The sequence below is a fragment of the Suncus etruscus genome, chromosome 2, assembly GCF_024139225.1.
Source record: "Suncus etruscus isolate mSunEtr1 chromosome 2, mSunEtr1.pri.cur, whole genome shotgun sequence".
In the NCBI taxonomy this organism is placed as follows: domain Eukaryota; kingdom Metazoa; phylum Chordata; class Mammalia; order Eulipotyphla; family Soricidae; genus Suncus; species Suncus etruscus.
This window is the reverse complement of record NC_064849.1, coordinates 152777509-152921687: the sequence shown is the minus strand read 5'-3', so window position 1 is coordinate 152921687 and position 144179 is coordinate 152777509. Positions and strand designations below refer to the sequence as shown.

At 37.8% G+C, this 144179-nt stretch overlaps 1 protein-coding gene and 1 non-coding gene across 2 annotated transcripts; both read left to right on the top strand.

The window, feature by feature from the left end:
- The first annotated feature begins 50553 nt into the window (after positions 1–50553).
- Positions 50554–112787, top strand: PCSK1 (proprotein convertase subtilisin/kexin type 1). The gene is made up of 14 exons (XM_049769127.1): positions 50554–50976; positions 54394–54498; positions 59831–59941; positions 61172–61318; positions 62443–62519; positions 76942–77030; positions 86754–86926; positions 87775–87987; positions 90202–90302; positions 101348–101581; positions 104536–104693; positions 106308–106441; positions 108184–108345; positions 111084–112787. The coding sequence occupies exons 1-14, from the start codon at positions 50797–50799 to the stop codon at positions 111456–111458; spliced, it is 2259 nt and encodes a 752-aa protein (XP_049625084.1). The 5' UTR covers positions 50554–50796; the 3' UTR covers positions 111459–112787.
- A 10243-nt stretch (positions 112788–123030) lies between these two features.
- LOC126002573 (small nucleolar RNA SNORA51) lies at positions 123031–123163 on the top strand. The gene has a single exon (XR_007493259.1). It is a non-coding gene; the product is annotated as a small nucleolar RNA SNORA51 (small nucleolar RNA).
- Positions 123164–144179: the final 21016 nt, after the last annotated feature.

The following is a 144179-nucleotide window of genomic DNA, read 5'->3' as shown; positions in this document are numbered from 1 at the left end:
GTCCCTTATAGCATATGGTCACCCCACACTAGCAGGTGTGGCTGTACATTCCCTAAACACTATATTCTTGGGTTCCCACAATGATTCACCAGCCTAGTTGTCTATCAATTACTAGAAGGAGCCCTCAGAGTTCCTGAGCACTGCTTGGGAGCACCCCCAAATAGTGATATCTATTTAAGACTTACTTTAATATCAAATCTGTACCCTTGAAAAATAGTTTTTGAAACATTTTTCTGTGACTAAAATAGTTTTCCTTATGAAATCCCCACCAGCAATGAAAAGACTTGCCAGCCTATAACATTTCAGCTTGTCTACTTTTAATGGTCTTTGTTTTGGTTTTTGGATCACACCCGACAACGCTCAGGGGTTACTCCTGGCTCTACACTAAGAAATTGCTCCTGGCAGGCTCGGAGGACCATATGGGATGCCGGAATTCAAACCACTGACCTTCTGCATGCGAGGCAAAAGCCTTAACCTTCATGCTATGTCCCTGGCCCCTTTCTTTGTTTTTAGTAGCCAACAAAGATGAGCTTAAATACCTCTGCTGAATAAGCCCCTATCCCTGCCCAAGTGAAACCCTGGTGTTTTTGGTATACTGAAGGAGACAAACTCTTCATGTAGGGATCAGGAAATCTTAGCCCCACTTTCCTCTCTTACTCTCTCCCTATACAGCTCATCCTTGAGCTGTAGCTGACTCAGTCCAGCCAGTCATGAGGGGGGGCTGCCACCTGCTTTTGGTCACGGTCCCAGGATTAGGCCTCCTGTGAAACAGGCTATTTTGCTGAATCCTGTAGTTCATTATCAAACCTTCCCTAGTCCACATGACTTCACTGAATAATATAGAAAGCGCCAGGAGGCACTTGCTTACCCTACACAGGGCAAGTGAATTTGTCACAGTAATCTGTATGAACTCTTGGGGGGACCACACTATTATTGCAAGCCTAGGCACTCTGTCCATTGGGTGTTTTGCAAAATGTATTTATCATTCAGCAGGATAATTTGCAGGGCCTGAAAGCTGCTCAGAGGCTAACTTTCAGGAGAATTTCTCATAATTTGTTGCAAGATGGAAAGGATAATATGCAGGGATTTTCATTATTTATGTCTTCCTGCAACCAGAGCTGGGGCTTAATCATAGTGGGATTTAGAGACTTTTTGCTCCTCAGGTGCAGAGGGAGGAAAGCACCATGGCAATAAAACCTCTTGAATCCTTTGGAGATGAAGATGCTTCTGTGAGAGAGCTGAGGATGATGAAGCCCAGAGTCAGCTCCAGCTCCATACTCAGTCCTAGAATATTATTTTTCATGGGTTGATAGTCCTTGCCATCAGCAGCTCAGCTGCACACTTCTATTTATGTCTCACTCTGGGACCCTCATAGAGATGGAATATTGGCTCCTGCTCTGTTGGGGGTGGGTAGGCTGTGGGTGTTTATACAATGTCTGCTGTGAAGGACTTTGCAGCTCCTGCCATAGAACAAAATCAGGTAAGGCCCTGCCAACCTCTTCTCTCCTCACCCAACAGCATGATTGCTATGATTTAATCAGACAGGTTGTGTGGGCAGGTGGAGCAGATATATCACATTTACTGTTCTCATTCCACAAAGCACCCAGGCACCATCCAGAAGACTTTGTTTTTGAGCTCAGTGTTGGCACCACCATCTTACTCAGAATTCCTTAAGAACAAAACTCTGCCCCATGCTGAGTAAGGTCAGAAAGAGTGGAACAGACACAGAATGATTTCTTTCCTCTGTGGGCTATCAGGATACACAGTAAGGGAGCAACACATGGTCAAAGGCAACAAAGGAACAGTGTGTTCCATAGAACTGAATTTGTGGATGGGATACATGGGAGGGTCTTTTGAGACATGGAAGGAAGGAGGCCCTGGAATTCTGTGAGTGAAGGATATGTAGGAAATTATCGTTAATCACAGCACTTGAATACAGAAGCAACAAATATCTAAATACACTTTGAAGAAGACTTAAAATAAATAGTGGGGTTGTTTGTCAAAATGAAGAAGTAAAATAAGAACAAGACCCCACAATAATTATTTTAAATCCTAATGTGGTAGTTCCTGATTGTGTATCTCTCTTGTACTCTCTCTCTGTTTCTATCTCTCTCTGCCTTTCTGTCTCTGTCTCTCTGTCTCTGTCTCTCTCCCTTTATTTCCTCTCAGGTTTCTCTCAGAGATTGTTGGACATTGTGGATGCCCAGAATCTGAAGCTTTATCTTGTGTTACAGGGATTTTTGTTTGTTTTGAGAGGAAAAGTTGCTTTTCTGTCAGATGTAATCTGCCAATTACTCAGACTCTTTAAGGTAATATGGAAGCCTCAGGGGTGGCTGAACTCCACAGGACTGTAAGTTGAAGGTAACACAAGTTGTAGATAGTGAGAATGTCACAGGAGTGAGGAGCTCCGGCCCTCAGTGTTCAGTATCTGGTAGGGAAAACAAAGGAAATGGTGGCAGTGTCAGCCTTACTAATTAGCTCAATCTCAAAATTTAGAACTTTTTCCTAAAAAGCAGTGCAGTCCTACATGGTGATCTCTTAACCATTGAGGACTAATTGACATATGGCCTGCTTTTAGTCTCAAAAATTTCCCATAGTATTTTGGCTTTTGCATACATTGTAAAATGAGCACCCACTGTAACAAGTTGATTTTCATAATTAATTTTTCCTTAAAATTAGAACTTTTATTTGTATTTATTTTATAAGCAATTTTATCCATTTACTTTGGGGTGCTGGGCACACCCACTGATGCTCAGAATCAATTTTTGATTTTATATTTGGTAGAGATTACTGGCAGTGTTTGGGGATCAATCATTTAAATATGTGGTGCTAGGACTGAATAGCTGTCAGCTACATTCAAGGCAAATGCTCTAACCCCTCACTATCTCTCTGGTCCTAAAGACTATTAATATATAGATCTATTATCTTAGCAACTTTCTATTCTGTAGTACAATATTGTTAACTATAATTACTGAACAGTACACTATATCCTTTTCTCTGACAACTATCAGTGATGTGCATTTTTATTTTCTATATGATTTACAAGAACATGGTATTTGTTTTACTCTGCCTGACATCACTAAGCCTTATAAAGAGTTAAGGACATTATTTTGCCTGATTCTGAATTGCAAGATAATCAGAATATAGAGGCCAAAATGATAATAGAATGGGTAGGGTGTGTGTGGATTTATACCTAGAATTCTCTACAATTCTGTCAGTAGTGGTCTCTGAGCACAAAGCCACGAGTAAGCTCTGAACACTGGTGGTTGTGGCCAGAAAGAAAAAATGTAAATTCAAACCTTATATCAACAAAATCAAGAATTTAATTTTTATTATATCAAAAAACTAGTAGCTATTATAAATGGCTTTAAAATAATATTTGCATATTGTTATCCAGAGTAAAACTGATAGGGAATTGAACATTTGCGTGGCTTGAGGTTCTGAGAAATAGCTGAAAGGTAATAAGAACTAAAAACAAAAACAAAAACAAAACTAAAAAGCAAAAACAAAACACAATCACTATAAAAGAATTATTGACATCTTATTTTTATTTTAAATAAAACTAGTATCTTGAATAACTTCATATGTAATACAGAAGGTTTACCCTGAATATCACCCAAGCTGGCTCTAAAATTTAGGGATCCAGGAAATCAGTTGGAAGCAGATATTGTGTGGCCAATCTATTTTCAAGATTAATAACGCTTTCAGTGTCTTTGACAGTTCTAATTTCTCCAGTTTGTGAAGAGCAGCATTTTATATCAACATACTAGACATCTCAACTCATATTATACTACCTCTTCTGATCATGCTTGAAATCTTCTTATAACTGTTTCAAGAAATTTATTGTGTCTCTACTAGAAGCTAAAGAAATTTGAAAAAAGTATGAGAATATTGCAGTTGACTTAGGGTAAACACTTAACACTTCTTGCCCATTATCCATAATTTCCATAATAGCTAGATTTTTTGTATCTATAGTGTATGTATTAATATGAATTGTCTATTCAACCTTTCTTTAAAAATCAAAATGCTTTTTTCTCTCTCTCACCCCAACTTCATAAATATGTTCCTGTTTATGCTTATATAGTTATGCTTGCTTGTTTTCACCAAGTACTTTTTCTTAGAAATGGGAAAGTGAGTAGATCAATAGATCCTCTTAAAGAATCCTCTTAAAAGAAGATCCTCTTAAAAAAATCCTCTCAAAAATAAATAAAAAAGTAAAAAAGATCCTCTGAAAGCTCATAGTGAAGAAATCTGAGTTATAATGACCAACCTAGACAATAGGATGCAAAACTCTAGAACAAGGAAGCTATTCTACTGATTCATAAAATAGTTTACTGAAGTTTTATACTTTTTTTTAGAGAATGAGGAGGCTACTCCCAGAAGTTCTCAATGGCTATTGCTAGCTCTTAGGAATGACCCTTGGTGGTGTGTCGAATTCAATTTTAGTGATAAGGATTAGAATCTAAGTCAAGGTCACTGAAGCTGATGCAAGGTAATTGCCTTCTGTCTTGTACTCTCTAGCCCTATGTTTTACGTTGTAATTTATGCCCTTTTTGTAACAGTGACAAAGCAAGAGAGAAGAAGGAAGAAGGAGGAAGAAGAAGAAGAAGAAGAAGAAGAAGAAGAAGAAGAAGAAGAAGAAGAAGAAGAAGAAGGAGAAGGAGAAGGAGAAGGAGAAGGAGAAGAAAAGAAGAAGAAGAAAGAAGAAGAAGGAGAAGAAAGAAGAAGAAAGTATAAGAAGAAAAGAAGAAGAAAAGAAGAAGAAGAAGAAGAAAAGAAGGAAAAGAAAGAAGAAGGAGAAGAAAGAAGAAGAAGGAGAAGAAAGAAGAAGAAGAAGGAGAAGAAAGAAGAAGAGAGAAGGAGAAGGAAGAAGAAGAAGAAGAAGAAGAAGAAGAAGAAGAAGAAGAAGAAGAAGAAGAAGAAGAAGAAGAAGAAGAAGAAGAAGAAGAAGGAGGAGGAGGAGGAGGAGGAGGAGGAGGAGGAGGAGGAGGAGGAGGAGGAGGAGGAGGAAGAAAAAAAAGAAGGAAGAAGAAGAAAGAGGAAGAAATGATTTTTGGCACTACAAGGCCCACAGAGCACAGCTGAGTAAGGCACCAGAGAGATTCAGCATTTCCAGGTGTAGCAGTGCTACATATAGGCCCAGACACTGAAATGTAAAGCCATACACCTCCTGACTGAGTATTGTAGGATGTGGCCTAGGCCCCTGAACTTCCAAGAAGGCCCACCCCAATTAAAAGATAATAAGTAAAAAAAAATAAGTAGTTGCTTAAGCATGTAGTTTTTATGAAAAATTTATTTAAATCAATATACATATATGCCTATTTGGTCCCTTCTGTTATATGAAGGATGCTCCTTAATTTTTTAAGATCACATGGCATTGTCAAACTATCAAACAGTATCTGAATAAATTATATGCCAAACACATAAGCTCATTTTATCTGTACAGTATATTGACAGTTATTTAGACATAATATATTTTCCTATTGGTACAAGAAAAGTAACTTAATTTGTGCTCTCAAAATACCTGCCTAATGATTTATTTATCTGCAAAATATGACCAAGTTTTGAAAGTATGCACCTTTGTCTTTATTTTTAAATATATAAATAATACAATATATATATTGCTTATTACTTATCAGTAGAATCCTTATTGGATTGAGGATCAATATTCTTTATATTCATAACTTATTTTTTAGTCAAGTCTGAGCTTGTCTCCTATCAGCTCATTGTTCAAAACATAATTATGTTCAATGTATTGTGATGAGTGTTTTTGAACATTTATACTCTAAATTAGAGTTGTACAGGTTACCTGTTGATATTGAGAACAAACACTTGTTCTGTGGGAGTGCATTAAATCATGCTGGTGTACTTTCCCAGCAATTTAGAAATTTGAAATCACTCAGTGGTTGAACTGCCAGAAAAATTACTTCTACACAATACTGGTGAATGAATCATAGCTGTGGTCTCCTGTCACTTGTTGCCCATGTTAGTGTTGGAGTAAAAGACATAGGGATGGCATTCTTTTGTAATGGATTCTAAATTGTAAATATGCCCTTAGCATCTTCTACTGATTAAAGTCAGTCTCTGGAGAGAAATTTTCTGGCATAAAATTTAAGTTCAGGTGTAAATCAAGCACATAATTTTAGTTTAACTGGCACTCAAAAGAAAACACTTTTGTTTTTTCTTTTCTTCACTTAGCCTCACACAGCCAATATGGGGCTGTAGAGATAGCACAGTGTGTGTGTGTGGGGGGGGGGGGGAGGCGGGGATTTGTCTGCACACAGCTGAGCACTGCCAGAAATTATTCCTGAGTACAGAGCTAGGAGTATACAAGTAAATAAATACAAACATAGGGAAAAATAAACAGATGTTTTTACAAAAAAGTAAAACAAAGCCAATGCATTCAGGAGCTGATAGAGATATTTTTTACATTTATCATTAAATATTTTCTTAAAAAAATTCCAATCGGGGCCCGTGTAATGGCGCAAGGGGTAAGGTGTCTGCCTTGCTTGTACTAGCCTAGGACGGACTATGATTCAATCCCCTGGCATACCATATGGTACCCCAAGCCAGGAGTGATTTCTGAGCGCATAGCCTGGAGTAACCCATGAGTGTCACTGGGTGTGGCCCAAAAACAACAACACCTACAAAAATTCCAAACAGTAAGAGAATATCGAAGACAAGCTGCTTTGTAAGTAAAAGACAGGGGTTATGGGATCAAATGTATCTGCTTATCTGGGCAAATAAAAGCACAGGAAAGAAAAGCAAGAGATAATGAGAAAGGTGACCTGTGAAGGGCAGAGATGAAACCACCTCCCATCCAATTTTAGTATCTGGAGCCACTGTGAGATGGAAAGCAAGGGGAGAATTAAAATGGGAAAGAGGGGCGAGCAGTTATGCAACTTTTTTTAAATAATAATTTCTATTTTGACCAAAGTGGATTACATATCTTTCACAGTAATATTTTAGTTACATATTAACATTGATTCAGGGGAATTCCCACCACCGAAGTTGTCCCCCCTCTACCCCAGTTCCCAGCATGCATCTCGTATCACCCTCCCTTACCCCGCCACCCACCCCTGCTGCTAGTTATTGCTATTTTAAACTTACATTTTGTACTGTTTGTCTTTTCAAATTATGGTAATTTATTGTATTTATTTCATTTAAAACTTAATTTGGGGCTGTAGCGATAGTACAAAGGTTAAGGAGCCGGCCTAACATGCAGCCTTAACCTTTGTATATATGACTTTGACCTTGGTCTGAATTCCCACGTACCCTAAGCACCGCCAGGTGTGGTTCATGAACAAAGGAACCAGAGTAGCCCCTGAACAATACTAGGCATGGCCTTCAAACCATAAAAAAAAAAAAAAAAAAAAACCTTAATTGTGGATTTGAAGTACAGTAAAAGATAATAAATGTACCTAACTAATACAAATAACATTGAAATAGGTTTGGGGGGAAGGGATGAAGGAATGTATTTTCTTTATGTGAGGTAAAGAAAAGTTAAGATTGGAGCAGGAAGAGATATATTGGGTAAATTGTTTCCCTTGCATGCAGCCATCTGGGAATCAGTCCCTGAGTCTTGCCAGATGTAATTTTTGAGTACAAAAGTAGGAGTAATTCCTGAGCACCACCAAGTATGGCCCCAAACAAAAAAATAATTAAAAGTTTTTTTTGGTGTTTGTTTGTTCTTTTTGGGCCACACCCGTTTGATGCTCAGGGGTTACCCTGGCTTGGGGGGACCATATGGGATGCCGGGGGATCGAACTGTGGTCCTTCCTTGGCTAGTGCTTGCAAGGCAGACATCTTACCTCTAGCGCCACCTCTTCTGCCCCAATAAAAAGTTTTTAAAGAAAAACTTTTTTTTGGTCTCATCTAGTGGTGCTCAGGACTTAGTCCTGACTCTGTCCTCAGGATGCCTGGGATTAATCCTGGGTTAGCTGCATGCAAAGATATGCTTATAGCTAATATTTTCACAATATAAGCTAAAAGAGCTATATACAAATTTATAGGATTCTAGTAAGTGTTTTGTTTTTTTACATTATGGTTTAAAATTTCTGAAACTGCATTTTCTGTACTAATGAGAAAATATGTGAATATTCTATAGTGAGATTGGACTTAGATGTATCTATTATAAGCCCATAGCGCACACAAAGGTAGACTTATTGATAGGGATTTATTTATATGTATGTGTTTATCATGCTGACATTCAAGTAACTTCAAAATTACAGAAACAATGAAACTAGATAAAATGAGCACCTTAGCATTCAGAGCTTAATAAAATTATATATATATATATATATATATATATATATATATATATATATAAAGAAAATCACATAGCATACCAAGGAAGAAAATCATTTTTACTTGGATATAGAATATCAAAAACACTTAGGTCTAATAATAAAATATTGAAGCCATTTTTCAAGAGTGGATGCCTGACATAAAGATCTAAACTTTATATTACTATGGATGGTCAAGAAAAATAATAAAGATCTATATAGATTAAAAAATAAAGAGCAGGGACCAGAGTGATAACACAATGGGTAGGACATTTGCCTATGCAGCTGACCCAGGTTCGATCTCTAGCATCCAATATAGTCCCCTGAGCCTGAAAGGAGTAATTTCTGAGTTCAGAGCCAAGCATCACCTTTGAGCACTTCCAGGTGTGCCCCTCCCAAAAAAGAGCAAAAATTATTATTTATACATGAATTTTTGTTTTGTGCACTAAAGACCTAAAGGAAACTACAGTTATGTTATTTAAATAAAAAAACACAGCAGGACTAGTTTTCAGAATCAAAAACCAGTATGCAAAAATCAATTTTCTTTCCAAATGGCAAGTTAGAGAAAAGGTTACAATTAAATGGAGGGAGCATTTACAATGTTATAAAACATCAAAGATTTGACCAAAAAAAAATCTACCAAATATGTTCAAAACTTCAGCACATAAAATCTTAAGAGATATTTATAATATTCTAAGTACCTAGAAAAATCTGCCAAATTATGTCATACTTTTATAGAGATTATAAAACTTCATTAAAATTTAGAGAAAAAGATATGTTTTCTATGTTAAAATATCCAAAATCCAAAGCAATTCTATAAAAATACTAGCAGAAAAATAGTTAGTACTTGCAAGTTCATTTGGAATATGTAAGTGCTGGAGATCAGAGCTTTCTCCTGGGGCAGTGTGGTGACTTGCCCTGACAGAGGGACTCAGCTTGTTGGCCACATGTGAGCTGGGGCTGGTATGAGAACCATCAGTTGGATGTTACTTGAACTTATCCTGGTACTATGACAAAAGTCCACATACCAGAAAATGTATGACCACCAGAAATGTACTTCTTGCAGTCTGGGTGCTGGGAATCTGAGATCAGGGTAACATCATGGTGTGAGAAATATTTTACTCACAGTTCAAGGTGTGAGTATGGTTGTGTAAGGGCTATTTCCAGACTGCAAACATCCTTATATGTGATATATGTAGTGGTAAGGCAAAGTAGTGGGTTCTGATGGATTCTGTATATAAATAATAAAATACCCATGATGACTGCATTCATCACTCAGTATTTTCCAAGACCTCCTATTAATACCAAAAACTTTTGGAATTTGGAATTTAACATATGGATTCCTGGGGAAACAAAGCATTTAGATGGTAGCGACTTAAAGTCAACTAATGATTTCATTTGGCAATGTTCTGTTTCTTGACCAATATAAAGATTATACAAGTTCTTATAATGTCCATTAAGCTGTATATGTATGTTTATTTATTTCATTTTTAATAGATTAGTCACATGCTATAATATAAGGATCAAATAAAGAATAAAAATATGTTTTATCTTTCTATCATTCCAACCAAGCTATATTCAGCAAATGTTTAGATTGTAAAAGAATCAAAACCATGTAATGTTATTTGCTGGGGTTTATTTTGGCTAAATGTTCCCAGGCTGGAGTTGAATTAGTTGTGGAAATCTCAATCATAAACACATTCCCAAGAGCTTAAAAAAAAGACAGGTTTTATTTACTGGAACATTTTCTGAAGTTATTTTTTCAATGTAAGTAAAAAGATGTTGATTTTTGCCAGGGTATATTTTCTTTAAACCCCTTAGTTTCTACTTTTCCCAGAATTGTTTTATTTTTTCAAATTATTTTGCTATCTTGTGTTTTCCTTCAGCCAGTCCTATTCAATCACCTTTTATAATTTCCTTCGGATTATCTTCTCATTGTTTGTTTTCTCTACCCTATTTTCTCCATTACTTTCTATATCTGATGTTAAAACAGAAAGGTGGATGAGTCAAGACTTTCAGGAAAAAGTAATGAGGTGAAAGTGAGAGGAAAGTTAAGGGACTACATACAAGAAAAGAGGACAAGAAAAGTTTAGCATTGTAGAAAAAAAGGAAGTGAGGATGCCCAGTGATAACAGCCAGTGGGGGAGTAAAAGCTATTTCTGAGGTTCCATCAAATCAATGCTCTTTTGATCCGAATATGAACATGAAACTTAGATGGACCTTCACTGAAAATTAATAGCAGTATAAGTGGATTGAATCAGAGTAAGATCCATTCTCTCTCTATAGAGGTTTATTATTTTCAAGGAAATAATTTTTCAGAATTAAATTGTGTTTTCATCCTAGATAAGATCAGGATTTGGAGTTGCCATGCATACATAGAAAATCAGAAGGGGTCTGTGCTTTTTCCTATATTGAGGATCCTCACAAAAGAAATAAGTTCTACAAGTCATTTCAGAAATTTGAAATGTTCTTTGATAAATACAATTTCTAAGTTAAAAAGCAGCCAACCTCCAAGATTTCCTTTTCACCTAACAGGACACTTATCATTCTGAAACTTTTCTAAAATCATTCTAATATTTCACTATATAGAATCAATGTAGAAGTGGAAAAATCAAGCTGAGTTTCAAGGTACAACTAACTCAGAAAAACAGCAGTTATCAATTTTTTGTCTCCCTGAAGGAAAACAGGTGCATTGATGGTTATTAAGCAAATATATAAAGAGACTATATAGGCTGTTAGATCTAGGGTGGGGCTACTTAAACTGTTTCCACTCACAATTCCTTTTGCCTGAAAATTTTGGAGAAAATCCTAGGTATACTGACATGTAGAGTGGGTATACAAAACAAACATTCAGTGATTAAAAAAAAAACACAAAAAATATCAAACAAAATTTAAAAATTTTCCATGATCTTCACATCAGATACCAGTGCCACATGGGGTCATAATCCCAGTTTCAGAAACCAAAACTTAGGGCTGCATACCACCATCCCTAGAAACAAAACCTTAGTAACAAATACATTACCCAATTATGACACTGGTGGGTCATTTAACCCAATGAAATTTTAATGTAGAAACTTGTTCCTGGGAGACTGGAGAAAATCCAGGGGAGAAGACACTTGCTTTGCATGCTGCCAATTTAGATTTAATCCCCAGCACTCTATGACATTGGTGGGTCATTTAACCCAATGAAATTTTAATGTAGAAACTTGTACCTGGGAAACTGGAGAAAATTCAGGGGAGAAGACACTTGCTTTGCATGCTGCCAATCTCGATTTAATCCCCAGCACTATATGAAATTCCCAGAGCTTCACCAGGTGTAACACTGAAGTTCCCTGAATACCATTGGGGCGACCAGATCATCCCCAGCATTACAGAAACCAAGCACATTGCATCCTGGCCTCTTAGCACTGAACTGCTGTCCTGGTTACTTGAGAATCCCTGGTTTAGCTCAGGGCTTTCTCCTGGATCTGTGCTCACGAATTGCTCCCTGTGAAGTTGTGGGACTATATGTGGTGCAGGAGATTGAACTCAGTCAGCTGTGTGCAAGGCAAACATGCTTCCTGTTGTGCTATTGCTCTGGCCCCTTGACTGTTTTCTCTCTTTCTTTTTTTTTATTTTTTGACCTCTGTTTTCTACTTCATTTCCAGTCACTTATCTAAACTTATTGAATGTCACTTCTCATTCTGATCTGGTGCTTTGGAGTTTTATTTCTCCTATGTTCCCCTTGCATTTCTCTCTGTCTCTGTATTCCTCATGCCATCTCCAATTATTTTGTGACACTCAGACAATTATTTCGGAGGAACTGAATCATAAAGCCATGTACAAATGTTACCAATATGTAAGATATTGAAACATGAAATATTCAAACCCTCTCCTGCCACCGGGTAAATTTCTTCAAGTTCATTAGGCTCCTTGTCGGTACATTCAGTGTTGCTCTTGGCCTGTATATTTTCCACCACTCTTGGGTGGATGCCTCTGGAATTGTTAACCAAACAAAAGAAACCTGGTTGCTAGGCCAGGCAAGACCAAAGCAGGTCAGTGACTACTTCCTGTTTGCCCTGACTGGTGTGGGCAGAGGGTAGGCTAGGCCTTACGTCTGTTTGTGCAAAAAATGAAGAAGCCTATCGCCTCTTGCTTAGCCAGACGCACTCTCTCAGAACTGTCCATCTGTGGTAAAATCTGAAAATGTGCTATGCGCAATTACACAAGCAAACACAATGTCCCAAGACAAATATGCCCTATTAGTAAGCAGGCCAAAATGGAAGTAAAAGCAGGTGTTCCTGATACTGCAGCTGATTGCTTACATGTGTGACCACTCTGAAATAATTTCTTAATTACTCTAAAGGGTGAGCTCCAGCAGCGAGGTAGAGAGAAGATGCTATGGGAATCTCCAGGACTCTGTGGTTCTCTGAAAAATTAGAACACCACAGCTGTATCCTGTAATTACTTCATTTTGCTTGAAATGGGCCATTTTCCCTAAGTCAGAAAATTATATATTTCAACAAGTATATTAATTTTCTTCAATATATTCTTTTCAATATATTTTTTATTTCCATTCATATGCTTTATTAGTCCAGTCTCCCCAGTTTGATAGAAAATTTACTTGACTTTGTACCACCTAGTTGATATGTAAAATGCTCTTGAATTTGGAATTTCTTTTCTAGGACCACAATAAAAATCAAATACATCTTCTTTAACATAATGTAAGAAGGCACTTGGCTGTGTCTGTATGTTCATTAACCATTGGACCAGCTCTGGAAAGAGTCATTTATAAGTAGACTTTAATGGGTTTTTAATTTGTTGTTTTGATTTGAGGGAGGAAGGACAGTGCTCAGGGATCATTCCTGATCAGTTCAAGGGATCACAATGAGATGCCTCAGATCGAATCCTGGTCAACTACATGCAAGACAAGTCCCTACCCTGTGTAGTATTGCTCTAGTCCAAACTGTAGTGTTCTTACATCATTGCTTCCTGTTAAGTGAAATGTCCCTGGAAATCCTAGAATATCCTCAATTTAGGGCACTTATGTATGTCAGAGGAGCATGGCCTGTATGTTGACATCATGTTAAGTGCTAACATAATTTTTGAAAAATTAAACAATTTAGGTTTTGTATTCAAAGATATTAAAACGAACTTGACTCTTGGGATGCATGATGTAAAGGCAAATACTAAAGTACACAGTTGTTTGTTTTTGCATACAGCATCTGGATGTAAATTGGATAAAGAAATCATGGGATAACAGATAAACTTGAAACTGTTTATTGAAATATAAAAAAAGGATTTATTCTGAAAATTTCCAAGTCATTTCTTTTTTTTTTTTTTTTTTTTTTTTTTGGTTTTTGGGCCACACCCGGTAACGCTCAGGGGTTACTCCTGGCTATGCGCTCAGAAGTTGCTCCTGGCTTGGGGGACCATATGGGACACCGGGGGATCGAACCGCGGTCCGTCCAAGGCTAGCGCAAGCAAGGCAGGCGCACCTTACCTTTAGCGCCACCGCCCGGCCCCCCAAGTCATTTCTTAAATCAAGGAAATAGATGAGAAGAAATGAGACCAAATTTCTCATAGAGAATTCTAGAAGTTGGACTCAAAGCAGACTCAAAGTATAGTTCATTCTCAGGTAAACAATGTTTTGCAATATATACTCTTTGTTCTAAAAGTAGTTCCATATCTATATTTTTTTTTTTGCTTTTTTGGGGCCACACTCTGTGATGCTCAGGGGTTACTCCTGGTTATGCACTCAGAAATCCCTCCTGGCTCAGGGGACCATTTGAGAAACCAGAGATTGAACTAAGATCAGTCCTGGATGGGCTGCATGCAAGACAAAGGCCCTACCTCTGTGCTATCGCTCCACCTTTCCTATTCTTTTGAACTCTAATGCATATTATTTCACTAAAATATGGTGCTAGATGGAAGACAATAAATTTAAAAAATGACAGCTGCATTTGTTTGCCCTCCTGTCTAACCTTATTTACAGATTCCCAAAATGCCATTGATTTGCACTTACACCTGTGTAAATCTATATTTCTGTCAAGGACAAATAGAAAGTGCTTTTGAACTTTGTAGATTACAAAAAATATTTTCCTTTACTCAACTTTGTTATTGTATTGCAGACTTTGCTATTGTACTGAAGCCACAGAACAACTCACACCAATGATTATGGCTGCACTCCACTAAAATTTTATTTATAGGCACAGACATTTGAATTTCATACAAGTATTGCATATGACTATTATATAAATATTTTAACCATTGTAAAATGTGAAAACAATTTCTATTTTTCACATCATACAAAAATGGATATGACCTTGGAGTCACAGTTTTCTGACCACTGCTATAGAAGACAGTGGGTGAAACTGAATCCATCAAAACGGGAAATGGAACATCTTAACCTGACCATTTTCTTTCATGTAAATCTATATTCTATGTAACCAATTCTTACACAACAAAACCACAAACAAATAAAGGTAAAGATATCATTTTATTTATTTTTTACCACATGTATTTATTTATATTTGAATTGAAAAAAACATTTTCTATTTTTTTAAACACCATGATTACAAAGTTGTTCATAATTGAGCTTCAGTCATAGAATGTATGACACCCTTCACCCATGAATGTTTCCCACCACCAATGTCCCCTGTTTTCTTATTACCCTGCCCACTGCCTGCCCCTCGGTCAGGTATTTTATTCCTCCCTCTCTCACTTTACCTCTATCACCATCTCTTCTTTTTTTCTTTTTAGACACTGGTTTGTTAAAAAGGGATGCCATGCATATCACTGTATTTTTATCCAATTCCTAATTATTGTCCTGAGTGATCAGTTCCAATTATCATCGTCCTACTCTTCTCCTTTTTACCTTAATTGCACTACTCTACTATTTGTGGCAAGCTTCCTGCCATGGACTGTTCCTCATGGCCCTCCTTCCTTTTTATTGTCTCTGGATATTATTACCATACTATCTTTTATTTTTTTATATCCTATAAATGAGTGAAATTATTCTATGTCTATCCCTTTCCCTCTGATTCATTTGACTCAGCACAATACTCTTCATATCCTTACATGTATAAGCAAATTTCATGATTTCTCTTTTCTAACAGCTTCATAGTATACTAGTTTCTTTTTTTCTTTTTCTTTTTTTTTTTTTTTTTGGTTTTTGGGCCACACTGGGCAGCGCTCAGGGATTACTCCTGGCTCTATGCTCAGAAATCGCTCCTGGCAGGCTCGGGGAACCATATTGGATGCCAGATTCGAACCAATGACCTTCTGCATGAAAGGCAAATGCCTTACCTCTATGCTATCTCTCTGGCCTCGTATACTAGTTTCTTTAGCCACTTATCTGTTCTTGGGTAATTGAATTGTTTTCAGATACTGGCTATTATAAATAATGCTGTGATGAGTATAGGAATGTAGTTGGAATTTTTGTATTGTGTTTTTGTGTTCCTAGAGTATATCCCTAGAAGTGGTATTGCTAGATCATAGGAGAGTGCAATTTTCATGTTTTTGAGGAATATAAATATTGTTTTCCAAAATGGCTGGATAAAATGGCTGGTGGCTTTCCCACCAGCAACGAAAAAGAGTCCCTATCTCCCTGCCTACGTGCCAGCACTAGTTTTTTTTTTTTTTCCAGCACTAGTTTTTATTTTTTTTTCCTTTGTGATATGTGGAAGTCTCTGTGATAGGAGATGATAACTCATTGTTGCTCTGATTTTCATTTCCCTGATGATTAATGATGTGGAGCATTTTTTTGTGAATGGAGTTAGATGTTTATTCTTGCTGAGTCCTACCAGTGCCTTTTATATTTTAACCCTTATTAGATAAGTATTAGGTGAATGGCTTCTCCCATTTTGTGGGTAGCGTTTATTTCCTGGTCACCATATCCTTAGAGGTGCAGAGCTTTTCAGTTAGATTTAAGTCTTATTTGTTTATATTTGTTTTCACTTTCTTGGACAGTGTTGTTTCTTCTTTGAAGATGTCTTTAGTCTCAATGTCATGGAGTGTTCTGCCTACATTTTTCTCTATTTACCTTATGTCTTAGGTCTGATATCAAGACCTTTAATCCATTTTGATTAGACTTTTGTTCATGTTAAATAGAGGCCTGAGTTCACTTTCTTACACTTAGCTGACCAGTTTTCCTAATACCACTCGTTTAAGAGGTTTTCCTTGTTCCACTTTGAATTTCTTCTTCCTTTATCAAGGATTAATTGATAATATACCTGTGGGTCTACCTCAGAATATTCAAATATATTACATTTATCTGCAGGTCTGTCTTTATTCCAGGACCATGCTGTTTTAATGATTACTGATTTATAGTGTAATTTAAGGTTGGGGAAAGTGATTCTGCCCATCTTATTTTTCACAAGGAATGCTTTAGTTATTCATTTATTGTTCCATAAAAATTTGGTCCATTAGATCCACTTTGACAGTTTAATGAGTATTCTTAGTAGATTTCATTATATCTGTACAATTCTTTGGGAAATATTGTCTCTAGGATCACCTTGGCCACAGTCAATGCTTCCAGCTCAGCCTCAGTTTTCCAGGGACAATCTACCACCATTGTTTTTGTTTTTGTTTTTTTGTTTTTTTTTTTTTGTTTTCCAGTGATCTCCCTCAGTGCTTGATATTCCATTTAATGATCTGCCTTTACTTTTTCTTGAAGTGTCTGATCAGGAGTTTGGGGAATTTTATGCTTAGATTGCTTGGTCATGAGTTGTTCTAGGTATCTTCAGGCTCCTCTGAACTACTGCCACTGTCTCTTCATCATTTTCCAATTTTGTAATACATCATTTTACAATGCAACCATGAGTTTGGAGGTGAGTAGTGGCTGAGAATACTATATTGTAATCATTTGGTCACAAGTTCCATTTCCTGATGACCCCCATGCATCTAGTATGACCAGACAGCTCTGCTATCAGCCACCCTGCACCACAATTAGCCAAATGTATGTAAGTGTCCATAGTAAAGCATGACTCTTTGGGATCACTGTGACCAAAACAATGTGTAAGTACAGTGTCCTATAAGTCTGGCTCTGGAGAGCTTGTGTGAGCTAACTAAAGGAACAATGCTCATGGAGCGTTGAAATTACATATACAAGCATGCACACTAATATGTGACCCTAGTGAGCACCACAACTAAAATATGCAAGTACCACAGATAGTGAGAGGACCCTCAAGCATTCCACAACAGCAAAAAGAGAGGGAATAAAAATGAAAGTTAACATAAGCTCCATAGATTAATTTTATATACAACATAGAGAAAGAGTATAGCCCTGGTTTAGAGGACTCTTGTTCCGTGTGTGTCCCAAATACAATCCCTTTGCTGCGTAGTTGGCTTCCAAGCAACTTACTGACTGCTTCATACTGAAATCATGAAGACCAGCCAAACCTTACAGGCAACATGACTCAGACAGGAGTTTTAGGAATATGCTAGGAATTCCTAGGAGAGTCATGGGTACAAAATTGTAAGATACAAATATTCATCTTGATTGTGACAGACAATACCTAAAATTAATGCGCAGTTGCATTTTGGATAGGTTGACCTATGTATGCTAGACTAAAACATTTGGTTTCTTGCTTTCACTTCTTTAAATCTAGCATGGCATAAACCTGGATAAATTCAAGTACAGCAAGGATCATAATTAAAACTATTTTATATTTAATACTCCCTGTGGCATTTGGAGTTTATCTCGGACTTTAAAATGTATTTACCACATACCCACTAACATATGGAACAATGCACCCACTAAGGAAATTATTTTCAAATTTTTTTAATATATGGTTACTTCAACATCATAAAAATACTTCAGAGAGTTGCCATAAAAAGATGTAGGACCCTTCTTGTCTGTTTAGCCAAAAAGACCCTGATTTTGTTCTTTTTATTATTTTTTTTTTGGTGAGAGATCCATCCACAAAAGATAATTCATCCATCAAAAACTAGTATTTCTACTTATTTTGTAAGTTCAAATCTCTATTTAAAATGTCTGTGAACTACTGAGTAATGGATGTTTTGCTAAGGCTGAGTTCTACTTCTGGTTACTTATTTTCTGCAAAGGTTGGGAAGAATATGAAATGTCACCACCCAAAGATAGGATTAAACCAATGGACATTGAATCTGAAGGATAGGACCTCCCAGCTGACACATATTAACATGTGTAAATATGTATTTGTGCCCATAACCATGTACATTTTTGAGCAAATGTCCAATCAGAATTTGGTCACACTTTCCCAAGTAGTTCAAATGATTACTGTTTAGTTATCATAACTTTCAAGGTATGCAATGTCAAAGATATGCCGTTCTCTTTTTTCTTCCCTAAATTACAGCTTTCCAAGAAGGCATGTGTAGAGGAATTGTGTACATGTGTGTGAATGTATGTGTGTGCGTGCATCTGTATGCATCTGTATGTGTATGTATAAGCAAGATCATGTGTGTGTCTGTGGTCAGCAGGTATTCTTTGTTCCTCTGCTGACATCAGATAATCTTAAAGTGTCTCACTACTTTTTAGAAAATGTATTCTACTACCCATATCTGCTATTGTTGGTGCTTTAACATGTTTCACACTGTTTCAAACTACTCCTCCATATAATTGAGACTTCACTGTTGCAAATGTCACCAAATGGAGCACAAGAGAAACTTACTGGAGCATCTCATGCTATTGTTCATTATCTTGCATTCCTCCCTCATAACTGTGATGTTATACAACACAAGACTGCTTCTATCTTGAATTCTCAAAGGAGAATTAGGTATATCTCCTCTCCCTTTAGATCTGTTGTTTAGCCACATCTACCAGAATAAACATTGGAATTATTGGGCCTCTTTTACTGTTAATACATAGTAAACACCATGTACTAATAATAGGACAATGGGTTTCACAAATGACCTAATAAAGAATTTGACAGAACAGTAATCTACCCTTGAAAATTATTTTGCAGTTTCAAATAAAATCACAGTATTCACCTCCTTGGTTTTATATGCAGTAGCATCAAAATATAAAGAGATCGCTATGATCTGCAAAGATGTAGAAAGCTAATGAAACTTAAAAACAACAACAATAACAATAAAAACAACAATAGGACTAGACTTGAAAGTATTCTGAATAAGAGATTAAATGCTTTCAGAGAGATATGAGTAAATGTCAGGGGAGGGAGTGGAGTTCTAAGAGTGAACTATAAAAAGTAGAAACAGAAGAAAAGTGGAAGAGAAACAGGAATGATTCAAAGTGACAGTCCAGAAGAATTAGTAACATTTGTCATAGGCATAGAGATGGTGAGGTCTGGTAAGTACATTCGGAAAAACACTGGATCCTAAACCAGGCCAAAGGCATGACGAAGCCTCTGCGACACAGGACCCATTTAAGGAGCAGGAAATTAAGATGAAGAATATTAACCCCTACAGGAGCTTTATCCTGGAACAAAGCCAATGATGAGACTATCAAAGACCATCACATCTCTGGGCTCTCTCCCTTAACAACCAGCATAGCAACAGACTTTGCTAGGTTGTTTGAGAAAACTTCATAAACTAATTTTGTAGAGGAAAAAGCATATTGACAGCATCTTTGCCTAAGATGTGGACACACTGCATGGTTTCCAGTACTGTTTCCCCTGAGTTCTGTATGATCCCCATGTACTGCATGGTTCTATGAGCACTGTATGATCCTCTGAACTCTGCATGGTCCTCTGAACATTGCATAGCCCCTGAGAACTGCATAATGTATGAGACCCTGAGAACTGCATAGTCCCCTGAACACTGCATAACTTATGGTTTTCTATGTACTGTATGATCCCCTGAATGGTCCTCAAACTACGGCCCACGGGCCACATATTGTATTTATTCCCATTTTGTTTCTTCACTTCCAAATAAGATATATGCAGTGTGCATAGAAATTTGTTCATAATTTCTGTTTTTACTATAATCTGGCCCTCCAACAGTCTGAAGGACAGTGAACTGGCTAAATGTTTAAAAAGTTTGAGGACCCTTGCCTGAGTACCTCAGGAAGCATCTCTCAACACTTCCAGATTTAACTCAATAACAAAAAGACAAAATATTCTGATGAAAAAAAATGAAACATTCCTACTAACAAACCAGCCTGTCCAAGTACAGTGTCAATGTACCATACTCAAGTGTAGAATTTTAGAGTAGTTCACTGTGGATCTGTGTTTGGATCATTTCTGGCTACTACCTGCTGTGTTGGAGTGATGTGACTATTTGGAAAGGAGAGGTGGATGTGATAAGATAAATAATACTTAGTCTTTTTGGGTAGGGAATTTAAAGTAAGAGCTGCTTATCTTGGGATTCCCTAATATTTTCTACCCTTTTTCTAGCACGTGCAATATACATCACACCTGCTTAGAGCCCTGGTCATTGAGAGGGGTTTCAATCAGGTCTAACTTTGATATCTCTTCCAAGATAAACTGGATTCCATCCTGGATAGTTGTACTAAAGAAAATAAATTAGCAAACCAGTTTTTTTTTTCATCTACAGACAATGATGCTGGGTGATCAGGTCATTAATGTTTTTCAACAATCTGTGCCAAAATTTTGCTTCCTGGTTCATCTCTTCACTTCTCTGATAATTTCAAAGCCAAGAAATGATGTTTTGTCATTCATACCAAAGATTGAAAGTGAGCATAGGGTAGGGATTGGACATCACTAAAGGTAAAAGCTTCATATGGGAACATGGGATCAAATAAAATAGAATGGATGGAGCATTCCCCAATGTTCTATAAACCATTGGATACCATACAGGCAATTCGGGTTCAATACCTGACATTCATATGGTTTCTTAGGATACAATGCCAGCAGTAACCCCTGTGCACTTCCAAGTGTGGTTCAAAAATGTTAAAAAAATAAATAAAAGGAGAGTTTACACACCCAGAAAGGGGAAGCCGCTGAACTCTGCTGGAACTCTGATGCCAGCACCCCTATCTGCCTGTCTTTTGTGTTGTGTGTAGCTTTTTTGTGGATGGCTAGCCTTCCCTGGAGGTGAGTTTACATGCCCAGAAAGGACGGGGCCAAAGGAGCACGCCTGCTCTGCTTCTCTACACAGCCACGCACATCATTTAGCCAATGAATACAACCACAACACACAGAAAAACCCACAATACAAGTGTGACAATGGGAAAACAACGCAGGCCAGTCCAGACATAGAGAATGAAGATGGTGACACAGATGAGCAGAATATGGCCAACCAACAAGTCAGTCTCTCAGATAAGAAGTTTAGAGTTGCAATATGGAAGATATTCACAGAACTTAAAAAATGTATAGAAGAGAACACTAATAAGAATCAAGAGAATATGAAGATAGAAATCAGAAAACACCAAACTGAAATTTCAGGTCCAATAACAGGTCTGAAAAACTCAGAAGATGAATTGAAGGAAAAACTAGATGTGTTTTCCCACAAATTAACAGCAGCTGAGGATAGAATTAGTACACTGGAAGATGAGATGAATAAAAACTCCATACAGCAGAAGAGATTGGGAAAAAGCCTTAAAGCAAATGCTCAAACAATGGAAAAATTACTCAAAGAATAGGAACAGATGAAAATAGAAGTCTATGATAAGCTCAACAGAAACAACTTAAGAAACATTGGAGACCCAGAGACCCAGGAAGAAAATCTCCAGGAAGAATCAACGGTCAAGAACATCATTAAAGAGAAACTACCAGAGCGAAAGAATACATGCGATCAAATCCTGCATGCCCGAAGAGTACCAACTAAAAGAAACCCCAGAATAAACACCCCAAGACACATCCTAGTCACAATGACGAACCCCACAGACAGAGACAGAATTCTGAAAGCAGAAAGATGAAAAAAAATTACATTCAAGGGAACATCCTTGGGATTTACCGCAAATCTGTCACAAGAAACACTCAAGGCCAGAAGGCAGTGGTGGGACATAGTAACAAAGCTCAATGAAATAAATGCTTTGCCTAGAATACTGCACCCAGCAAAACTCACTTTCAGGTTTGAAAAAACAATACATGGTTACACAGACAAACAACAGCTCAGACACTTTACAGACTCAAAACCAGTCTTAAAAGAAAAACTGAAAGACCTACTTTAAGACAACACTGACCAACAGAGAAACCAAACTTCAATAGAAAAATGACACTAACTCCCAGGACAATTCTTTCTCTCAACGTCAATGGACTAAATGCACCAGTTAAGAGACACAGAGTGGCTAAATGGATCCAAAAGCTCAACCCAACCTTCTGCTGCCTACAAGAAACGCACCTGAATAGTCCAAACAAACATAGACTCAAGATAAAAAGATGAAGGAAAATTATCCAAGCAAACAACACACATAAAAAAGTGGAGTGGCCATACTAATATCAGATGATGCAAGCTTTATACTTAGGAAAATTGTAAGGGACAAAGATGGACATTTTGTATTAATGAAGGGATATGTACAGCAGGAAGAAATCACTCTCCTAAACATATATGCACCGAATGATAGGTCAGCAAAATATTTAATAACATTGTTGACAAATTTGAAAAATTGTATCAATAATAACACAATAATTGTGGGAGACCTCAACATGGCATTGTCAACAATTGATAAGTCAACCAGATTGAAACCCAACAAGAATGTACTAGATCTGAAAAGAGAAATGGAAGAAAGAGGCCTAGTAGATATATATAGGACAATTCACCCTCAGAAACCTGGATACACATTCTTCTCTAATGTACGTGGGACATTTTCCAGGATAGACTACATGCTGGCACACAAACATACCTCCATAATATCAAGAGGATAGAAATTTTGCAGGCTACCTTTGCTGACTACAAGGCCCTGAATTATATGTGAACTACAAAGGGACACAGAAGAAAAACTTTAATACCTGGAAGTTAAACAGCCTAACACTAAATAACCAGTGGGTCCAAGATGAAATCAAAAAAGAAATCAAAACCTTCCTGGAAATGAATGACAGTAGATACAAAAACTATCAGAAATTATGGGACATAGCAAAAGTGGTGCTGAGAGGAAATTTTAAGCTTTGCAAGCACACATCAAGAAAGAAGAAGGGGCATACCTGAATAGCTTAACGACACAAATCATAGAATTAAAAACTGCTCAACAAAAGGACCCCAAAATAGGGAGACAGAAGGAAATAATAAAGCTGAGAGCAGAAATCAATGAAGTGGAAACCCAAAAAACAATCCGAAAGATCAACGAAAACAGAAGTTGGTTCTTTGAAAAAATAAACAAGATTGATAGACCACTGGCAAAACTAACAAAGAAAGAGAGAGAGAGAGAGAGAGGGAAACTTGATAACTCATATCAGAAATGAAAAAGGAGAGATCACTACTGATATGGCAGAGATTCAAAAGATAATCAGAAACTACTTTGAGAAACTCTATGCCACTAAAAATTAGAACCTGGAAGAAATGGATAAACACTTGGACTCTTATAATTCTTCACGGTTGAATGAAGAGGATGTAGCATATCTAAACAACCCCATCACTACTGAGGAAATTAAGACAGTAATCAAATGTCTGTCCAAAAACAAAAGCCAAGGCCCAGTTGAATTCACTAATGAATTCTTTCAAACATTTCAAGAGGAACTACTACCAATCCTTGCAAGACTCTTTCATGAAATTGAAGAAACGGGAACACTTACAAATAGCTTTTTTGAAGCCAACATCACCTTGATACCTAAACCAGACAGAGATAATACCAAAAAAGAAAATTACCAACCAATATCGCTGATGAACACAAATGGAAAGATCCTCAATAAAATCCTGACAAATAGGATTCCATACATCTTTAAGAAGATCATCCATTATGACCAAGTAGGTTTCATCCCAGGAATGCAAGGATTGTTTAACATCTGTAAATCTATCAACATAATACACAACATCAACAACAAGAAAAATTAAAATCACATGATCATATCAATAGATGCAGAGAAAGAATTTTGAAAAGTTCCCATTCTTGATCAAAACTCTCAGGAAGATAGGAATGTAAGGAACCTTTCTGAATATAGATAAGGCTAGCTATGACAAGAGTGTGGCAAATATTGTCCTCAATGGAGAAAAACTAAAAGCCTTTCCTGTAAATTCTGGCACAAGAAAAGGCTGTCCTCTCTCACCACTCCTATTCAACATAGCACTGGAAGTACTTGCTGTAGCGATTAGGCTAGAAAAAGATATCAAGTAATTCAGATAGGAAAGGAAAATGTCAAGCTTTCACTGTTTGCCAATGACATGATACTCTACTTAGAAGTTCCTAAAGACTCTACCAACAAAAGAAAGAAAGAAAGAAAGAAAGAAAGAAAGAAAGAAAGAAAGAAAGAAAGAAAGAAAGAAAGAAAGAAAGAAAGAAAGAAAGAAAGAAAGAAAGAAAGGAAGAAAGAAAGAAAGGAAGGAAGGAAGGAAGGAAGGAAGGAAGGAAGGAAGGAAGGAAGGAAGGAAGGAAGGAAGGAAGGAAGGAAGGAAGGAAGAAAGGAAGAAAGGAAGAAAGGAAGAAAGGAAGAAAGAAGGAAGAAAGAGAGAAAGAAAAGAAAGAAAGAAAGAAAGAAAGAAGAAAGAAAGAAAGAAAGAAAGAAAGAAAAGAAAGAAAGAAAGAAAGAAAGAAGAAAGAAAGAAAGAAAAAAAGAAAGAAAGAAAGAAAGGAAGGAAGGAAGGAAGAAAGGAAGGAAGAAAGGAAGAAAGAAAGAAAGAAGGAAGAAAGAGAGAGAGAAAGAAAAGAAATAAAGAAAGAAATAAAGAAGAAAGAAAGAAAGAAAGAAAGAAAGAAAAAGAAAGAAAGAAAGAAAGAAAGAAGAAAGAAAGAAAGAAAGAAAGAAAGAAAGAAAGAAAGAAAGAAAGAAAGAAAGAGAAAGAAAGAAAGAAAGGAAGAAAGAAAGGAAGAAAGAAAGAAAGAACGAAAGAAAGAAAAAAAGAAAGAAAGAAAGAAAGAAAGAAAGAAAGAAAGAAAGAAAGAAAGAGAAAGAAAGAAAGAAAGGAAGGAAGAAAGAAAGAAAGAAAGAAAGAAAGAAAGAAAGAAAGAAAGAAAGAAAGAAAGAAAGAAAGAAAGAAAGAAAGAAAGAAAGAAAGAAAGAAAGAAAGAAAGAAAGAAAAAGAAAGACTTTTGGGACCAGAGTGATAGGGTAGTTAGGGCATTTGCCTTGTATATTGCCTACCCAGGTTCAATTTCTGGCATTTTATAAGATCACCAAGCCCTGCTAAGAGTGATTCCTGAGCTTAGAGTCAAAAGTAATCCCTGAGCATCATTGAATGTGGCCCCCAAAACCCAATCACGACATAAATAAATCATAGAGTCTATCCCTAAGACTGGAAGCCACATTTCTTGACTATAGGCTGGTAAGTCTCCAACACAGAACCTGATTCACTCAAGGTGAAAGAATGAAATACTCTAGCATGGTATTTTCTTGTTAAACAGCTGGTAGATGATCCTGTAACAAAGCTTGTCAGGCCTCATCAGATCAACTTTAGTCAGTCTTGCTTTATTGTTTTGGTTTATAGTCCACTGCCAGCAGTGCTAAAAGCTTACTCCCAGTTCTGTGTTCAGGGATCAATCTCATCAGGGCACAAAGGAACCATACATGGTGCCAGAAACCAAACCTAGGTCAGCCACCACAAGCAAGGGAAGTACCCTGTCCATTGTACTATCTCTCTGATCAACAGCCTTTTACTTCACTCTTTTTTTAAATTTTTTTATTTAAATAGCTTTATAACATACATGATTGTGTTTGGGTTTCAGTCATGTAAAGAACACCACCCATCACCAGTGCAACATTCCCATCACCAATGTCCCAAATCTCCCTACTTCCCACCCAACCCCCGCCTGTAGACAGGATTTCTATTTGCCTTGTACATTCTCATTATAAGCATAGTTCAAAACGTAGTTATTTCTCTAACTAAACTAATCCCTGTTTGTGGTGAGCTTCATGAGGTGATCTGTAACTTCCAGCTATTTCTCTTTTGTGTCTGAAAGTTATTATTGCAAGAATGTCTTTCATTTTTCTTAATACCCATAGATGAGTGAGACCATTCTGAGTCTTTCTCTCTCTCTGACTTATTTCACTCAGCATAATAGATTCTATGTACATCCATGTATAGGAAAATGTCATGACTTCATCTCTCCTGACAGCTTCATAATATTCCATTGTGTATATGTACCACAGTTTCTTTAGCCATTCGTCTGTTGAAGGGCATCTGGGTTGTTTCCAGAGTCTTGCTATGGTAAATAGTGCTGCGATGAATATAGGTGTAAGGAAGGGATTTTGTATTGTATATTTGTGTACCTAGGGTATATTCCTAGGAGTGGTATAGCTGGATCATATGGGAGCTCGATTTCCAGTTTTTGGAGGAATCTCCATATTGCTTTCCATAAAGGTTGAACTAGACAGCATTCCCACCAGCAGTGGATAAGAGTTCCTTTCTCTCCACATCCCCGCTAACACTGCTTGTTCTCATTCTTTGTGATTGTGCCAATCTCTGGGGTGTGAGGTGGTACCTCATAGTTGTTTTGATTTGCATCTCCCTGATGATTAGTGATGTGGAGCATTTTTTATGTGTTTTTTGGCCATTTGTATTTCTTCTTTGTCAAAGTGTCTGTCCATTTCTTCTCCCCATATTTGATGGGATTGGATTTTTTTTTCTTATAAATTTCTGTCAGTGCCTTGTATATTTTGGAGATTAGCCTCTTGTCTCATGGGCATCAGGTGAATAGTTTTTCCCACTGGGGGGGGGGCTCTTGTATCCTGGGCGCTATTTTTTTGAGGTGCAGAAGCTTCTACGTTTAATATATTCCCATCTGTTAATCTCTGCATTCACTTGCTTGGAGAGTGCAGTTTCCTCTTTAAAGATGCCTTTAGTCTCAATGTCCTAGAATGTTTTACCTACATGTTGTTCTATATATCTTATGGTTTCTGGTCTGATATTGAGGTCTTTCATCCATTTGGATTTAACCTTCATACATGATGTTAGCTGGGGGGTCTAAGTTCAATTTTTTGCAGGTGGCTAGCCAGTTGTGCCAACACAAATTGTTGAAGAGGCTTTTTTTGCTCCATTTAGGATTTCTTGCTCCTTTATCAAAAATTAGGTGACTGTATGTCTGGGGAAAATTCTCTGAGTATTCAAGCCTATTACACTGATCTGAGGTCCTGTCTTCATTCCAATACCATGCTGTTTTGATAAATATTGCTTTGTAGTACAGTTTAAAGTTAGGGAAAGTAATTCCTCCCATATTATTTTTCCCAATGATTGCTTTAGTGATTCTAGGGTGTTTCTTGTTCCAAATGAATTTCAAAAGTCCCTGATCCATTTCTTTGAAGAATGTCATGGGTACCTTTAGAGGGATCACATTAAATCTGTACAATGCTATGGGAAGTATTACCATTTTAATGATGTTAATCCTGCCAATCCATGAGCAGGGTATGTGCTTCCATTTCCACGTGTCCTCTCTTATTTCTTGGAGCAGAGTTTTATGGTTTTCTTTGTTTAGGTCCTTCACATTTTTAGGCAAGTTGATTCCAAGATATTTGAGTTTGTGTGGCACTATTGTGAATGAGGTTGTTTTCTTAATGTCCATTTCTTCCTTATTACTATTGGTGTATTGAAAGGCCATTGATTTTTGTGTGTTAATTTTGTAGCCTGCCACCTTGCTATATGAGTCTGTTGTTTCTAGAAGCTTTTTGGTTGAGTCTTTAGGGTTTTCTAAGTAGAGTATCATGTCATCTACAAACAGTGAGAGCTTGACTTCTTCCTTTCCTATCTGGATTCCCTTGATATCTTTTTCTTGCCTAATCACTATAGCAAGTACTTCCAGTGCTATATTCAATGGGAGTGGTGAGAGAGGACAGCCTTGTCTTGAACCAGAATTTAGAGGAAAGGCTTTCAGTTTTTCTCCATTGAGGGCAATATTTGCCACTGGCTTGTGGTAGTTGGTCTTAACTATATTGAGAAATGTTCCTTCTATTCCCATCTTGCTGAGAGTTTTGATCAAGAATGGGTGTTGGACCTTATCAAATGATTTTTCTGCGTCTATTTATATGATCATGTGATTTCTATTTTTCTTGTTGTTGATGTTGTGTATTATGTTGATAGATTTATGGATGTTAAACCAGCCTTGCATTCCTGGGATAAAACCTACTTGATCGTAGTGGATGATCTTCTTAATGAGGCATTGAATTCTATTTGCCAGGATTTTGTTGAGGATCTTTGCATCTGTATTCATCAGCGATATTGGTTTGTAATTATCTTTTTTGGTAGCATCTCTGTCTGGTTTAGGTATCAAGGTGATATTGGCTTCATAAAAGCTATTTGGAAGTGTTTCTTTTTTTTCAATTTCATGAAAGAGTCTTGCCATGATTGGTAGAAGTTTCTCTTGAAAGGTTTTAAAGAATTCATTAGTAAATCCATCTGGGCCTGGACTTGTTTTTGGGCAGACATTTGATTACTGTCTTAATTTCCTCAATAGTGATGGGTGTGTTTAGATATGCTATATGCTCTTCATTCAATCGTGGAAGATTATAAGAGTCCAAAAATGTATCCATTTACTCCAGGTTTTCATTTTAATGGCATACAGTTTTTCAAAGTAGTTTCTGATTACCCTTTGGATCTCTATTATATCAGTAGTGATCTCTCCTTTTTCATTCCTAATACAAGTTATCAAGTTTTTCTCTGTCTTTCTTTGTTAGTTTTGCTAGTGGTCTATCAATCTTGTTTATTTTTTTGAAGAACCAACATCTGCTTTTGTTGATATTTTGGATTGTTTATTTGGGTTTCCACTTCATTGATTTCTGCTCTCAACTTTGTTATTTCCTTCTGTCTTCCTATTTTGGGGTCCTTTTGTTGAGTACTTTCTAATTCTATGAGCTGCATCATTAAGATATTCAGGTATGCCCATTCTTCTTTCCTGATGTGTGCTTGCAAAGCTAAATTTTCCTCTCACAACCGCTTTTGCTACGTCCCATAGGTTCTGATAGTTTGTGTCTCCTTTGTCATTTGTTTCTAGGAAGGTTTTGATTTCCTCTTTGATTTCATCTCAGACCCAATGGTTATTCAATGTTAGGTTGTTTAACTTCCAGGTATTAAAGTTTTTCTTCTGTGTCCCTTTGTAGTTCACATGTAATTCAGGGCCTTGTGGTCAGTAAAGGAAGCCTGCAAAATTTCTATCCTCTTGATTTTATGGAGGTATGTTTTGTGTGCTAGCATGTAGTCTATCCTTTAGAATGTCCCATGTACATTAGTAAAGAATGTGTATCCATTTTTCTGGGGGTGGAGTTTCCTGTATATATTTTCTAGGCCTCTTTCTTCCATTTCTCTTTTCAGGTCTAGTATATTCTTGTTGGGTTTCAGTCTGGTTGACCTGTCAAGTGTTGATAATGCTGTGTTGAGGTCTCTCACAATTATTGTGTTGTTATTAATATTATTTTTCAGATTTGTCAACAATTTTATTAAATATTGTTTTGGCCCCTCATTCGGTGCATATATGTTTAGGAGAGTGATTTCTTCCTGCTGTACATATCCCTTCATTAATACAAAATGTCCATCTTTGTCCCTTACAACTTTCCTAAGTATAAAGTTTGTATCATCTGATATTAGTATGGCCACTCCAGCATTTTTATGGGTGTTGTTTGCTTGGATGATTTTCCTTCAGCCTTTTATCTTGAGTCTATGTTTGTTCTGACTATTCAGGTGCGTTTCTTGTAGGCAGCAGAAGGTTGGATTGAGTTTTTGGATCCATTTAGCCACTCTGTGTCTCTTAACTGGTGCATTTAGTCCATTGACATTGAGAGAAAGAATTGTCCTGGAAGTTAGTGCCATCTTTATATCAAAGTTTGGTGTGTTTGTTGGTCAGTCGTGTCTTAAATTAGCTCATTCAGTTTTTCTTTTTCGAATGGTTTTGGGTCTGTAAAGTTTCTGAGCTTTTGTTTGTCTGTGTAACCATGTATTGTTTTTTCAAACCTGAAAGTGAGTTTTGCTGGGTGCAGTATTCTAGGCAAAGCATTTATTTCATTTAGCTTTGTTACTATGTCCCACCACTGCCTTCTGGCCTTGAGTGTTTCTTGTGACAGATTTGCGGTAAATCCCAAGGATGTTCCCTTGAATGTAATTTTTTTTTCATCTTTCTGCGTTCAGAATTCTGTCTCTATCTGTGGGGTTCGTCATTGTGACTAGGATGTGTCTTGGGGTGTTTATTCTGGGGTTTCTTTTAGTTGGTACTCTTCGGGCATGCAGGATTTGATCGCATGTATTCTTTCGCTCTGGTAGTTTCTCTTTAATGATGTTCTTGACCGTTGATTCTTCCTGGAGATTTTCTTCCTGGGTCTCTGGGACTCCAATGTTTCTTAAGTTGTTTCTGTTGAGCTTATCATAGACTTCTATTTTCATCTGTTCCCATTCTTTGAGTAATTTTTCCATTGTTTGAGCATTTGCTTTAAGGCTTTTTCCCAATCTCTTCTGCTGTATGGAGTTTTTATTCATCTCATCTTCCAGTGTACTAATTCTATCCTCAGCTGCTGTTAATTTGTGGGAAAACACATCTAGTTTTTCTTTCAATTCATCTTCTGAGTTTTTCAGACCTGTTATTGGACCTGAAATTTTAGTTTGGAGTTTTATGATTTCTATCTTCATATTATCTTGATTCTTATTAGTGTTCTTTTCTATACTTTCTTTGAGTTCTTTGAACATCTTCCATATTGTGACTCTAAACTCCTTATCTGAGAGACTGACTAGTTGGTTGGTCATGTTCAAGTCATCAGAGTTGCCATCATCATTCTCTATGTCTGGCACAGGCCTGTGTTGTTTCCCCATTGTCACACTTGTATTGTGGGTTTTTCTGTGTGTTGTGGTTGTATTCATTGGCTAAATGATGTGCACTCCTGGAAGCAAAGCAGAACGGCCATTTTCCTCTGGCTCCACCCTTTCTGGGCTTGTAAACTCACCTCCAGGGAAGGCTCCAGGGGAGGTGAGCCATCTGCAGATGAGCCACACACAGGATAATATCAGGCCAAAAATGGAGCACAGCACAGAAGACAAGCAGATAGGGGTGCTGGCATCTGAGTTCCAGCAGAGTTCCTTTATTCTGTCTCTCACTCTGAAGCAGGCAGGATCACTGGCAGGAACGCTGATGAAATCCAGTCTTAGGCAGCTGGAAACCGCATGGCCCAAGATGGCTTCTGCGCCCTTCTGACTCCCAGCAGAAACGAGCAGGAATTAGTGTGTGTACATCCCGACCGACCTCTGAAACAGGCAGGATCACCAGCAGGAACTCTGATGAAATCCAGTCTCAGGCAGCTAAAAACAGCATGACCCAAGATCTTACTTCACTCTTAAACAAAACCAGAAATTAAGAATTACCAGAGATCTGTGGAATGCCTTTGCCCTCAAAGTAGCTAAAATTAAACAGCAAACTTCAGTGAGTCATATGGGGAGGGATTTTTATTTTAAAAAATAAAAATAAAAATACTGGCATGACTATTTTCAAGGGCATGGGAAAACTTACAACTATAAGAGATGAATGAACAGGATCAAGTAGATGATAATAAAAACTTAACTAGATATATATTGTGATTGTTTCACAGTATGTACAAATGTCAAATCTTTATGCTGCATTTCTGAATCTAATACAACTTATGTACACCATATCTCAATAAAAAATAAAAATGAAAACATAAATTTATAGGGACATTAAAAATAATTAAAGAGCATTAATCATACTTAACAATATGATAAAACAGTAAAAATACAAAACTAAATATAAATTGAGGATATTTTCCCCCAGAAACTATAGTTAAAATAAAAAGAATTTTATCCCTAATGCTGAAAAACCCTGAAACATGATCAAAAGCACTGTGAATTGAGATGGTTGAGGGATGTAAAAGAAAGACAATGGACTAATGTGGAGAGATCTTGATACACTAGGGAGGAAAGCCATTAAAGCAGCAATGACTTTAATAGCACTGTAAACTATGACCAATAAAAAGTAAGGTAATTAAAGAAAGAATTTGTAAATGACAGAAAGAAGGTTTTTATGGTGAAATAGTGAAAATAGTTAAAAAAAAACCCATAATAGCCAGCAGATTAAGTAGCATAGCATAAAATCAGAATAGAACCTATTTATTTATTTACTTATTTATAAAGAGGCTTTTAACATAAAAACGTATAAATAAGAAAAGTGTATTACCAGGTGTCAAGACACTTAAGCATACAGAAAGTACTAGATGGCTAATATTACCCTTTCTAAATTAATTTATATTTTTCCAAAATTAATTAGCATATGTTTATCGCCACAGGGTAAAAAAAGGTCTGCTTAATGACCTTTATTGACAATCATGATCTCAATGTACCTACTTCTGATGATAATGAAAAAAGCTCAGGACAGAAATTCAGACAAATTCAAAGAACTCCTTATTTTCATAAATCTCTCCAGCTAGTCTCCAGAGAGGAAAAAGTGAGAAAGGGTGAGTGACTCTCAATTTGTGACCATTTCTATCTCCATGCTCACTCAGCCAAGAGAAAGGCTGACCAACAGATTTACTATGCTTTTGACTTTCACTTCTTAGATTAAGAAGATTCTTTAGTAATGTCCTATTAAAAACTTTGTCCAGAAAAATGAACATTACTGTTGACCCTGGGTTATGGAATTTGGGCAGCTTTCATTTTATAGAGACCCCCACCCACATAAGTAATCTTAGATTGCTATCCTGCCTGTTAATTGTGGATATTGGCTTTTGTAAATGATTGCTTGCTTGCCTCCCTTGCAGATGTCCTGTGTTTGTGACCAGGGATGGACACTTGGAAGTAACACTTGAAAGTGAAACTCTGAGTAAATTAACTTGTTAAAACCAATGACAGAAACTTCTTTAAATCTATAGACTCTGAAAATAACCCTTATTTACTAAAGACAAAAGAGAGGGCTTTTCCATCAGATTTTTAACATTTAAAATAACCTCACAATTTTTTCCCCATTATTGTGACATTGGGTTTTTCTCAGCTGTTAGAAAGATGTACTTCACACTTTAAAAGGACATGAAGAACTGCATTTGGGGCTGCACTTTGCCTTCCCTTGCGTGAAATGCAGTCGCTGTAGCTAATAAAGAATTCTTGACTTTTTTAGCTTTGTCAAGTGCTACCATCCTTACCAACCTAGAAGATTGATTGATATATTAGGTTACACCTTATTTTACAAAAAAAAAAAAATCATTCCTGGTTCCTTTGTATGTTTGTTTACAACTTGGATTTATCCCCAAACAGAGATTGTATTACTTGTAAACCTGCATTGGACTGGCTCAAGATAGTCTGAACTACCTATTCTTACTGCCCTACCCAGGGGTGGTCTCTGTACTTAATAAAAAAGACAGTTCTGGCAGGCGCTGGCTCTCCATACAAGGTAGAAGACTGCCAGACTACATGTGTTTTACCCTCAGCCTGATTTGGATTATTTCATTCACGACCCTGATTCAAACTGATTCAACTAGGGTTAGAGATATGGCTCACGGGGTGATTGTACTGGGCATGGCATTCCTTGTGATTCTATATGCTGACTATTTGTATTTATTTGGTTTATAATACTATTAATAATGTTTTCTTACAGATATAATTCTAACACCACTCCCTCCATCAAAGCTCCAAATCCTCTCTTTCACCCACCCCAATTCAGTGTGTGTGGAGGGAATTCCATGGTAATGCTGCCTTTGATCTTTGTTACTACTCGCTGTGTATCTTTACATCCCACATATGCGAGAGATCATTATGTATCTGATCCTTTCTTTTTGACTAACTTTATGTTGAGTATATTTTGACAAGACTAAGCAAAACCTAACAAGAGGAGATACATAATTGAATCAATTAAGAAAAAACTGAGGCTTGGGGTCGGAGAGATAGCATGGCGGTAAGGCATTTGCCTTGCATTCAGAAGGTCGGTGGTTTGAATCCCGGCATCCCATATGGTCCCCTGAGCCTGCCAGGAACGATTTCTGAGCGTAGAGCCAGGAGTAACCCCTGAGCGCTGCCGGGTGTGACCCAAAAACCAAAAAACCAAAAAAAAAAAAAACTGTACTTTTCCTAAAGTACATGCTAATTGAACCAAAAATATTTAAAATTTTCTGCTTCATTATCTAAATTTGTTTTTATGTCCTGTGGACAAATATAGGAGTAGGCAACTGTCAAGTAAATCTGATCCATGGATCTTCTCTTGGTTTTCAACAGCAACACTTGGCATGCCTCATGCCATACCAAATGGATCCCAATCTCTGAGAGGAAGGACTGGGCCTCACTTAAAAGCTCTAATGTACAAGAATGAATAACCACTGATTTATAATCTAAGCTGAAAAAAATATAAGAACATAGGTAGTTTAGAGAAGAAGAGCACTTGCTTTGCAAGTCAAGGCCATGAGTTTGATCCCAACATCACATGGACCTCTGAGTCCCACCTAGCATGACCTGAGTGATCTCCGGCACTAGAGAATCAGCAGAAGCACCCACACTATCAGACCTGCAATGCAAGGACTGAGTATTTTGGGGAGTGGCCCCTGGAAATCCATAAATAAATTAAAATGATTGGAGGACATGTGTGTATATATACATATATACATATATATTTCTTTCCAAAGTAATTGCAAAATTTTTTTTATTAATTGTTCAAATAGGTGACCTAGCTTGGTTACTTGGTTTAACACTTGACACTCTCATATACTTTCCCAGCAATAACTTTACTTAGGGGTGATAGGCTGGAGATTGGGTGATAAGTAACTTGAAGAAAAGTCACTTGGTCACAGTAAGTGAGAATAAAATTGGGTTCAGGTTTGGTGAATCTTCAGATTCATCCATAAACTGCCACTGAGAGAAGCATCTGGATCTTCCAGTTTAGGGGGAGAAAGTCCTGTTGCCATCCATCTGCATTCTACCTTTGCTTTACTAGTAGAAGATATAAGATTGACCTCTTCAGCCAAAAAGAATAGCAAAGATAAATCTCCTTGTTTTGTATTTTTCCTTTAATCTTGAGTGACTCCTGCTTCAAAAATGATGGTCTTGGGGCTGGAGTGCTGGCGTTAGCGGTAAGGTGTCTGCCTTGCAAGCGTTTACCTAGGAGGGACTGTGGTTTGAATCCCCTGCATCCCATATGGTCCCCCAAGCTAGGAACAATTTCTGAGCGCTTTGCCAGGAGTCACCCCTGAGCATCACCAGGTGTGGCTCAAAAACCAAGAAAAAAAAAAAGAGGGTCTCACACTCAAGACACACACTTTCTTGTTTCATTCAAGATATTAAAATTGCCCCATCCCATGTTGAAGACAAGTACTTGTTACTTTAATCTTGGTTTTCCTATTTTTTCATATACATTTTTTTTTCTGTTGAAACTAGCCCCCTGTCACAAGGGTATAAAAACTGAAGACTGAAGTGAGGGAACGAGAATGCTGCCAACAAGAATTCTCTGTTAGCATTTTCCAATATCTTTTAATTTAAATTCCGAAGATAGATTAAGTTTTTCTTCCTTCCCTTCATGTAGCACAATTATTTTATTTTAGTTAACATCAATAATATTTCTATAAGACTGCAAGAAGGATGATTATATATTTAGTTGTGCTCTTTAATAGGGAAACATTAAAACTTACTGTTTGCGCATAAAATTTGGGTAGCAATAATAATCCCTGGAAACAAACATGGATTATTTTACTCTTTGTGAGGGGGCCAGAGTTCTATAGTTATGCATAAACAAAACATCACATTACTCTAATGATTGTCTTTCTAATTGGCTTCAGGGAACATTTTTTTTCCTCTGAGTAATTTCTCTGTATTTTTCCCCCAGGTTCAGTGACATTTTCTCTAAAGAGATAATAATAGAGCAAAACTAATAATGGAAAATAACCCCAGGCATTCTATTTGAAATGCTAACGAAAAAAGAGAGAAAGAGAGAAAAAGGGTATTTGGAGGGAAATCAAATAGAGAAAAAGAGGATGCTGGCAGATGGAGGCAACCGCACAGAAATAGAAGTAGGGGCTGGAGTGGTGGCCCAGGGTGTAAGGTATCTGCCTAGCATGCGCTAGCCTAGGATGGACCATGGTTTGATCAGATCCCCGGCATCCCATAAGGTTCCCCCAAGCCAGGAGAGATTTCTGAGCCATAGCCAGGAGTAAATCCTGAGTGTCACAGGGTATGACCCAAAACCAACCAAACAAACAATCAAAAGAAGTAGGAGAAGTAGCAATGGATGGGAGTTAAAGCCAATATGGCATTTCTAAAGACCTCTTAGGATTTTTGTTAAAGTTTGCAGGTTCCAAGAGCTGGCACCATTCCAGAATTAAATCCAAGATGCTCAGACATTTCTATTTTAAATAAGCACCATGGTGAATTTCACATATAATAAGTCATTTGAAAATTATTGTTTTAAAATCTGTTAGTTCTCATGCCAGTTTAACTCAGTTACTTTTCAAGCTTTCCTCCTGATCAGCAAAGGGCAATAATACTCTAGTTCAGCTAGTTCCAGATTTGTGATCCAAATCCAGGAGGTGCTGTCTCCATGATCAACATTGAAAGAGTTGGGGCCCTCTGACTTGATGGTTTCTCTTTTTTTTTTTTTTAAACTTATTTATTTACTGATTGGTTCTTGGACCACATCTGCAGTGCTCAGTGGTTATTCTTAGCTCTGCACTCAGAAATTACCCCTGGTGTCTGGGGCACATATGGGATGCCAGGAATCTAACCAGGTCCGTCCTGGGCTGGCTGCATGCAAGGCAAATGCCATACTGTTGTGCTATCTTTCTGGCCTTGGTTGATAGTTTTATAATTTTAGCTCCTGCTGCTGCATTATTTAGTGACAGGATCATGTAGATCATCTACCACTTCACCCTAAAACAATTTTTTCTCACAGTGTTTTCTAGTGTGAACCCCCTATATTCTTCAAATGTCACCCAACATGATTGACTTGGATTAGAGTCGGAAGAATGTGATTTTCCTTTTGATGAATTTACAAAGTTGACTTTCTTCTCAGTCCTCTTCATAACTCTTGCTCTTTACTAAATCCATGGGTTTAGAATAAAAATCATCAGTTAGTTTTTCACAAGAATGTGGTGATTCAGGTCTAGTCAATACATATTTGCCTAAGATGCTGCAGCCCTGAGTCTGTCTCTCTATGGATGTAGCTTGGTCACATTTGAATAGATTGCCAAAAACTATTGGGAGACTGTAGGAGAACTGGGAGAGGCTTTAGGCAATTCTATAATTCAATTGAGTAAATCAGGCAGAAGAGAAAATTGTCTTCAAACACTTGTTTCCCTCTACTGTATTTTGCTTTCTCACTTTGATGCAGTTAATGATTCCTAATCTCTGTTATAAAAGAAAATGTAGGGTTTATATAATTATAAAAATTGGTCTGGTGTCTGAGCATGGTGGAGAATGGCCATTTCTATAAAGGAATTCAGACCCTAAAGTGGGTTTTTATCCCCAGTTCTTTAAAAAAAAAGCCAGAGAATCATATTATTAGAGTTATCATGAGGTTAGAGTCAGAAAACAAATTAAAGGTTTTTGAAAGTGAGTGCTATGAACTGATTCCACTTTTATGCATTTGTTTTCTTTCTAGTTGGTTGTGATCAAAGAGGCACTGGAAATTGAATAGAGGAACCAAGTAGAACAGAATTAGTTACCTGGCAAAGGGTTGGAAACTGCTTCAAATTGCACTCAGCATCAACTGCAGGACCAGTCCACTTCAGAAGGTCAGTGAGAAAAGTAATCACATACTGAACCCACCTTTGCTTTTCTCCCTCCAGTGAATGCTGAAATTAATGTTTATTGTATAGATAACTGTAATTCTAGGAATTACAACAGGCTAGCTGTTGTAAATGGACAGGAAATACAGGCCTCAAACAAATGTGTCTCTGTAGTTAATGGAATAAGCTAACCTTTATCTTGACAATCAAGAAATACAATCAGTAGAACTGAAAAGCAACTCACTGATACGTGGAGTATTAAGTATCGAGAGTCATAAACACAGATGTTGATGGAAATAAAAGTGTTTTTCTTTTCGGCCAGCTATTTTTCATTCCAACTGGAAGTTGTCAGAGCTGAGGATCACTGGTGTGAATTCCAGAATTCTGGAGAAACATCAGCTGTGGAACCAGCTAGCTGAGTATCTGTGATTTCACATAGTTGGGACATTCACTGTGGCCATGGGACTGCATCTTGCTCTAATGTTGGGGTGGCATAATAAATAAAGAAGGCATGCCATGCACAGATTGCTATGGAAATAAGAATTTTATGAGAAATTTTTGGGAAATAAGAAAGGCTGGTATTTTTCAGGGTCCTAAGTTATTCTGAAACCCAAAGATTGTATTTTTTTTTCCGTTTTGTTTTTTGGACCGTTTTTTTCCGTTTTGTGGTGTTTTGGACCACACCCGGCAGTGCTCAGGGATTACTCCTAGCTATCTGCTCAGAAATATCTCCTCGCAGGCACGGGAGACCATATGGGACACCGGGATTCAAACCAACCACCTTAGGTCCTGGATCGGCTGCTTGCAAGGCAAACATTGCTGTGCTATCTTTCCGGCCCCTGTTTATTTATTTATTTTTTGGTTTTCAAAGATTGTATGGATTGATTTCCATGAAAGTCTGTATTAGCCTATATTTCCTAGACTATGAACATGAAGAGCTGAATTAAGGAGAGCTTCTCTTGTTATATAAACAGGTAAAGTACACAATAAAAACAAACAAACAAACAAAAAAAGACTGTAGAAATAGTACAACTGATAGGGCATTTGCTTTGCATGCAGCTGCTTTAGTTCAGTCCAGCAAACCATTCCTACTAGGAGTGATAGCTGAGTGCAGGATCAAGAGTTTAAACCCTGGACACAGCTGGGTGTAGCCCCAAAACAAAAATAATTGTTTTATTTTTTAAATAAAAAATTTTAATATAGAGTTATGATTCTTACCATAATTTTAGCAACTTTCACTTGAAATGCTTTCTTATATCATAATTTTATTGCAGAAACCTCTTTCACTAATAGCTTTCATTCAACCAGATTGATTAGAACTAGCATCATAGAAATTAAATATCTCTATTACCTCTCGATACAGGGCATAATGTCACTATTTACTAAAAAATACAAACTCCAGGGATCAATGAGATAGTATAGTACAATGAGTAAGGTGTTTACTTGCACACAGCCAACCTGGGTTTGATCCCCTGCACCCCATATGGTCCCGTGAGCCCATCAGGAGTAATTCCTGAGTGGAAAGCTAGAGTACTACTGGATGTGATCCTAAAACAAAACAAAACAAAACAAAACATTGCAAACAATATTCAATTATGAGAAAACTTAAATTTCTGAGGTCTAGATAATAGTGTTGTATCACTTTAAATGTCCTGATTTAGCTACTTATACTGATATATACTTATACTGATATTTATGAATGTATCTTTTAACACATTAGAGCATAAATAGTCATGTGTTCATATTACAGATTTAGATCCTTCAGAATTATTTAAGATATACTTAAGGGCAGTCTTATGAAATAAGATATATTATTATTATTATTATTATTATTATTATTATTATTATTATTATTATTATTATTTTTGGTTTTTGGGTCACACCAGCAGCGCTCAGGGGTTATTTCTGGCTCTTTGCCCAGAAATCACTCCTAGCAGGCTTGGGGGACCAGATGGGATGCTGAGATTCGAACCACCATCCCTCTGCATGTAAGGCAAACACACTACCTCCATGCTATCTCTCCGGCCCCATATATTTTATTCTTTACGTTTTGATAATTTTAGATTTTATGAAAATCTAAATGTAAAAACAGTGAATAAAATTATTGAATACATGTCACTCATTTCCCTCAGAAATTCACATCTTTTGTCTCCCCATTTTTATTTTATCCTAAGTATTGAATGATAATTTTCTGTTCGGGAGGGAATAAATTCAGAATAGGGAAATCAGCATCATCTATGCCTATTATTTATTTGCTCTATGCTTGATGAAGGGCATGATTACTGTTTATGTTTTGAAATACTTTTCCCTTATTATGGAGATCTCCAATTTACCCTTTTGGGGAAGTGAATTGCTTTATTTACTAAAAACACCTCTCTTCCCACTTTCAAACTCATTACTAGCCACAGGACCAGATCTGGATAATGATGATAACAAAAATTCCTTGCTGTAGTGACTAGTCCAGTGAAAACCTAGTGTTCAAACCAAGAATCTGTAGTCTTACTCTGGTACTCTCTTAATAAGCATAAAAAGATCTCTGCCATTTCTCCTAGGACTGTGAACTGGAAAGTTAAGATACCGGAAGGCCCAATAGTCACTGTCAACAACTTCATCCCAGAAAAAGACCTAGAAAGGGAGTCAGAAAGATAGGAAGTGGACATGGGGAGGGGTTAGAGAGAGAGAAGGCTAGAGGAATAGAGAAGACACCAATTCTGGAGCTGTTTTTCTTTTTCAGTCTTATAATTCTTTTTTTTTTAAATAATATATATATTTATTTAGTTTTTCTTTTTTGACCACACCTGGTGGCACTCAGGGATTACTCCTGGCTCTATGCTCAGAAATCACTCCTGGCAGGCTCGGGGGACCATATGGGATGCCTGAATCAAACCAAGGTCTGTGCTGGGTCAACTGCATGCAAGACAAACACCCTACCACTGTGATATAACTCCATCCCCTTAATTAATATCTCTATTTAAGCACTATAATTACAAATATGTTTGTAGTTGGGTTTCAGTCATAAGAACACCTTTCTTCACCAGTGCAACCTTCCCGCCACCAATGTTCCCATCTCCCTCTTTCCTGTATTCGAGATAGGCATTCTACTTCTCTCACTCATTAACATTGTCATGATAGTTATTAGTATAGTCATCTATCTAATTGCACTCACCACTCTTTGTAGTGAGCTTCTTATCCTGAGCCAGTCTTTCTATTCCTCATCTCTAGGTATTATTACAATAATGTCTTTTATTTTTTCTTAAATCCCATAGATGAATGAGACTATTCTGTATCTATCTCTCTCCCTCTGAGTTAGTGAAGCCAGAGAGCTAGTACAATGAGTAGATGTTTGCCTTACATGCAGATAATCCAGGTTCAATCTCTGGTGCCCAAGATGGTGCCATCAGGAGTAATTCCTGACTGAAGAGCTAAGACTAAATTCTGAGCATAGTTAGATGCGTCCACCAAACAACCGAAACAACAAAAGAAAAAAAATTTCTTCTTCCTTGAGTTTGAGAACACAGAGCCACGGATTGAACCCAGAGCTTCACCCATGGAAGACATGGACCTCACTGCTAAGCTATATCCTGGACTCTGTTTTTGAAACCATAACAACTTTTTTTTATATTTACATGCTTAAATTTTTTAGTATTTATTATAGTTTTAGTAAACATGATTACAACAGTATATTAATATATAAATTTACTGCACCCCTTCCACTGTAGTGTCAAGACCCTCCCCTACTGTCCCTCTGTCACTTCTAGCTCGCCTTTTCATTGCCTCCTCAGTCACATTGCTTGATATCTGAGTTTTATCATTTAAGCCTTCAAAGTTGAGGAGCTGACATTAAGAAAAGAGACTTAAATTAAGATAAACAGTTACAGTTCTATAAGACAAAGTTAGCAAGCTTGATTGGAAGTAAGTAATGAGGGATAATTATGTCAATATAGAAGAATATAGGGTAGGTGTTTGTAATCATTTGAGCCAACACAATGATAAGAATGTGTTGTCTGGGAGAACACAATGTATCTTATCTTGATAGGTACCTCCAGAGCAGTTTTGTATTTAGGAGCTGTTATCTATCTCAGTGTTTTTCAACCTTTTTGTGCAAAGGCACACATTTTTCATGAAAATATATCTTGAGGCACACCACCATTAGAAAATGTTAAAAAAAGTTAACTCTGTGCTTATATTGACTATATATAAAATAATTTTCTTGAATAGGAATCAAATAAACACAAAGAAATTATTTTATATTTACTTTATTATGAAATAATCTAATGAGTGGTCTATTTGTGAGCCAAAGCAGTATGTTGCAGATGAAATTGGAATTTTTCCCAAAGCACACCAGACAGCTGGATGGATAGCACAGCAGATATGGCATTTACCTTGCATATGGCCGATCTGGGTTAGAACCCCAGCATCCCATATGATCTCTTGAACCTGCCAGGAATGATTCCTGAGCACAGAGCCAGGAGAAACCCTTGGAGATCTCTGGGCGTGGTTAAAAAAATGAATGCAAATTCTGTATCTAGGTTGGTGAAAGGGGTAGAGGGAGGCTGCCAGATCATTTCTAAGAGGCTCTCAAAAAAAAAAAAAAAAAAAAGACCTATAAAGCCAGGATGTGGACTGTTATGAGAAGTAAGGACTATATAAATTTTAATTTCAAGTTTACCTTTCAATACTAAAGCCCATAATTTTTATAGAAAAACAGAGAAGTATTAATGTACCTAAAGAAGATCCATGAATGTTCATGCTTTAAGTGTTTTTATTAATGTACTATAATCTAAAATTTAATCAGATAAAAAAAAAAACAGCTAAGAGAATGTGTTTATTTTTTGACCTTCCCATATATCTTGTTATTTTTGGCAAGAAAATGCAGGAGCAATATCTATTAAATATATATATTTTCCAATTTAGAATTTTGCTATTTTTAAATACTTAACAAAATTTAGGTTCCAAAATATTTGTTCTTTTGTATTTTTATTAAGTATTATTATTAGTAAGTAAATTTTAAAACATATGTATTTAGGAGATATATGTATATAAGTAAAATATATGTACATTTATATATAGTAAATTCAGCAAAGAAATGAAAGGACAGACTATTATATTACTTCAAATTTAATTCATAAATATTTGGGAGATTCTAAAACTGGTTTCAAAATATTTATACTCTATTTGTACCATTATGTCATTGCTAGTAGGTATTAAGTATTTTAAATGTTATCATAAAAATATCTTTAGAGATAGAGAGATAGTACTGTAAAAGACAGTTGCCTCACATGCAACCATCCCCGTAATATTCCTGGCACCATATATGGCACCATATATGAGACACAACAGGAGTCAAAACTGAGCACAGAACCAGGAATAACCACGAAGTACCAATGGATCTTAATTAAAATGGTATTATTGCAAGAGGTAAACAATGTATGTTGGGAAGGACAGTGTCTAAAATTAAACCTAGCTAGAAGGTATGTAGGAGGCCTTGACACCAAAGAACCCTCTTGGTAGTCTCTCATCTCATTGAGATGCAGAATACTAGGCCAGGTGCAGTGAGGCTTCCTGAGGGAAAGATGACTTGATCCCCTAGAAAGAGAGGCTCCATTCTGAGAAAAAAACATGCAAAACTAGCCAAAGAAAATTGTCAACTTTTCCCAGCTCTAAATCTTAGCAACTGTGCTAACAACTTGAGATACGTTAAGAAAGGGGCAATTTGGGAAAAAAAAAACTGCATATACACTAAGTTGGCAGAGAAAGAGCTTTTTGTACATGTCCCAGTGTGTATACCACCTAGATATTCACTCTTGAGATGTGAAAAATCATAATTTAATGCCAATTTTCTAGAAAATGGCCTGTAAATCTTTCCATGGAATGTACTGGGGATTTTTTCTATTTTTGAGAAGTTTTTATTTCTCTCTTGTACCTTTAAAAGAGAAAGGCAAGTAGGGAGCCCCACCCCTTTCCATGATGACAATAGTTCTTGGAAGATAATGAATAATATAATATACTAAAGATACCCATGACATTCTTCAAAGAAATAGATCTAACACTCCTGAACTTTATTTGGAACAATAAGTATCCACGAATAGCTAAAGCAATACTTGGGCAAAAGAATGTGGGAAGCATTACTTTCCCCAATTATAAATTGTATTACAAAGCAATAGTTATTAAAACAGGTATTGGAATAAAGACATATCCTCAATCAGTGGAATAGACTTTAGTATTCAGAGAATGTTCCTCAGGCATACAATCAACTAATCTTTGATAAAGGGGCAAGAGATCCAAAATGGATCAAGGGAAACCTCTTCAACAAGTGGTGTTGGCACAACTGGTTAGCCACTTGCAAAAAACTGAACTCAGTCCCCCATTTAACACCATGCACAAAGATCAAATCCAAATGGATTAAAGACCTTGATATCAGGCCTGAAACCATAAGGTATATAGAACAACACATAGGTAAAACATTGAGACTAAAGGCATCTTCAAGGAGGAAACATCACTCTCCAAACAAGTGGAAGCAGAGATAAACAGGTAGGACTATATTAAGCTGCAAAGCTTCTGTACCTCAAAAGAAAAAATGCCTAGGATACAAAAGCCACCCACAGAATGGGAGAAACTATTCATCCAATTCTATCAGATAAGGGCCTAACATCAAAAATATACAAGGCACTGACAGAACTTAACAAGAAAAAAATCATGTAACCCCATCAAAAAGTGGGGAAAAGAAATGAACAGACAATTTCTCAAAGAAGAAACACAAATGGCCAAAATACACATGAAAAAAAAGTTCCATATCATTGATGGTTATCAAGAAGATGCAAATCAGAACAATGATGAGGTACCATCTCATACCACAGAGACTGGCACACATCACAAAGAACAAGAACAATCAGTCCAATAGAGCAAGATCTGCAATCTTAGATCTCCTTCACTCAACTATACTAGGATGGCAAAGGTGCATAAAGAGAACGCAATAGATTCCTTCTGGAATTATGGCACCTTTCCTTCCACTTCACATATTTCACTAGGGGACCCCTACTGGTATAACTTTTATCTCATCCTTCCTTCCTTCCTTCCTTCCTTCCTTCCTTCCTTCCTTCCTTCCTTCCTTCCTTCCTTCCTTCCTTCCTTCCTTCCTTCCTTCCTTCCTTCCTTCCTTCCTTCCTTCCTTCCTCCTTTCTTCCTTTCTTTCTTCCTTCCTTCCTTTCTTTCTTTCTTTCTTTCTTTCTTTCTTTCTTTCTTTCTTTCTTTCTTTCTTTCTTTCTTTCTTTCTTTCTTTCTTTCTTTCTTTCTTTCTTTCTTTCTTTCTTTCTTTCTTTCTTTCTTTCTTTCTTTCTTTCTTTCTTTCTTTCTTTCTTTCTCTCTCTCTCTCTCTCTCTTTCTTTTTCTTTTCTTTTCTTTTTTTGACTTTGTGCCATAACTTACAAAACTCAAGGTTATTTCTGACTCTGCACTCAAAGATCACTCATGACTATTCTCAGGGGACTATTTGGAGTGCAAGGAATTGAAACTAGGGTTGGCTGTGTGCAAGTAAATGTCCTACCAGCAGTGTTATATCTGTTGTCCTTGCTATTTCCCCAATAAACTTGGTTTGCTTTACTTTTTCTTTTTTTTTTTTTTTTTGGTTTTTGGGTCACACCCGGCATTGCTCAGGGGTTACTCCTGGCTGTCTGCTCAGAAATAGCTCCTGGCAGGCACGGGGGACCATATGGGACACCGGGATTCGAACCAACCACCTTTGGTCCTGGATCGGCCGTTTGCAAGGCAAACGCCGCTGTGCTATCTCTCCGGGCCCTGCTTTACTTTTTCTCCTTCTAAGCCTGGGTAAAATTTAGGACTGACTTTATTTTCTTGCAAAGAGCAATTATTTGCTCCAACCTGGTTCCACAGCTCCCTGAGAAATTGAGTGACAGAGATTATCCCCTATGCCTGCTGGGGTGAGGCTTTGTTAGGAGTCAGTGTGCCCCTATAATTGAGAAGAGAATCTGAGAGTAGATGTTCAGACCCTGGAAGATGAACCCTTGGCTGAAGCCCACCTCCATCCTTTCCCTTCCAAGACCACACACCATCTTGCCACTCTGCAAAGGTTTCCAGGGCTGGCACTATAAAGCCTTAATCCTTACCACACTGTCTTTAATTCCCTAGTGGCACCCACCAGTGCTTGGAATCTAGAAAGTTCTTAAAAGTCAAAATTCTACTTGACCCAGAAGGTCATAGCCCAACAAGTAGACTCTAGATACAACTTAAAGTTGCCTTGTGAAACTGGTGGGACATTAACATCCATGTACGTCAGAGGCTCGTTGAGCAATATCCTCCACAATAGAGTTCCCAGGCACTTTCCAAGTGACCAACGTGAATAGAGATGAAAATACAAGATTTCTTCTCAGGCTGCCAATTCACTCCTCTCCTCTAATCCTATGTAACCTTAAGTACCACTGCAGTGGGGTGTTGAATTTCCCCAGTGGTGGTGAGTTTAATTTCCCACTGGTTGTAATATATAGCCTTCCAAATATAAAACTTATAATAAAAAGTTTTAATGAAAAATGCATATTCACGTGGTCAAAGTGATGATATAACTGATAGGACATTTGTCTTGCACATGACTTGTGTTTCATCCCTGGCATCCCATATGGTTCTAGAAACCCCCAGAAATAATTTCTGAGGTCAGAGCCAAGAGTAACCTTAGAATATTGTCAAGTGTGGCCCCAAAAGAAAAGAAAATAGTCCTGAAAATATATATTCACACTTTTTCATCTCAGTGTATTATCTAATCAATTTTTATTTTATTTTCAAAACTGTATTTGTTAAAAAATATTTTTATACCAACTCCAAGTTAGATGTCCCCAAATTTCCTCCAGTTTATCCCATTATGCTATAAAAATAATAATTTTGTGTTGGAAAACACAAAAATATGGGTAAACTTGCATTTATCATATGTTCTGTTATTATTTTCTAATATAATTATACATTAATCACTGACCTGAAGTAATACAGAGTATTACCCACAAGTTTATTTACTTATGTTATACTTCCTGAAAGACTTAAAATGTATTAGTGTAGATGGCTAGAAATGTTCTTTTTATTCACCTGAATGGTTTCAGAGTACTTATTTTATAATAAATCTTTGATCACTTTCTTTTTTATAATTTAGTGTATATAATTTTCTTCTGTAACAAATTTTTTAAAATAATTTTTCTAAGACTTGAGATATCTATCTTCTTGAAACATATTCTTACTTCCTGATCATACTGTCATGGCTTTTATTAGTCTCAAAAAACAAACTTAGTAAATTATTAACTTTGTCACCTGGCAGTTGGCAGCTGTCATGAACAACAGGACACACACTTGATAACCTGTAATAGAAACACAGTTCTTTTTGGTTTCTATTTCCTATACAAGATAGTCATGCTAATCAAATGCATTAAATCCAACTTAAAAGGAGATTGGGGCCATATTTGTTACTGCTTGGGCCCTAATGCTTAGGGGGTTTACCCCGGGCAGTAATCCAGGGCTCCTGCATACAATCTGAGTATATCAGCTGTCAGGTCCTCTCTTCAACTCCAATAATATCAGCATAAAAGCAATACCTGATTACTGTAATTTGTGATATAAACACACACTAATGGATCTGAAGATTGTTCTAGGATCCACAAAGAAGTGATGTCCAGGGGGATCTCCTGATGCCTTATGTGAAGAGAGATGCCACAGCCCTAGCAGGATATCTATTGCTTTCTCTCTATCCACTTTGGCCACCCTAAAATTGTTGGGTGAAGATCTAAGATTGTGAGTCTTTCTCTTTGCAGGAAAGAAAAGATAGTTCCTGACATTACCCAGGTCTTTCAGGTTTGTTGTCCTTTGCTCAGAAAACTTATTTCAGGAGGACATAAACAGTCAAGTAAAAACGGGTTTTATTTAGAAATTTTGAGGAAGAGTGAGAGAAAGGAAACATAAAGTGATCAAGATAAGGAACAGACTTCTCTAAAGGTAGAGAGAGCCCTAATACACTTTCCAGCATTAAAGTATGAGATGAGATGACAGATCTCAAAAGGTTGATGTAGGTGACATGTGTGGTGCAAGCATTATGTACATTGGCTGACAACACACATGGGCATATCTGTCTCCTCTGTTCCAAGTTGGATTTTATAGTTTCTCCCAACCTCGCCCACATTCAGCTTTCAAGAGTCCATTAGTTTACAAGGGTAAAAGTTGGGGATAGATGACAGTCTTCTTTGACATTTCTTTTCTGGCTTTTGTTCCTGCTGGAGCTTCCCTCTGTAGAGGGGCCCCATCTTCTCTGGGCCTGCTATAGCGACAGGTCAGTTCACAAGATGTGCCTTGGCAGCCTCAGGGATAACAGCAAATTAACTTCTTCAAATGCCATGTTTTGGTTTTATTATACCCCAAGAACTTCTATTACATCACAAGAACTTATTGCAAGGGACTAGGATTGACTTAGGGGGTATAGCAGTAGGATTATTGCTACTTGCAATAACCCCTGCGGGAAAATTAAAATAAATCTACATCTATTTGTAGTACTGTCCTCGGCAAACATTCTTTTATTAGTGGTAAATAAGGTTCATAGAATAAAATAATATTGGATAAAGATATTATCTTTTTACTATGGTAATTTGGTTTGTCTTACTAAGTATATTATCAGATTTTTATTGTAGACTTATATAGTGCTCCATTTAAAACAAATACCATTTTAATGAAACACTGGCCTTATTGACAATTGTCTGCCACTGCTAAGATGGCTGACTTGAGTTATAATAAGAAAGGAGAAAAAGCACTCCTTATCTAATTATACCATCATTAAACATTTATCATGAATTTTCTTTGCTTTGCTAGTGCACAGCATCTGTCTGCTATGAGAATAAAGTTGCTTAGATATAGAGGTTACACTCAGATTGAGGCATGAAGGTGAAAAATTTCTACCCATCAGATGTCACACAAGTGGATTTACAGATCAGACAGATGAGTTATATCTCTCAATACGATCCATATCTCTCTAGAGTTATACTATTGTGATACACACAACTGCAGCACATTGTGTATGTATCTTGTTAAGAATCACACATTAAAGGAGGCCACCACTAGGTCACAATTTCGCAGACACTGGGGCAAATAAAACAATAGCAAGATTCAGCCTCATTCCCCCAGTTTCCTTTCATTTGCTTCCTGCAAAGAATCTCTCCGTTTCTCTTTCGGCTCAAACTCCTTTGCCTTCTTCCCAATCAATCTCAAGGCTTTTTGACTTTCATTCTCTAGAATAGGCTGCGCCACCCGGAGGCTGAATGTTTAACAACAACAAAAAAGAAAAAGAAAAGGAGAGATAGAAAAAGAAAAAGAAAAGAAGGAAGGAAAGAAAGAAAATCCTCTTGGCCAGCCAGGAAGATTTTCACTTCCTTGCGATTTTACTTTGTAATGAGTCAAGCGCGTTCCCCTGCTCGACGCCAAGTATTTACGATCTAAAACTTAAGCAGAGAGCCTTCCAGAGCGTTAAGACCTCGTTTTCCCTAAGATAAAAGGGAAAAGGCAAAGGTGAAAAGTAGGAGAGCTTTATTAGGGTGGTTTGCAGAGTGAGGGAGTTTGGCGGGAAGCGCGGCCTCTGCAGCAACCTTTCGTGTGCCTCTATCCAAGGTCCTGAAAATTGCGCCCATAAAGCGCCTTTCCTGGCAATTCTAACCAGGGATTTGACCTGGAGCTGCAGACAGTCGACGCGTTTCCCAGGGATAGAGTTACCACTGGTGTATGTAGAGATGTTTGTTCAGCCCCTTTCCACGAGAGAATACTTGTCTAAAATAGGCGTTGTGCTTTGCATGGGGAAAGTCATGGCAAAAAGCTTCAGTTCCCCAGCAAAGTAAGAAGCTCTGCTCTTGAAGAAAAGGGAAGTTCAGAACGAGTGCTGGTACCCGTTCTTGGTCTCCTGGAGTCAACAAGATGGCACAGGGTGCGGGCACTCCATGGTTGGTTTGGAATGAACAGGACGATGTTCTCTTTCTAACAATTATAAAATTGTTGGTTTTCCTGTTTAGCTCTATTCAGATGTTTGTCACTGAGATCTGGAATAAATCGCTAGCCATTTGTCTTTCTGTTAAATAAGACGGCAGATTTCAGCAAAAACACATCTTTAAACGTGTTATTTGAACACTATTTTTAAAACGTACCATTTGCTCCTTTTAGGCGATTCTGAACATGATCTTGAACGAAAGCATTTCTCCTGTCTGCCTTCCTTCCCAGCCTGTGATCAGAAAGATCCAGGCTGTACTGTTTTCCCAGCAGGCGCGGGTACGAATAGGGACAAGCATCCCACCCACCCCAGCCAAGCAGAGACGAGATAGAATCAAAGCAATCATAAGGAAGTGTGTGTGTCAGAACAGTGTACAGCGAGGGAGCGACAGAAGAAAGAAAGAAGACACTCCTGCACTGCTCCCTAAGCTTTGGTTCCAAAGGGCACTTCTTCAAGAAGCAAGCCGACCTCCGGGCTGCAGAAATCGCAGTGGGTGGGGAGCAGACGGGGCCGGTCCGGGCGCCGCCCTCGCCAACCCGGGGCTGCTTATTTTAGCCTCCTCCGCCCCCCGGGAATGCCACGCGGCTCGGGGCCAGGTAGATGTGACGTCAGGAGATGGCTTTCGTCGATTTGACGTGTAAACACTCATTTCCATTCCGCTGGGCAGGGCCGGCTGCGCTCGGCGGGCGGGGACGCCCCACGCTGCGCCCCGCTCTTGCAAGACACTCAGCCGGGCTCTGAGCGCGCGTGGCCTCCAGTCGAGCCAAGTCTCCATCCAGCGTGCGTGGTCCTGAAGCTGCGGGACGGTGGTCGGGCTCCCCTGTTCTCCTTTGCAAGGAGCTGGGGCGGGAGCGCCATGGCGCGGGGAGCCAGGACTCTGCAGCGCGCCGCGCTCGCCCTCCTGTGCGCCTGGTTGGCGCTGAGCAGGGGCGAGGCCAGGAGGCAATTCGTGAACGAATGGGCTGCCGAGATACCAGGGGGACCCGAAGCTGCTGCGGCCATCGCCCAGGAGTTGGGCTACGACCTTCTGGGCCAGGTAAGAGTTTGCACTTTGAAGAAACTTTCAGGGCTCCCAAGCGCCCGCGGGACCTGCTCCAAGTGTCCCCTAGGGAGTCCAAGGCAGTGTGGCAAGGACCAAGGCTTTGCAGTGTCAGCTCGGAATCTTTGCAGAATGGCAAGCAACGGGGGTCTGGGCTGAAAGGGGGTAGCCGGCGGGGGTGCCATCAGTTAGGGACTCCTCCTCGCAGCGTCGTGGGACGCTGGGATGGAGCCCGACAACCGCTCTCGGGTTCTCCTCGCAACTCTAGGGGCGCGCTGACTCCTAGCAAAGCTGCTTCCCAAAGGACCTCGCATTTGGGGTGGTCTCCGCCAGGCATCAGTTTGTACCCCTAGCTTCTTGGTGCAGTCTCAACGGGGTCCCGGAACGAGCCAGACCAAGCACAGTCAGCGGAGTCCCCGTAGTGTGCAGGGCGCAGGGCTCTGGAGCGACCCCAAGGATCCAGGACCTAGTAGGGGTTGGGGGACGAGGAATGTAAGGCCCTTGACCCTGTTTCAACCCCTCTCCGGCCGCCCCTCCTGTGTTCCTACAATTTGCAAAGTCTGGACCCTGCAACTTTGTCCGCTCGGCCTTTGACTGGGTCCGGTTGCCAATCTGATATGATTGTGCTGGGGGGATCCATCCCTTTTCTGCTCCCTGAGATACGTAGCCAGATTTCAACTCTAGCGGGAAGGCATTGTGGCCCCGGCGGGCTAGCTCGGGGCTCGTGGAAGCGGCAGTGTATATGTGTATAGATGAGGATGGGGGGCGGAGGCCTTGGGGCACATGGTGGGAGCTGCCTGTAGGATTCTGGGGTGTAGTTCTGGGCTGAGCTTTCCTTCCCGTGTGTCCCCTTGCTCCCCTGGCCTTGGAACCTGGCTCTGGGGAGGCGGGGGAGGATCGAGTAGTAAAGACACTTTGGCGCGGTTTTCTCGTAGGCCGCTGAAGTCACGGCTGAGTAATGCGCGTGGGTGGCACTGGCTGATCCTTAGATCCAATCCTCTGGGAAATACATTTCCCTCGCCAGAGGCTTCATTCTCCAAATGGATGAGCCTCCTGAAAAAACCAGCAAGAAGGTCAATGAACACAGCCGCATCTTAGCCATTCCAGAGACCACCAAGATTTTCGCTTTTGCCCGAGCTCACCTCTTATGCCAGACTCGGTGTTGGAGGTAATAGGAGTCAGAGACACTTTCCAGGAATCAAGAACCTGGCAGAGATTGGTTCAGACACAAGCGATTGCTATTCCCCAGCAATAGCAATTCTAATTCTAATTGCACAGATTGGAAAGAGTAATAGAAGTTGTACTCAGAGTCTCAGTTTTTTTCGTGATGGAAGGAAGGAAGGAAGGAAGGAAGGAAGGAAGGAAGGAAGGAAGGAAGGAAGGAAGGAAGGAAGGAAGGAAGGAAGGAAGGAAGGAAGAGGAAGGGGTACAGGAGGATGGCTCAGAAAACATATTGTAGATATTTTAGGAAGAGGTATCAAAGATTGTGAGGGGAAAAAGGAGATTAGAGAAGTCTAACAAGAAATTAGAAAGGCATTATTTAAAAAAAAATAAAAAAGCTGGTGGGAAACCAAGAATTTACTAAGAAAGCAGCTCAGTCCTAAGTCTGGAGGCCGCAGGAAATTGTGGAGATATAAAGATGGGGGCATTGGTGGTGGAATGTTGAGCTGGTGAAGGGAAGTGTTGATTTTTATACTGAAACACAACTACAAACATGTTTGTAATCATTGTGCTTTGTTGCAAAAATATAAAATAAAGATAGAATGAAATGTGACCAGTGGTCACTGTGGGCACAATGAAAGTCTTGTATATTTTATGGGTAAAAAATTATGGATTCTTAATCCTTTTGTCTTTGGACAACCGAATACATAGTTAAAACACATGGTTATTATGGAAAGGAGTAGAAGTGAGAGCAAAAAAATAATCTCTCTTCCTTTTTCATCAATTCTCCCAATACATCTAAATGTGGACCATTCATTTGGGGAATTGTGTTTACACAATCTTAAAACACAAATAACTGCAAAACAACAAATTAGTATTCACTGTAGGCCCTTCAAGGAAGGAATGGCATAGCTACACGAAGCTTTAAAAAATAGTGGGGGGGATTTCTATGTTTATACATGTATATATAATGTATGTTGTATTTTTCCTAGGCACTTGCAATTAAAATGGCATTACTAATAAACATGGAAAAATAATGAATCTTTGTAAAAGTTTTTTGGTGCTTTTTTCATCTTCCTTCTTTCTCTTGGGATTTACACTAAAATAGCCTTGCCATTTGGAACTGAGTAATACCTCAGGATAAGGCCACGGTGGTGAGAGACAGGACCAATTGACAGCAAAAACATCTCTGCCCTAAATTCAATTACAGTTTATAGAATATTTAGTTCCTGAGGTTCAGATTTGAAGCAGGGCCTTCATGATGTTAGCAAAAACTTTTCTAAGTGAAAACTGCCAATTAAATGCCTACAATTCTTATGAAATAGTCAAGTGTCAGTTGCCTCTCAAAAATACATATTAACATTGCATATACATACACACACATATATCTGTCTAGGAAATTTGGTGGCTTCAAATTAAGTATTCTTTTGAGTAAAAAGGACTTTAACTTAAAAGAATAATGAACATAGTTCTAAGTAGTTCCAAGGTATTGGCAGTCTTCCTGAGACATTGACAGTCTGAAGGGAACACCTGTCCTAAGTGCAGCATGCTTTTTCTTTAAAACCGAACTAGTAGAAAGTCTAATGGTCAACCATTAGTTTTTTAAGAATTATCATTGTGAATTCAAGGACTGGAGCAGTGGCACAGCAGTCAGGCATTTGCCTTACACGTGTCTGACCTAGTATGGACCGTGGTTTGATACACGGCGTCTCATATGGTCCCCCAAGCCAGGAGAGATTTCTGAGCACATAGCCAGGAGTAACCCCTGTGCATCACAGGGTGTGGCCCCAAAACAAAACAAACAAAAAAACAACAAAAAACAAAAAAGAATTATCATTGTGAATTCAATGTCTCTTTTATAACAAGAGTTGTTTTAGCTGAATGTAGCGCTCATATATCCAAAGTGTTTACTTTACACAAATGTATGTTCTCTGACAATTTTTGAGAAGTGTGTGCCAATGTAATTTATGACACAAAAATATTTTTGTATTTGGTATTTTATTTTTTTCTTGCTTCCTCTGAAATGTGTGAAAAAAAGCCTCAGCAGTACCCAGGAAACTGTGAGCCCAAGTGACAAAATCTTGTGACACATATCACCCAATGCACTGACACGTGAAGGAAGATTTCCAACGTGAAGAAAAAGTTGACTTCAAACAATAATGTAAAAAAAAATCTATTAGCTGGGTAAGTTTCAAACTAGTCTACATACTTACTTGGAAAGTCAATTTTCATTGTCATGTTTCTATTTTATAGATTGGATCACTTGAAAACCATTACTTATTGAAACATAAAAACCATCCTCGAAGGTCTCGAAGGAGTGCTCCTCATATCACTAAGAGATTATCTGATGATGATCGTGTAAGTTCAGTACATTTTTTTTTGAGTTTTCTGTTTGATTTGTGATGGTTAACAAACTCAAAAGCATTTTTCAATGATCCTTTTACATTGTGATCTGTATTAATATCTATAGTTTTTCTTGTTCTTTCCATAAGGTCATAATTGTATATAATTACAATTGGATTGTATTGATAAAATTAACTAAAATGTGCATATACATAAATAAAATTTTATTTCACCATTTGGCCTAAGAACACATAAAAGAACATTTAAAATGAAATGGAAACAGTTGACCATATACCTTATATTTTGTATCTTTTTGTGCTGGATACTTTAATATATGATACATAAAGTCTCAAAATACAATATATGGATCTATATTTTAATTTTATTAAGTGAAGCTGAAGGAAACATTTCACATAAAGAATGGTAGAAGACGAAATTCATGCCATAATAAGACAAAATTTCCATTTATTGTTTGAGCCTGTACGCAGCTCAATGATTAAGAAATAACAAAACTGGGGCCAGAGAGGTGGTGCTAGAGGTAAGGTGTCTGCCTTGCAAGCACTAGCCATGGAAGGACCGCATTTGATTTCCCCGGCATCCCATATGGTCCCCCCAAGCCAGGGGCAATTTCTGAGCGCTTAGTCAGGAGTAACCCTTGAGCATCAAATGGGTGTGGCCTGAAAAACCAAAAAAGAAAAAAATAGAAATGACAAATAAATGTCCAAATAAATATAAGTATATTATGGGGATAGTTGGAATATATATACATATATAATGAACTTACTGATTCTTGAAGTCAGGTTTCAAAGTCATAAGAAATAACAATAGAAGTATTGCCTACATAGGCAGTATTGCCTCAAGAAACTGCCATCTTGGTGAAAATATATCCCAACTGGACTGATAGTTATAAGTGTGATTTCTATTGAAAAAATTCCCTGAAAAATTATGGTGTCTGTTGAGAAGAATTATGGTGGCTTGTGGTAAACTTTTCCAGTTCACATGGGAAAAAAAGTAATAAATATGGTAGGAACTAACAAATGTACAAAGAACTCCTGAACCCTGTGAAATAGCTATTTCCTTGTTCTGCAGTATGAAATGCAGAAGCTCAAGATGAAGGTAGGCTATGAGAGTTGCAAATGATTGGGCATAGAATCAGTGTTCACAACCACATTTAAACTCATAATGCTGTGTCACAATGAGATACCAACCCATAGCTCATTATGGCCAGTTCTTCACTTAAGTGAATAGCGATATGTAGAAGACCAAATCAGAGCCCCTAAAATTGCATGGACAGATATTATCCAAGGAGACCTTTTAGCCATTTCAAGGCAGAGAGAGCATTCTGTATGTAGGATCTGAAAAGTAAGAGAGCTGTCAACATTTTGTTAAGCTAAATCGATAGGCAAAGTAAAGAGATTATTTTACCTGCATAAATGCATATATCTAGCTAGCTTTTGGGTCACCTGCTCACAGTAAGTTCACAGTTCATAAGTCATTTATTCAGAGGCTCCCAATATAGGAGCTATTGCAAAGATGATAAGGACTTTAAGAACAGTGAGTAAGCTCATGAACCTTTAATTGTTGCGTTAAGAGCAAAGATTGTGCTATTTCACTTAGCTAATAAGAAGGCACCCTTAGAGTATTAAGTGATAATTTTATTTGCCCATGTTACCTTCAACATCTAGACAACCCTAAACTGTTAGGGTCTTTTTTATTTGTTTGTTTGAGAGAGATACCTAACAGTGCTCAGAGCTACTCCTGGCTCAGTGCTAAGAGACCACTATCAATATTCTTGGGGGAACCATATAAAGTGCCAGGCATTGAACCAGGCCCACTGTGTGCAAGGTAAGCGCACTATCAGCCATACTACAGCTCAGGCCCTCTCTTTTTTCCTGAGTATATTTTTTCTGTGAACCAAAGCTGGTTTTGCCCAGGGTACTACCCTGAGCATGGAGTTGAGTTTGTAAGGGGAAGATCTCCCACATACCTCTATTAATATATAATAAAATGTTAATATGCAAGGATGGGGAAATGATCTCCCATTCATCTTCATAAAAGTAAATTGAAACGAGTAGAAATATCTATTATTATCATTAAAATTATCTAATTAAAATGAACAGTTGGCTCATCTCTATTCCTTAGACCACAACTGATAATTGATTTTACGAAGAAACTTAAATCATAATGAACAAACAAGAGTTTACTTTCTAAGCAGGGGTCCTCAAACTTTTTAAACAGGGGGCCATTTCACAGTTCCTCAGACCATTGGAGGGTCTGACTATAGTAAAAGCAAAACTTATGAACGAAATCTTATGCACACTGCACATATCTTATTTTGCAATGAAGAAACAAAACAGATACAAATACAGTATGTGGCCTGCGGGCCATAGTTTGAGGACCACTGTTCTAAAGTGATTTCATTAGAAAGGAGTCTATCTATAATCTTAATCATTTGTGTGATATTAGAGAAATAAATGATAGTATAGTAATAATATTCAGAGGCAATAGAGATGGAGATGAGGAGGACCAGTCCATGCTAGGAATCTTGCCACAAATATTGGAGTAGTATAATTAGGGTACAGAGGGTTCATTATTACAATAATAGTTGGAACTGATCACTCTGGACATGAACTGGGTGCTTAAAGGAGAAAAATGATATGATATGCATGGTAGCCCTTCACTAACAATAATGCAAACAACAGTATCTAAAAGTTAAAAAGAGAGAAAGAGTATGTGTGAAAGAGAAGTAAAATATCTACCCCATAGAAAGTCAGGAGGGAGGATGGAAGTGAAAGAGAAGGAAAAGGAAAATATCTGTCCCAGAGACAAGCAAAGAGGAAAGTGGGAGGGAAACTGAGGACATTGATGGCAGGAAATGTGCACTGTTAAAGGGTGGTGTACATTTTATGACTGAAACTCAATTACGAACAATTTTGCAACCATTGTGCTTAAATCAATCAATCAATCAATTGACTGATAAAATAAAACAGAGCTATAGTACAGTGGTAGGGTTTTTGCCTTGCAAGCACAGTCGACCTCGGGTCAATATGCTGTGCCCCATAGAAGTAGTCTCTAATGAACATCACTATAAAATCAAGTAAATAAATGAATACAACACTAAACCTCAGTGAGTATTCTGCATTCATTTTGTTGATTTATTTTTTTGTTTTTGGGGCCTCAAAAGCTGCACTCAGAAATTACTCCTTGTGGTGCTTAGGGGACCATATGGAATACAAAGGATCAAACCTGGTTCTGTGTCATGCTATGCCTCAATCCCTAACTACTTTACATCTTAAGTCAGCATTGTATGAGCACAGGAGAAATAGTACAGCAGGTAGGGTGCTTGCCTTGCAAGCAGCCAATCCAACTTTGACAAATCCCTGGCACCCATGGTCCTCTAAGCCTTCCAGGAATAAACCCAGATATACAGTCAGTAGTAAGCCCTGAACACTACTGGTGAGGCCCCAAAATAAAAACAAAAGAAAAAAAATCCCTAATTACTTCTGGGTGTGGACTAAGATTTAAATAATCAATCAATCAATCAAAAAGAGTCTATCTGATTTCCTAAAAAATTCTCAAATAATTTTGTTTTAGGAAAAGTTGTAAAGCCCATAGAAAATATCAGTGAAAAGTTAGAGCAGATATCTTCAATGCACTTTACATTTTAAAATAATTATTGTTTTTATTTGTAATTAAAACATGACACCTGGGGCTGGAGAGATAGCATGGAGGTAAGGCGCTTGCCTTTCATGCAGAAGGTCATCGGTTCGAATCCCAGCGTCCCATATGGTCCCCCGTGCCTGCCAGGAGCAATTTCTGAGCATGGAGCCAGGAATAACCCCTGAGCACTGCTGGGTGTGACCCAAAAACCGCAAAAAAAAAAAAAAAAAAAAACATGACACCTATCATATACATATTAGCAAGACAAAATTGATTCTCTCTGTTCCATTTCTTCTACTCTTTTAGAGGTTAATATAAAATTTGGAGTTAATGGCACTAATCACAATATTCTTGCCAGCAATTGGATATTTAATCAGTTGCAGACTGCCTTTTTATATATACATATATATTCAATACTCTTGATTTTAATTTTACTATTCTTTTTGATGGGGCTAATATTTCAAACTAGCCTTCTGAAATGCAGAAATAGCTCTCTTTCCAAGTCTGTTAATGAAACCCGCAACTATAAGTGATTCTCTTCCTCAAAGATTAGTGTTTGTTCCCTAGCTCCCAGCTTCCAAAGACCAACTAGATGACAGGCAGTACATTCTAAGCCTTGAGGTATTTTAAGCTAAAACAATTAAGCTTGAAAACATAGCCACTTTAAAAATAAATTATAATGACTAATTTCTAGCTCTTATGTCCCTCCCAATCTTTATAATAGGCTGTGGTATATTTTCAAATTAAAAATACAGGACAATCTTAGTGGATAATTTTACCCTTTCATTGCAAATTATTTTTCAGTCTTTTTGGCCCTGACTCATAAATACTTTCACACTAACAACATCACATCTTCCACTGAATTGGAACTGTGTGTTTAACACAAAGAAGGTGTTTTGGGTAGGAAATAGTTAAGGCACCCTGCAAAATAAAAGCATGGTATTATTTCATCAGAATTTAACCGCAAAGCAACCCCTTGCTCTCTCAAAGCCTTGGGTGTAATAGGATTATACCATAAATGGGGAGTAGGTAATTTTTGTATTGTAAGATTTCTTTGCATAATACATGAGATTAAATTAATGGTAAGTGTGCATGGTCAGTAGTGCTCATTCATCATCCTAGATCTGTTGCTCATATTAAATATTCTTAGCATTAAAGTTAAAGCAGAGGGATTCAGAGTTTTAAATCTACAAAGGCATAGTATTTTTCTTGCCTGTGCAACATTTCTAATTTTCACCTTTTGCACATAAAGAAAGAAAAAGTAAGCTGTTGGAGCTCTGAGGTTACAAGACACTGAGAGCTCTTAGCTTGTTGATTCATTGCATGAAAATGGGTAAATTTTCAACTACAGAATCTTGGTATATTGATGTGAAAGAGTGCATTATGGTCCATTTGCGCATAAGAGCAGGCTGAACTTTTACTTCCGCTGTAATCACAGTATATGGAATTTGAGGGAATTATCTTCTTGACTGCTTTCTCCCATCCCTAAAATACACTTTAAAGAGAATATTCATTTCCCCAGTGGGCAAGCCCTTCTCACTGAGCTGTCAATTTGATCTGTAGTCAAAGAAAAACATTGCTGAGCTGCCTGAACTCTGCTGTAGAGGGCACTGGAGCTAGTTTGAAAGAAGATGATTATAAAGGTGGTTTCCTGACTATTTATTTGTTGCTATAAAATTTCTTATAGGTGATATGGGCTGAACAACAGTATGGGAAAGAAAGAAGTAAGCGATCAGTTCTAAGAGAGTCAGCAGTAAATCTTTTCAATGATCCAATGTGGAACCAACAGTGGTACTTGGTAAGTTGCTACCAGGGAGCTTGCATTATTTTCTTTGTTGCATCTGATCAATGTCTTTTCTTTCCTGATGGAGAATTACCCAAGGACTATACTATCTGAGATTAAAGGCCAATGGGACCTTCTCTGGTCTGAGTCCTACTGATCTAGTTTCACTAGGTGGAAGTATCTAAAGCACAATATTCAACTGCTAACAGAAGAGGATTTGGATCCTTATTTATTTATTCCCTTCTAAAATCTTTCAATAACTTTGCCTTGAAAATCAGGGTTTCAAAAGGAAAACTTATGACAGAAAGCACAGTAGGTTAAAGCTAATCTTGAGAACATTTAAATCTCTCAGGTCACAGTGAACAAGATGCATAATGATCAACCTAGGGCTGAAGCCATAACACAGCAGGTAGGGCATTTGCCCTCCATCCAACACTTATTATGGTCTTTTGAGTCCCATCAGGAGTGAAAGTAAATGCTGAACCAGGAGTAATCCCTGAGAACTACCAAATATGACCCCAAAATAAATAGCAACAAATAGACAAATAACAACAACAGAAGAGCCCAATGGGCCTGATCTGATGGACCTAATATTTTTAATATTAAGGTATAATTTTAAAACTAGAATAAAGGAAAAAATCTGACATAAGGTCTATATAAAATATGTACAAACTATTTTATTTGTATCATAGTTACCAATTCCTTATTGGTGTGTTGACATTGAGTGGAGACATGTGAGTGCATCCACTAATCTATACAAATGTTTTTCCTTATGTTTTAATATAAAGCATCATAGGTTTTACTTGCTATATGTTACAATTAAAAAAATAAGTTGGCAACAAAAAATGAGTTCTATGTGGCAGCAGAGGCTAAGGATTTGGAGCAAGATGGAGATATGGAGCAAAGAAAAAAATAACAAAAGAGCTTCAATAGATGAAAGCTTGAACATGTCATTAATAAATGAAAAAACTTAAAGACACACTTCTTCAAAGCCATGTAGTTCAAAGAAAAGGGGTACAGGGTGAATCATCCTTTAGAGTGAATTTCCATTGGAACAACTGAGAAAGGAGAAGCATTCTGATGATTCACTTAGACCTGCCCTCAACTTTGTTTATTATTTTACTTAATTGTCTTCTTCCAATGATTTCAGGGAAGTGAAATAAGGGTCTCCAATTGATGCTTCACTTCTCATTTGCAGCAAACAAATCACGATTTCACTGATGCTTCTTTGCTTTTCCTAACCAGCAAGATACCAGAATGACTGCAGCACTCCCGAAACTGGATCTCCATGTGATACCTGTTTGGCAAAGAGGCATCACAGGCAAAGGAGTTGTGATAACTGTGCTGGATGATGGCTTAGAGTGGAATCACACAGACATCTATGCCAATTATGTGAGTCTGAGCCTGCCTAGCTGCAACTTGGAGCTTTCTAAGCAGACACAGAAAGTTGATTTTTTTCTTCATTCTTAGAATAATGGAACAAGATTTTTTCTCACTCTTGATATATCCATAAGAGCATTTTTGTAGTAGTGAGCATAACAAAAATTCACTGGAGTTAAGGGGGTAAATAAAGCATGTAGTCAATTATACCAACTGAGTTATTGAAAGTCATTTAGACTCTCTGTCCATCAGCATTTGGGGCACTGGACAATCAAATCAAGCTTGATGCCTGAGATCATTTTCACAGTCTTCTTCACAACACTCTTAGGTTAGAATCTCTGACGCTGAGTTACTAAAACATGAGTCATTCCATGCCAAGCCAAAGTGCAAAATGTGACAGAAAAAGTGAACTAATAATGAGAGAAGAAGCACGTCCAATTCTTACTTGTTTTTAAAGGTTTCTATTCTTTAACTCTTCAGAATAGCTTTATATTTTTAAGATTTACCCTTATCATTATCTCACCTTTGCCATCCATATTGGATGCAATATTATTCAGCTAAGGAGCAAAGAAAATGACAGGAAAGTATTCATACAAAATAAAAAATTTTGAAAGACAATAAAATATGGAGAAATGGCAACAGTGGTTGATAGAATTCCTATGAGGGAGCTAAGTTTAAATAAATAAATCTGCTTGTAAATGATGGCAAATTGTCTTCAATTTTAAGCATACTCTCTTTGAATTACATGTTGTGTTCTTGGGGAGTCTGAAAGAGGTCACTGTGTACCTGCATTACACACCACACTTTTTGTCTCTATACTCAAAAAAGAGTTGAGTATCTTTGGCCCTCTGTTTCCTCACTTGAAAATGAGGTCATTAAACTAAGTAAATTTTTGTTCCTCGGCTTCCAATATATTATGAGTTTCTATGAGCTCTACTGTGTGGTAATATTTAAAGAAAACTATATCTTAGCCTACACTGCTGTATACATCATTTTTGCCTGGTTTATGGGTATAATATGTGATGATCATCTGGCAATGAAAGTAACTGCAGAATTTTGAGCTATCAGTCTAGGCAAGAAGTAATACTGTCAAAAAAGAAACAGTGCTACAATATTTGTAAAATTTTTCTTTATAGGATCCAGAGGCTAGCTATGATTTCAATGATAATGATCATGATCCATTTCCCCGATATGATCCCACAAATGAAAACAAGTGAGTAAATATGGGTTGCTATGTTGGCAAGGGTGGGGAGATATGTTACTTAACATTTTTTTATCTTATTGTAAAAAACATCATAAATATGGTTCACATTTACCTCTCAAAATACTCATATATAAAAATTCTTATCAGTACCATAGTGTCATGTTTTCAAAATTGAAATTTAAAACTGTATATGTTTATATACATAATATGTATAATATGTGCATATCTTGGCTTTTTGAACCATATTTCAATTTAACTATCTTATTTATTTTTATATATTAAATTATTTCCTCCTATTTAGTGTCTATATTTCTTGATAGAATGTTTGGGATAGCCAGAAATTTCAAGTTTAATCTCTCAAATTCTCATTAAAAAATTCTCTTCACATGTATTAACAAATAAACTTGATGCGAGTTTCAAAAAAGTATGGATGGCCAAAGTAACTGATTCCAGCAACTTTCTATGATGGTTAAAATGGCAGTAACCAATTCCCTGGGAGAAAATGACCAAATCATAAGAAAAAAATACCCTGAGACCAGTCTTCAACTCCATTACAGTGTTTGGGGACTTGGGCTAGATTATAATCTTCAAAGTTCTTGCTGAGTTTTCTAAAACTAAAAGGAATGGAGAATATCATCTGATTCCCAAATAACTCATTGTAGCAACCATAGAATAATTCAAAAAACCAAGAGCAAGACCTTAGAAGTCCCAGAGAAACTCAAAATTTAAAATGTTTTAACCCTTTTCCTGGCCTCAAAAAGCTCTTATTTACCCTTGACACATGGCATCTAGTGCCTTACCTATGAAAAATCACCTTTATTCTTTTTTTGTTTTTGTTTTTGGGTCATGCCCAGAAATGCTCAGGGATAATTCTTGGCCCTGGACTGAGGACTCACTTTTGTTTGACTCTGGGGACAATATTAAATGCCACGGATTGAATCCACATTCAACCCACTGTAACATCTTTCTGGTACCCATACTTTTTGTTTGTTTGTGTTTTGGGGTCTTACTGGGGGCATTCAGTGATTATACTTCTGGCTCTATGCTCAGAATTTACTCCTGGCAGGCTCAGTGGACCATATAGGATGCCAAGGATCAAATAAAGGCTGGCCATGTGCAAGGCAAACACCCTACCCACTCTGCTATTGCTCTAGCCCAGGTCCTTATTCTTGATAGCATCTCTCATAGATGGGCAGACTTGCTTCATAATTTGCTCCACTCAGAAGTAATATACACGCAACTTGATCAAAATCAGCATTAGTACTTGCTGTTGGAAGTAGAATGAAAGAGAAAAATCAAGAGAATGCTCCTTGTGGAAACCTCATAAAGTGCTTTCTTTTCTTCTCTGAATGGGTCTCTCCTGGACTATTATCTGATTTGGGTCAATCAAGTTGGTGTACTCTCCAATTTCTCTTGGAACTCTCACTGGCTGGAGCAGTTAATACTTAACTGAAGTTGTTGCTTTGAAATATCTCTCTTCACAAGGCCAGCAAGCCTCAGAAAGGGAGATGGAGGTATCTGGCCTCACATCCAGAATGAACATTTCATTTTTAAGGAGGTGAAGCTGCTTATAGAGGCTTAATATAGTGATTATTTCAGCATTATTGAGTACTTTTCAGTAACAGTCTGGCCAGAAGCACTAGAGAGAGGCTGCCCTTGAGGTGTGGGTATATCTCAGGGCTTATAGCAAAAGTCAGACATGCTCCTTCCCCTATATTTTTTGCTAGTTTTAGGGCCATACCTGATTGCTCAGGGCTTACACCTGGCTCTAAGGTCATCATTTTTGGCTAGGTTTGGGGATCCTATGGTTGCTGGGCATTGAGCCTAGATTGAACACATGCAAGGCAAGCATCCTATCCACTGTACTATTTCTCTGGCCCCAACCCTTTCCTTTGTCTAAGTTAGAACAGAGCTTGATTAGAGAAAAAGAAGATTGGTTTGAGCAGGATACGGTCATTCAGTGCTCTTGGTTAATAGCCTTGGATTTGCTAATATCCAGCACAGAGGGGGACCATGAGGGAATCATTTAACTCTCTTCACTTCTATTTTAAGTAATATAGAAGTTAAGAATTCTTAATTAAAAGGTTAATTAAGAAATTAAGTAATATATAAATATCTTAGAACCATCTCTTAAGTTGAGTGAGATGACACCTATTCCTTCCTTTTTTTATTATAATATAATTTTATTTTGATCATAGTGGCTTACATATTGGTGACAATAATATTTTAGGTACATATTCACATAAAATCAGGAGGGATTCCCATCCATCACCAAATTGTTCTCCCTACCCGTCCATTTTTGTCTTCCCTCCCATTTCTTCTTCCTTCACCCCCCGGGTGGCTAGAATATGTGGTCCCCTCTGTATCTAACTTATTACTTAGTAGTCTTGCACCTGTTTGGTCTTGAGGCCTCCCTTATTTCCCCCTCTAACTGGAGGCAAGACCAGCTATTTCAAGTTATGTGGTTTTGCCTGAAAAAGAAAAAAGTAATAAATTGGGGTAAGAGTCTAATACCCCCAAAATGGGCGGAATCCTTCTAGTGGCTCTCATCATCGATTTGGGAGGTGAAAAGAAAGAGAAGGTGAAACACTCCACCAGTACCAAAAGAAGTGTCAAATATCCAGTGAGGACACCAGCTATATAGATAAGCACCACAAAAAAAGAACAAAAAACAAAACAAAACAAACAAAAAACAAAAACAAACAAACAAACAAAAAACACGCCATGGTCTTGAAATAAGAAACATGGCATAGCACATAACGAAAGAAAAGAAAGGGAGAGAAAAAAATAAGTATAACTGGGGACAACAATTTCAATAATCACACCCAAACAGAGAAATCGACCAAAATAGATAGGTAAATAAAAATAATAAAAATAATAATAATAATAATAATAATAATAAATGAAGGTAAAAAAAATATATATATATAAAAATAACCAAGGTTTTGTTCTTTTTGTATTTTTGTTTTTTCCCTCCTGCCCTAGCACAGTAAATATTGGGGTCATTCGAAAAGGAATTCACTTGTCCTAAGAAATATGGGGTTTCTCCGTCCTTGGAGTATACTGTCATGGGATCAACTCTAGGCTTTGCTCAGGATCATTTACTCTCCCGGTGGTGTTTTTGTGGTGTTTGGAAGACTTCTGCTCTGTCCAGGGTGATACAATCAGAGCTCTGTGTTTAGAGGTCTCAGAATCTGCACAGATCCTGAGATGGGATTAATGATGAAGTCAGTCTTTGTGGTTCTAGAGGTTCTGTTCCCTCAGTGTCATTTTAATCCATCTTCTGTGGTTGGTGATCTTGGTCTTTGCACTGAGCCTAGGATGGCACCTAGGATAGCGTCTTTCTTTGTGCTTCCAGAAGCTCAATTCCGTTACAATTGTCTCTGCAGGACCTTTGGGACTGGGGATCATGCTTATTGTGCAGGTCATAGTTCAAACCCTAAACTAGGGCTTTTTTATTGGTCCCAAGATGTGTACAGTCTGGCCGTGGTTCTATCAGCCAGTCATCTGTAAATCGCGATCTTGGCTTTTGGACCTACCAAAGGGTGCCAAGTCTTCTGGTTTTGTCTTGTCGTTAGGTGGTAAGGTAGGCTAATCAGCTCTAAGGTCAAGTTGTTCACATTTTCCTCGTTGTCAGGATATCATGTTAGAGCTGGCCCTTGTTGTTGACCCCACAGTATTAAGGCTGTCCTGGATGGGATTTGTTTCCTGCAGCTGTGTGAAGAGCTGTGCCGTTTCTATGTCTGGGATCCAGGGTTCAAGGCTGGATGAATGGTATCTAATCACCTGAGGTCTAAGTTGATTCCACATGACATATTTTCCAGGTAGGAGATATCCCTGTATTATTAACAACTGTGAGTTCCTATCTCTATTAGATAAGAGCTCTTTTCTATATGTAAGATTTCCCCTTTATTTAGTGTGCCTTTGCAGGGAGAAATGGTGCTACATTATATTGTCGGTGTATTTGGGGGTGGACAGAGGGGATAACAGAAACAGGTCACATCCTCAAAAACGATAAAAAATAAAAAAAAATGAAATAAAATAAAATAAAATAAAAATAAAATAAATAAAAAAAAGAAAGGGAATGACAATGTATATGCTCACAAATGTATATGTAGGACAGGCATTTGAAAAAATAAATTAAAAAAAATAAATAAATAAAAGAAAAAGAAATAAAATGAGTTAGCGAAGCTTTTAAAGGACCAAAGTGGTGCAAAAAACTACCTTACATTTGGGGGAAAGCCGGTAAAGATGTGGTGTATTACAGGTCTTATGCCTATGTTGGAAGTACAGTTTTTCCCATTGCCTTTTGGGTTTTTCTTGTGGTGTGTGGGTTCCCAGGCATCTTTCTATCCCACCCCCTGGCCTTCTTCAGTTTGGTAAAAATTTGTGGTAGGGAGGTCTTGGAAGAATTCTTGTATTGGGGATATTTTTGGACCTAGGCCCGGTTTCAAGAAAGAGTCCACGTTAGGGGGAGTTGGTAGGGAGGGCCGCGCAGCATGAGTCCGCAGGGGAGTTGGCTGTCTTTTCTTGCAGGAGACTAGGTGTGGGTTTGACTGGGTGTCCCCTCGCCTGGGTGCTGGGTACTGGTTCGTTGGGTAGGAGGTCGATCTTGATGCCTAATAGATTAAGGACTGAGGGTGAAGAGTTTTAATATGGTGGGAGATCTGGATGGGATTGAGGGGTGAAGGGATAGTTAGATTTCCGGAGGGGAGAAAGGGGAAGGTATGTGGGAGGGGTATGAAGGGAGAGAAAAGAAAAAATACCTTATAAAGAAAGGGAGAAGAGAATGGGAAAAAAAGTAAAGAGAAGAATAGAAAAGAGAGAAATGAAGAAAGAAAAAAAAGAAAAGAAAAAAGAGAAAAAAAAAAGAAAAAAGTAGTGAGAAGAGAAGAGAAAATAGCAAGGGAATGCTGGATTGGTTGATTGTGTTCGATGAATAGAGTCTGTAGTTTAAGTCCATACGTCGTAGTTACTGCCTCGGTGATCTGGCTGGTCACGTGCTTCAATTCCTAAAAGAAGGTATAACCTAGAGATAAAGTGTATGTTAAAGATTTTTCTCGCAGCTATCTCGTAGTGCAAGCAAGGTATGGTATCTCGTGTAGTATCTTGAGTTGCCACCTTAGTTTGTCCGCCCTTTGTATCCAAGGGTGCCTGTGGACAGAAAAGCTGAGAGGTTATTTAAAATATAGTAAGATAAAGGCATTAAAACATAGTGTTAATGTATGTTTCCATTGCAGTCAGTGATTTCCCGTGGTGTTCTATACTTGTGTTCTTGTATACGATCTCTAAGGGATTATTGTGGGCCTTTGTTGTAGAAGCCTGATTACATACCTGTTCTCTCTATGCTGCTGTCTCTGTTGTTGCTGTTTTCTTTGTGGTATACTGTGTAGTCAAGAGTTTGCGTTGTTCCTTTTTCATGTATTTTGGACACTGCTGCCAAGTATATGTTGACTATTACAGTGCTCAGAGTTTCTACCCTGTTAAACCCTGTTATTTGATTGTTAGGTATTAGTTGTGTATAAAATATATGTTCTAGGTGCTTCAGAATAGTGCTACCATTCTGTGTTTATCTTTTGTCTTCTGACTTACTTCGTTTAACATAACATGATCTAGGTCCATCCACGTTGCTGCAAAGTCTGTGATTGTATCATTTCTGACTGCCATGTAATATTCCATTGTGTATATGTACCACATCTTAATGATCCATTCATCTGTTGTTGGACATCGAGGTTGGTTCCAAGATTTGGCTATTATACTGATTGCTGCGATAAATAGTGGGGTGCATATGTATTTTGGGATGAATATCCTTCCAACTTGGGGGTATATGCCTAGGAGGGCAATTGCTGGGTCAAATGGCAGCTCAATTCTGAGTTCTTTGAGCACTCTCCAGACTTTTCTCCATAGATGTTGGACTAGGGGGCATTCCCACCAGCAGTGGATGAGAGTTCCTTTCATACCGCATCCCCGCCAACAAAGGTTGTTTCCATTATTTTTTATGTGAGCCAACCTCACTGGTGTAAGGTGGTATTTCATTGTTGTCTTGATTTGGATCTCCCTGATGATGAGTGAAGGTGAGCATGTTTTCATGTGTTTGTTGGCCATCCTTCTGTCTTCCTCAGAGAAGTGTCTATTCATTTCATCTTCCCATTTTTTATGGCTTTATTTGGTTTTGGGGGGCTCAGCTTTCTGAGTGCTTTGTATGTTCTAGATATCAGCCCTTTATCTGATATGTCGAGTGAAAAGATTTTTTCCCATTTTGTTAACTGTCTTCTTGCATTAAGTAGGGTTTCTTTCGCCATGCAGAAGCTTTTTAGTTTGATGTAGTCCCATTTGTTTATATTTGCTGTTAACGTTCTTGCCATTGGTGCTCCCTTCTCAAAGACCTTTTTGATATATAGGTCTTCGAGTGTTCTGCCTATTTTATTCTCGATAAACTTTATAGATTCAGGTCTGATTTCAAGGTCTTTGATCCATTTTGAGTTGAGTTTTGTATAAGGGGTGAGGTATGGGTCAATCTTCATTTTCGTACATGTGGTTTTCCAATTGTACCAACACTATTTGTTGAATAGACTTCCTTTGTTCCATTTCAGGTTCTTGCCTCTTTTATCAAATATTAGTTGGCTGTATATCTTGGGGTTTATGTCTGGGAATTCTGTTCTGACCCACTGGTCTGAGGTCCTGTCTCTGTTCCAGTACCATGCTGTTTTGATTACTATGGCTCTATAGTATAGTTTCAAGTTAGGTAAGGAGATGCCTCCCAGCTTTTTGTTTTTCAGTATGTGTTTGGCTATCCTGGGTCTTTTGTGGTTCCAAATAAATTTTGTGATTGATTGTTCTATTTCATTAAAGAATGGTGTCTGGATTTGGATAGGGATTGCATTAAATCTATATAGTAGTTTGGGTAGGATAGTCATTTTGACTATGTTAATTCTACCTATCCATGAGCATGGGATGTTCTTCCATTTCTTTAGGTCATCTTCAATTTCTTTCTGAAGCGTTTTGAAGTTTCCCTGGTATAGGTCTTTCACTTCCCTCGTACGGTTGATTCCTAGGTACCTGATATTTTTTGATACTATTTTAAATGGTATTGTATTTTTAATCTCTCTCTCCTCAACTTCGTTGTTTGTATATAGAAATGCTACTGTCTTTTGTGTATTGACTTTGTATCCAGCCACTTTGCTGTAGTGGTTAATTGTTTCTAGGAGTTTTACTGTGGACTCTTTAGGATTTTCGATGTATATCATCATATCATCTGCAAATAGAGATAGTTTGTGTTCCTCTTTCCCAATTTGGATTCCTTTGATTCCCTTCTCTTGTCGGATTGCTCTTGCTAGGACTTCTAAGGTTATATTGAATAATAGTGGAGAGAGTGGACAGCCTTGCCTAGTTCCTGACCTTAGTGGGAATGCTTCTAGTTTCTCGCCATTAAGTATAATGTTGGCTGTAGGCTTTTCATAGATAGCTGTAACTATCTTGAGGAAGGTTCCTTCTAACCCTATTTTGCTGAGTGTCTTTAACATGAAAGGCTGTTGGATTTTGTCAAACGCCTTCTCTGCATCGATTGATATGATCATGTGGTTTTTGTTTTTCTTGTTGGTGATGTGATGTATAATGTTGATTGATTTGCGTATGTTGAACCAACCTTGCATTCCTGGTATAAAACCCACTTGGTCATGATGTATGATCTTTTTGATGAAGTGCTGGATTCGGTTTGCTAAGATTTTGTTGAGTATCTTTGCATCTATGTTCATTAGTGAGATTGGTCTGTAGTTTTCTTTCTTGGTGGTGTCTTTGCCTTCTTTGGGAATGAGTGTGATATTTGCCTCATAGAAGGAGTTAGGGAGGATTCCTGTTTTTTCTATGGTTTGGAAGAGCCTATGGAAAAGTGGCAGTAAGTCTTCTCGGAATGTTTGGTAGAATTCACCTGTAAATCCATCTGGTCCTGGGCTTTTGTTCTTAGGGAGTTTTTTAATTACATCTTCAATTTCCTCTGAGGTGATTGGTCTGTTTAGGCTTTCTAGGTCTTCCTTGTCCAGTCTCGGAAGAGGGTTTTTCTCCAAGAATCTGTCGATTTCTCCTGAGTTCTCTATCCTAGCTGAGTATAGTTGTTCATAATATGATCTTATGATATGTTGTATTTCTTGGGGTTCTGTTGTAATATCTCCCCTTTCATTTGTGATCCTATTGATTTGGCTGTTTTCCCTCTTTTTTTTGGTGAGTTTTGCTAGGGGTTTGTCTATCTTGTTTATTTTTTCAAAAAACCAACTCCTGGTCTCATTGATTTTTTGTATTGTTTTCTTGGTTTCTATGTTGTTTATTTCTGCTCTGGTTTTTATTATTTCTTGCCTTCTGGTTGTGGTTGGATTTCTCTGTTGCTGTTGTTCCAATTCTTTGAGGTGATCTTTTAAACTGTTGGTTTTGTTATTTTCCTGTTTCTTGATATAGGCCTGTATTGCTATGAGTTTTCCCCTAATTACTGCTTTTGCTGTGTCCCACAAATTTTGACATGTTGTCTCTTCATTATCATTTGTCTCAAGGAATCTTTTTATTTCTTCCTTGAGTTGTTCTTTGATCCAGCTGTTGTTGAGCAGCATGTTGTTTAATCTCCAGGTATTAGTTTTTCTCCATTGCTTCTTCTTGATGTCAATTTTGATCTCTGTTGCATAGTGATCTGAGAGGGTACTTCTAATGATCCTTACCTTTGTGGTCTTATATAGGTTGGCTTTGTATCCTAGGACATGGTCTATTCTGGAGAAGGTTCCATGTGGGCTTGAGAAGAATGTGTATTCTGCTTTTTGGGGATAGAGGGCTCTATATAAGTCTATTAGCCCCAAATCTTCTAATTTTTCATTTGGAGCTCTTATTTCTTTGCTATTTTTCTGTTTGGTGAATCTGTCCAGTGGTGAAAGTGGAGTATTGGGGTCCCCTACTATTATCACATTTCCCTTCATGTGTTTCTCCAGGTTTACGAGCAGTTGCCTCACATATTTTGCTGACTCTAGATTAGGTGCATAGATATTGACCAGGGTTAGTGTTTCTTGATCCAATGTTCCCCTGATCAGTAAGTAGTGACCCTCTTTGTCTCTGATCACTTTCTTGAGGTTGAATGCAATTTGGTCTGATATAAGAATGGCTGTCCCTGCTCTTTTTTGTTTTCCATTGGCCTGAATAATTACTTTCCATCCTTTTATTCTAAGCCTATGCTTATCCTGTAGCTGTAGGTGTGTTTCTTGCAGACAGCAGAAGTCCGGTTTATTTTTCCTAATCCAGTTCTCTACTATGCATCTTTTAATTGGAGAGTTTAGGCCATTAACATTTAGGGAGATTATTGAGAGAGAGGACTGTTGTGCAGTTGTGTTGTGTAGGGTGGCTTTTGTTACAATCGGGGGTTTGGATTGTGTAATTCATCTCTGAGTAGGTCGTTTAGGATCGGTTTTGTTTGCACAAATAGCTCTAGTTCGGTCTTGTTTGAAAATGTTTTTAGTCTGTTCTCCCATATGAATGATAGTTTTGCTGGATATTGGACTCTAGGTTGGAAGTTTCTTTCATTCAGTCGTTTAAATATGTCATTCCACTGTCTTCTAGCTTGAATTATTTCGACTGGCAGATCTGGTTTGATTCTTATGTCCCTACCTTTGTACTTGAGGTTTTTTTTCTCTCTTATTGCCTTAAGAAGTTCCTCTTTCTCTTTGTTTTTAGCCATTTGGATTACTATATGTCTTGGTGTTGGTTTATTGGGGTCTATTTTATTAGGGACCCTCTTGATTTCCTGGATTTGCCCTGAAGTTTCATTCCAGAGGGTGGGAAAGTTCTCTGCTATTATCTCTCTGACTACTTGTTCTTCCCCTTTCCCTATTTCCTCCCCTTCTGGTATACCCATGATTCTTAGATTGTTTCTTTTGTCCTTGTTCATTAGGTACTAGACTTTTCCTTCCAGTGCTTTGCCTTTTATTTCTTTGTTGGTTTCTTGGTCATTTTTTGTTTGCAGTTTTCCTTCGAGTTCTTCAATGTGTTTCTCCAACTCTGTGTTTCTGCTAGTAAGGCTTGTTATTTTGTCTGTTAATTCCTTCACTTCTTTTTGAATAGACTCTCTCATACTCTTTTACATTTCTTCTTTAATTTGGCTAATTTGTTCCTCGATAGATATCTTATACTCGGTAGCTAAGGTTTCTCTCATTGCTTTTATTGATTCTTGCATTTCCTTCCTCATTGCTGCTTTTAGGTCAACTTCCCATGAATCTGTGCATTTTGGCGGGCTTGGAAACTTGTTAGGGTTTGTCTCCGTATCTTCAGAACTTAGGGTTCTCTTTGATTTACCCATATTTCTTTGTGTTTAATGGTGTGCTTTGGAGTACTGTTCCTTCCAATTTCAGCCTGTTTTGATCCCCTGTGGTGTGGGAATGGGTCCCCTCCCTGAGGGTGGATCTAGGGGTACTGTTGGGTGGGTTTGCTGCGGTTTGGCTCCTCTTGTGCTCTTTCTGTGGCCTAACCCGACGGGGGATGGGGCGTGGAGGGTGTTTGCCCAGTCGGCGTGTGTGGGCGGGGCTTCCCTACCTTTCCTGGGGCAAGTGAAACCCAGCCGGACTGGCTGCAGTTTTCGCGGCCCTTCCCGGAGCAAGAGAGACCCAGCTGGAGCCGGCGGCCGTTCGCGCGCTCAGCGTGTGTGGGCGGGGCTTCCCTACCTTTCCTGGGGCAAGTGAAACCCAGCCAGACTGGCTGCGGTTCGCGCAGCCCTTCCCGGAGCAAGAGAGACCCAGCTGGAGCCGGCGGCTGTTCGCGCGCTCAGCCCACCTATTCCTTCTTAAGGAACTTTCTTTGAAGAATTTCAAAAGGAGATTCTTAAGGAAATGTGCAGTAAACTTTTGGAAAAAGAAGCACTACACTTAGAATAAAGTAAAAGTGTTAACTCTCATTTTTGGCCCGAGACTAAGAGAGAATTCTCTCAGTCACATGGATGGAGCTGAGAATAGTGTAAACTGAGGGTTTCAGCCTCCTTCCTGGGCAGTGAGCCCTGGTTCAGTTCCATATGATGATAGCTTGTGTGCATAACTGGAAATTCCTGTTGAAAAAGTGACAATGACATGCAAACTATTTAAATCTGCAAAGCAGTGAACATAAGAGAACGAGTTCATGGATTACTGGCTTATAAATAAAATTTATTTGACCAGGAAGATGATTATAAGAGCTGAAGAAGCACATACCTGAGTCAATTTCTAGCACTGACTGGTCCCAGAGTACTGACAGGAATGACCTCTGAATCCTATGCCAGGAAGTAGCACCCTAGAACTGCCTGGTCAAACTATTAAAAATAAAGTGAAAAGCATGATTTGTTGTATGTTGTTTTTAAAATATAATATTATAAAATGAATATTTTATTCAGGTGCACCATGTAGTAAGTGAACCAACAGAAAAATACATTTACATGGAGCAGAAGGAAATTTTTGTGGATCTGTATCAGTCTGTAGATGAACTGTAAACTACTACCGTTCTAGAGTTTCTCTTATGAGAAGAGGAATCTAGATCTTCCTCTTACCTTGCCAAACAAGAAGAAATTTCCTTTTACAGTATTTAAGTGAGCACACTACTCCTAACTCACTGAATTCCTGGAGCCCAAGGCAGCAGCACATGTAAAGGATCTGTGTCTGAAAACTGAACTTAGAGTAGAGCCTGCACCAGCCCTTCCATGAGAATATGGCCAGTGTGGTATAGATAAGCAGTAAAGAGCAGAGCCTTGGTGCCAGATCGAGTTTGAGCTCTACCACTTAACAGTTGAGTAATCTTAAACCAATTACTGAATTCTTTGTGTTTAGGCTTTATCAGCTATTAAAGATGGGTAAAAACAGTATGTGAGGATTATATATGTTTCCAAATGAAATTGGCTTGGATACTATCTGATACATAAAAGAGTTCAGTGCCTACTTCAATGGTATTTGTTCATGGCATGCACTAATGACAATAATCAATCATGTCCTCTTATTTAACACTTAAGGTGGACCAGGCATTCTTAACCTTTTTCACCAATGACCACTTTTGTTTATGAGTGAAAATACTTTGCATTCATAATGTGTTTGGTTTTGAACTAAGATTTGGTCATTGCACATCCAGAAACTCTGCTGTTGCCAAAATTTTTGTGGCCCCACATTCAGTTAGTACCATGTCACACAGTTTAGGCAGCTACAAGACAGGCTTTCATGCAGATTTATTTGTAAGACAAGCATAACAGCCTCTGATAGGGGCATAAGCAGAGACAAGTCAATTTTCAAAGCTAATTCAGAATCTGCTATTTGAAAAATCATACAGTGAGCTACTACTTTCACAATGGCTTCTTAACTGTCAACCAAAAAGGTAGCATTCCTGTCATTCATCCAAAGATATAATAAAAAATAGACTTATCCTCCTAGCCTCTTATCAGAAATAAATCCCTTAGGTTTGAAAAATGAATGACCCTATTGTCTTGGCTTTTAGAGCAATTAGGAACCTATTATCCACCAATTCCAAAAGCATTATCTCTCCAAATTATCTGTGTTACTGCTGCTCTGTATTTCTATGTAAATGAGACTAATAGAAGCTGCATTTGAATTTTCCTTGGAAAGTCAAAAGATAAACCACTAAATAATAAAACCTTAAAAGTTTAGGTAAATTTTGCCATTTAGCTGGCACAAGTCTGAATTCAGTGTAACTCAACATCAATTATAGATGATCATTTCACTTAAATAACATGTGTGACAGGGATATTTTAACCAATATCATAGTAGTCTTTAAACTATCTCGTGGAATTATTTCTTAAAAAAATGTGTGTTTAAGTGCCAGTTTCTACCATTGCTCTAAGATAAGAGAGAGTGCTTTCATCTGATTGAAGGAAAGACTGGCAGTTCTATAAAGACTGATATAGATCATGTGAATCAAAAATCTTCAAAATGTTGGAGGCCTGAGAGATAGCACAGCAGTAAGGTGTTTGCCTTGCAAGCTGAAGGTCTCTCGAATCCCGGCATCCCATATGGTCCCCTGAGCTGCCAGGGGCGATTTCTGTGCATAGAGCCAGGAATAACCCCTGACCATAGCTGGGTGTGACCCCCCCCCCCAAAAAAAAAAAACAACCAAAAAAAAATCTTCAAAATGTGAAGGTCAGAAGTGAAGCTAAGAGAGGAAAATATCTCAAGTCATATTTTTCTTACGACCTTTCTAGGAAACAGTCCTAATTCATTATAATGGAAGAGATACAGAATAAGTTGTCACAGTGCATCATTTTTAGAACAGAGGGACAATGACAGACAACTAAGGATGTCTGTCACCAATTTGATTCTGTTGTTTCAATCTGGAGATTTTACATTGGCTTCTTTTATTCTTCTGGGTTTCATCTCCTATGTCAATGAAAACACAGGTAATAGTAATGTCTGGGGTATATTTCCTTCTAGAAATAAAAAAGGCTCACTGTGCACATTTTTTTTTCCAGAATAGGTTGAGTTTCAAAAAAGAAATTCAAACTGAAACTCTAAATAAAATGGGAATTCAAAATTTTTCAACCAAGGGATGTCTAGTTTCAGGTATTTTGAGATCCAACAGAACAAAGAATAAACTGCCAGGATGACAATTGCTCTGTCTTCCTTTCCTATCTTCATTCACAATACACTCCTACCTGCCGTCAGGACCCACATGCATCCCATGAAAAAAAAATCTCAATTTTCTGAAGGAGGAATACATTTCTCTGCTCCAGTCCTCCAGGAAAGTAGACTTCAAGGAGATGATTCAAGAGAGAGAATCTAAAGAGGGAGAGACGGCCACTTCCCCAAGTAGGAGAAGGCTATAGAATAAATAGATTATAGTTGCTTCCAGAGCAGCAGAAGACCTCGAATTTAAGAGAGTTCTATTCTGACTTTGAATTCCTATCTAGAACTGTCTAAAACTAGCATGAAGATGCAGGAAGCATCTTTTAATGGGATACTGGGAAATTATCTTTACTACTTACTTGTTTAAAATAGCTCAGTCCATTTAGGATACTTATATTTCCTGCTGAGCTAAATGAATGACTTTTAGTTTGCAGCTATCTCAAACTGCATAAGTGAAACACATGGAGAAGATGCTATTTCTTTGAAATAGTGTGTAAAATATCAGATTTGTATAATATTTTATAGCTAATAATAACAGGGTTCTTACTGTAACCAATCATGTACTAAGAGTTCTTCACACCATATCTTATAAGAAGCCGCCATTCTTTGCATTCAAATAACCTAATCCAGTTCATACCATAAGAGGGTGACAGAAACTAGAGTTGGATTTCACCTAGTTTGAAACTCTAATGCCTGTGTTTCTTTTGATACACTTGAGAAGAAAACCAGCAATAATGTTGACTAAAATTTTTCATATATATCAATTTAATGCCAAGTCTTTGTCATTATACATTTTATAATCTATATGTTTTAACCCTCAGGCACGGGACCAGATGTGCAGGAGAAATTGCCATGCAAGCAAATAATCACAAATGTGGGGTTGGAATCGCATACAATTCCAGAGTTGGAGGTAAATTGGAGAGTGGCTGCTAAAGTTTTGCACTTTAATTTGAGTTTTCATCATCCTATTGAAGGACCCCCGTGGGGAGACCCCTCCTCTAGTCTCAGGATCTGCGCGCACCCAAAGAGACTCAGAGACCGAACTTGCTGCAATCACACGAGGGTTTATTCGAACAGAGAGTCACACCAGCATGCTGGGACCAAATCTCATACCTCAGAGTTGAGTAGAGGAGATTCGGCCCTGTTTCAAAATTTAGCAAAGCTTTTATAGGGCAAGAACCATACATATCATAAAAAACATAGATGTCAGGAAGGAGGTATTTTTCTTATCTCGCACCACAGAAGAAGTTATGCATTCTGGGGCCGCGGAATCGCTTTGCCCTGCCCTGCCTTTGTTCACACTGAGGACTTCGGGGAAAACTCCTATCTCTGTCTGCCTGAAACTGTGCTTCTGAACTTCCGAAGGTTTCCTCAGGGGCCTAGGGAGCGCACCCCCAAAAACACTGCATTCTGAAGCTGGTGAGTGCCTGCATTGTGGGGCCGCGGAATCGCTTTGCCCTGCCCTGCCTTTGTTTACTCTGAGGACTTCGGGGAAAACTCCTATCTCTGTCTGCCTGAAACTGTGCTTCTGAACTTCCGAAGGTTTCCTCAGGGGCCTAGGGAGCGCACCCCCAAAAACACTGCATTTTGAAGCTGGTGAGTGCCTGCATTGTGGGGCCGCGGAATCGCTTTGCCCTGCCCTGCCTTTGTTCACTCTGAGGACTTCGGGGAAAACTCCTATCTCTGTCTGCCTGAAACTGTGCTTCTGAACTTCCGAAGGTTTCCTCAGGGGCCTAGGGAGCGCACCCCCAAAAACACTGCATTCTGAAGCTGGTGAGTGCCTGCATTGTGGGGCCGCGGAATCGCTTTGCCCTGCCCTGCCTTTGTTCACTCTGAGGACTTCGGGGAAAACTCCTATCTCTGTCTGCCTGAAACTGTGCTTCTGAACTTCCGAAGGTTTCCTCAGGGGCCTAGGGAGCGCACCCCCAAAAACACTGCATTCTGAAGCTGGTGAGTGCCTGCATTGTGGGGCCGCGGAATCGCTTTGCCCTGCCCTGCCTTTGTTTACTCTGAGGACTTCGGGGAAAACTCCTATCTCTGTCTGCCTGAAACTGTGCTTCTGAACTTCCGAAGGTTTCCTCAGGGGCCTAGGGAGTGCACCCCTAAAAAACTGCATTTTGAAGCTGGTGAGCAGCTGCATTCTGGGGCTGCGGGATCGCTCTACCTTGCCCTGCCTTTGTTCACTCTGAGGACTTGCAACTAGAGGCAACAGAAGCGCTCAGCCGCTTCGCTTCCCTTTGCAGCCGCGAACTCTTCCTAATCAATGAACCCCACCACAACACGCAGGAAAAACCACACTACAAGCGTGACAATGGGGAAAACTCGCAGGCAAACACCATCCATAGAGAATGAAGACGAAAGCTCGGTTGATCTAATAAATTACAACCACCTGATTAACCTTTCAGATAAGGAGTTTAGAGTAGAAATATGGAATATGTTTGTAGACCTCAAAAAGAGCATAGATCGATCTGAAGAGAACACAAAAACAGAAATCAGAAAACTCCAAACTGAAATAACAGATCTGAAAAATACGGTTGCTCAACTGAAAACCACAATGGATAGCCTCGCCAACAGGGTATCAGCAGCTGAGGAGAGAATCGGAGTACTGGAAGATGAGATGCAGAAAAGCTCAACACAACAGAAGAAATTGGAAAAGAACATTAAGACAAACGAACAGGCAATGGAAAATGTACTCAAGGCATGCGAAGAGATGAAAATAGAAGTCTTTGATAAACTCAACAGAAACAACATAAGAATCATTGGAGTCCCAGAAACCCAGGAAGGAGATCTCCAAGAAGAATCAACTGTCAAAGACATCATCAAAGAGATACTCCCAGAGTTAAAGCCTACATGCAATCAAATACTGCATGCCCGAAGAATACCAGCTAAAAGAGACCCAAAGAAAAACACCCCAAGACACATCCTCGTTACAATGACAAATCCCATAGATAGGGATAGAATACTGAAAGCAGCAAGATCAAAAAGGGAAATTACATTCAAAGGAGCATCCCTAAGACTTACAGCAGACATGTCACAAGAAACTCTCAAGGCCAGAAGACAGTGGTTGGATATTGTGACAAGATTGAATGAAATGAATGCCTCCCCAAGAATACTGCACCCAGCCCGACTCACATTCAGGTTTGGAGGAAAAATACACAGCTTCACGGATAAACAACAGCTCAGAAACTTCACAGAAGATAAACCAGCCTTAAAGGAAAAACTGACAGGTCTACTCTAAGACAAGAGAGACCAACAAACACAGCAAACTTATCTACAAAGATGACATTAAATCCTATGACAATCATCTCCCTCAATGTCAATGGACTAAATTCACCAATTAAAAGACACAGAGTGGCAAAATGGGTCAAAAAGATGAATCCAACCTTCTGCTGCCTACAAGAAACACATCTGAATAGTCAGAACAAACATAGACTCAAAATCAAAGGTTGGAAGAAAATTATCCAAGCAAACAACACCCTGAAAAAAGCTGGGGTGGCCATATTAATATCAGATGACACCAACTTTATACTCAGAAAAGTGGTAAGGGACAAAGATGGACACTATGTACTAATCAAGGGATATGTGCGACAGGAAGAAATCAGACTATTAAACATATATGCACCCAATGAGAGACCAGCAAATTATCTAATACAATTACTGACAAATCTGAAAGAAGAAATCAATAATAACACAATCATTGTGGGAGACTTCAACACAGCCCTATCAACACTTGATAGGTCAACCAGACTGAAACCCAACAAAAACATACTAGCCCTGAAAAGTGTTATGGAAGAAAGAGGACTAGTAGATATATACAGGACACTCCATCCCAAAAAACCTGGATACACATTCTTTTCCAATGTACATGGGTCATTCTCCAGAATAGACTACATGCTGACACATAAAACATACCTCCATAAAATCAAGAGGATAGAGATCTTGCAGGCTACCTTTGCTGACCACAAGGCTCTGAAATTAGATGTGAACTACAAAGCCACACAGAAGAAAAACTTTAACAATTGGAAATTAAACACCCTGCTACTGAACAACCAGTGGGTCCGAGATGAAATCAAAAAGGAAATCAAAACTTTCCTGGAAACAAATGATAATGAAGACACAAACTGCCAGAATCTATGGGACACAGCAAAAGCAGTCCTGAGAGGAAAATTTATAGCTCTACAAGCACACATCAGGAAGGAAGAAGGAGCATACCTGAATAACTTAATGGCGCAGCTTAAACAATTAGAAAATGACCAACAGAATGAACCAAAAATAGGGAGACAGAAGGAAATAATAAAGCTGAAAGCGGAACTCAATGAAGTGGAAAACCAAAAAGCAATCCGAAAGATCAACGAAAGCAGAAGCTGGTTCTTTGAAAAAATAAACAAGATTGATAGACCATTGGCAAAACTCACAAAGAAAGAGAGAGAGAGAAATCTGATAACCCGTATCAGAAATGAAAAGGGGGAGATCACAACAGAAATTGCAGAGATCCAAAGGATAATCAGAGGCTACTTTGAGAAACTTTATGCTACAAAACATGAGAACCTAGAAGAAATGGAAAAATTCTTGGACACTTATAACCTTCCACATTTAAGTAAGGAGGATGTAGCATATCTAAACACTGCCATCACTACTGAGGAAATTGAAACTGTAATCAAACATCTACCAAAAAAGAAAAGCCCAGGCCCAGATGGTTTTCCTAATGAATTTTTTCAAATCTTTCAAGAGGAGCTACTACCAATCCTAGCCAGACTCTTCCATGAAATTGAAAAAAAGGGAACTCTCCCAAACAGCTTTTATGAAGCCAACATTACCTTGATACCAAAACCAGACAGAGATGCTGCCAAAAAAGAAAATTACAGACCAATATCCCTGATGAATGCTGATGCAAAGATCTTCAACAAAATCCTGGCAAATAGGATCCAATGCATCATCAAGAAGATCATACACTACGACCAAGTAGGCTTCATCCCAGGAATGCAAGGATGGTTTAACATCCGTAAATCTATTAACATCATACACAACATCAACAACAAGAAAAATAAAAATCACATGATCATATCAATAGATGCAGAGAAAGCATTTGATAAGGTCCAACACCCATTCTTGATCAAAACTCTCAGCAAGATGGGAATGGAAGGAACCTTTCTCAATCTAGTTGAAGCCATCTACCACAAGCCAATGGCAAATATTATCCTCAATGGAGAAAAACTAAAAGCCTTTCCTCTAAATTCGGGTACAAGACAAGGCTGTCCTCTCTCACCACTCCTCTTCAACATAGTACTGGAAGTTCTTGCTATAGCGATCAGGCAAGAAAAAGATATCAAGGGAATTCAGATAGGAAAGGAAGAAGTCAAACTCTCATTGTTTGCAGATGATATGATACTCTACTTAGAAAACCCTAAAGACTCCACCAAAAAGCTTCTAGAAATAATAGATTCATATAGCAAGGTGGCAGGCTACAAAATCAACCTACAGAAATCAATGGCCTTTTTATACACCAATAATAATAAGGAGGAGATGGAAGTCAGGAAAGCAATCCCATTCACAATAGTGCCACACAAACTCAAATATCTTGGAGTCAACTTGACCAAAGACGTGAAGGACCTATACAAAGAAAACTATAAAGCCCTGCTCCAAGAAATAAGAGAGGACACACGGAAATGGAAACACTTACCCTGCTCATGGCTTGGCAGGATTAACATCATTAAAATGGCAATACTCCCCAAAGCATTATACAGATTTAATGCGATCCCCTTAAAAATACCCATGACATTCTTCAAAGAAGTGGATCAAACACTTATGAAGTTCATCTGGAACAATAAACATCCTCGAATAGCTAAAGCACTCCTAGGGAAAAGGAAAATGGGAGGCATTACTTTCCCCAACTTTAAACTGTACTACAAAGCAATAGTTATTAAAACAGCATGGTATTGGAATAAAGACAGACCCTCAGATCAGTGGAATAGGCTTGAGTTCTCAGAGAACATTCCCCAGGCATACAATTACCTAATTTTTGACAAAGGAGCAAGAAATCCTAAGTGGAGCAGAGAAAATCTCTTCAACAAGTGGTGCTGGCAGAACTGGTTAGTGACTTGCAAAAAAGCGAACATAGACCCCCAGTTAACATCATGTACGAAGGTAAAATCCAAATGGATTAAAGACCTTGATATCAGACCAGATACCATAAGGTATATAAAACAACATGTCGGTAAAACACTCCATGACATTGAGACTAAAGGTATCTTCAAGGAGGAAACCGCACTTTCCAAACAAGTGGAAGCAGAGATTAACAGATGGGAATACATTAAACTGAAAAGCTTCTGCACCTCAAAAGAAATAGTGCCCAGGATACAAGAGTCACCCACTGAGTGGGAGAAACTATTCACCCAACATCCTTCAGATAAGGGGCTAATATCCAAAATATACAGGGCACTGACAGAACTTTACAAAAAAAAAACATCTAATCCCATCAAAAAATGGGGAAAAGAAATGAACAGACACTTTGATAAAAAAGAAATACAAATGGCCAAAAGACACATGAAAAAATGCTCCTCGTCACTAATCATCAGAGAGATGCAAATCAAAACAACGATGAGATACCACCTCACACCACAGAGATTGGCGCACATCACAAAGAATGAGAACAATCAGTGCTGGCGGGGATGTGGAGAGAAAGGAACTCTTATCCACTGCTGGTGGGAATGCCGTCTAGTACAGCCTCTATGGAAAGCGATATGGAGGTTTCTTCAAAAACTGGAAATTGAGCTCCCATTCGACCCAGCTATTCCACTCCTAGGGATATACCCTAGGAGCACAAGAATACAATACAAAAACCCCTTCCTCACACCTATATTTATTGCAGCACTATTCACAATAGCCAGGCTCTGGAAACAACCAAGATGCCCTTCAACAGACGAATGGCTAAAGAAATTATGGTACATATACACAATGGAATATTATGCAGCCGTCAGGAGAGATGAAGTCATGAAATTTTCCTATACATGGATGTACATGGAATCTATCATGCTCAGTGAAATAAGTCAGAGGGAGAGAGAGAGACGCAGAATAGTCTCACTCATCTATGGGTCTTAAGAAAAATAAAAGTCATTTTTGTAACAATCCTCAGAGACAATTAGAGGAGAGCTGGAACACCAGCTCACTCCATGAAGCTCACCACAAGAGTGATGAGCACAGTTATAGAAATAACTACACTGAGAACTACCATAATCAAGTGAATGAATGAGGGAACTGGAAAGCCTGTCTGGAGTACAGGTGGGGGTGGGGTGGGATGGAGGGAGATTTGGGACTTTGGTGGCGGGAATGTTGCACTGGTGAAGAGGGGTGATCTTTATAGGACTGAAACCTTATCACAATCATTTATGTAATCAAGATATCCAAATAAAGAGAAAAAAAAATAATCTTAAAAAAAAAAAAATGAGATTTATAGTCTCTAGAAAAAAAAAAAAAAAAAAAAAAAAAAAGACTTAACAACAACAACCTGCTTACAGGACAGGGCTCCCTGCATTGCCCTTTAATTGTGAGGTGAAAGGAGAGAACGTTCCACATTCTGACTTCAATGTAGGATATGCAGATTCCAGGATCTTTAATACAGAAACATGATATCAACAACAGAGACTGTGTGAAAAATAAAAGTGTGTTGGCACTACAAAAAAAAAAAAAAAAAAAAAAAAAGAAGAAGTTATGCGTCAGATCCCAGGAAGGAGGTAGCTTGTTTATCATGTGCAACAGATGGGGTCGTCTCCTGCCCCTGAGGGCATGTGCGTATCTATGCCCTTCCCCTGACGACATGTGGACATGTGCATGTGCGTATCTAAAGTGGGCTAGGGGCTTTCCGAGAATTGTTGCCTAGGTCTGGCCATCTGGCATTTGGCCAGTTCAAAGGGTGGGGAGGTGGGGAGTTCTCATCCTACTGGGGAGTTCTCATCCTACTTGTAATTTTCCAGTCCTTACTTACTCTTTCACTATGTACATAAGGTCTATGTGTGTTGTGTGGGGGTAGGGATGATAGGAGTTTTCTTAATAGCCAGAGTAAGAAATAAACCTATGTAAAAATTATGGCAGAATTTTAATGTAATTTACAAACGAATCAATAATTTTAGATTTAAAGAAAATAATAGCTGAATATAGAGGTGGGACATGAGATATTGAATGCTTTTGGAGAAAAATCTAATTTATCTTTCTTGTATTTCAAAAAGTTTTGTTTACTAAATATTTGCTAAGTAAACAAAGAGGAAAAAATTTAAGCAAAGACTCTCAGACTCACAGTTCTATAGTTCTCCATTTAATAGCACAGTTTAAAAAATAAAAGAGATTACCGTTATTAATGATGAAACCAATGGTTATCTTTGAGAACAAAGATAACTTGAGTCTCAAGTTATTTCATCCATTATCTTTTTGAAGAAACATATAAGTTGAGATTAAAAAGCAACTAGTTAGGGTGTGGCTTTGAATATAATCAGATAATATAGCTGCTTCCAGGAGCCCCTTCCTAACTTTTGCCATTATCATCTGTTGGCTGAGTCATTGGGAAACCATGAAAACCTCTGCACAGTCTCTGTTCTTAGGGATAAGTATGAATGGAGCTGAATGGAATCAAGGAGTAATTGACTCCCTCTTTCCACCATCTCAACCATAGGTTTTATAGTTATACAATAATTTTGAGTTTAGGTGTTTCAAAACTACAACCACGCAAAAGAGCTGTAGAGCGTGTTGTAGAACATGTTAATGAGAATAATGAAGCCCTACATAAATATACCTTGACATGGTTGCATATGCCATTTTAGATATTTTAATTTAAAATGAAGGCACAAGCACGGGTTATGTAAAATATTAAAAATTGACTTTTTGGTTTGGGGCCGCATCTAGTAGTGCTCAGAAGTTATGCTTAATTTTGTGCTCAGGATTCACTAATGGTAGAACTAAGACCAGCATATGGAGTGCTTGTGATAGAATCCAGGTCAGCTCCATGTAAAACAAATGCTTTACCTGCTGTGCTTTCTTTCTGGCCCCTAAAACCTGATGTGTAATCAATAATAAAATAAGCAATTATAGTTTATTAAGAAAATTTGATTCTTTCAGTTTAGAGTAATAAGAAACAAGGTTCTCATGGCAATATATAGCTGTGGCCATTGAACCTCTGAGTCCACTGTTTTTTTGTTTTTGTTTTTTTTTTTTTTTACTACTCTATCCTTTGATGAACGAACCCCAAATGCACTGTTTGTGTATGTTTGCACTGTTTGGGTATGGGTGCCAGATCTCAATACCCAAGTAGTGCTCTGGGGGCAATGACTGCCAACTTTGAGCAGTTCCTTCTTCCCACTTTACACTTTCAGTCACCTTAAATTGCTAGGCATCTATTATATGTCCATAATTTACCTTAGAGCATACAGAAGGTAGGTTACCAGGAAGTTATAAGGCTTTATTTTAGGTGTCATATTTCTAAGATTCAAGTTTTGGCTCCCTGATTTCAAGCTGTGTGACCTCAGATAAATCACAATTATTTTGGGGACTTGGTCCTGTCACCTGAAAAATAAGAGAAATCACAGCATCCACTCCAGGAGGGTGTCGTAATGATAAATGAGCTCATAACATTTTAAGCTTTAGGATGGTGACTACCTATAGAATATCCTTTACTTATGTAACATATCGTCCTTGTTGTATTAAAAATAATTGAGGCATATAGTAGGTAAGTGACTTGTCTGAAACCACATAGCTAGTAATCAGCAAAGTTGGACATTTTTCTCCATAAATTAGACAACTTCAATCATGTCAAATACATATTTCTTGAACTTTACTCCATGGGAAATGATACTGTGAAAAAGTAAGACCATAAACTCAATTGTTTATGAGCCTAAAACCAGAAATACACCAGGGGCTGCCTGTATCAGTCTAAATTGCTTTCTTCTTTGTTGTTCTTGAATTACTAAGTCTGAGTTGGGTGACAGCCTGTCGGAAGCACGAAGTGCTTCTGTGCCTGCTTTCTCATGATGAAAAATGATTCCCCACTTCAGGAGAAAAATCCTTGGCAATTATTTCATCCTTGAGATGATTTAGAATAAAAGGAAACATGTTCCTTGAATATGTTTCCTTGCAAACCCAGAAAAGAATGGTCTCCGGGTTACTTTTCATCAGCGCCTAGAAACAAGAGATCTTTCTCTATCTGTTCATGTCCTACTGTGGGTACATTTATTTTTCAAGTTGCAATTTCTGGGCAAGTTCCTTTGTGTGGTGTATGTTAGGCCACAGCCATTAGGGGTGGGCATAGTTATGAGTGAGCCAGACAAGCAGTGCTATCTAATGGCTCTTCCTGAAAACTCTATTGCTATTATTAGTTTCGTGCTATCAGAGGAAAGATGTTTGGAATTGACAACCATGACCAGGATACAATCCAGGAAGTTATCTCAAATAAAGAGCAGACAAAGGGCTTATGAAGCCTTGTACCTCTTGTACCTTATGAAGACTTGTACCTCTAAGCTGCCAGCAGTTGTGGCCTAAGCACAATGATTCAGCCTTCCCAAGAGACCTTTTAGAAATGGTTACAGGGAACATAGAGTCATTCTACTGTAGAGTGACATTGGCTGACACATCTGTTTGCTTCACTGCCCAGGCATAAGGATGTTGGATGGAATCGTAACCGATGCCATTGAAGCTAGCTCCATTGGGTTTAATCCCGGACATGTGGATATTTACAGTGCAAGCTGGGGTCCCAATGATGATGGGAAAACTGTGGAGGGGCCTGGAAGACTGGCCCAGAAGGCTTTTGAGTATGGGGTCAAACAGGTAAGATGCAAATGAGCTAGACACTCAGTGGATATAAAGAAAACAACAGAGAAATTGTTTATGTGGAAACGATGGAGGCTGTGCATGTCTCATTTTCTCTTGCAATTTGAAATACACTTAGAAGAGCCAGATTTTTTTCAGAGGGATGGAAATTAAGGCTGAAGAGAATTTTCTGTGTGTGTGGTTTGATAAACAACAAACATTTATTATTTGTAGCATATTTATTTAAAACTACTCTGGACCTCATTTCCTTGCTATGCTTGGATTTTCACACTAGTTAGCTACCCCCAAGATCATTTTCAGATGCTTTGAAAGTGCATTTTTAAATAATAAGCACATGCCAACTTCTACCACCCATGCAAGGTAGATATCTGTGCTCATTATCTTATTCACTCTCTTGAGCTCACTGCATTACTGCAAGGACACTAAGGGTCTGGTTCTGCACTGGACAAACAAAAGCAGGGACTTTGAAGAGCATCTACTGAAAGAAATCATAGAGATAGGATAGCCTTGACGAGTTCCATTCAAGAAAAGTCCTTTTAATACAGCTGCAGAGCAGATCTGAATAATGCCTGATTTTGTCATTCTGTCAGCCAGAAGATTCAGGCAGAAAGAAAGAGGGGAAGTTCAAAGATTTGAACATAGTGACAGAAGCCCCAAGAAACATGCAAAAAGAGATGAGAAAATGCTGAAGGCCAGATTAGGAATCTGCATATGAAAGAAAGGAAAGGAAAATGCTTGCTCAGGCCTGGGGTTGTAAGGAGACTCTATGTACTTGTCTCGAACAGCCACCAGTTCAGGGTTGTTGGTTGTTTGGCACTGTGACATGACTCCAGCTTTTCTTTCAGGGCCGCCAAGGCAAAGGTTCCATCTTCGTCTGGGCCTCAGGGAATGGGGGGCGGCAGGGAGATAACTGTGACTGTGATGGCTACACAGACAGCATCTACACCATATCCATCAGCAGTGCCTCACAGCAGGGCCGATCACCCTGGTATGCGGAGAAGTGCTCGTCCACCCTGGCTACCTCCTACAGCAGTGGAGACTACAGGGACCAGCGAATTGTATGTGTTTTGCTTTAACTCTTTTCTCAGGCATCAGCCCCCTATGTCTGGTTCCTTGAGTAGAGTGGATTTGCTTAGGCTGGATGTGTCTGTTAGGAAATCATGGGTTTTACTTGCTCCCTTGATGGACTAACGTGCATCAAATTTTCTCTCTTGGAGATAAGGACACTTCAGCCAAGATGATGTTGCTTCTTTGCCATTTTTCTTTTCTTTTTTTTTTTTTTTTTTTAACTCAGTTTTGAGAAGCCACCAAGCCTGTCATTACCCATAATGGACACTCCAAGTTTCTTTGCTATTTGGGTAATGTCTTCCTGAAAAGGGCCTTAAAGGTGATTTCAGAAGTTGCAGAGAGCTTTTATTTATCCCTTAATAACAGAGATCTGCTCTGATTTACTCTGTAGTAGATGATAAATATGCAGAGCAATACCAGCCATGTTTTTAGAGAATAGAAGTTGTGGAACTCTGCCTGTCTGTAGATGGTCCTTGTATGGATACAGCAGACTGCTTGCGATAAAATCATTGGCTTGGGACAAGAGTGGTGGCACAAGCTGTAAGGTGTGTACCTTGCCCACGCTATCCTAGGGTGGACCATGGTTTGATCCCCTGACATCCCATATAATCCCCCAAGCCAGAACCAATTTCTGAGCACATAGCCAGAAGTAACCCCTGACTGTCAGTCACCAGGTGTGGCCCAAACAAACAAGCAAACAAAAAACATTGGCTTTATCTTTGAAATGGATGCCCTTGACATGCCCCCAATATTTGTGGTCCCTATGAATATCCAGAGCTGCCTTTTGTCAGAGGATATGTTAGATGCTTCAGTCCTTACTGCACAGATTGCTCCAGGCTGGAGGAGGCGGGAGAGTTTCCATCTTTGTAAAGATCTCAGTGGAGGTAGATCAGAGACAGCTGGTAGCTTCTATTTGAGTTGGTAATAGCCACACAGCCTTTGTCTTATGTAAGCCTCTGCCCCAACACAGTAATGTCTGGGGGCTCACTTGCGTCAATAGGTAAAAAGGGCACTTTGCTTTTGCAGCCCCTAAGGAGTGGAGTCATCTCAACTTGAGAAATTCAGCTACTCCAAGTGGGAAGCTAAGGGAGGTGATAATAGATCAAATTCCTTTCTCACATCTCCCTCCCACACTTGCAATCTTGAGCTACAAAAAAAAGAACTGGTCCTTTGTGGGTGGATGGCCCCTGAGCCTTTGGTCCAATGGCTTATTCATCCAAATGTACCATGACAGACTTAAGACCATTTTGGTTTTTCACTTTCTCTCAGCAAGCTCTTTGTTATGTCAAAATTAGCATGGATCATTCCTTGTGTACAATCATATAGTGTAGAAGTGCTCTCCCAGATGGAATCTCAGCCAAGTCTGGGTCAACTAGGGGTAGTCAGAGTGAGGTGGAGGGTACCCTGGCACAATGATAGAGGGAATCAAACACTGGTGAAGCGTGTGCACTTGCAGTGTTGCATGCATGAAACCCTATCATGAAAAGTGTTTTTGGTCATGGTGCTTCAAATAAAAGTTAATTTAATTTAGTTTATAAAAGTCAGCCTTACTTCACAGATGGGAAAGCCAATCATTCCTTTAGAGTAGCAGATTTCGAATATAAACCCAGGTTTAAATCGAATTCATTTTTCATTTGAAAAACTCACCATTTACGTCCAAAGGCAGATGGAACTCTGACTCATATGTTTCAGATCAAATAAACAGGGGTGTGAACTTCACACTAAGCAGATTCTGTACAAGTATCCTGGATGAAGACCAGGATGACTTGATATGCTTGTGCTAAAAAGGAGGGCAAAGGGCAATCTAAAGGCAAATGGGAGTTTTGCATGAAGTCTTCCAGTCCAAACACAATGAACCTCATGATTAATGGGCTAGCATGATTCACAGAGATTCTGCAACACTCTCCTTTTTACAGACAGCATTTCTCTTGGGAATCTCAGAAGAGAAATTATTCATAGTGGGAGTATTTTATCCCCAGAAAAGCCATCCTGATGCCAGAAATATAGACAAGTTGCATATAAAGGAGAGTGAACTAAAATATCAGCAGATGGCAAGCATCCGTCTGTGGTTACAGAAGGAAGTAGGGGCTCAAATCAGCTGGTTTCCTGATCCCAGCAGATGCAGCCTTTCACATGGTTGACCCAGCACAATACCATAGTCTACTCATGTTCTCTTGTGTCTTGTTCCTTCCCTGTGCCACCAGACGAGCGTGGACCTGCACGATGACTGCACAGAGACCCACACTGGCACTTCAGCTTCAGCACCCTTGGCTGCGGGCATCTTTGCTCTGGCCCTGGAAGCAAAGTAAGGCACATAAAAGCTCTAGGCACCTTTCCTAAGCTTCTTTTCTTTTATATCTTGTTGCTTTCTGAATGTCTTATTATAGCCTAATGTATAGAAAACAGCAGCAAATAATGAAAACTAGTTCTCTTCCTCTTAATATCTCAGTGGGACTTTAATATACACATTTTTCATTAGTGGAACCTGAATGTACAGCTTGCTTTGGAAAATTTTTATTTCTTCATCGGGGATCCTAAGAACACATTCTCATTTCACAATCAATGGTTCTTGACCTTTAAAATGCATTCTCTCCTCCCAGTCTTCCTCTCATCTCTGATATTTCTCCCAGAAAAAAAAAAACCTGGCCTAGATAATTTCCTATGGGCAGTGTTAGGAAAAAATTTACATGACAATCTCTTTTTCCCCTTTAAGTTATGTAACTATATACACCAGGGAGCATAAGAAATAAAACCAGGATTTTTTTTTTATCTTTTCCTGATATTCCATCATATACATGTAAATTTATTTGAACTTCCTAGTCACACTTAAACACTCTTGTCTACAAATATTGGTTTTCCTCTGGGATAATTTCCTCGGGTAAACACTCAGCTAGGATTTCTGGGTCATAGGGCCTGCCTGTTTTAATAATTTTGAAACTTACTGAAAATTTGCTCTGAAGAAACCCGCAGCAGTTTATGTTTCTACCAGCAGCATCTGATAGTGTTTATTTCCTAATGACTTTCCGAAGCTTTTATTATCTTTTTAAAATGTGATATATTTTGATAGGTAAAAATAGTATCTCAATTTTATGTGCTTTTGCTTCATTACTAATGAAGCTTAGGTTTGATTTTCTTTGGCCATAAGTTTTATTATTGCTTAAGACTTTGATTTTTTGTGTTTTGGCCTTAAAAAGGCAATTAATACTAGATTAATTTGACATTTCTCTTTTTTAATTTACATTTAATTTTAATAAAGTTAAAATGTTATGTATACATTAACAATTTAAATCTTATTGTAGAAAGAGCTTTTTTCTTTAATTTTATTCTCTAAGAAAGCTTCACAACCCCAAATTAGATAAATGTTTATTTATGTCTTTATGGATATGCTGCCTTTTTTTTTTTTTTTTGTTTTTTCGGGCCACATCTGTTAGATGCTCAGGGGTTACTCCTGGCTACACGCTCAGAAATTGCCCCTGGCTTGGGGGGACCATATGGGACGCCAGGGGATCGAACCATGGTCCTTTCCTTGACTAGCGCTTGCAAGGCAGACACCTTACCTCTAGCACCACCTCGCCAGCCCTGGATATGCTGCCTTATTTAAATTTTAAGCCCCATTGAAATCTTTCTTAATGTGTGATGTTAAAAAGAAATTTTAAACATTTCTCCTTTCTTACAAGATAGCCATTTGTCTAATACTTACTACAGAGGAAAAAATATGTCTTGCACTCTCTAGTCACAGCTTTTTACTTGTCCTTATTTCTACATTCTAATACTGTATGGTGAGAAATGCTTGAATGTCAGCTCAGATCCTGGTCCTACATGCTGAAGGAACTGACTAAAACTTGCAAATTCTTATTCTCTTTCCAAATAGGAAAATTATCTTAGAAGAAAACCACTTTGTCTTGAGAGAGGACTAAGTAGTCCTTCATATCATTCTCAGTATACAAGGTTCATGGCAGCTAAAGAGTAGAACATATTGGCCAAGTACCACAGTTGGCAATACTTGGAAGTTGCTAAGCCTTTCTCCAGGAAAGCTAGTATAGCTTCAGAGGCCTACAGTCTCCCATGGAAATATGCTTAAGCCTCCATACTTTATTTATAAGATGGCTAGAGATATCTTAGCAAGATGACAAACTAGTAAGGCTTGTCCTAAAATCCCAGCTCCTGAGGAGGATTAGAAAGATCCCTATAATTGAAGAGCAAGATTAGGTGCTCTGTTTTGTTTTGCTTTGTTTTGATTTCTGTTTTGAGCTCTGTTTTGTTTTTATTTTAGGACTGTGGTTATTGTTTGGTTGTTGTATTTATTGCTGTGGTGCTTCTCGAGTTTTTACTTTGATTTTTTTCTTTTTCTTTTTCCTTTTTTTTTTTTTAGTATTGTTGCTATGTTTTTCTTCCTTTCACCTTTCTTCTCTTAAACAGATATTTATAGCCTCAAGAAGGACTCCTCCCAGTTTTTGCTTGTTTGATTTATGCCCCTTTCCTTTTTTCTTTCTATTTTTTTTCCCTTCTTTCCTTCAAACAGAACCACATAACTTGAACCATCTTGTTCTGCCTCTCAAACTGAGGGGGAAATAATGGAGGGTACCAAGACCAAACAGTTGTATGAACATTGAGTAGGAAAAAAATGGTCAGACTTAGGTACTAAATCCAAAGCCAATGACAACAAGATCGATACCCAATCTACAACAAGCAAGACACAGAGGGAACCATTACACTAGCAGCCCAGGGGACAAAGGAGGAGGATATGGAATATATGCTGGGAACAGAGGTAGAGGGAGGACACCATTCATGGTGAAAATGCCCCTGATTCAATATCACTATATACTTAAAATTTTACTGTGAATGATTTGTAATCCACTTTGGTCAAAATTAAAATATTTATAAAAAAAGAGAAGGATATAATTCTATGGGGCCACAGATTCTATGTTCAGGACATACATTCATGTGTAATGGAAATAAGATGGACAGAAGGCAAAATTTGTGAATAGAAGCTAAGACCAATATCTGCAGAGCCAAATTGAATGTGAATAAAAATAGCTTGAGCAGTAAAATATGTCAGGAACACTTGGCTTTAACTTCTAGATATACCACTAATTATGCGACCTTAAGTAAAATTGAGGGCTCAACTTATTATCTATAAAATAGAGAACTCAGACCAGACCATCATTCAAACAAATTTCACTTATAAAAGATTCTCAAATTTGAGCTGGAGAGATAGCCCAGTGGTAGGGTGTTTGCCTTGCATGCAGAAGGATGATGGTTCAAATCCCAGATCCCATATGGTCCCTGAAACTGCCAGGGTTAATTCCTGAGCATAGAGCCAGGAGTAGCCCTGAGCACTGCTGGGTGTGACCCAAAAAAAAAAAAAAAGATTCTCAAATTTGAAATAGACAGTACCATTTTACACAGATCACAGAACATGAACTGTTGAAGTTGATGGTGAGAGTTCTAAAGCAGAATTAAAGAGATAATCATTTAGATACAAATTGTGAAATAGGTTTATGGTCTTTATGATTTCAAGACCAAGAATCTGTTTAAAAATTTAAGTATTAAATTTTAAGACTTAATATTTAAGTCTTCAATCTATATACTATATTTATCAGATTCATGTAAATATAGACCGATCTAAACCATCCTTTTCTAATGACAAATATAGTATAAACATCTTCTTAACTGAAGAAATTGATGCTAATTTCACAGAAGAGTTACAATTTTTAGGGTATATTCTCTGGTTTCTGAAATTTCAAATCTATTTTTTTCATGTTGGTCTCAGTTCATTCCTTATGGACTATTTTAAAAGCAGGGCTTAGGGAAAACCAATGGTCCGTGAACTTCTTTGAAATTAAATACAGAATTGTTTGTTTTCCTTAAGGTGAGGAATTTTGGGGGGGTTTTAGGGGGCTGGTACACCCAGAGGTACTGAGGGGTTACTATTAGCTCTGAGTCCAGAAATTAATCTTATCAGGCTTGGGGAACCATATAGGAAGCCTAAGAACAAATCTGAGTTGGCTTTGTGCAAGTAAACATCCTACCCACTACTATGCTATCACTCTGATCCCTATTTTTATTTCATTAATAAGACAAATTCTTTATTCACCATTAAATGCACAGTTACAAAGTTGTTCATGATTGAGTTTCAGACATAAAATGTCCAACACACATTCCTTCACTAGTACGTATTTTTCTGTCATCACCAATGTCCCTGCTTCCTTGCCCCTGTCACTCTGCTCTCTCCCCTGCCTGCCTATATGGCAGATATTCTCTCTCTCTCTCTCTCTCTCTCTCTCTCTCTCTCTCTCTCTCTCTCTCTCTCCCTCCCTCCCTCTCCCTCTGTTCCTTTTTCCCTTTTAGACACTGTGGTTTGCAATACTGTTACAGATAGGGTGCCATGCATATCACTTTACTTCCTTTCAGCACCCATGATCAACATAGTGAACCCTTCTCTGCCTTAATTGAACTCTTTTGCTATTTGTGGAAGGTTTCTTGCCATGGACTGGTCCTCCTGGCTTGTCCTATTATCTTTGGCTACTATTACCATACTATTACTATTTTATATCTCACAAATGAGTGTCATCATTTTATGTCTGTCCCTCTCCCCATAACTCATTTCACTCAACATAATACTCTCAATATCCATCCATATATAAAGCAATATTCATGATTTTATTTTTCCTAACACCTGCATTGTATTCCATTGTGAACCATAGTTTCTTCATCCACTCATCTTTTCTTAGGAACTTGTTGTTTTTTATTTTCCAGTTTCTGACTATTGTAAGTAGTGCTACAATGAACATAGGAATGTAGATGCCTTTCTTTTCTGCATTTTACTTTGGGGTCCTTAGGATATATTCCCAGGAGCAGTATTGCTGTTTCATATGAAAGAAGAATCATTTTTTTTTTGTGGTTTTTGGGTCACACCCGGCAGTGCTCAGGGGTTATTCCTGGCTCCAGGCTCAGAAATTGCTCCTGCAAACGCCTTACCTCCATGCTATCTCTCCAGCCCCAAGAATCATTTTTAAGTGTGTGATTTTTCTCCTAGAGAATCATTTATAGATTCCACCAATTTCTTTTTCTTTTGGGAGCCACACTTTACAGTGCTCAAGGCTTATGAGTGGCTTTTGAGTTCAGCAATCACCCCTGAAAGGGCTTGGAAGACTCTGTGCAGTGCCAGATATCAAACCTGGGTAAATCATGTGTATGATAGGCACCTTACCCATTGTGCTATCTCCCCAGTCCCTCTACCAGTTTCTCCAACTGATCATGATATAAGAGAAGTTAAGAGTCTATGATCTCCCTGGTGCATGTAATAAGAATTTAGCTTCTTTAATTTAATAGACTTATTATAATAGAAAAAAATCTATCTTATCTTATTTATATCCTTCTTACAAAATTACATAAAGATTATTAAGGTGTCAGTTCTTAAATAGTCAGTTTTCTGAGCTGTAGGCAATCAATCATACTAAGATGATAGTACCAAAAACATGAATATAAGTGTTTCTAGAAGTATAATCAAGCATTATCCTTAGAGAATAAAGATGGGAAAGTATCATTTAACCACCTTAGTCAAGGAACATCTGTAGAGATTTAACTCCTTTGGAAAACGTTTATTTGGAAAAGTTCAGTTCAGAATTGAGCCTGTTCTTACTTAAAGGTGGAGCATTATACTAACTTCTTCACAGACAACAGTAAATTTTTTTGCCACACCTAGCATCACTCACGGGTTTCTCTTGGCTCTGTGCTCAGAAATCGCTCCCAGCAGGCGCAGGGGACCATGTAGGGTGCCAGGAATCGAACCCGGGACAGTCCCAGGTTGGCCTCATTCAAGGCAAACACCCTACCACTGTGCTATTTCACTGGCCCCAACAGCAGTAACTCTGATATTCCTGTAACACAAAAATGATGAGTTTCATTTTTAGGTTGGTTATTGGTTGCTTTTTAGTCTTCAAATCAAAACTGGTAGTGTGCAGTTACTACTCATGACTCATGACTAGCTTCATAAGGATTACTCCCAGAAACTCTCAGGGGTCCATGAATGAAATATGACCTCTATCATGCAAAACATACCTCCAGCCATCAAGCCATGGCCTTATCAAGGTAAGAACTTTTTGTTTTCCCACTACTTAATCCAGTTTTGATTATAAAATGCCCATTAGAGTAGTTATTAGGCATATTTTTGAGACCTCTATCTGTGACTCTAACTCAAATTATAATAATAAATACTTGTTTCCCAGAGAAGGAGGAATTTTTTGGTTAAATATTCATGGCATTATTATTATTATTTTTGTTTGTTTGTTTTTGGGGGGGGCACACTCAGTGATGCTCAGGGGTTATTCCTGGCTATGCACTCAGAAATCACTCCTGCCTTGGGGGACCAAATGGGATGCCGGGGGAAAGACCCTCAGTCCATTCTTGGTCAGCCACGTGCAAGGCAAATGCCCTACTGCTATGCTATTGCTCTGGCCCCAGCTCTATTATTATTGCAAAATCAATATGACTACAAAAATGATTAACAATAGGTCTGGTCTTCTAAAGAAAGCTGAAATAAATCAGGATCATTTTAATACACAACAAAATTCTGAAATAAAACTTTAAATCCCCTAAGATACTTGGAAGTGTTGAACAAATAGACCAGTCTTCTTCTGTTATTAAAGGTTGGAGAAAGAAAAGTGGACTTTGAATGCTATATAATACTTTTGCAAATATTACTTTTAAAACTGCTTAAGGGGAAGGAGTGATAGTATAGTGGGTAGGGTGCTTGTCTACTATACTGCTGACCTGGGTTTGATTCTCAGCATTCCATTTGGTCCCCCAAGGCTGCCAGGAATCAGTTCTGTGTGCAGAACCAGGAATAAGTCCTGAGCACTGCCAGGTATGGCCCCCAATCCAAAAATATAAAAGAAAGAAAGAAATCCTTATGAAATATCACAGATTGCCTGATTAGATAATTGTCCGTTCCTAGGCTTACTTACCAAGGTGTGATCAGAGTCTGAGGTAGGCAGTCTTAAGATTTTCTCACTTTGGAATTCTGCCTCTATATTACTGTACCTGCATTTTTCTATTAAGAAGCAATGCTAAAATTCACTGTTTAATTCCATAACTTTTATTTTTGTATAAACAAACCCTCTATTAGCAACCAAATACAGTTTTTTTCAAATGTAATTATTGTGAATGTTGTTGCACTGTAATTAACCAAGGAAGGCTGTCAGAGAGGAGATATGCTATTGTTAGCCAACCCTTTTCATCTAAGAAACACAATCATACAAATGAACAGTAACTCTACTTAGAAAATTGGCTTAAATTTTTTAATTGTGTGACAATGAAGCCTCCTTAAATTTTTTACAAAGAAAATGTTTTAAAAAATTGGGGTGGGGAAAAATTACAGGAAAATAAAGCCTGCCACCAAACACAAATAAATGCCCTACTATTAATTTATGTTTGCTCCTCTAGCACTCTTTTTCTTATGCTTCTTCTGCATACTTCCTCACCCCATCCTCCATACATACCCCTGTTCACACTAATGGTCTCATTGGTAACTTGCCATGTTGTTTATTGATTGCCTTGCAAAAATAATTCCGAGAAAATTCTCCTTTAAACACTAAAAGGAAGCAAGAATTTCAACAAAATGCTTTGTAGGGGCTGCAGTAAACATTTATTTTTACATCTGTGTACCAGGAGTTGGACAGGATCACTGCTTCATAGGACAGAATTCATTTCTATGTGGCTATTATTGAGAGAATCATTTTAACTCAATTAGTTATTCAACTCCATTAGTTATTCTCACATTTGACATGGTCAATAAGAAAACAAGATCCACAATGAGATATTTATGACATTAGACAGATATGGAGATTGAACATCAGGAGCTTGAAGATAATCTAACTCAGCCCTTTCATCTCACATGTCTAGGAAGAGGAAGGCAACACAGTTCTTTGGTAGTTGAATATTCTTGAATATGCTCCCTATTGCTCCCTTTTCTGATACCATGAATTGAAAAGACTGCTAATTTCCTTCACTCGTTATATATTATATCTATTGTAAATACTTTTGTTTTACCTGTTATATAAAAAGACTAAAGAAGTTATTCCAAGTAAAAATCAAAAATCTTTTTTTTTTGGTATCTTTTTGTGTTTATGTGTGTGTATTTTTGGTATGACTCTGGAGGTTTACATTTTATTTCTAAGTGTTCTGGGTGACTTTAGGCACATGGCTGGAGTTCATAGGAATCAATGGATTGAAGATTTTATCAGTCATTTTCTAAGCTTGAGTAGATAGATCAACATTTAGTTCAATTGAACTAAAAATGTGCTGAGCTTGCAGGTGTCAGAATAACCCATTAATGTGTCAAACCAAAATGAAAGTGAGAGCCCAATAACTTTCTTCTATGGTGTGCCCTAGAGATGATGCTGTATCTTCTACACCACCACCACAATGGGTAAACACATCAATAGAGGATCAGGTGGGTCAGATAATAATGCCCCGAGTAAAGACTTTGTTGTTGTGTTTGTTTTTGCACCACATGTGATGATGCTCACAGTTTATTTCTAGTTCTGCACTCAGGAATTACCTTGATGTTCTTCAGGGAATATATAGGGTAATGAGGACCAAATTTGGGTTCACTGTGTGCAAGGCAAGTGTCCTACCATGGTACCATTTTTCTGGTCCCACAAGATTTTGTGTTTAGCTTATCATTTATTATAGTATCTCAGACAACGGTGGAACAAGAAAAAACAGGAGTAGAAAAGTCATGAGTACTGAATTAAATAGATCCTGCCAAAGCCTCAGATAGGTCAGGGGCTAGGGATGTGGAATTGGAAGAGCTAACCAGTGGGAGATGTCTAAGTCATTAATTGCACACCTTCTCAGAACTGGCCCAGCAGTGGACACTGCCTAGTGTGTTGAGAGCAGTTTTGTGTTGAGTCCTACTACAGATAAACTTTGCTATCTAGCATGAGATCTTGTGTTTTCAAAAAGGAACAAGATAGGGGGCTGGAGAGATAAGATTGGGGGCTTGGAGGTAAGGAATTTTCCTTGCATGCAGAAGGATGGTGGTTCAAATCCCAGCATCCCATATGGTCCTCCAAGCCTGCCAGGAGCGATTTCTGAGAGTAGAGCCAGGAGTAACCCCTGAGCGCTGTTGGGTGTGACCAAAAACAAAACAAACCAAAAAAAAGGAGCAAGATTTCTCAATGTTTAAGCGTGCATATAACCACTTTCATAATATCAAGCCATTGTTGAATTCTATGGGGGAGAAATTAACAATTTATGGTGTGTTTTTGGGCCAGAATCATTTATGATCAAAGCTTACTAAAGGTTCTGTGTTCTGAGATCGCTCTTAACAGGCTGGGGAAACTATAAGCCAGTTTGGTGTGTACAAGGCAAAAACACCCACTGTACTCTCTCTAGTTCCAAGAAGGTAGTAAATTAAGCCCTAATTCTTCCATCATCATTTGACAACCTTATGATGAGAAAAAAAATAAAGCAACCCTCAAGGACTAAACTCACAAATAATGCTTTATTGCTTTGACAGAGACAACACAGGTTTCAAAATTAAGAAAAAAATTGAAACCAGGAAAATATCTAATGACTGCTAATGATATGCTGTAAAGTACATAGGCAGTTTCATAATTTACTATTAGCCAATATTTACTCAATGTTAGCTATGTGACTGTAGTCTGAGTGCTCATCAATTTCTATAACAAGAGATGAAATTGTCAACCCTTCTCATAGCTATTAACAGGGATATGGGTATTACTTAAAGACACAAAATAAATTTCCCAGTATGATAGAATATAAAAAGTGCAATGAAAGGCCAAAAGGTTAGCAATGAAACACAAAAAGTCTAGCAGGATAAGAGAGCAGGAGCTTGTTGGAGGAAAAAAATTGTTAATGGGGATCAGAGGAATGAAAAATGCAGCATACTCATCCTATCAGCCAACAATCCTCTCAATGTCCAATTTCTGTTTATTTTGGACTAAACTAACTAAGCTCACCAGGACCCATGTTCATGCTCAAAAATTTTGATGACTCTCCTTTTCTGAAAGGTTAATGTCTAAGTTCCTTCTGCCGATAGTCACTCTTCACAATCTTTAGCATTTCTCCTCCACTCTTTCATGATGCAGTAGATGCAACATCTACTATTGGAAGTATTTGGCTACACTCTTCAGTGACCTTTATTCTAATTATGTTCTGTTGCTTTTCTCTTTTCCTTAGTTTCACTTTTAACATTCTACCCACTATTAGCAGTTAAGTTGAAGTGCACTTAGAGAAATAACTACACTAACAACTATCATGACAACGTTAATGAGTGAGAGAAGTAGAATGCCTGTCTCGAATACAGACGGATGAGGGAGGAGGGATATGGGGGACATTGGTGGTAGGAATGTTGCACTGGTAAAGGGGGGTACTTTCTTTTTATGACTGGAACCCAAGTACAATCATGTTTGTCATCATGGTGCTTAAATAAAGATATTATTTTTTTAAAAATAAAATATTTTCTCCCAGAAAGTCTATCTAGCTCTTCTTCTTTGACTCCAACAGTACCAAATGCCTTGAATATCAATAAATAACAATCATGAAAAAAAATTTATTTTAGTGTGTGTTTGAACCACACCTAACTGTGCTCAGGGATTACTTCTTTTTCTACACTCAGAGATCACTCTTGGCCATGCTTAGGGTTCTTATGTGATGTTGGCAATCAAAGCCAAGTCAGCTAGCTACGAGGCAAGTGCTTAACCTATTGTATTAACTCTTAGGTCCCAAATGTTTTATTTTTAATTGGATTGTAAGCTTTAAAGTCAAGAACCTTTTCCTGAATATTCCCCACAATGTTCAGCACAGTGCTTTGCAAAAGTGATTTGAAGTAGTTGTGTTTCCTGATACTTTGAAAATATAAAGGCGAGTGGATAGCCAGCTGTGTCTCTAGTAATCTATATTAGTTAAAGAAAGGAGAATGAATTCAAAAAAGAAAGAAAGTCATGATGGATTCAGCATGTTCAAAATTCTGAGCAGTTAGTGCACTGGAAAAACTGCAAGACATGGCATGTTGTCATCTAAAACTGTGATTCCAGTTAAAGTATTTATAAATCAGAAACAAGTTCTATATTTTATTAATGTTGCAGTCTGAATATTGATCACAGTAAATGCTTGAAATAAATGTATGGATAAAAGTTTTATAACTGTATTTTAATTTTTCTTGAAGATATAGCAATACATTAATATAAATGTACAATATAGTGCAATATTATTTGCATAGTATGTGCAATCTCAGAATGGAATGTTTGCTTTGGGCACTTTTTCTTGCAAGAAAATTAATTTTTTTCTGAATTATTTCCTGGGCCACTTTTACTCCAGTCCAAATCTCACCTGGAGAGACATGCAGCACTTGGTTGTGTGGACCTCTGAATATGATCCACTGGCTAATAACCCTGGATGGAAAAAGAATGGAGCAGGACTGATGGTGAACAGTCGATTTGGATTTGGGTTGTTAAATGCCAAAGCCCTAGTGGATTTAGCTGACCCCCAAACCTGGAACAGTGTACCTGAGAAGAAAGAGTGTGTTGTGAAGGACAATTACTTTCAACCCAAGTAAGTGTCTTCAGGACTATCAGATATATGTGTAACCATTGTACTATTAACTTTGATGCTTTTCATGATGCATATTTTTGTTCTCATCTTGCCTCTTGTAGAAGGTGCACTAAAATATGTAATGTTTAATATTTTAAATATTAAAATATTTAATAATTAATAATTAAATTTAAATAATTTTAATAATTTAATAATGTGATTTATTTAAGTATTAAATTTATGTTTTAACTATTAAAATGTAAATATTATTTATATTTATTAATTAAAATAAATAAGAGATTAAAAATCTATAAATTTGAGGGCCAGAGGGATAGCATGGAGGTCAGGCATTTGCCTTGCATGCAGAAGGACGGTGGTTTGAGTCCCAGCAACCCATATGGTCCCCTGAGCCTGCCAGGAGCAATTTCTAAGTGTAGAGCAGGAGTAACCCCTGAGCGCTGCTGGGTGTGACCCAAAAAGAACAAAACAAAACAAAACCCCAAAAAAAACCCATAAATTTGTTTGAAGCAAAATACAGTGTATAGCTTGCATGCAAGGCATACACCTGACGTGGGTTCAATCCCCATCATGACATATGGTCCCCTATCCCACCCAAGAGTGATCCCCGAGTGCAGAGCTAGAAGAAACCTTGAGGAGTGTCAGTTGTGTCACAGAAACATATAAGAGCACTCCAAAATATCTCTAATCTTCAGGGGGATGTTCTTTACATGACTGAAACCCAACCACAATCAAGTTTGTAATCAAGGTGTTTAAATAAAATATTATTTAAAGAAAAAAATGATGTATCATCTCTTGCCACAAAAACTGGCACACATCACAAAAATAAGAACAACCAGTGCTGGTGTGGATGTGTGGAGAAAGGAACTTTCATTCACTGCTGTTGGGAATGCTGTCTAGTGCAGCCTGTGGAAAATAATATGGATATTCCTTAAAAATTGGAAATTGATTGATTGATTGACCTCATATGATCAACTAAACTACTCCTAGAGATATACCCTAGAACACAGAAACACAATACAAAAATACCCTCTACATGCCTATGTTCATTGTAGCACTATTTACAAAAGCCAGAATCTGGAAACAACCCAGGTGCCTGACAAGAGGTGAGTTGCTAAAGAAACTGTAGTACATCTACACAGTGGAATACTAAGCAACTATTAAGAAAAAAGAAGTTATGAAATTTGCCTATTCATGGTGGACATGCTGAGTAAAATAAGTCAGAGGAAAAAAGATAGACAAAGAATAGCCTCACTTATCTGTAGGAATTAAGAAAAATAAAAGAGATCATGATAATAATACCGAGACAATAGAGATACCAGCAGAAGGACCAGCCCATAACATGAAACTTACCACAAAGAATGGTGGGTTCAGTAAGAGAAATAACTGCACTAACAACTACCATGATAGTGAGATGATAGACAGTAACAATGATAGTGAGAGATAGAAATAGAATGCCTGTCCCAAAGACAGGGGTATGGAAAGGAGGGAAGTGAGAAACATTGGTGGAGGGAAAGTTGCACTGGTGAAGGTTGGTGTCATTTAATGACTGAAATGAAACTATGTTTGTAAATACGGTGCTAACTAATGGAATTATTTTTAAAAAGAGAATATATGCAAATTATGCAAATCATTGCTATATTTCTTTAAGCCTTTTTTATGAGAGAAATCATTCTGTATCTGTCCCTTTTATTCTGACAGACTTCATTCAGCATATTTTTTAGTTCCATCCATGTTGCTGCAATGAAAAATGTCATCAAGACCCTCTTGCTAGTTATTGTGGGGAAATATGCAGAGTGGGTTTGATAGACATTATTTTTAATTCTTGGAGGAAGCATATGCTGTGTTTTCATAGTGTCTCCTACCCATCAATGTGAAACATTTTAGTTTCTCTATGTCCTGAATAGCACTTGTCCTTGTTTAAAAAAATAGATTATTGTCATCGAGCAGACGTTTTGATTTCTGGTTATGATTTACATTTCTCTGTAAATAGTATTCATTAATGTTGATCATTTAAAAATATTTAGTCATTTATATATGTCCTCTTTTATGAATTGTTTACTTCTGTCCTTAGTTCATTTATTAACTAATAATTAGTGAGGAGTTGCTATTAAATTACAGAAGTGTCTAATATATTTATTGGGTACATGGTTGCAGATATTTTCTCCCATTCTATCTATAATTTGTCCATTTTAAACTGTTGGGGCTTTTTCTCTTTGCTATACAGAAATAGTTTAGCTTAATATAGAATAGATAGATGATAAATAGATAGATGGAGATGCACTTCTTTGTTTTTGTTCATACTTTTGCTTATGTATAGGTAAAAATTACTTCCAAGATTGTTATGCATCAAATATTTTAATTCATGTCTTGCTGAATCATGAAGAAAAATTTATTCTTATGTTTTTTTCTAAGACTTTGAAAATTTTAGAACTTAAGTAAATTCCGATTTACAATTAATTTTTATATACAGTATTAGATAAGGACTCCTTTAATCATTTTGCATAGAGTTTTCCCCCATTCTTTGTTGAGGAAATTACCCTTTCCCCATTGAATATTCTTGGGATTCTTAGCAAGTATCAGTTGATTTATATATATGGATTTTTTACTGAATTTTCTGCTCTGTTCCATTGATCTTGTGTGAAATCACAAAAATATGATGCCTTCAGCTTTCTTTGTTTCTCCACCTTAATTTTCCCCCTAAGGATTGATTTGGTAATTCTTCTGTGCTTATATAAAAATGATAGGATTATAGAATTGATTCTTCTATGTCTATAAAGATCTTATTATTTTTCTGTACATTAAAATTATTTATAATAAATCCTGAAATGTATTATGCTTATATTTGGGAGGGACATGCTTATTTGTCAACCTATTCAGCATCCATGTGCATATATTTACATAAAATGCAAAGGAGAGGTCCATCCTATTCAGTGATGATTCATTAATGTATTTAGGGCCCTGAAAGCCAATGGAGAAGTTATCATTGAAATTCCAACAAAAGCTTGTGAAGGACAAGAAAATGCTATCAAGTCTCTGGAACATGTGCAAGTTGAAGCAACCATTGAATACTCCCGAAGAGGAGACCTTCATGTCACTCTAACTTCTGCTGCGGGCAAGTTCTTTAACATCAGAAATGATCTTTAACATTTTAGTTTAAAAATGTTCATTCTGGAGGGCTGTCTCTTAATAGATTATAGCAAACCTTAAAAATGCTTCATTTTCCCGATGTCAGAACTCTATTCTCTGCTCTGCTTTACTGCTCTTTAGACAGGCAGAGGATGAGATGGAGGCAAATAATAAACACTCCACACTTCATATTTCTAACCATATATCTTATCCCAGGTCACTGATGGATTATCTCTTTCTCTTAGATAACACTAGCATAAGTGCAATTAATTGATTAGTGAAACTAACAGATCCATTAGACACATCCATGACTCCTCTGGAAATTGGGGGTTCTGATCCATGTCACATGACTGGGAGAATGGATGAATGCCTCATAATGATAAGCTGTGCTGTGGGACTATCTTCTCTGAGGTTGTACTAAGTCAAATAAAGTGCAGATAGGGTAATGGGGATAAAGTGTGTGAGCAGTAAGCTACGTTTCCAACAGAAGACACTGTCTCAATACTCCCTCATGCTTCAGCAAGAGTCAACTAATTACATGCAGTTTACTGAATGTATAAATACAGGGAGAGATCCATAGAAGCACCTTCCAAGATACAAGCTTCTCAATTACGGAGTTATACTTCCTGGATATCTTGCAAGTGGCCTGCAACATTGATAAAATTCTTTTTCACGGATGCAGTTCATTTGACCCTTTTACGTAGAAAGTTCTACAATTAATTGATCTGTTAAAAACATAAAGTGAGAAATTTAGAGTTACTCAAACTAGTAGTAGAAAGTAAGATGTAGTAGGAAGTGTCAAGAAAATTTTTAATATTTATACTAGATTATAGACTCAAATGCACAATATATTTTCAAGATTTACATTCAGTTTTTAAAATGATCTTACTAAAATGTATGCTTTTATGCCTTATACTCATTTTTTTGGGGGGGGTTGGTTTTTGGGTCACAGCCGGCAGTGCATAGGGGTTACTCCCGGCTCCACTCTCAGAAATCGCTCCTGGCAGGCTTGGGGGACCATATAGGATGCTGGGATTAGAACCATTGACCTTCTGCATGAAAGGCAAATGCCTTACCTCCATGCTATCTCTCCGGCCCTGCTTTTTACTCTTTATGCTTTTTACTTTCTTCTCTAATATAGTTCCTAAATGTCTGAGATGTCATTATTTAAATAATTCTTAATCAATTTACTGTTTTTATTTTTTTTGGAGTCAAACCTGGCAAAGCTTACTCAGTGCTTACTCAGGGCTTATGCAGAAATCATTCCTGGTTGTTCTCAGAGGACTATATGGGATAATGGGGATCTAATCTAGAGCAGCTAAGTGCAATATCTTACCTGCTGAACTATTGCTCTGACTCCCTTAATATATTTTTCACATTTATTTTCCACAAAATGTATTAATAATTTATTACAAGCCCAAATATTATAAATAAAATCCATCTTTTCTTTGAATGTTTTATTTCTGATTTTATTTCAAAAAAAAATTTAGAGCCTAATTTCTCTTAACTTTCTATTTAGATACTAAATTAGATACTAAAGTGTATTCTACTACAGGCCTCAAAGGACATGTATTAATTCGGGTTTGTTGCATGAAAACAGGAACCAGCACCATTCTCTTGGCTGAAAGAGAGCGGGACTCATCTCCTAATGGCTTTAAGAACTGGGACTTCATGTCTGTTCACACATGGGGAGAGAACCCCATAGGGACTTGGACTTTGAGAATTACAGACATGGTAAGTATGAATGAAGGATGGCAAACAAGCTCATTTTTAAACACTCTGAAGTTGTCTGAATTTGGTTTATTACTAATCAGGCCTTAAAGAGCTTTGTTTGTTCTCATGTTGAAGTAATGAAATGTACTGTTTTAACAGTTTTAGTATAAGTCACATTATAAGATAGAGAACGGATGTTTATTTACAATGTGACAAACTTTGGACCACATCCCAGTATTACCATCACAGAAGAGCATAACATAGGCAGTCCTTCATCACACCCTTTATTCACCAAAATAGTTACACATACTTTCTACAGCGGCTATTTAAAAGTAGCTATTTAACACAACTTTTTGCTGGTTCAGTTATGATACTAACTGAAAAGTGTTACCATTTCTTTCTCAGTTTACTAATACCACTATCTTTTCTAAAAATGTAACTATGTAAATCACAAAAAAAGACAAAATTTGACACAAAAATCTAAATAGAGCTGAAATATTTAATTTCGCAGAATTTCTATAAGTGAGCACATAGATAAATCTTGTTTCAAGTTTGACACCTGAAGTCAGGAAGTTTTTTAAGAATCAGGACCACAGATGGCTGTGTCAAGAAAAACTTTTAAAAAGAGGGGTTAGAGCACCACCTCTTTAACCCCTTCTATCTCTTCTGATAAATACTAACCTCTTTATCCTCTGTGTTGAAGAATTTGTTTTCATTTTGGTCGTTAATTTTCTTTGGTAATATGTGGATAAAATCATATGGCACTTTTCTTTTTTGGCATAGGTTATTTCATTTAACAAAATAATTTTTATATTTACTAAATAAATTGTCAATTTTTAAATTGACATTTCAAATCAAGATGAATTCAGTGATTTACTTCTTTGTCTAAAGAATTCCAAGTATATATGGTATACTCATAATTTTATTTTTTCCCTTTCTTTTATTTATTAATATTTTTATTTAAGTACCATGGTTACAAACATGGTTGTAGTTGAGTTTTAGCCTTCACCAGCGCAATCATTCTGCCACCAATGCTACTCTTCTTCCTCCTCCCCCACGCCCTGCCTATCTTCAAGACAGGCATTTTATTTCTCTCATTCACTACCATTGTCACGATGGTAGTTGGTGTAGTTATTTCTCTAACTGCACTCATCAGTATTTGTGGTAAGCTTCATCATGGGCTGGTATGTCCAGCCCTCGCCTCTATTGTCTCTGGGTATTATTACTAGACTGTCTTTTATTTTTCTTAAATTCCACAGATAAGTGAGACAATAATCTACATGTCCATCCATGTAAAAGAAAGTTTCATGAGTTCATTTTTCCTGACAGACACATAGTATTCCATTTTTTATATGTATTACAGTTTCTTTAGCCACTTATCTCTTTTCAGGCATCTGGTTGTTTCCAGATTCTGGCTATTATAAATAGAGCTGCAATAAACCTGGACATGCAGAGGGCATTTTTGTATTGTATTTTGGTGTTCCTAGTGTATATCCCTAGGAGTGGTATTTCTGTTTTATATGGGAACTTAATTTCCAATTTTTTGAGGAATATCCATATTGTTTTCCAGAAAAGCTGAACTGACAGCATTTCCACCATCAGTGAATGAGAGTTCCTTTCTCCCCCCATCCCCACCAGCACTATTGTTCTTTGGGCATACACATAATTTTCAAATGAGACCTAAATCCTTTTTAGATATTTCTAAAGTGTTTGGGTATAAATACATAGAATACAAACTAAAATGCTATGTGCTTGTTACCTAGTCTGGAAGAATGGAAAATGAAGGCAGAATTGTGAACTGGAAGCTGATCTTGCATGGGACCTCATCTCAGCCAAAACACATGCAGCAGCCCCGCATGTACACGTCCTACAACACTGTTCAAAATGACAGGAGAGGGGTAGAGAAGATGGTCGACTCAGAGGAGGTATGTCTGACTCTCCAGAACTGTAGTAGACAAGGCAGTGAGTAACTCTGCAGATACCTTTCAAGACAAAGCATGACAGGACCCTGATCCAGTTCCACTCTTTTGGGGGGTTTTGGGTCACACCCGGCAGCGCTCAGGGGCTACTACTGGTTCTTCGCTCAAAAATTGCTCCTGGCAGGCACGGGGGACCATATGGGATGCCGGGATTCGAACTACCATCCTTCTGCATGCAAAGCAAACGCCTTACCTCCATGCTATTTCTCCGGACCCCCAGTTCTACTCTTTTTTTGGGGGGGGGCCACACCCGGTAATGCTCAGGGCTTACTCCTGGCTATGCGCTCAGAAGTCGCTCCTGGCTTGGGGGACCATATGGGACGCTGGGGATCGAACCGCGGTCCATTTTAGGCTAGCACTAGCAAGGCAGACACCTTACCTCTAGCGCCACCATGCCGGCCCCCCCCAGTTCTACTCTTGACATCATATGATTTCCAAGTACTACTGGGTATATTCCTGGAGGCCTCCGAGCATCACTGAAATGGCCCATGTAGCATAACCTCTTTGGGCCCTTATTGAATTGCTAGCCTATTTGGCTTAAAATCCTAGTAGGGGTTAAAAAGAAAAAAGAATGAGTGAAGGCATGGAGGTAGAGTGTTTGTCTTGCATGCAGAAGGATGGTAGTTCAAATCCCGGCATCCCATATGGCCCCCCGAGTTTGCCAGGAGTAATTTCTGAGCATAGAGCCAGGAGTAACCCTGGGCCTCCTGAGCACTGCTTGAGAGTGCCTGGTAGCACCAACAAGTAAAATAGAAAAAAGTTATTCTTTTATTCATAATTTTTAAAAATAAAAACATTCATAATTTTAAAGTTAAATTGAAAGTATTTAATTCTCTAATGCAAATTTCTCCACTTTTGCAAAATCTAGAATAATGACTCTTACTCATGATGGCATCCACCAAACATTTGTATCATCTTTTTTTTTTTTTTTGGTTTTTCGGGCCACACCATTTGATGCTCAGGGGTTACTCCTGGCTAAGTGCTCAGAAATTGCCCCTGGCTTGGGGGACCATATGGGACGCCGGGGGATCAAACCGCGGTCCTGATCCTTGGCTAGCGCTTGCAAGGCAGACACCTTACCTCTAGCGCCACCTCGCCGGCCCCGTATCATCATTTTTTTAAAGCTTTTTTTATGGACCATAAAACCATAATCCTTGTATTTTAGGAAGGATGGGCATTAGTATTTTATTCTTGAAGGAGAAAACTACAGATCAAGTGACCAAATACTGTAGTTATTACCTACATAAATTTTAGCTGACACTTGGGAACCAAAGGAGAGTGGCAGGATCACAATTTCTCCCAATAAACACCAGTAATTTCACTCACAGCCAGTCACTCACATCCCTTGATCTGTGCCTCTTAAGGTAGCTGGTCTCTCCCTCATCAAACAGAGTGTAGAAGGCACATTTTCTGAATTGCTCCATCTTCTGCCATCACATATTGAGTCTCAGCGGCTCTATGTAGGTAAATGATCTGAATTTCCCGATGTTCTGTGATGGGTATTTTAGAAGATTTAAAGAAGTAGTAGCATTACTTAAGAATGTGTAAAGATTAGGGACCGGAGCTATAGCACAAGGATAGGGTGTTTGCCTTGCACTCAGCTGACCTAGGACAGACCCCAGCATCCCATATGGTCCCCCAGCCAGGAGCGATTTCTGAGCTCATAGCCAGGAGTAATCCCTGAAAGAGAATGTATGAAGGGCCCAAAGAGAGATAGTATGGAGATAGAGTATTTGCTTTGCATGCAGAAGGATGGTGATTCAAATCCCGGCATCCCATATGGTCCCCCGAGTCTGCCAGGAGTGATTTATGAGCATAGAACCAGGAGTAACCCCTGAGTGCTGATGGGTGTGACCCAAAAACCAAAAACCAAACCAAAACAAAGCAAAAAGAATGTGTGAAATGCAATCAGGTCTTATCCTGTTTAGATTTTGTGATGACCTGCCTTTCTTCAATGTCCCTCTGAGAGTGGGTAGGCCTATTGCCTTGCAGGTAGCTTAGTTGACAAGACTTTTGCCTTGCAGGCAGCCAACCAACTCCATCCTGAGAAGCCCATATGGTCTTCAAAGAAAGGAGTGAACCCTAAGCACAGAGCCAGGAATAGACCTGGATCATAGCTGGTGTGATCCAAAAACCAAACCAAACCAAAACAAAACTCTAATGATTATAAAAATGTTAAAATAGGGGCCAGAGTGGTGACGCAAACAGTAGGGCATTCGCCTTGTATGCGCTAACCTAGGAAGAGCTGATGTTTGATCCTCCAGCGTCCCAAATGATCTCCCAAGCCAGGAGCTCTTTCTGAGTGCATAGCCAGGAGTAGCCACCAGATGTGGTCCCAAAACAAACAAGAAGAAGAAAAGAAAAAAAACAAGAATGTTGCACTGGTGAAGGGAGTGTTCTTTACATGACTGAAACCTAATCACAATCATATATATAAATCAAGATGCTTAAATAAAGGAAAAAAATTAGCTGTGAAAATAAAAAAAAAAAGAAAAAAAAAGAAAAAGGTACCAAGGGTACATCAGAAAGTAGCATCAGAAAGCGCTTCAGTTAGTGAGAATCCAAGCCTCCAAACAGTGTTTCAAAGAATAATTCCTCTATTTTTGAAGAGAGGGAGTAATATGCTTCCTCTGGCTTCTTCAGCTCCAAATAAAGAGATTTCCTTCTTGTATTGTGTGTTTTAGGAGCAGCCCACAATGGAGTATTTAAATGAAAACCCACAAACAACCAAAAGCCCAAGTCTCAGCAGTGTGGAGGAAAGAAAGGAAGAGATGATGGAGAGAAATGCTTCTGAGGCTATGCTTCGTCTCCTCCAAAGCGCTTTCACCAAAAATCGACAGTCACCAATGACATCTTCAAGTTCAAAGCTCAGCATCCCTTATGAAAATTTCTATAGAGCCCTGGAAAAGCTAAACAAGCCTTCCCAGCTTAAAGACTCTGAAGACAGTCTATATAGTGACTATGTGGATGTTTTCTACAACACAAAACCTTACAAGCACAGAGATGATCGACTGCTGCAAGCTCTGGTGGACATTCTGAGGGATGAAAATAGAAATTAGTGTGTGGTTCTGAGAGGGAAATAGTCATGCTGCTTCCTTTCCCTTAGATTTTGCCTGTATCTGAAGTGATTGCTTTTGTCATTGATTCTTATGCATATAATATCTTTGTGGTATCTTTTTGCTTTTCTCCCTCAAACTGGATATATGGATGGGATGAGTTTAAGTAGTAAATTCACCTTCCAAAATTGATCATAGCTTTTTCCAAACATGTCTTCCCTGCCTGCATATGTAAAACAGTTTGTTCTTCCTGGAACTACGAGTTCATTACTCATTAGATTTCAAAGCCTCCTAGAGGCCTTTTCATTTCATTCCTGAAAAGAATAATCATAACCTGTCACTAGGTTAATTTGAAAAAGTAATCTGCAAAAAAAAGTGAGAAGATTTGTCCCTTCTGCAAGTGGTTATTAGGATTTCAATAAGAAAGGAAGAGTTCACAACTAGACCAATAGCCCAAGGTATCTTCTACTCCAAGTGCTCTTCCTTTAGGAAGAAAATAGCTGATCATCGGAGGGAGATGGGCTAGTCAAGTCCAGAAATGGACCTTAAAATCTGCACTGTCTCTTGTGAACAATTTAAGAATGTTCTTCATTTTTAATATACTATATGGAGATAGATTTAAAAGTAACTTGACCTGGTCTTCCTTAGTTTCCCTTTCATCTGAAATTGTACTGACGGTTTTTTTTTGCCTATTTCCTTTTTTAGACATGATGAAATACTGAGAGAACCTTTCTAGAACAAAGTTATACTTGGTACTTGACAAATACCCACTTATATTTTTGAATAGTAGTGACAGGAAAATTTCTCAGGCTACAAAGAACTACTGTTTTAACCAGAAAATGAGGATAAGGTGGCAAAACAATAAGGTTTTGTTTGCTTTTAATTGGATGTACTAGGATACTATTTTTCTGGATCTTTGATAATTCATCCCTTAAGACCAAAGATATTCCCAGTCTTATATCTAGTAATAGCCAAATTCTCAGCAAATTGCTTCTCAACTTCAACTAAGAGCATAGAAGTTGGCATCTATAGGCTGCATTTCACCCTCAGGTAAATTTTGTTTGGCATGTGAAATGTCTCAAAAATGTGAGTGATTATTAACATGTACTTTCTATCATAAAACCCAATTCTCAGGCCCATCTTCCCTCCTGGCAACAGGTGGCAAGAGCTGAGTAACAGCTGGGTAGCTAAACTTGAAGGCCAGGTCCTGTGTTATCCTGAATAAAGTTGCTTAAGGCAGTCACCATACTGGTCAGAATTTAATTAGCATTTGATTATTCCCTTTCCTGTGCTAAAGAAACATGCACAAAATATGGATGCATCAAGGGAAAAGATTGTCCTTTGTTCCTTTCAAGTAGCACATGTATAAGAATAAATAATTAAGAGAACTTGCCAATATTTAATTAAAGTAAAGCAAAAAAGGTTATTTTAGATCTCTGAAAAAGTATATCTGATGTCTATTTTGACCAAAATATATCGTTTCACTTCACCAGTATATGCTGCTGTATACCATTTTTATTAACGGTCAACCCCCTAACCTCCCATTCTTTAGATGTTCAAAAATCACCATTAGGTTTTAATTACCTACAAATATCCCGGGAGTTTATTTGCAAGTATTTTATATTGTTTATTTTATAAGGTCAAATGCCATTGAAATAGAAATGAAAAAAAAAAATAAAACTAGAGCCTCTCATTTTCTTTGTTTGAAGTATGGTTGATATTAATAACATCTCTTTTTTTCCTACTTTTAAACCCATTTTAATTTGTTCAGAAGGGGGCTGTTTCCAGAATTCACGAAGCTTAGAAGGGAGTCTCAAGGAATAAGTGTTCTTGAAGTTTCCCATAATGTGTTGGAGATATCCTTGAAGGTTGCAGCATGTCTAAAAAGCACTGAAGAGAGAGAGAGAGTGAGAGAGAGAGAGAAAGAGAGAGAGAGAGAGGTGTAAGCATAGATTTTAAACCAAAAAGCAAAGCTAAGAAGGCCAGTAAGTGGTAATAAACTAAAATTCATTTTTTCCTCATTCCAAATCTTAGCTGATCATAAGAAGCTATGATTTTCATCCTTTAATAGTACCCTTAGCTTGTTGAAATCCCAACTAACCTATTGGATTGTAGCCAAAGGTTTACTAAAGAGAAGCTTTAATTCTTTAAAGTCCTGTTTGGCTGTTTCCAATGTGGAATGTATTGTTCAGACATAAAATATTTTTGTCAGTCTTTCTTGGTGCCTGTGTGAATTTTTTTGAAATGTAAGAGGAAACTTATATAATATTTCCCTTGGAATTTTAAACTATATTTTCTTTACAGGTATTTATAATGTACCAATGCTTTTATCAAACAGAATTTTAAAAGGCATAATAAATTATATTAAAGAACTAAAATTTTCCTGAGAATAAGAGTTTCAACTAATAAACTATTTTTGAAAGGCATGTTCCTCTGTCAGTGAAAAAAGTATGATATGTATGTGTTGTGACATAAAAATTGACATTTGTCTAATAACTAAATCTGATGTGTAGATGAGTTGATCGTGTGTAGTTGTAGTTTTTAAGAAGCTCTCACATTATATACACTTGATGTATTAAATGGAAATGTAAAATATGCATATAAATCAGAAGAATAAATTGTTTCTCATTAAGTCAAAAAATATTTCAAGCCAACTAACCAACCATTACTTTCTTTTCTTACTATGTTCCCCACATGGATTATGAACAACAAATATTAAATGTTTATATCAAGAAATGAAAAAAAAAAGAAATGAATTCCACTATAGGGGAAAAAAGACTTTTAAGAAGCAACTTAATAATCTATTAAAAGACATGAATTACTTTCTAGATTTACTTTCATGATATCAATACAAAATTATGTGACTATATTTTTAAATAATTTTTATTTAAGCACCATGATTACAAAAAATAATCATAGTTGGGTTTCACAATGTACACCACCATTCACCCATGAAACTTTTCCTCCACCAAACCCATACCTGTCTTCATAACAGGCATTCTATTTCTCTCTCTCACTATCATTGTTAGCATAGTTGTTAGTGAAGTTATTTCTCTAACTGTGTTCACTACTCTTTGTGGTAAACTTCATATCATGGGCTGGTCCTTCCAGGCTGCATCTTTATTGCCTTTAGATATTATTACCATACTGACTTTTATTTTTCTTAAATTTCATAGATGAGGGCCGGGCGGTGGCGCTAGAGGCAAGGTGCCTGCCTTGCCTGTGCTAGCCTAGGACGAACTGCAGTTCAATCTCCCGGCATCCCATATGGTCCCCCAAGCCAGGAGCGACTTCTGAGCGCATAGCCAGGAGTAACCCCTGAGCGTCATCGGGTGTAGCCCAAAAACCAAAAAAAAAAAAAAAAAAAAAAATCCCATAGATGAGTGAGTCTCTCCATCAGACTCATTTCACTCAGCATAATAGTCTCCATGTCAGTTCATGTACAGGCAAATTTCATGTCTCCATATTTCCTAACAGTTGCATAGTATTTCATTATGTAGAGGTACCACCGTTTCTTTAGCCACTCAACTGCTCTTGGTCACCTGAGTTGTTTACAGATTGTGACTAATGTAAATAGCACTTCAATGAACAGAAGAATGAATGCAGAAGGCATTTTTGTGTTGTGTTTTTGTGTTCTTGGGGTTTAACCATAAGAGTTGTAGTATATGGGAGCTCAATTTACAAGTTTTTGAATAATATCCACTAGCAGTGAATGAGTTTCTTTCTTCCTGCATCCATGCTGGTACTGGTTATTCTTCGTGATGTGTGACAGTCTCTGTAGTATGAAATGATACCTTATGGTTGCTTTGATTTGCACCTCCCTAATAATTAATGATGTGGAGCATTTTCCCATGTGCTTTTTAGCCATCTGTTTTTCTTCTTTGATAAAATGTCTGTTCATTTATTCTCCCCATTTTTGATGGGATTAGGTGTTGTTAAGTTCTATCAGTACATTGTATACCTTAGATAGTATCCTCTTGTCATATAGTTAATAGTTGAATAATTTCTCCCAATTTGTGGGTGGTCTTTGTATCCTAGATACTGTTTCCTTTGAAGTACAGAAAATTCTTAGTTTAATGTAGTCACATTTGTTAGCTCTGCTTCCACTACTTTGGACAGTGATGCTTCCTCCTTGAAGATGCCTTTAGTCTCAATGTCATGGAGTGTTTTGCTTACATTTTTATATACCTTATAGTTTCAGGTTTGATATCAATCCTTTAATTCATTTTGATTTGACCTTTGTGCATGGTGTTAGATAGATGTCTGAGTCTGCTATTTTGCATGTGGCTGACCAGTTATCCCAACATCACTTATTAAAGAGGGTTTCCTTGCTCCAGTTTGCATATCTTACCTCTTTGTCAAAGATTAACTGATTGTATGTCTGGGGTCATTCTCTGAATACTCAAGTCTATTTCATTGACCTGATGGTCTGTCTTTATTCCAACACCATGCTGTTTTTTTGATGATTGCTTTGTAGTACAATTTATAGTTGGGGAAAGTGATGCCTCCCATCTTATTTTACTAAGAGTTGCTTTAGCTATTCATAGGCATTTCTTGTTCCAAAGGATTTTCAGGAATATTTGATTCACTTCTTTGAAGAAAGTCATGAGTATCCTTATAAGGATTGCATTACATCTGCACAATGCATTGAAGCTTATTGACATGATAATGGTGTTGATCCTCCCAATCCATTTTCTTGTGTCCCCTTTTATTTCATAAAGCAATGTTTTGTAGTTTTCTTTAAGTCCTTCACCTTTTTAGTTAAGTTGACTCCAAAACAGATAGTTGACCTAGCCAATAATCTCTGATATGTTCATAAAATTAAAAATGAAGTTATTTTGCTATGGAAACAGGCAGTCCATGAGTCAGCTTCCTTTGGTTAAAAAAGCAATCCCAGGGACCAGAGATAGCACAGTGGTAGGGCATTTGCCTTGTATGCAACTGACCTAGGATCAGGCGTGGGTTCAATTCCTGGCATCCCAGATGGTCCCCCAGCCTGCCAAGAGTGATTTCTGAGCTTAGTGCCAGGAGTAATCCCTGAGTGCCACTAGGTGTGGCCCCCTAAAAGAAAAACCCAACCCATTTTAATTTATGTGTACATTGGATAAAGAGATGCCAAATATATCAAAAATCATGATGTTGCTAGTCTAGGCAATGACTAGAAATTATTTTACTATGTTGGGTCATTGATTTTTATTCCCATTCATTGGCCTTTTTGTCTTGAAGTAAAATCCTTTAAAAAATAAATCCCATATTGATCAATGGGGTATGTGTTTTGAAAAGGTTCCCAGGTTATTTGTAAAACACTGGGATAAAAAATAACAAATTGTTGCAAGTTGGCTCCTGAAGAGATTGACTGATGGAGGGATGAAGGATGAGGTCTTTCTCCTCCAACTCGGAGTCCAAGTCTGCCACCCTGTCCAGCCGATGGTTCTGAGGTGAAACGACAGGTAAACGGCTCGCAGACAGTCAGGCTTGTGGAAATATTAGCTTTATTTGGTGGACAAGACTGAACTCCAAAGTCTCAGCCTCAGTTCCAGCCAAAAAGCCCTTCGCCTTCCACAGACCCTTGTTTTTATCCCCCAGAATCAGGTACCACCCAATGGTGGGATCAGATACCACCCAATGGTGGAAGCAGAATCAGGTACCACCCTAGGGTGAAGGCAGAATGCCAGGTCACAGCCTAGGGTAGGGCACAATCACCGATCAGGTTAGAGTCAGTAACATAATAATCCCATAAAATGTTTACATACACAACAACTAATTTTTCTTTTTGTTTTTGCTTTGTTGGGGGCTACATCTGGTGGTGCTCAGGGTTTGATCCTAGCTCCACACTCATGGATCATTCCTGATATTTCTCAGGGGACCATATGAGGTACCCAGGATCAAATGCAGGTGAGTCAAATGCAAGGCAAACATCCTATCTATTGTATTAGATCTGTGGCCTCAGATTGAATATTTCTTATTTCTCATTGTAAACTTTCTCTGTATAATATATTATTCTGCACTGTATTTCAGCTGAGGAAGCATTTCTCCAGACAGAATTCCTTTGCCCTGGAGCATTTTCTAGGATCCCTTTATTCTTAGCTTGTTTGGAGAGATGTCTTCTAGCAGCTGGTTTTGTTCTAGTTAGTAATTTCCAAGCTTGATAATGAGTTCTATCAGAAGAGAGACTATGATCTGAGTGAGGCCTGATGGAATCTGAAAACTTATAGCTCTTGGCTTCTCCTTGCCTCAGTGTAAAAATGTTATAGTATCAGTAAATTGACAGAAAGCATGACAACTGTTGCCAATGAGGATAAACCAGAGCCTACCTATAGTGATATAGTGGGAAAAGCGGAATACTTCTTGAAGAGTGGAGGGAACCATTATGGAGAGAGAAGATGGAATCGTAGTTACACTTGGGTTTAGGATTAATGATCATTGGTCCAGTTTGTTCAGGACAGTGTAATTTAATACTGTTACTGGAGCATTGCTGTGGATCGTTCTTATGCTTTGCAGATGTTAATGTACTTCACCAAGTATTTTTCTTTTCACTATAATCAGAGGATCTCATAATTGGAAATGTTTTTTTTCTGTACAATTTTCTTCACTTGTGAGGCATGCTAGAAGAAATCTGGGAAATAAGAGTTGCTCATTGATAAAGAAAAGCTAGAAAAGATGTAGAACTTTACCAGTAATCTTGGAACTGTCCTTTGTGTAGTAAGTCTATTTTTATCAGAAAAATGCATACCTCTTAAGCTTAAGGACTTTTAAAATATGAACCTGTCTCTTGTTTATCTCTCAAATCGAAGTCACCAAATCTTTAAACTCTACCTCACATCATTCAGATCTACTCACTTTCCTCCATCTTCCTGATCACTGTGGTAGTTCACAGTATTTAATTCTTTTAAACGAGAACTCTCTGATTTCCTTTAATACTATGATGCAACTAACAGTTAATAATAGCATAAGTAGTTTATTTTATTTTATTTATCTGGCATGCTCAGGGTTATTTTTCTTTCTTTAAAATGTGAATAATCAATTTTAGAGATAACACAGGGGTTACTGAATTTGTTCACAAGTGGTGATCTGTGAGTCAGTTATATGGAAGGCAAGCTTCCTATCTGCTGTACTACTCCACTTTTTTATTTCTTAAAACCCACCGGATTTATGATAAAACTAAAATGTCTCATTAATCTGGCATGGAAATCCTGTAATATTTAGCCTTAACCAATTCCTATAACTTAAAGCCATCTTATTGCCATAGTCACTTTTTGGATGTAGTATACTGGTCTTCTTCACTTCCATATCAATTTAGGAACACACAAACTACTAGAAAGATATTTCCTGAATTTTCCTTCTGATTTCAACTCACTTTTCATAGCTCAGTTTAAAAATCTCTTTCTTGTAGATCGCTTTCTGACTACTGTGCCAGAATACATTGGGACCCCTGACATTAGTGCCTGTATAGCTCTTATCACAAAAGTGATCACATATGTAATTTCAGGAAAGAATATATACAACAATTAAATATTCATAGTAAGTGCTATACATGCAAAGTTCAGAGCATTGTGTTGTACAAGAAGTCACTCAATACTTAGGAAGTGCTTTGTTAAGCATTATCTACAAGGAGATAAGCATTAGAAATTACAAATTGAGTGAGCTAAATTCTTAACTTTCAAAAAGCATAGATTGCTAGTTCTAGTACTTCATTTCTAATGCTGTACAGCATAGAAACTACCTCTATGCTAGTCAGAATGAGGCGATTTCCATTTTGTTTCTATTAGTTACTAACTGGTGACACTTAAAAGATGGGATGTTTTTTCTAAGTCTCAGTTTCTGCCTCTGTAAAAAAGTGAGAGTAATTATACTTACTTCATAAGATGGGAGGCATCACTTTCCCTGACTATAAATTGTGCTATGAAGCAATCGTCAAAAAACAGCATGGTGTTGGAATAAAGATAGACCCTCAGTGGAATAGACTTGAGTATTCAGAGAATGAATCCATTCTCTGATTAACAATCAGTTAATCTTTGACAAAGGGGCAAGATATGCAAACTGGAGGAAGAAAACCCTCTTCAACAAGTGGTGTTGGGACAACTGGTCAGCCACATGCAAAATAGCAGACTCAAACATCTATCTAACACCATTCACAAAGGTCAAATCAAAAGGATTAAAGGCCTTGATATCAAACCTGGAACTATAAGGTATATATAAAAATGTAGGCAAAACACTCCATGGTATTGAGAATAAAGGCATCTTCAAGGAGGAAACATCACTGTCCAAACTAGTGGAAGTAGAGGTAAACAAATGCGACTATATTAAACTGCAATTCAAAGGAAACAGTGTCTAGGATACAAAGGCCTCCCACAAATTGGGAGAAACTATTCAACCATTAACTATATGACAAGAGGTTAATATCTAAGATATACAATGTACTGACAGACTTAACAAGAAAGAAACATCAAACTCATTAAAAATGGGGAGAATAAATAAGCAGACATTTCATCAAAGAAGAAATACAAATGGCTAAAAAGTACTAACCATTTGGGACCTGCTAATAAAAGCAGCAATAAGCCATTATTTCATACCATAGAGACAGGCACACATCACAAAGAACAAGAACAACCAGTGCTGGCATGGATGCAGGGAGAAAGGAACTCTCATTCACTGCTAGTGGGAATGCCCTCTAGCCTCGCTTTTCTTGAAAACAGTATGGATATTCCTCAAAAAAAATTGTAAATTGGGGCAAGAGAGTTAACATAGAGATAAGGCATTTGTCTTGCATGCAAAAGGACAGTGGTTCGAATCCCGGCATCCCATATGATCCCCTGAGCCTGCCAGGAGTGATTTCTGAGCATAGAGCCAGGAGTAACCCCTGAGTGCTGCCGGGTGTGACCCAAAAACAAAAAACAAAACAAACAGAAAAAAATTGTAAATTGAGCTCTGATATGATCCAACACTACCACTCTTAGGAATATACTCTAAGAACACAAAGCACAATACAAAAATGGCCTTGCAGTCCTATGTTCATTGCAGTGCTATTTACAATAACTAGAATCTGGAAACAACTCAATGACCAACAACAGATGAGTGGCTAAAGAAATTATGGTACATCGACATAGTAAAATACGATGCAACTGTTAGGAAAAATGAAGCCATGAAATTTGTCTGTGCATGGATGGAAATGGAAACTATTATGCTGAGTTAAATGAGACTGATGGAGAGAGATAGACATAGAATCTCACTTATCTGTGGGATTTAAGAAAACTAAAATACAGTAGATAATAATACCCAAAGGTAATAAAATCACAGACCAGAATGACTAGCTCATGATATGAAGCTTATCAAAAAGAGTGGTGAGTGCAGTTAGAGAGTAACTGCATTGATAACTACCCTAACAATGAGAGAGAGAGAGAGAGAGAGAGAGAGAGAGAGAGAGAGAGAGAGAGAGAAAGAGAGAGAGAGAGAGGAGAGAGAGAGAAATAGAATGCCTTTTATGAAGATGGGCAGGTGGGTGCGGATGAAGTAAAAGGGGAACATTGTTTTCTGGAAAGTTTCAATGGTGATGAGCGCTATACATTTTATTACTGAAGCTACGAGCATTATTGTTACCAAGGTTCTTAAATAAAGAAATCACAAAAAAAGAATACTAAATTTTATAATACTAATAAAATTGCAATATGGTCCTGAATATTTAAATAAGGGAATGGACATAAAACCAAATTGTAGACCAATTATCCCTTATACTTATTTCAAAGTGTTTGGTATTAAGGTAGAAACAAAGTCACACATCAAAAATCTCAAAAATTGGAAAAGCAAACAACAGATTAGTATCTGAGCCCAAACAACAATTTCTTGACAGAAGAAAGCAAGCAGATATCTCTGAATCCTCAAAGTTGTGATCAGCACTCTATATCAAGGACCAAGCTCAGCTGTAGCTACAACATATGTATCCTATGTCTACTACACGTGAGTAATTGTTACAGGCTTTAAAATTTTCTCTTCATTTTGACTTTTGTTAATTGCTTATGTAACTTATTTTATAACAATTATACCCAGTTTTAGAAGAATGATTGGAGAATATACTCAGAAGTACTAAGGGCTTACTTTTGTTTTTGAGCTCAGGATTCTTTACTAGTAGGGCTCAAGGAATTATATGTGCTGCCAGCAATAAAACGTTGGTCAGCCATTTGCAAAATAAGTGTCTTACTGTGTCTCCTGCTTCAACACCCAGTTTTATCCTATTCTGTTGCTTAGATATAACTTGCTTGATACGGTACTCACATGCAAAATTCTTTAAGAACATTTTATTAGAATAGCTCTTAAAATTGTTCTATATTTACCCTTTATACTTTGATCATTGTTAAGAACTCCCAAATAAATTGTGTTGGTATAAACCATATCTATTGATATTTCTTATGTTAAATTTAAATCAGAAAAAATATTAGACATTTTTTGGAATTAATATCCCAAACTTTCAACCATAAACCTATTGAATGATAATGTAAACTATGTATTTGTCAAACATGGTTTCCAAAACACTGAGTGAATGAGAATTGTTGGCATTGTTTTATATTTTCGCAAATGTATTTAATGTCTGAGAATAAAAGAAACCATACTACCTTATTTATTTAGCTTTTTCTCTACTATAAAATGTCTTAGGTAAAGTATTTCTGTAAGAAATAAAAGAATAACAAGAAATAGGGGCCCAAGCGATAGCAGAGCGGTAGAGAATTTGCCTTGCATGCAGCCGATCCAGAATGGACCTTGGTTCGAGCCCCTGTACCCCATATGGTTTCCCAAGCCACGAGCAATTTCTGAGTGCATAGGCAGGAGTAACCTCTGAATATTACAGGATGTTGCCCAAAAAGCAAAAAATAATAATAACAAAATGGAGAAATAGATGTACAGGAAGAAAATAGAGATTAAAATGAATGGAATAGTCTTGAGTATTTTTCCTTTAACATCACACCAACTTAATAACTAATAATGTTTTGTTAATCTGAAGTGCTACTATTAACATAAACAACTAATTGCTATATATTGCAAAATACAGAACATACTATAATGTTATAATAAATTAGAGATATAAAATTATTCAAGAAAATCATTAAGAAGAGACGAGAACTCTATTGCCTCATATGGTATTTATCAGTTACTTTAGTTTACACCATCTGTTTTCATGATGAATTGTCTGTCAACACTAAATAAAAATGTCATGGTCTATAACAAACAATTTAACGTTTTCTTATAAAGCCATGCCTTTTCTGTCTTAGAGGGATCATTCTAGTATCAGTAGTGGTATATTGCATTGGTTCAGTATTAATCAAGTTTTATTCAAGATATTATTAGTAGAGGTTTCCAAACTTATTTGGTCAACTACTCCTTTGTCGATAGAAAAAAAAATAACTCCATATCCTACTGGAATCTACTTCCTTTAAACAAACAGAAAGTTTTAAGTAGAAAGCCTGTCTAGAGTACAGGCTGGTGTGGGGTGGGGAGGAAGGACACTTGGGATATTGATCATGGGAATGTTGCACTGGTGAAGGATTTTATATATATTAAAAAATCAAAGAAAAATAAAAGATAAGGCCTTCCAATTCTTACCACAGGCTGTGTTCTTTACACTGACTGTATAGAAAGAGGAGTTATAGTAAATGCACCCCATATACATCTCAACACAGGCCCTTTGCCTGGTCTGTATTGTAAATTGGGGGACAAAAAATAAACAAACAGAAAGTGACCTCTATCACAAAGTAGGAGTGATATGGGAGGCATGCTGGGAATAAGTGTGGAGAGAGTGGTGGTGGGAATGCCCCTGATTCAATATCACTCTCTACCTGAAACACTACTGTGATAACCCACTTTAATCAAAATAAAAATTATTAATAAAAAAGTATCTTACTCGAAACCTGAAACCTATACATATCCAAAAGTTGCTCTCTTAGTTTCCTTTCCTTACAAGTACTATACCTACCTATCTTTCTGTACTCAGTGTATCTCTTGCCCTCCCCACCTCTCTACATTAATATATACCTAAGCTAACTTCTATATGTCTATATGGGGGCAGGAGCACACAGAGATAGGAATCCTCCTTAAGAGACAAACCTAAACCACAAACAACCCATACCTATACCTATATAACCCCTCCCATGTACTATCCCCTCTCCCCCTCAGAAACCTGACTATCCCTTCACCCCTTAATCTAATCCCCGATATCCCCACCATACTATAACTCTTCACCCTCAGTTCCTAACCCATTAGGCATCCAGACCAACCTCCTACACCAACGAACCAGTACCCAGTACCCAAGTGAAGAGACACCCACTCAAAATCACACCTCTTTCCCGGCAAGAAAATACAACCAACACCCCGACTGACTCATGCAGTGTGGCCCTCCTAATCCCTCTATAATATCACCACTTGATAATGGTTTTAGTAACTATATTTTTAAATATGTTACCATAAAGCCAAGGAGAATAAGTAAAAGCTAGAGTACTGGTTAGAATGGCATGGAGTGCTAGACTTGTTACTCCCACAATCCCAGAAGATCTAGACCTCTGTCACTACATTTGGCTGAGTATGGATCTGTGCAAGATGATTTTTAACACAATTCATTTCTTTGTCATATCTTGTCTTAGTTTATCTAAAAAGGGGCTATCTTGTGCTTTTGAATCTTAAACAGCGAGGTATTCTGATCATTTTCTGCATTTCCTCTTGACAAGGGAGGACTCAAAATGTGGAAACTACCAAGAACCAAGAGTGTTTTCAAAAGATCTCAAGTAGTCATTGGTACTGACTAGACTCAATGAATCATTTAGACTGAAATGATAATATAGTGAGTCAAAAGAAGGTTGAGAATATTTCTCTCAGGGTGGATCACTCTACATCCTTTTCTTGAATCTTGAGAGTGGAAATAAATTTATTTCAGTGCAGGTCATGGTCATGTCATTTTTGACACACCTCTATGGATGAAGTTCCAGACTAAATATTCATGGGCATATAAAGAAATTTTATGGTCTTATTCTGAAGAATGAATTTGTTTTCTGAAGACAGATTTAATATGAAACTACTTATTTTGTTTTGCACTTTATTATATCAGCAAAATCAGATAAAAAGGGAGAAAGTTTTGAATAAAAAATCTGTATTTGAATTAGAAAACATATGGTTTAGGACAACATTGCTTTGATGTTATGGTGTTATGGAAACTCAACTTTTCTCTATCAAGTATATTTGAATACTTGAAAATTATTCATTTGTGAGTGGGGAATAATAGGTTCTACACATGCAGTGCCCAATCTTATTGTTTTTGTACATGTTTTGATATCAACTTCACATACTAAATAAAATAGCAAATTCTACTTTCCACATTCAGCATAGACAAGATATCAACTCTTTTCATAAAAACAATCAGTTCAAAAAGATACTAAGTGAAGCCAAAGTTTTCTGAAAGCCTGGTAGTTTGCTTTTTCTCAGTCAGGCTTCTTCCCATCCCACTCAAGGTAGTAGAAAAACCTGTCAAGGTCCCTCCTGTAATGATTTGAAGAGTGGCAAGCATTTCCATTACTTTGAGAACTTGGATTCTGCTAAAATGAAATCACAGGCTCCAAATTTAGTACAACCAGTCTCAGAGTAGACAAAGCTGCTGGTATCATACTCATATATCACAACCCCCACATCAGATGTGAAGTTATTCAATAGACTGTCATCAGAGTATATTATTTTAATCCATATAAATTATATATTACAATTTAGAAATGTAATATATTCAGGACATTTTTCTCAAATTTTGATCTATAAGTAAAGAAAATTTTCTTTTCCTTGAAAAGACACATGCTTATACTTTGTGGAAACCACAAAGAAATTTAGTAAATATACCAATTATATATCCATTTATAAATAGATAAATTTAGAAATAGAAGAAAAAATATTCTTACAAAACTCAGATATTTCATTACCTTAGAGACCTATTGTCCATTATAACAGCATTTGTTGCTCTCTGCCATTTCATTCCCAAATCATTAGGAGAAGTTATCCTGAAGCATTAACTGCTTTTCATAGGCCATCATCATGATCATCCAGTGTTCTCTAAGAAGTAAAACTTTAAAAGTAGACAATGTATTCGCTATCAGAACACTCAGGTTTGCTTGGTAAAATGATCCTCTGGTATCATATCATATCCAATGGTGAGGACAAAATTGCCACTGAAAGATATGTGTACTAAAATTTAGGCAGATGTAATATTTCTTTTATAAGAAAAAAACACAGTAAAATAGACAGAAAGATAAATCAATTTTCTTTCTCAATTGTGCCTAGATATTGTCCTATAGGAATTCAAAACAAAATTGCAAACCACTAAGGAAAGAATTGTTATAGTCCAGCTTGGGAGTTGGTCATGAAGAACGAAGTGAAGGATGGACTTGAAAATGAGTTCCAGGTGCCAAAGCAATAAATAGTACAGTGCATATGGTTTTTGCCTCACATGAAGCTAACCTGGATTTGATCACCAGTACCTGATATCATTTTTCAAGCACTGCTAAGAGTATTTCCTGCGTACTAGTCGGAGGAATGGTTGGGGCCATACTCATTTCTGCTCAGGAAATGGCTCTGCGACCCTGGCTGTGCTTGTGGGGGAGACAATTTGAGGTATCAGAATTTCAAACTGGGATAAGAGGAATGTAAGGCAAATACCATAACCTCTGTGCTGCCTTTGGATCCTTTAATTTGTACATTGTTGTAAGTTTCTAGGTGTGCTATCTAAAAGCATATAAAGTGACCATTCAGAATCAAGGCCAAATTCCTTCCTTAATCTAAATATTAAGTAGTTATATGTTCAGGCTACTGAAATTATTTTAAGCATTTAGATCAGGGGTCTCAAACTCAATTTACCTGAGAGCCACAGGAGGCAAAGTCGGGGTGACGCAGGGCCGCATAAGGGATTTAACTTACCGAATATTCGCAATAAAAAATTGCATTAGTAAAAAAAAAATCGCAAAAAAACGCATTAAACATTTGCATACCCCGAACGGAACTGCTCGGGTTATGCAAATGTTTAATGCGATTTTTTTCTTACTAATGCGATTTTTATTGCAATTATTTGGTAAGCAAATAATCGCTAATACTGTTATATTTGAAGGCCGGCTGCAGGCCACAAAATGTTGTACGGAGGGCCGCAAACGGCCCGCAGGCTGCGAGTTTGAGACCCCTGACTTAGATACTATAATAGATAATAAAATTCAATGTTGAGGGGCTGGAACAGCAGGTCGGGTATTTGCCTTGCATGTAGCTGAACCAGGTTCCATCCCCAGCATCCCATATTTTCCCTCAAGACTGCTAGGAGTAACCTGAGGGCTGCCAGTTGTGGCCCCAAAACAAAACGAACAAAATAAAAACTTAATGTTCAGATTTATCCTCTCCTTCTCGGAAAGGAGAGTTCAATGGGTAAGAAACATAGTCTTGGTATCTTGAAAAGTGTACATGTTACAAAATGTGCTTCCTGTTCTATTCCCAGCAACATTTCTGATAGAAGTAAAGGAAAATAAAGGAGGAAATTTCTGTAAAGAAAATAAATGTGAACATGCCAAATCTCTGCCTCACGTTCAGCTAACATTTGACAGTAATTCACATAAACTAACCCTCCTCACCCCTGGGTGGGCCCCAGGATTAGTTAAGAAATCCCAGGCTGCTGACAAATTTATGGAACAGCCTTGTTCATGATGATCTTCCTGGAAACTTTGCTAGACTCTCTAATGCTTTCTTTCATCCTATCGAGCAATCATGCTTTATCAGCTTTTCTACATAACGACCCATGGAAATGAGCCAACCATGGAAAATGACTCCATTTACTGAGCTTTGCACTACAGATGGCTTGATGAACATTGTGAGCTAATGGAAAACTAACCCACGTGGGTCCAGGTCAGCAGCTGTTTCCATTGTAACCAAGGCTGGCAAGCCACAGGTGTATTCGGGCCCTTGTGTAGACTGCCATCTGTTCAATAACTGTTTTTCATTTCCTTTAAACGTTAAGACAGACCCCAGGAACCAGAAGTACAGAAGAAGGCATTGCAGTTTGCTTTTTCTGCATTAACATTGCCTCTTTTAGTCCATCCTGAGTGGAAAGTCCTTCCAAAGTGATTTACATCATAAAGCATTATATTATAAAACAGCACCTCCAGATTCCTCTTAGCTCCTCTATAGGAGAAGAGGGAATGCTAAATGAGCTCTGCCCTCATTTAGTTTGCAGATTGGTTATTTATATGCTTTCATAATTTCACCACATTAAATTTCTCTAGAGTAATAGCTGTCCCACGTTATAGTAGAAGCAAACTGGGTACTGACAACAAGATCTTTGTTATGGATCCCATCTGAGTATATATAAAGCCAAGGTTTTCTAGGCTCCTGGACCTACCTGTGGCTCTGAATGAGCTTACCTTCCCTGAGAATTTCAGCATTCTATATAGAGAAACATATGCATTTGTGGGGTGCAAGTTAAAAGCTCATCTTACCCAAGAGATTTATCAATGTTTTCATTAATTTATGAAGGTTCATAAATTTCTAGTGTCCCAGTTTGAAGCCTTCAATTAAAAAGGCTAAATAGTGACAATGAAGTTGTCACTACCATATTATGCTATTTCCCTTTTTTGTCTTGCTTTTCTCTCTCATTCCCAGAAATGAATTTTTATCTATTTTAGTCACAGGTTTGTCCTCAGAGCCTCTAAGAGTGCTCTGAACAAACAAAATCCTGATTCTATTCTACTCTTGCCTAACATACTGAGATTTACAAGTCATTAAACTTTTCTAGGTTTGAGATTTTTTTTATTTTTTGTTTTCTTTGCTATTTTTAGGTAACTTTTATAAAATTACTACTCAATCTCTCATAATTGATGCCATGCTATTAGAAAAATAGTAATATTTATATTGTCTTATTTTTTTTCATCCTACTTCTTTTACTATTGACCTTTGAACAAGTTGGAGAATCAAGAACACAGGTCACATTGCATTCCTGCATTTCACAGTCCTTTTATAACTTTGACACCCAAAAGACATAAAACAGTTGTCCTTTGGGATTTGTAGTTTCTTGGTTTCAGGAAAAATCAATGGACATCCAATTAATTATTGAAGTCCCTCAGATGCAGTCTTCCCATCATATCCATGGAAATAAAATTTATATATTCTACCGATCAAAATCTGTTTTTTCTGAATTTAGTAATGCAACCACAAATAAATTTTTATTTTTTAATTTAATTTACTTTATTTAAAGAGCATCTATTGCAGAGTTGACATAGCTGATCATGATGCATTTGTTTCCAGATAAGTATGAGAGGAATTATTAGAGAAGAAAAAAGAGAAGAGAAAAAAAGAGTATAATAACAAGAAAATTTGTGAAAATTTTATCTTCAATGGTCATTAAATCATTGTCAGAAAGTTTAGTAAGCTTTAGGTATTAGTTGATCCTTCTGTTACTTCATTTGTTTCTGAATATTAAATGTTTCAGAGAAACATTCACATCTAAATTGTTATGTTGTCCAGGAATTCCAAGTACTATTGCTAATACTGTAGCTTTTGGTGGCATGATTTCAGCTGCTAGGGCTTCCAGAAGTACCAAAAGTTGGAGGGGAAGTCTGACTCTAAAATAGTCCTGGTGACATTAACCCAGATACTGGAATAACGAGTTTTGGCCATATTGTGTCTCTGTAGAGAATCTTAAAGGAGTAGTGAAGCAGGGCCATTAATAAAGTATTGATTGTGAATGATGGCTGCAGCACACATGAATTCTGCAGGGTGGCGACTTGTCTTACCCTTTTCTCCAAAGATTGCCAACTTTCAGTTGTGTGGTCAGTACCCATAATTATTCAAGACTTGGTTTACAACCCTTTTGAGAACAAAGTGATTCTTTGTAGCTGTCCAGGTACAGATATGGTGACTGAGTTATCTCTTCATTATAAAAATAATCCCTTGGGGGCTGGAGCAGTGGTAGGGTGTTTGCCTTGCAAGTGGCTAACCTAGGATGGACCTCAGTTCCATTCCCTGGTGTCCTATATGATCCCCCAAGCCAGGAGTGATTTCTAAGCATATAGCCAGGAGCAACACCTGAGCGGCACTGGATGTGGCCCCAAAACAAACAAACAAACAAAAGAACCATATAAGTGGATTCACATAGTTAAAACCAGAGTTAAAAGGCAATTGTTGGGCCCGGAGAGATAGCACAGCGGTGTTTGCCTTGCAAGCAGCCGATCCAGGACCAAAGGTGGTTGGTTCGAATCCCCGTGTCCCATATGGTCCCCCGTGCCTGCCAGGAGCTATTTCTGAGCAGACAGCCAGGAGTAAGCCCTGAGCAACGCCGGGTGTGGCCCAAAAACCAAAAAAAAAAAAAAAAAAAAAAGGCAATTGTTTATGAATCTTTATTTGGTTTTGGTTTGTAGGCTACAGATAACAAAGTTTAGGGGCCAAGGATATAGTTTAGTGGCAGAACACTTGCATTGCATATGTGAGGCCTGAATTTAATCCTCAATCCAAGGAGAAGAAAGGAGAGAAGGAAAGAGGGAAAGAAAGAAATAGTGTAAAGGAAGCTTGAAACAGCCGTCAGGCAAGGACAGGAAAGTGGGCTAGACGTGGCCCTCAAAAACACTGGGGTCGTACAGGCATCCATGACAATTCTGGGAGTTTTCTGACTGCCCTGATCACCCACCCCCCTTCACAATTGTGGGAAAATGCCAGATGTCATGTACTTCCTAAAGCAAATCAATCTACTGTACCTTTCTATTGTTTAAAATACTATATATAGCTTGTAAGCTCATGGTTCAGGGCTGGCAGTTTCTGGCTAATGCTGGATTCTAGTACAGCCCCTGCATATGCTTGTAAGCAAATAAACCCCCTGTTTTTGCATGAGACTGTGGTCTTGGTGTCTTTGAATGGCGCATCATTCTCCAGGACTTAATATTGGAGGCCCCAGCGAGATATTCATGCCTGTTCAGGGACATCAAAGCCTCACCTCGGGGTTCTGAGAACACCGGCACCTAGGAGGTAAAATTTGCACTTGGTGTGGGCATTGTGACTGCCGTAAGGGCCCATGAGGGTTCTCGGTGGCGGCTGACAGACGTGTCTAGAGGGCCGCAGGTCACTGATCTGAGGGACGCCTCAGTGAGGTTTGGGGATTCCGAGGACGCTCGGAAGCCCCCTCTGTAAGTATACCCTTCTGTAAGTAAGTGTGGTATACATCTGTAAACTGCCCAAGAATTAGAACCTAGGTCAGACTTTGTCTGTCTGTCTGTTACTGTTTTGTGTGAGTTGTTTCTCTTTGTCTTGTGTGACCTGCTTTTATTGAGGAGCCCTAGGGAGAAGTGGCCAGAGGAGCCCTTCTCATCAGGGAGGAGGTCGGGGAGGCCTCCTCGGCAGGGAACAGAAATCTTGGCTCCAATGAAGGAGACTCCACTGAGCTCCAAGAATCAGTGTAAGTCCCGGCCGGGCTTTCCAAACTGGGCATGAGCCCTTTGCAGATCCTTCAGGGTGGTTTGATTTCATTTTGATCTCATTTTTTAGTTTTGGTTTTATTTTTTGGCTTTTCACTTCTCTGGTTCATTTTCTCCTGTCTCTTTCTCTTCAAAACTGGAAGTTACTCAGTGAGGGAAAAATCCCTCCCAGTCGTGGAGAGGTGTGAAGTTCATTGGGCATGGCCCAAAGAGCAAAAGAAATTTGTAAAAGTTTAAAGTGAGAGTGAAGACCGGTCAGTGTGAGTGGTGAAGTGCTTGGCAGAATGTGTGGAGAATTTGTGTGATAACTGATTTCTTAACTGTTATTGTTTATTGCCTTTTCTCAGTCAACCATGGCGCAGGCTCAGACTCCTCAGTCTAAGGTCTCTTGCTGGCGAACTTCCCAGAGGTGCAAAAATTGGTGTTAAGTGGCAATTTCTATACTTCCTTGTTATTTTCTGTTTCGTTGTGTTTTTGTATTTCAAGGCAGGCTCTGTTAGGGACAGGGCAAGGTGGTGGTCGCAAACTCTGCCTCTTTGCTGGCCAGCAGGACTTAAATTTGTCCTGGAGGGGCTGGACTTTGTGACTAAACACCTCAGCCAAAAGGTGAAAATCAGAAAAATCTTGAGAGCTGCCGTTTTGTTGCTTCTAGCTGGGAAGCTAAGAAATTAGTCAGTTAAAAAATTCTTTACTGGAGCTTATCCAAGAAAGGGAAACTTACCCAACTCCCCCCCCTGGTTTACATATCAAAGAAAAAAAAATGGAAGTGGCTGGAAGTCCAGAAGAAAAAATTGGGTCTTTAAATCTCTTTTTAAGAAATTCCTCTAACTTAAAGGTTTCTTAGAATAAATAATTTGGTGGGAAATGTTGCAAATTATTGTAATTAACTTTTCTGATGCAACTAAGTTCTAATACAGACTAAAAAATGCCACCTGCCATAAAAAATTTCACCAACTCTAAGAAATTATCAATCAATTCAGAGACAGGTTCCGACAGCATTGTAATGTGGGAATAATACAAATTTTTATATTTCTATTTCTGTTAAAAATAGTATTAATTTTAAGAGGCCAAAACTGTGTAAAAAATGTTGTTAGTGTTTTGATAATATTGTTAATCTTGCGAATGCTTAATATTGTTGAAATAACTAAATCTAAATAACAATATGAAATTTAATGTGGTTTTAAGGTCTTAATATAAAAATGCCTAGATTGTCTTTACTAAGTGTAACAAAGAAAACTTGGTCCTGTCAGATAAAAGTAATTCTAGCAATTAGTTTTCTAATTGAAAAAAATAAAAGAAATAAAAGTTTTAGGTATTTGTATAAAGTGCAGACCTTTTAAAATTAAAGTAATATTAGTCATATTTAATATCTCTAAGGTTTTTATAACTTAAGTTATGCTGTAGTGCTTGAATGGTTACAATACCTACCTCTCATTTGCTGAAGTTGCATCTTGTAAAGCCTAAGTAACTTGGTAACTGGAATTTAAAATATAATATGTTCTGAACACTGTCATAAATTTGGCATTTTAATCAATAAACAGGGTATATTTGCAGTAAACTCATTTGAACCTATGATAAGTTATAGAGCAGTAAAAAATTGTAAAATAAATTTTTAGAAACTGCAAAATGAAAAGGTGTAAAAAAAATAAAAATTAATAAGTAAGAACTGGAAAATAACAAATAGAAGAACTCCCTGGGAAACTTTCCACTCCCCCACTCCCTGAAAGCTCCCCTTCCTTTGAACTAACCAAAGCAACAATTCTCGGAAAAACCCTAACTCACTTTAGATACGCACATTCTGTCAGGGGAAGAACAAAAATACGCACATGACCCCAGGGGCAGACACTGCCCCATCTGTTACACATGGTAAACAAGATGCCTCCTTCCTGGGCTCTGGCGCATAACTTCTTCTGTGGCGGGAGATAAGGAAAGATGCCTCCTTCCTGGCAGGTGTGTTTCATGATTTGTATGGTCTTTTTACCCTACAAAAGCTTTGCTGAATTCTGGAGGGGGGCCGAATCTCCTCTACTAGACTATGAGGTATAAGATCCGGTCCCTGCATGCTGGAGTATTGAATCCCTCGTGTTATTACAGCAAGTTTGGTCTCCGAGTCTCTGTGGTGCACGCATATCCTGAGCCTGGAGCGAAGTTCTCCCTGAGGGAGTTCCTTCACAAAATGCTATGTCTGAAAATAGTTAAAGACAAAAGACCTCTAAATTCTGGCACAAAACAAGGCTGTCCTCTCTCACCACTCCTATTCAACATAGCACTGGAAGTACTTGCTATAGCGATTAGGCAAGAAAAGGATATCAAGGGAATCCAGATAGGAAAGGAAGAAGTCAAGCTCTCACTGTTTGCAGATGACATGATACTCTACTTAGAAAACCCTAAAGACTCTATCAAAAAGCTTCTAGAAAGAATAGACTCATATAGCAAGGTGGCAGGCTACAAAATTAACACACAAAAATCAATGGCCTTTCTGTACACCAATAGTAATAAGGATGAAATGGACATTAAGAAAACAACCCCATTCACAATAGTGCCACACAAACTCAAATATCTTGGAATCAACTTGACTAAATATGTGAAGGACCTATACAAAGAAAACTATAAAACTCTGCTCCAAGAAATAAGAGAGGACACACGGAAATGGAAATGCATACCCTGCTCATGGATTGGCAGGATTAACATCATCAAATTGGCAATACTCCCCAAGGCATTATACAGATTTAATGCCATCCCTCTAAAGATACCCATGACATTCTTCAAAGAAGTGGATCAGACACTTTTGAAATTCATTTGGAACAATAAACACCCTCGAATAGCTAAAGCAATCATTGGGAAAAAGAATATGGGAGGAATTACTTTCCCCAACTTTAAACTGTACTACAAAGCAACAGTTATCAAAACAGCATGGTATTGGAATAAGGATAGGTCCTCAGATCAGTGGAATAGGCTTGAATACTCAGAAAATGTTCCCCAGACATACAACCACCTAATTTTTGATAAAGGAGCAGGAAATCCTAAATGGAGCAGGGAAAGCCTCTTCAACAAGTGGTGTTGGCACAATTGGATAGCCACTTGCAAAAAATTGAACTTAGACCCCCAGCTAACATCATGTACGAAGGTAAAATCCAAATGGATTAAAGACCTCGATATCAGCCCCAAAACCATAAGATATATAGAACAGCACATAGGCAAAACACTCCAGGACATTACAGGCATCTTCAAGGAGGAAACTGCACTCTCCAAGCAAGTGAAAGCAGAGATTAACAGATAGAAATATATTAAGCTGAGAAGCTTCTGCACCTCAAAGGAAATAGTGCCCAGGATACAAGAGCCACCCACTGAGTGGGAGAAACTATTCACCCAATACCCATCAGATAAGGGGCTAATCTCCAAAATATACAAGGCACTGACAGAACTTTACAAGAAAAAATCATCTAACCCCATCAAAAAATGGGGAGAAGAAATGAACAGACATTTTGACAAAGAAGAAATACACATGGCCAAAAGACACATGAAAAAATGTTCCACATCACTAATCATCAGGGAGATGCAAATCAAAACAATGATGAGATACCACCTCACACCCCAGAGAATGGCACACATCACAAAGAATGAGAATAAACAGTGTTGGCGGGGATGTGGAGAGAAAGGAACTCTTATCCACTGCTGGTGGGAATGCCGTCTAGTTCAACCTTTATGGAAAGCGATATGGAGATTCCTCCAAAAACTGGAAATCGAGCTCCCATACGATCCAGCTATACCACTCCTAGGAATATACCCTAGGAACACAAAAATACAATACAAAAACCCCTTCCTTACACCTATATTCATTGCAGCACTATTTACCATAGCAAGACTCTGGAGACAACCAAGATGCCCTTCAACAGACGAATGGCTAAAGAAACTGTGGTACATATACACAATGGAATATTACGCAGCTGTCAGGAGAGATGAAGTCATGAAATTTTCCTATACATGGATGTACACGGAATCTATTATGCTGAGTGAAATAAGTCAGAGAGAGAGAGAAAAACGCAGAATGGTCTCACTCATCTATGGGTTTTAAGAAAAATGAAAGACACCCTTGTAATAATAATTTTCAGACACAAAAGAGAAAAGAGCTGGAAGTTCCAGCTCACCTCAGGAAGCTCACCACAAAGAGTGATAAGTTTAGTTAGGGAAATAACTACATTTTGAACTGTCCTAATAATGAGAATGTATGAGGAAAATGGAGAGCCTGTCTAGAGTACAGGCGGGGGTCGGGTGGGGCGAAGGGAGACTTGGGACATTGGTGATGGGAATGTTGCACTGGTGATGGGTGGTGTTCTTTACATGACTGAAACCCAAACACAATCATGTATGTAATTAAGGTGTTTAAATAAATTTAAAAAAAAGACAAAAGACCATTTTGAATAATGTACTAAGTTGTTCAGAAAAATAAAGTAATTAAAATTGAGTGGGAAAATCAGACTTTAAGAACTATAACTCCTCTAGATTGTAAATTTGAAATACTTTTAAAAAATTTATGTTTTGCTTTGGTCTAAAAATTTTGTCAAATTTGGCATATAGAAATTTTAACATGAAATACATATAAAGCATAGCTTTTAAAAATTTGTTCGTTTTAATTAAAAGTCTTATCAAATATTATTTATGTAGAAAAATATGTGGTTATGCAAAATGAAAAAATATGAATTTAATACTAAAAAAAAACTCTGAAAAAATGTAGCCAGTTGGTAAAACTGAAGAAAATTTGTAAAGTAAATTTAGAAAGAAAAAATTTAAAAATGTGTAAAAGAAACTAAGGAGGTGTACTAAAAAAGAAACTATCAGATTAAGTTGGATGATGATGATAATGATGATTATTATTATTAGTATTATTAAAATGCCTCTAAATCAGAAATTAGCCAATGTTTTGTGCAAAATAATTTTAAATGTTTTAAACCATGTTATAGTGTTCATATGTTGTTGGGTGAAAATAAAATAATAATGAGGTATTATAAATACCTTAAATATATATATATATAAAGGTTTTAAAAGAAAATAATCAAAAAATTAAAATATTGAGGTTCAGTTTAAAGGTGTTTAAAATATAGTAATTGTTAATTGTAAATTTTTTTAAAAAAAAGGTCTAAAGTCTGCCAGAAAATTTTGTAAAATATAAATTGCTGGTGTCTAATATGTTTTCTGCTTTAAGCTGAGTCCAGAAGAATAAGCAAACTTCTACTCTCTGTATGTAAATTTATTTACTGCCAAGAATATTAATAAGTGTATCACAAGGAACTTTGTAAATCTTATTGTTAAAGCCTCCAGACCAGGTGTCGGCAACCTGCGGCTCCGGAGCCGCATGCGGCTCTTTTGAAGGCTTGCCGCGGCTCCGGAGCCGATGTCAGAAAAAAAAAATACTGCTTTAATCTCAGCTCCGCTTCTCTCCGCTATATCTATAGCAGTGAGGCGGAGCTGAGGAGCGGAGCCAATGGAGGCAGCCGTACCTGGTGACGTATATAGCATTAAGGTAAGAAACAATATATGCAGTGTTATATTTGTTTTAAATGTTGCAATGGTTTTGCGGCTCCCAGTTTCCTTCGGAAACGGGTCCAAGTGGCTCTTTATGTCTGAAAGGTTGCAGACCCCTGCTCCAGACAATAATCAGGTTTAGAATTTTCTGTGCAAAATTAAGTAACATTTGCTTTTTCTCTCGTCCTAGCACCTTTTAATATCATTTTTATGTCATGGCATCAGTTTGCTTTGCATGAAATACAAACAGGTAAATTTCCTCTCTGCATGAGGAGTAATCCCCGTGCAAACAAGAAATCTTAAAATTAGTAAGGGGACCCCAAAGCCCTCTTTTGGGGAAATAATCAGGCTTGAGGTGGTGTGACGAGCAGGCACCTTTAGGCATCTGGCTAACAAAACCAGGAAGAGATCAAAATGAATGGCCTGAAAAAGGAAATGGGAGATTTCTGAACCTGCACTAACTGGCCATGGCCACTCTCACCCTCACCCTCAGTCTCAAGAAAGGACTTGAGGTCAGAGTCTCTTCCAACCCTGAAGAGGAGTGGAACAGGCTACCTCTAGGAAAATCCTGCAGTGGGTGAGAAGACAACAGCCATCCGAGAACCAACTCATTCTTACATCAGCCTAGCCTAAGTGACTGTAACGTGACAAACCTGCTGTGTCCCCACCCTATCCTCAAAAATTCTGTGAGTATTGGGAGTGCCCCAAATGGAGATTTCTCCAGTAATATTGTGTTTATGCAAAGGAAGGAGCCAAAATTTTTTCAAATATCTAGTAAGGTGCAAGGTGAAGGTGGAGAGAAAAATAATTTTTATAATTAAAGTAAAGTAACCTAGGTGTGAAAGCATTTTTCATTAATTGTACTGGAACAGATCATAAATTACAAATGTAAGCATTAGTCTAACTAAAAATAATTCAGAGCTGTTTGTTAATAATGCTATAATGCTTTAATTTCTGTTGTTTAACTTGTGTTATCATTAATTGTTACACACTAGGTGTAAAAAACCTTAGATACAGAACAAGTAAGAAACCCCCCAGGAAACCTCTTCATAAGTCTTTTTCAGATACTTCTCAGAAGCCCGCAGCTTGGATGGTTAGTGGCCTGGACAGACTACAAAGGACCCCCCCCCTGCATATCCATCTGACTCAACTTCCTGGACCGGGGCAAAATGAAGATACCTACTGTACCAGATGACAGCATGGGACTGTAAAACCACCGGTCAGGAATACTGGAAGCTCCCTTTCAGTTGGAACTGAATCTAATAACCAGATTAGTAGTAAATCACACTTTTTGAAGAGCAGCTGGGAAAGGGGTCAGGCAAGAGAAATGCCTTGCATTGCCCTTGAAGTTTTTAATTTGGCCTTCCATTATTGTGTGCTAATTAACTGCGCTCTTAAGGGGGGCCAATCAAATCAGTAATCACCCACCCCCTTTCAAGAAAGGCTAGAACAAAAATCCCTGGTTCAAAACAATTGGTTTCAGTCCTGGTTCAAGTAGTCCCCCTGGCTAACAACTCTAATGTCTGCCATTACAGGCCCACTTGTGCTCCTGCTGCTATTACTGACTATAGAACCTAACGATTATTAGGCAGCAATATAAGGCACTTAATCAAACAACCCAGATCTCTAGGATTAGAGATCAAACAAAAGAAAAGGGGGGAATGTAAAGGAAGCTTGAAACAGCCGTCAGGCAAGGACAGGAAAGTGGGCTAGACGTGGCCCTCAAAAACACTGGGGTCGTACAGGCATCCATGACAATTCTGGGAGTTTCCTGACTGCCCTGATCACCCACCCCCCTTCACAATTGTGGGAAAATGCCAGATGTCATGTACTTCCTAAAGCAAATCAATCTACTGTACCTTTCTATTGTTTAAAATACTATATATAGCTTGTAAGCTCATGGTTCAGGGCTGGCAGTTTCTGGCTAATGCTGGATTCTAGTACAGCCCCTGCATATGCTTGTAAGCAAATAAACCCCCTGTTTTTGCATGAGACTGTGGTCTTGGTGTCTTTGAATAGCGCATCATTCTCCAGGACTTAACAATAGAAAGAAGAAAGAAGAAAATAAATAAAGAAAGACAAAGAGAGAAAAAGAAAGAGAAGGAAGGAAGGAAGGAAGGAAGGAAGGAAGGAAGGAAGGAAGGAAGGAAGGAAGGAAGGAAGGAAGGAAGGAAGGAAGGAAGGAAAAGGTAAAAAGGAAGGAGAAAGGGAGGAAGTAAAGGAAAGGAGGGAGGAAGAGAGGAATGAATGGAGGGAGAAAGGAAGGGAGGGAGGAAAAATGGAGGGAGAGGAAGGAAGGAAGGAAGGAAGGAAGGAAGGAAGGAAGGAAGGAAGGAAGGAAGGAAGGAAGGAAGGAAAGAAGGAAGGAAGAAAAGAGAGAGGGAGGTAGAAAGGAAAAGAGGAGGGAGGAAAGACCAATGGGAAGAAAAAATCACAGTTTATTCATTTAATTAACTAAAAGTCATCTTGAGTGTTTCAAGTTCTACTTATTACCAAAATATCTGCTAGAAGCATGAAAGAAAATGAACAACTAACAGGGATTGTATGCAACCCAGAAACCCTGTAAGCAGTAAGTCCCTGTTTTGCTTCAATGAAGAATTTAAAAGTTGACTTTTTTTTTTAAAGGAATCTCTAGAAACTTCTCTTTGGACAAGTAATAAGCAAAAATAGTGACTTCTTTATTACTATCTACAAATGCAAAACAAACAAACAAACAAAAAACACAAATGAATGTGCCATTATAAAGGGAGTGAACAATTTTCAATTTTTCTTCAGCCTGGCTAAAGTTTCACGATGGTGCATACAACCAGCCTACTAACAATTTCCATTTAGATGTCATATAACTAACACACATATGTCACAGTTTTCAATCTTCTCCTTCTGAAATTTTTTTTTCTGTTCTCTTTCCTGTCTCAGAAAACTAGAACTACGTTCTTCCAATTTCTCAGGCTGAAATGCTGAAATTAAATTTGACTTTTCACATTTCACATTTAGTCGTTAGCTATCCAGAAAGTAACCACTCATCACCACTGTCAGTATTCTAGTTTAGTCCATGCCATTACCAACCCTTCTGAGAAAACAGAGCCTATTCATCTCTTTCCTCCCACTCTTGTTCTTTTTTGAGATGTTTTTCATAAAGCATTAACTAGGGTTTGTTTTTAGTTTTATTTTTTAACTTTTAGTTTAAATACAATTAATAATGGTTTCTTGTGGACATAATTCCAATACCACACTCATCATCAGAGTATCTGCCTCCTTTTTCCAAAAACCCAACCCCACTTCCTTTTACCCCTCCCAAATTCAATTTTGTGGGTCAGTTCCCTCTTCTGCTCCCTTTGAATCTTTGTTGCTACTTCATATCTTTATGGATATCTTTAAGTGTTTGCTCTAGCAACATTTCTTCTTTATTTATGTATAAAATAAAACTACAAAATTTAGTTATGTATAAATATACATGATCAAAATTAAAATAATTTCAGAATGCTGTTAATAAAACAGCTATATCTTACTACCAGCCTTCACCACTTCCCAAAGGCAGTATTTAGAACTTTATTAATGAATACATTTCCCTGCATCAATAATGCCCATGATTGTACCATAAAACAAACAATGTCAGTTAAATTATGATATACCAGAGGTTGACGTATGGTCTGAGAAAGTTGTGAAAAAATAACATTGTTAAGAATTAAAGAATTAAGAGTCTTTCTATTTTTTTGGATATTTTTTGTATTTGTCTTTTTTATTTTTATTTTTTGTTTTATTTTTTTATTCGAGTCTATTTATAAGAAACTTCCCTTTTCAGAAATGTAAATATATTTTTGTTTATTTATATATTCTTCATTCTTAACTAAAGGCATCAAGTACGTAACTCTCCACTATGAAAGATGAAACTCAAACATACTTTGCTTTTTTTATTCTCCTCTCCATTGTCTCCTCATCCATATATAATTTGATAACATTAATATTAAAAATTTCAGAGTATGGCTGGAAATATTTTCATAGTATTGCATGCAAAACATCTTCATTTTAGGGGAACTCAGGAGGCACACCAGGTGTATCCCCAGATTTCCCTGGTGTGGAGAATTAAAATAACCCTCACGGGGTTCCTCAAAAGGCCTGCTGTGGACCATTCTTCACCTGCATGGATTGTTGAGGAATTCCCTAAGAGATAAATCCATGCTTGGTATTACATTTTCTGTCATTATTTGACTATCTCTCCTTTTTAAAATTGTAGGCAAAAATATGGCCTCCATCAAATTCTTTTCAGTAATCCCAGCACCAAAGATTACTAAGAGAACTCCTTTTCTGGATAATATTTAGCACTAAAATCAAAAGACAATGTTTTTTCTCTTATGTCCTTGCAGCCTCAGTGTCTGGTAATCAAGGGCATAGCCATAATGCAGATCCTGGGCTATTGACCCTTCTCAGAAAATGGGAACTCACCTTAGGGGATTTGGCTCTTTCCTTGACCTCTAAAACAATAGAGCTCACCTCTGAAGACATTGATCTTAGATTTTTTTGCTCCTTCTTAATATGCCTTATTTTGCATTTGAAGCTGCCCTGAGTATGATCTCCTTTATAACTCAGAATTCTAACAGCTCAAGTCCATAGCTTAAGTATTGTTACTCTTAAACTTTGCTTTGTGATTGTAAACATTTACCCCTTATAAGTCCCCCTGCTTAAAGATCAAACTTGTCAAACTCCTGCCAGAAGATGTGTTGACCCCACATACTTGTGTGTGGTTTCATTATTTCATATTTTATATTTTGCCGCCCATACAACCCACTATCCCTGAAGTGGATTCATTGAAATCCCACTGGTACTGTAAGACAGAAGCAGCCTGAAGCATTGGTCCATAAAATAACTCTTTTCTTAAAGATATACTTATGACTCTATATCATTTATTTAAGTTAGATATTTTAATTAAGGCACTGTGGTTTAGTGTGTAGGCTTATATGTGTATTTGATATTAAAAACAAATATGTTGTCAAGTGATTAGAACGCATAGAAAATCTAATATGACAGTGAAAAGAGCCAATATTTTTTAGATAACAAATTTTAAATGAAGAAAAATAAGGGGGTGGCAGATTTTTGCATAGGTGCAGCATAAAATGGGGAAAATAGAAAAGTCTTTGTCCTAAAAACAGGGAGACCATATCCATGAAGCACCCTGCCATAAGACCAACTACAGGCTTCTTGCATACTGTATTGTCGAACCCCAAATTCTTTCTTTATGATCTCAGGAAAAGTTCTACTCAATCACAATTGTCGCAATCAGGTTTCTGTAATGAGATCTTGGTTTTTGCACAGATCCTATGGTGAGGTCAAGGTGTCACTGAGCGACTTCTGATTTCATCTCATGGTTAGGTGGTGAGGCATGGAAACTTGCCCTGGAAGCTAGTTGTTGTTTCCAAGTAGTCAGGGTGTCATATGGAGCAAGTCAGTGTAAGGGTAAGTCAGCAGTAAGGCCTTCCTCAGTAGATGTTTGATTCTGTGCTGGTTCCAAAGACAGGATGCAATGTCCAAATAACTGAATCTTAAATAAAGTCACAATGACAAATGTTCAAGGTGAAAGGCCTCCCTGCACTATAAAATGTATGTGTTCCTATCCCTATTAGATAAGATCTTCTTTCTATACATAAGATTTTCCCATTTTTATGTGACTATGCAAAAAGGAACAATGCCACATGATACTACTGGTGCATATAGGGGTAAAAACAATAAGGTAGGGGCCGGCGAGGTGGCGCTAGAGGTAAGGTGTCTGCCTTGCAAGCGCTAGCCAAGGAAAGATCGCAACCACGGTTCGATTCCCCGGGATCCATATGGTCCCCCCAAGCCAGGGGCAATTTCTGAGCACGTAGCCAGGAGTAACCCCTGAGTATCAAACGGGTGTGGCCCGAAAAACAAAAAAAAAACACTAAAAAACAAACAAAAAACAATAAGCTAAACAATCCTATAACCTGATTCTAACATGAGCTCAGAACCAAAGAGAAGCATATCTACTAGAATTTCCTACTAAACAAATCCAAAAAGAGGATGGGGAAAACTACATCTAAAGAAATACACAATAAGAATTATTTTCTATTAAGAAAATACATATAAAGAATAAAGAAAGGGCCAGAGAGATAATATGGAGGTAAGGCATTTGCCTTTCATGTGCTTTCATGTGGACAGTGGTCCGAATGAATCCCGCATTCCATATGGTCCCCTGTGCCTGCTTGGCGATTTCTGAGCATAGAGCCAGGAGTAACCCATGAGTGCTGCCGGGTGTGACCAACTATCCCCCCAATACAAAAACAACAACAACAACAACAACAAAAGAATGAACGAAATTTACATATCCCAGATAAGATTTTTAAAAGAGTGGGGGGGGGAGGGGATAAAATCTGGATCATAGCTTCAACCTGTGATGTGGCCTTGTGAAGTCTGAAAAATGGCTCCCAGAAGTCACAGACCATGAAATGTCCTTGAGTTGAGGGTGTCACAAATGCTGAATCTGGTAGCAAGAAACAGTCTAGAGAGAAGGAGGTGGGAGATAAGAGGCCTTGAGAGCAAATCAGCAGCAGTAATGGCAGCAGCTAAAGCAAGGCAGGCTGGAAAACTATTTTTTCACTTTGGAGCTGGTTGGTAGCTGGTTGGGGTAGGGTGGGAAGACATTCTGGTTTCTGAGGAGTATAAAGGTTTATATAGGGATACATAACAGATCAGGAATGAGAGATTGAATGGATAGAAAATAATTTGTAAAGTAGTAAGCAGGGAAAGGGAAAAAGGAAGAGTTATTTATAAGAGGGGGAAAGATTATATACAACGTAGACAGACATTATGTACATTACAGTCAGACATTAGACAATCATAGAGTTGACCAACACATACAATCATGCATGAACATAGACAGACAATAAAGATTGATCCATAGATTACAGATGAAAAACTGACCCAGGTAGAACAGGTCAGAATGTTTAAAAAATACCAAGTTGCAGGCTGGAGAGATAGTATGGAGGTAAGGCATTTGCCTTGCATGCAGAAGGATGGTGGTCTGAATCCCAGCATCCCATATGGTCCCTCGAGACTGCCAGGCATGATTTCTGAGCATAGAGCCAGGAGTAACCCCTTAGTGCTGCCGGGTGTGACCCAAAAACCAAAATCAAACAAAAAAAAATACGAAGTTGACAAGTCAGATAAAAAATGTTGACAAGTCAGATAAAAAATGTTTTCCATTTTCTAGACAAATCATCATCGGTGATGGTAAACTTTACTGAAGAAAGGCTTCCTGGGTAGACTGTGCATAGAGCATTCTTAAAATAATCATAATTTTTACATCTAGAATACTAAGCAATATGGTAATGAGCACTGTAAAAGGAGTCTACACCATGAAGTATTTTCTAATGGAGCATACAGGCTCCTTTCCCAAAAGCAAACTGAAATCATGGGCATTATGATATAATAGTAAACTATTTTGAAATGAAAATAAATTGCAATAACATACTCAATAAATGAGCACTGTAGCAAGAGTCTATGGCATGGAGTTGCCTATTCTAATGTTATCTGTGGGCAAAAATATTAGATCATATTAGCAAACATATTGTAGTTATGTGAAAAATGAATAGATTAGAATATTTATCTAGACATTATTTTTATGAGCACTGTATTTGGAGTCTAATATAATATAGCACTAGGGTCACCAACCTATATCTCCAAGAACCACTTTGAACAAAAGATGATTTATTATAAACATATTAAAATTAAG

Bases quoted from the DNA above. Each gene is read 5' to 3' on its own strand.
- PCSK1 (XM_049769127.1), top strand. From the start codon at position 50,797: ATGGCGCGGGGAGCCAGGACTCTGCAGCGCGCCGCGCTCGCCCTCCTG. The intron at 86,927-87,774 runs GTAAGATGCAAA...CTTTTCTTTCAG, and splicing joins TTGAGTATGGGGTCAAACAG to GGCCGCCAAGGCAAAGGTTC. The intron at 101,582-104,535 runs GTAAGTGTCTTC...TAATGTATTTAG, and splicing joins GACAATTACTTTCAACCCAA to GGCCCTGAAAGCCAATGGAG.